A 144,179-nucleotide genomic window follows, 5' to 3' on the forward strand; every position below is an offset into this window, starting at 1 on the left:
GTTACGCTGGCGATACTGTGTAAATACCAGCGGCAATGAATGGAAGAAAGGCATGACGCATAAAAGAAAGGGCAGCGTACGCTGGGGAGAGGCAGACGTACAGGGCGAAAAACTTCGGTAACATTCGTAAAACGCCAATTTGATCCCCGGTCGTCACTATGTAAGGAAGACGATGACTGATTTCGGATCCCCACGAAGAGTGCTTGTGACAGTAGAACGTCTGACCAGGGAGTGACAGCAAACAATGTTGTATGTGGAAAGAAACTGGTAAATCCTGCTTATTGTTCTCCCGCACGATAACTATCGATTATTTAGACACAACATGTGTTATACCTGTGTCGACCGACTTGCCCCCGTATGGCAGCCGGGGTAAACGATCCTAGCGGAACCATTGTTGCGCCACCGTTAGAACAATGTAGTTGGGAAAAGCAGAAAAGGGGGCAGTTTCACGAAGAAAGGGGCGGCCGGCCATTTAGAGAGATGACGCGTCATCTGCCCGGGCATTCTGCATAGACATACGTATAATCAAGTACAGCAGCAGCAGTGAGAAGGATACTTGGCGCAGTCTGCGAGCTGCTATATATAAACGAGTTCGTGCTTTTCAAGATTTAGGCACATCTTCGCCATGTGCGTGTGCTAAAAAAAACAGTAAAATATCCTTCGATGACAAACGTTAAGGACGAAAAACGAAGTAAGAGGGGATTTTTAACATAATCTTTAACATGTAGGGTGGTATTTCTCAGCTTTCTGTGGCACTCCGGTTTTGTCTGGGCCTTGCTCGAAGCGTGTCGATGGCGGCAACTTTTGCAATCGCTATAGAAACCACCTCGCCAAGGCACACATTGCGGTTGAAGTGGCATGGGCACCTTGCCCGGACTCCTGACCACCATATATCTTCATTACCTGAAAGACCACATACTTCGTTCTGCCTAATGGTATCCACGCATCGTGAGACAGCCCCATCATGTTTCACACTTGCCGAGGGTCCTTCGATTCCTCCTCTGTGCCTCATTCAGCCCATGATCAACTTGACAATATCGGGCGTCGGAAAAAATGCAGGTCTGTGCTTCCCGACTCCCAAACTGCTTACCATATTCCCACCTTGAAAAAGACAAGTCCATTTGTCTAAACGTTGGCTCCTGCTTTGCCCGTGATCTCGTTTTTCTCATCGTCTTAATTTTCCATCTCCCGCCTTCCCGTGATTACCATATTCGTATTACATGAGAAGTACCCAGGCTGTACAGGCGCTACACACACCACTCCGTCCTGCCGAACACCTCCACCGCAGCTTTCATCATCCCAGCAAAAGACACCTGTTTAAAGTACCAAACTTCGTATTTGACAATATCGACGGCAGCACAACTCGCAGCGCTTCGCGTCCCACTGTTCGTTATTATTGGCCAGCCTGCACACAAATGGTGTGCATATAGGTTCGACTAAAACGTGGTGCGACAGTGTTTAGCGGCAGCCTTGTGCCGCAATCTGCGTCAACCCGCAGCTGATGCTTTAAATAGCTGAGGCCATAACCCACCTGACTGAGCAGGGACACGAGTAATTTTTCTTTGGCAATCAAGGCACTGTGGTATTATCGGCAATGAACATACCGATCAATCTGCTCATTTAGCCCATTCAGAAGACCCTCAACTATCAATCCCCATTTCCGAGACGCTGCTAGGAAAGTCCGCATGTTTCCAAGCCGATGCACCACATTTGGATATAATCACACTTCATTCATGCCCGAATATATCCCCTTGATTCTACATTAAGCCTTCGATATCAAGACTTCGTCAAAGAGCTCGATCCTTTTGTGTAGGCTATAGATGGGGGTCGCGTTTACCAGTGCCTACGCGTTCAACATAGAGATGGCCGATACCGCAGCCTTTGGCCACCGCGGCCACGAGTCAACAAGTACGCTATGTTCTGTGCCAATGCCCGCAGTATACAGTGCACAGTGGAAATCGCTATCCGTCGTGCTCAACCGGTTGAACGACCGGCCTCTCTCGGAAGAAAGGGTTATCCAGCATCGGATGTGACTTAAGGTCGCATCAGAACGTCTTGCGCTTCTTGTAACCGACTGGGCTGTTGGAACGCTTCTAAGTAGACGGAATTTTTGTGCTTTTTTCATCTTTCGCTCGCTTTGACCTCTTCCACAGCCCCATTGCCACAGCCCCCCCCCCCCCCCCCCCTCCAAGTGCAGGTTAGCAAACCGGAAACTTGCATCCGGTTAACCTCCCTGCCTTTTCTCTCTCTCTTTCTGTCTTAATTGATGTTCCTTCAGCTAAATTTTGGTGCAAGAACAATGCACCAAGCATGTATTGAGAATGACTTGATGCTAGGCAAGTTGGTGCTGCTTAGTGTACTTTCTTTACAATGGCGCGTGGTGTAAAAAAAATGTAGAGCATCGCAAGTATTGCATGCTACTTCGGCTATAAGTTGTGAAACGAGTGGCATGGCAGCTCAATGCTAAAAACACTACAGAGTCCCCAGTCATGTCGCCTATGCTGATTTTCCACGCGAAACATTTTAACGCGAAGCTTTCTTTGCAAACCCTCCCATCATTTTCCTTACCATGGCAGTTGGGTGCTGTTGCTGTCTTAGGGAATAGCCCATACTTCAAAAAAATTTCAATTGCGCGTCCGGTGATTGGATCGAAATTCGGTTCCCCAGCACGGCAGCCGGATGCTCTATCCATTAGGCCCCAACCACACGAATACTTCTATCGTCCTCTACAGACTAAACTCAGCCTGTTAGATAATAGAGTGCTCTCGGAGGAATAGATCCTGGGACCATGGCCTATGCATTCTTGCATACGAAAGGCCGCAAAAGCCTTTCTACACTTCTTGATAGCTACTGGACTGCACGAACGCTTGTGACAGCGAACATTCCCCTGCAACTGACAATTATTTTTCTTCTCTCTCCTTATATATCCTGCCCCTTTCCTCCTTCCCAAGTGTAGGGTAGCCAACTGCGCACGTCCTTGATTAACCTCCCTACCTTTGCCGAGTGCGCCAGAGCATATTCTCGTGCGCCAGTTTACCTTAAGCTAAAGACGCAGGAATGAAATGGGCCAACTTATAGAATTTGAACAACATGCTTCATGAAAGCTACAATTCACATAGATTCGAAGATGTGAGACTGATATCCATAATATACATCTTCATCAGCGTGTGTTAAACTTTTTGACAAGATAATCCAAATGAACCTCACGTTACATGTAAAGCATTTAGTTGCCGCCAGGAACATTGTACACAAAATTTTGCTTTTATTAGGCATGAGACGCAGTACCATGTAGTAAGCATCGTGCAATTTCAGCGCTAAACGACAAAATATCAGTCTTCTGGTTTTGCACGACTTGAACTGAACTTTACCTCTTGAAGACAAAAGCATATATGGATGATAGAGAGGAAACAATTAGCGAGAGCATCAAGAAGGAGAGGAAACAAAGGAAAGGGAGGGACACAGAAAATATAAAACAGCGTTGGAACCGTGCAAGTGGCCAGGCAAGCGGCCGGGAAAGAATAGTCGAATGATGTGAAGGATAAGGTTGCCCAGGCAATCGGCTCTGAGGTTATTAATTATGCTTGCATTGCCGTGGCTGTCTCGCTCCACTCATTTCGCACGGGTTCCAAAAAAAAGAAGAAAACAAAACTGGAAATTTGGAACTCTTCTTGCTCTCTTCTCTGTCTCTTTCATGCGCGATCACATGTGCGCGCGTAAACCCCAAAATGAGAAGACGCACACGTACGTCGTCCAAGCAATCGTCGCGGTTTGCGTAAAATTCTCCGGTTTTGAATTACGCCGAGGACCACTCCCATTTGCAAGACGCCGTTCTCGTAAAAGAGATGAGGGTTGTTGACCTTTACACCGTCTCGCGCCCAAACCTTCATTTCCCTTTCTTCAACCACATACTGAAGGAAGTTAATTATCACCTAGATAAGTGTTGTCGGCACGGGAGAAGCCCACACAGAAGGGGCTCCTCATGAGGGTCGCAACGCAAGACGAGACGAATAAAAGAGCGACTGCGAAGGGCTGACAGGGGCAGGGCCATTTAGAGGTCTCTAAATTCATATGGAGAGAGCGCAATACCAGTCTTGAGAATTTGCATTTAGATGCGAGCACCATCGGTTGTGGCTAATGAGGCGTCCGCTTTATCTGACGCTTGTCTTTTATTTAGGTTCCTATAGCTGGAACCATCTTATTAGCTGCTGCTCAATTTGGGAAAATCCGCAAATTTCAGACCAATATTGCTCCGTGGTATAGGCACACCTTCGTCGCTTTGTGTTAGAGGGGTGGTTTTTCCGAAGTAAATACAAACCAGAGGCACAGAATGGCCTGCTTTAATCTCAACCTATATGCTAAACCACCATTTTAGCTTGTTTTTTCATTACTTATTTGTCATTCTGAATTTATTATATGACCAGGAGAAATAAACCTACATTTCAAGTGTTTCGCGAGGGTGCCTAGCTGGGCTTGTTACTTTACGTACAATATGGCGAAACAGCGCAGACGACGAAACGTTCTTCAGACGTCCCGTCGACAGCTCTGTTTCGCCATAGTTTCGCCATAAGCAGACCACAAACAGTGGAGACGTACAAAAACAGAGTTCCCAGTAATGGTTCGAAAAGTTTGGTTCTGGGAATTCTTTGTATCTGTGTGTTTTCCCAAATATATAGGTAGGACATTAGGCAATATAATAACAAGCGCTTGGTGGCGCAACCCACCACCCCGTTTCAAAGGGGACGCTCATAGCATCTATCCATTCATCCATCCATCCATCGTAGATTTAATCATTGTGTGCGTTCTGCTTCACCTTCCAGGATTAAAAAATAATTTCTACAAAAAAGGAGTGTTACCTAGTCTTATTTTGCAACCTTATAATGTTGTATTTTTTTTCATAGAGAACTCGCGTCTCTATGAACTCTCGTCGCATGTCATGTTATAGATAGATGCTTGTTTTTATACAGTTATTTTCTCATCTGCGAAAACTTTAGGAACCAGCCCAACCGTCGTGCAAAACCACATTTGTTGAGGTATTTGAAGCACCGGTGAGTAAATAGATAAAGAAATGCCGCTGTTTCGCCCGAAAGCCCAAGCATCGATTGCGATAGCAGATTAGTCGACAACTGTACGAAGTAAGGATATTAGATTTATTGGCCGTGTAAACTTGTAAAGATTCGCTTACAAACTGAATTAAAAAAGCACGGTGTCACGCACGCACGGGTAAACATGAACACATTTCGCTAGATGACCGCGTAAACTCGCTGACAGAACGCCGCAGTTAGGAAGCGCGGTAGAAGCAGCAAACGAATTGACCTTCGTGCTGCCTCTCGTTTCAACGCGAACTAAACGTAGAAAGCACAGCTCATAGGAACCTACGGGCACTCGGCGTGGCGTGCTTTGTCCACATCGTAGATCGCTTTGAAGATGCGAACAGCGCGGGCGAGCACTTCGTTCACGTCGCAGATCACTTTCAAGATACGGCACCGGCGCAGCCGCGCCGTAAGCAGCCGATGCCTTATTAGAACACGCCCCCCCCCCTCCCCCTACCTCACCTCCCCCACGTGCCTGGCACTGCAAAGACGACGGTGCGCTTCCGCCTCGCCTTCCTCCCTCGCGCGCACGAGATTGAGCCGCGATCGTCGGCTGACCCGCGCAAGCTCTGACTCGCACATACAGCGTACGGCGCGCTGTTATCGTGCTTGGACTTTATACGGAACATACGGCGAAGGCGACGGCAGAAATGCCCTTGGAGTGCCCATATAATTTCTACCGGAATAAAATAAATGGGATTGCCGATAACTATGTCTTTCACGTGTATTATAAGTATTGTGTGTTATGAGCTCGCCATTAGCTGCAAACGTCCTACCAACATTGGGGGGATAGCGTTGATAATACACGGACAATTGGCAAATATTCGGTAATTACATTGCTAAAAGGTCCAACGTTGATTTTGTCTAGGCTTGTTGCAAATCTCGCCCTGCAAAATGTATTATTTCTCTAAAATTCTTAATTGTTAATAATTAGATGGTATGGTCGCTGAAAGAAGCGCTACACTAACTATATCCGGTGTGTAATCAATTGGTAACAGCGCTCGGTTGTCCATATTTCCCTAGGGCTAAGCTTAGGCTCTTGGTAACTTCTCCGGCGTCTCGCGCGCCGCAAAGCGTCTGAATGGTAGTGTATGTGCACGTATTTCGGAGGCTGCAGAAGGCAGTGCTGTAGCAGATGAGGATGACGTCAGCATCGAAACTAAGTTCTGCTCGAGAATGACAGCAAGCTTTCCACTGTGAGAGTCCGCTGATCTTGCAGTAAATGAGCTTAGAATCAGAGGAAACAATGACTTATGTTGGTTTTCTTCTGTTTTGCTTAAGAGTTCAATGCATTCTTCCGTAATTACGCACCTTAACATTTTGCTCAGTTGTCATAACCACGTGCCCCATTTAATGCAAAAACAGTGAACAATTTACAATATTTTGTATATGTTTATTACCACAGAAATGAATTACAAAATAACTGGTCGATATGGCCTGTGGTGTCAGAGTATATAGCGAAGGTGCACCTCACTTAGAATTTTTCCTTTGGGGAGAAAAAAAATTCCCAGGCTGAAGAATTTGTCAGGTAAAGGGATTTTGAAATGTCGCGCCGCATTTCGGAAGCGTAGCCTTACGTTTGCTGGGTTGGCTGTTCTCAAACGCTGGGAAAATGCATGCAGCGCGTTTAGAACGCAGCAGCGGGGTTGCACACAGTGACAGGCTGGACAGGAGACTCGCGGAACCTTTCGATTAATTAAGCCGTAGGATAGGTTAAGAGGCGAGTGCGTGGCTTGGCTAGCAGCTGTTTTGCATATTCCAAGGGGTGACGCTAGCCGTACGAGACAGCCAACGTGGTCCCCCCCTCCAGAGAGCTGCGGATGCGACGGCGGGTAGGAGTAGCTAATTGAATCTGGCCGCGAGGCGAATGGGCCACCTTGGGAAATCACCGTGGACAACACAGGAGAACCATTACAGCTTAATCTCTGCCCTGCTCCACACCTTCCGCTACTGCAGTCGGTCACCTGTCCCTCACTGATGGCATGGGGGACCCGGGTGATACAATTCCCTATGCTTTTTTTCACTTCGCTCAGGAAAGCTTTATTCCTTGCTTTTGTGAGTACATGTGTCCGTGTGCGCACGGGCCTATAAAAATAAAGAAATAATAAAAAAGTGCAGGAAAATGAAGGAAAAAACGAAATTCAGTAACCCCAGTATAAGCGAGTCTACCCCCTTTTCTAGGTGAGTATTTGTTCACCGCCTTTGGAATTTCAGTGTCTATAGGACTGGTTTTATTAAACCGCCGGATATCTTAGTGTGTCGTAAGCGAACGTAAAGAATGAAAAAAAAAAACTATAAACATTCTCATGAAGTTGTGCCGGCTCAAAGCCGCTAAGACAAGCGTAGCACATTAAACGCTAGGGTGGGCAGCATGTGCCACCTTTATCTGCTCTCTCAAATTATCTGTACGGGATTAAGAAGATCAAGATGAGCTGGCAAAGACCCCTCAACGGAATCCTGGTCACCTTTCAGATTAGTGAGAAACTAGAAAACGGAAACTGACTGAGAGCTTCCGCAAATCCTTGGCGTCGACGCCACGACCGAAGAGGCCTCCCACCAGGTACAATGACCGACGTGACGTGACCACAGCACCGTCTACCTCTGGGTTAATCTAAGCACACTACCAGATCACCTCAGACCACGCAGGCTTGTAGCCGATCACGCCGGTGGTGCCAACGAAAAAGAGTTTCGAGGGCTCTTTTTCAGGCGTTCTACATGAAGTCACATTTTAGAGTAAGGTAAATGTCATTTCGTATTCGCAAGTGTGCCAAAACGACTACAAATCTAAACTACATTCTTTTCTTTTTATTCCGTACTTTTAACAAATACATAGGAGCACTGAGGACAGCAAGTTTGAGGCTGGACTGGGAATACAGGGAAAGTGACAAACATAGTACTACATTCGCTTAAGGTAGTCCACGAGACAGCAGACAGTGTTCAGGCTTATATTTCTATTGGCTGTATAAATTGCAGTATACGTATACTTAACTAAATGAAGGTGGTGTAACCTGCCCGAAGACCCACACAAAAATATTCCACTCGATGACCGCAAACAATCGAGATTACAACGCTGGCGTGACAGGCGCGCGGGCTGTGTGGAGCGCGTTAGCTTGTCCCATAACGATTGTTCGGTTCTGCGGCTACTTTCCTCGTTTCAAAGCGCATGAAAATCAACATACGGCGCGCAGACCGCGTATGTCAGGGCAGCACGGAGGCGGCGACCGCGGACCGAAGCCATAAACGCGTCTCGTACGTCAGTATAATGGCGGTCCTGTCAAAATAAAAGCAGCACGTGCTAGGCCTAGTGAACATGTAGTGTGTTCTGTGAGCAGAAGTTAGGGTTCGCGTGAGCTAACTGCGAATTCAGTGGTCTCAAATGCCGGTACCTTATCTGAACAACGTATTCGTCGTACCTGAACGCTTTCATGCCCTAGGCACGCCCTGAATTATTAGAAGCCATATTTCTTGGACTCTAAAAAATGCATTCCACGTTGACACAGTATAACACCCAGAACAAAAGCAGCCATGTGTGTGGAAGCCTAGTAATAATCGAATCGGTGTTATGGTGAAGTACAGAGAAAAAAAAATACATGAAAGCGTCGCGGCGTTTTATATGGTAAAAAGCGATTAAGTTAAATATACGTACATCGGTTAGCCTGCCTAGATGCTTGTTATGTGGCTCCTGGTGTAATTATAATGATGAATAACAAAATGTATTATGTAAAGGGAATAAGCAGTGCACACACGCAGGGGGGTTTGAGAAAACAGAAAGGGTATGCCTATATGTCAGCCCCTAAAATATTTCAGGATTGAGAGAGAGTTTGACTACAGCATTTGGTCATCGCAGATATCCTCCGCACGTGTTCTTTATGCTCTCTTCTTAACATTAAAATGTTTATTTGTTGTTGAGCGGTTTTGGAATGCACGTGCTGCTAATTGGGTGGTCTGCTGAACATGATTCTTTACCAACTAGTGAAGACGTTCACTTGCATTGAGGTTAGTCCTTGAACGACCGCGTTATGCAGTTGAAACAAGGCCAAATATTACAAAGACTGCATGTGAACAAAGAAAATTGTAAGCACAGCTTCATATAAGTTAGTCGCAGTTCACAAGCTGTTTCAAGTTATAATGCCAGTGCGCTCACATCTCAAATTCTACTATTTCCCTGTTAAAACTATATGTTTATGTTCCAGCTACCCATGGGTGCACGCAGTCTCTCTTTTATCGTCTGAGGTATTAGCATTCACACAGTGCGCATTAGGTGCCTAAATGCAGTAGCTCTATTTCATGATTTCTTACAGGTTAGCCAACCTGTATACATAACTATAACGAACGCTTGAATTCGAAAAGCAGGACAACGTATCCCGAACAACGTTGCAGAGACACGATCATACAAAATGTCAGTTTACCAATAAAATGACCGTTACATTGGTAAATCTTGTTTTGAGATTGACCCGACAATCTTCATTCTTCCAGAAAGACACCAAAAATAGAAACCGCTAACTCCGCGAAAGCACGTATTAGCTCGTGAGAAGCACGGCGTTCACTCCAAGATGTCCGATTCATGGGAAATGGTGGCACGTGCGCGCTTCGCCCTCACACAACTTCCCAAACACGTTCCAAATCCGTAATTATACGAGTTGTACACTCTTTGAAGGCTCGCCCTGAAACCTCTAGCGTGCACCGCTATCGATCGACCCCTCACTTCCGTTCCGGCCTCTGTCGTCCATTCGGATTACCCCGCGCTCGCACTGCCAGGGTCGTCATTCAGGTGGCCCCTTCATCGCGAACCCCGGGGCCATCCATCACCGGGCCGAATCTGCGCCAATCAGGACACCGCGTCCCGCCACGGCTAGGAGCACTTCAGAGCGCTTCGTCCCGCTGAACGACTCTTTTCTGTGCTCTTGCTTCGACTGCTTCTGCTATAGTTCGAGGAGCGGAATGCTGAGGGACTTGACTCGTTCTTATTGTACAGACAAACTGCCGCGTTTTGAATGTGCTCGAGCTACAGCAGCACGTCGGTTCATCTTTAAAAAAGTGAGAAGAGAGTTAATAAAATAAGCTGATAGACATTAAAAACAGCAAGAAATAAACGATATACAGAGAGGCAGGTAGGTTAACCAAAGGTGGTTCTGGTTGCCTAATCAGAGAATAGTAAGAACAATAATCAGAGAATAGATGGCAGATAATGTTAAGAGAAAGGAGAAAAGTAGAAAGAATGTAAATAACGCAAACAAAGTAGGGTATCACTTAACATGCTAAAAGTCTTTCATGGAGGACCGTAGACACTCGGAACTGAAACAGCTTAAGCATATTTCTGCGCATACTCCCTTTGGGAGCACTGCACTAGCATCTCTGCTGATAGCAGAATATCAACGAGACAGTCGAGAGATATCGTGACGGGGTGTTAAATAGATAGAAGCGGGACAAGATTTATAAACAGGGACTGTTGGCAGAGATTGCCAAGATGGCTGAACACGCGCAGCGTCCCCCGGCGATCGTCGTCTTCTTCCTTGATGCTAGGAGGCGGCCCGTAACATCTAACCGCCCCGGCGGGCTGAGCGCTGTCTCGGCGCAGACTAATCACACGAGGAGGCGACGGAAAAGTACGGCTTCAGTCGGGATACGTGCACGACGTCACGAGATGGCAGGGTAGATGTTGAAGAACTGTTCAGTGGGGTGATCTCATAGTTCACGTCACTAAGTTGGCGTAAAACCTTGTAAGGTCCGGTGTAACGCGATAAAAGTTCTTCGGAGAGACCGACGCGACGAGAAGGAGTCCAGAGAAGCACAAGAGATCCCGGAGAAAAGCAGAGGTGTCGGTGGCTGCGGTCATAACGGTCCTTTGGCATAATTCTAAGTCGGGGAGTCATTCATGAGCGATCTGACGTGCCAGATGGGCTCGCGCGGCAGCATCGCGGGCATACTCCGTTCTACGTTGTACAACAGAAGGTAGTAGCGTGTCAAAAGGCAATCCAGGGTGGTGTCCATACAGCAGGTAAAATGCCGAAAAACCGGACGTGTCGTGACAGGAAGAGTTGTACGCGAACGTGACGTATGGCAAAGTGCTGTCCCAGTCCCGATGATCGTCAGACACGTACACCGAGAGCATATCGGTTAAGGCGCGGTTCAGCATTTCGGTGAGCCCGTTGGTCTGCAGGTGGTACGCAGTAGTGAGCTTGTGCTCCACAGAACAGGAACGAAGGAGGTCATCGACAACTTTCGACAAGTAGCGGCCTCGGTCTGTGAGCAGTTGCCGAGGAGCACCATGGCGAAGGATGACGTCATGAAGGAGAAAATTGGCGTCGTCAGTGGCACAACTAGTCGTCAAGCTCGCGTGATTGCGAAACGCTTAGCGTAGTCGGTCACAAGTGCGATCCACTTGTTCCCTGAAGCAGACGTAGGAAATGGACCGAGGACGTCAAGACCGATGCTGTAGAATAGCTGCTGCGGTATGTCAACAGGGTGCAGAAGGCCTGCAGGCAACCCCGAGGGCCGTTTACGTCGCTGACAAAGGTCACACGCAGCAACGTAGCGTCGAACAAATCGGTACAGACCAGGCCAGGAAAACCGGCGCCGCACGCGATCGTATGTGCGGGATACGCCAAGATGGCCAGCGGTCGGAGCATCGTGGAGTTCTTTGAGAACCATAGCATGAAGATGCTTGGGGAGAACAAGCAGACGCTCTGGGCCGTCGGGAGTGGTACTACGACGGTAAAGAATATCATCGTGAAGCTCAAACAGACGAAGCGATGGGTCGGACTTACGAGAATGGAGGCGGCGAATTTGGATTGTAACGTGTCGTCACTTTGCTGTTCAGCGCGTATGTTGGCCAGATCTGCAATAGCCATGACGAAATCACCGGTATCACGTTCGGCGGTGTCGGGAGGGTCGATAGGGTAGCGTGATAAACAGTCAGCATCTTGGTGCATCCGGCCAGATTTGTAGAGAACGTCAAAGGTGTATTCCTGTAGTCGTAACGCCCAGCGACCAAGCCTGCCTGTAGTATCCTCCAGCGACGAGAGCCAGCAAAGGGCATGCTGGTCCGTGACGACGGAAAACGTTCGGCCGTACAAATATGGGCGGAATTTCGCCACAGCCCAGACCAAAGCGAGGCATTCGCGCTCAGTTATCGAATAATTCCGCTCCGACGACGAGAGAAGGCGGCTGGCGTAGGCAATGACACGGTCGTGGTCGTTCTGGCGTTGGGCGAGTACTGCACCTATGCCGTGGCCACTAGCGTCGGTGCGAACTTCTGTAGGGGCCGACGGGTTATAATGCGCCAAAATGGGCGGTGAAGTCAGTAAACCGACCAGGGTAGTGAATGCGGCAGCTTGTGCACGATCCCAGGAAAAAGAGATGTCTTCTTGAGTAGGTCAGTAAGCGGCCGGGCAATGTCGGCAAAATTCCTAACAAAGCGGCGGAAGTAGGAACACAAGCCGACAAAGCTCCGTACATCGCTAACTGAGCGAGGAACAGGAAAGTCTCGGACGGCACGCACCTTGTCGGTGTCAGGTTGGACACCGCTAGCACTAACAAGGTGACCGAGAACGGCGATGTGACGCCGAGCGAAACGACACTTGGAGGAGTTAAGTAGGCCAGCGCGGCGAAACACATCAAGAATGGCCGACAGGTGGGCTAGGTGGTCCTCAAACGTAGGCGAAAAGACAATCACGTCATGTAGATAGCACAAACACGTAGACCACTTATAGCCCCGAAGGAGATAATACATCATTCACTCGAAGGTCGCAGTGGCATTACACAATCCAAAAGGCATAACCTTGAATTGGTAAAGTCCATCTGCTGTGACGAACGCAGTCTTTTCGCGGTCCATGGCATCCACGGTAATCTGCCAGTATCCGGAGCGTAGGTCGATGGAGGAAAAGTACGTGGCGCCGTGGAGGCAGTCTAAGGCGTCATCAATTCGGGGCAGGGGGTATACGTCCTTGCGTGTGATGTTGTTCAAGTGTCGGTAGTCAACACAAAAGCGCCAGCTGCCGTCTTTCTTTTTTACTAGTACCACAGGGGACGCCCACGGACTGGAAGAAGGTTCGATAACGCCTTTTGTGAGCATTTTCTCAACTTCGCCTTGGATCACACGACGTTCGGCGAGGGAGACACGATAGGGACGGCGGCGGATAGGGCTCGCCTTCCCCGTGTCGATGCGATGTTGGACAACAGACGTTTGGCTCAGAGAACGATCGTCGAAGTCGAAAATGTCGTGGTAAGTCTCGAGGAGGCGGCGAAGGTCAGTAGCTTGATCAGAAGGAAGGTCAGCATGGATCAATCTGACAAAGACATCGTGCGGCGAACTGCTTGTGGTACAAATGAAGGGCGAACTGGAGGGACTGGTGGGATCCAACGCGCAAATGTCGCAGTCTTCGGCAGCAGTGATGGCGGCGAGTGACATGCCTGCCGGAATCAGTTGAGGAGAGGCGCTGAAATTTAAAATAGGAATGGTGATGCGGTTGTCGATGACAGTCACGAGGGTGTTAGGCATGGCGACGTTCTTTGTGAGCAGAACGTCTGTTACCGGGCATAGCACGTAATTGCCATCAGCGACGGGAGGGTTCGAGACCATGGTGATATACATGGCGGCTTGCGGGGGCATGCGCACATAGTCGAGAGAGCAGAGACGGGCCGAAGGCGTGGTTTGGGCATCGGCTAGGAGCGGTAGTTCGAGCTACAGGAGGCCAGTTGCACAGTCAATTGGGGCAGAATGAGTTGCGAGAAAGTCCAGACCAAGTATAACGTCGTACGGACATTGCTCAAGAACGGCAAATAAAACAGAAGTTGGGTGACTGGCGATGGTGATGCGGGCAGTGCACATGCCAAGGATGGTGGGAGTTCCTCCATCGGCCACGCTTACAACGTGGGAAACAGCAAGTGTGACCACCTTCTTTAGGCGACGGCGAAGACCAGAGCTCATGACAGAAATAGAAGCCCCGGTGTCGACAAGTGCAGAAATCGTCACGCCATCAACGTCAACGTCCAACACACAGCATCGAGTCGGCAGAGTAATTAGAGGGTTTTGGGGCAGAGTCGTCGATGCAGCGTTACCTCTGGGCGCTGCATCGTTTAGTTTTCTGGAGTGAAGGAGGCACGGTTGCTCGGCGACGGGGCGCGGCGAGGTGGCGGGGAGCGGGAGGACGGACGGCGGTACGGTTGCGAACGCGACTGGTGACCTCTAGGTGAAGGCGAGCGGCTGGACCATGTCGTGGCAACGTCAGGATTGTAAGGGTGTGCCGCAGATAGTGGCTCAAAAGGACTGCGATCAAGGCGGTGAGCATGGCCAAAGGATGGAGTACGTTGCGGGAACGACCAGCGGTTGTTACAGTAGCGAGCAACGTGCCCGACACGGCGGCAGTTAAAGCACATAGGCCGATCGTCTTCAGTTCGCCAACCAGCAGGGTTCCGAGATTGTGGAGCGAACCGTGGATACCGAGTGAACGATGTCGGGGCCCCGGAAGCGGGTGTAGGGCTGACAACGGCGCAAGCAGCGTGAACCCCGAGATTCGCGAGTTCGTTTCGCACGATGGCTTGAACGAGTGAAACCGCTGGTGCGCTCGAGTCGCCGGCGTTAGAGCTGGTAAAGAGGCTAGCGGGAGCCATTGCTTCGATTTCGCGGCAGACAATCCTCGTCAATTCGGCCGAAGGCGGCGAAAGGTTTGATTGCGGTCGCTCTTCACACGAAGATGTTGCAGCGGTGTTGGGAAGCCGGGCGAATGGTCGTTCAATACGGCGGCTCTTAGCATGCTCGAAGCGCTGACACTCTTCGATCATGGCATGGATGGTAGCACAATTTCTGCACATCAGCAAATTGAATGCGTCGTCCGCTATCCCTTTCAGGACGTGGCCAACCTTGTCAGACTCTGGCATGTTACTGTCAGCTTTACGGCACAGCGCCAGTACATCATGTATGTACGACAAGTATGATTTCGGGGACGTTTGGGCGCGCGTTGACAGCTGCTGCTTCGCAGCGATTTTTCGACTGGAGGCCCTACCGAACAGGTCACGGAGCTTTTGTTTGAATGTATCCCAGCTCCCAAAGTCGGCCTCGTCATTGTCATACCACAACTTCGCCATTCCACTAAGATAAAACACCACATTGGCCAGCATGACTGTCAGGTCCCAGTGGTTGGAATCGCTCACACGTTCATATAGCGTAAGCCATTCCTCAACGTCGATACCATCGGTCCCGTTGAACGTTCCAGGGTCTCGGGGTTGGACTACTACAATCGGTGTCCGCGGCGCAGAAGCAGATTCTGGTTGCTGTGCCATGGTGGTCGCACCGTAGCGTCGACCGCTTCGGAGCTCCGTCGTCTGGCGAGAATACACAGCACCTTCCACCAATGTGTGACGGGGTGTCAAATAGATAGAAGCGGGACAAGATTTATAAACAGGGACTGTTCGCAGAGATTGCCAAGATGGCTGAACACGCGCAGCGTCCCCCGGCGATCGTCGTCTTCTTCCTTGATGCAAGGAGGCGGCCCGTAACAATATTAATGAAAGGCAGAGAGGTTAACCATGGTCGCACCAACTCAACAACTATAAATGTGGCAAAGAGGGAAAGAAAGACTAGAAGTAAGAAGGAGCATCAGTGTGAGCATACCCGCAGTGTAAATTTTCAGTCAGTTATGCTTGTTACACAGCACTTGCTTGTCTGCAGTATATTTTGGCCACACACAGACAGACACAGAGATGGTGTGTGAAGGTTTCGTCACAGTGACCATGAGTCACAAGAACACACGGTCTACGCAACACACCACAGTAAGGATCTCCGTATTAACAGAGACCGCTTGATATTCTTTAATACTCACACAAGAAAGCGCTTCAGCACTCAGCCCCCGTCGAATGCGACCACCGTTACCTCGAATCGACTTCGTGCTCAAAAACAGAAGCTATAGGCCAATACTTCTACCGCTGCGAATCAAAATTAAGCCAGCAGTGATAACGAAAGTAATTCTACCCTTAATAGACGCAAGATGAATTCTGCACCATATGTGAATGATTTATTAACTTTTGATTTTCGAAGGAAAAGGGACTTCTTTTGCGACACCGGCGTACAGTCCGCGATGGAGAAAAACGCCCACGGAGTACGTCGAATTCTACTTGCACTATAAACTGTAAAAACGTATGTCCAAACTCCGTCAAGGGGCATAATCGTGGTGCGAAGCATTTATATACTGGCTCCTTATTGCCGCGTTCGCGAACTAAACGTTCGTGCATCTCTTCTTCCGTTAGGTCATGGTAGCAATGCATTTTCCTGTTTGTTCTGGCGCATGACGTTGAAGCAGCGCTCACCTTTGGTCGAGGCATGCTTGCATTCCTTACACTCTTACTGAAAGTGCGCCGCGTCTGAGGCGGCCACAGGAAGCGCCCCTTTATCTCATCCTGTGTCGCGTCGGCATTGTCTTGTTAACTGATGCACGCCGCGAACGCCACATGTAGAATCGAAAAATGCAGAGGAGGCCTGCTTCGCTGTGCTGCTGTCTCTATAGTGATCATCCTTCATCGTTCGCTTTCACCTCGTCGCCATTGCACAAGCTCATTTGAAAGAGGCGTACACTAAATGACATAAAATTCGTTCGATGCACGCCACCTCCGCGTACAACGACGGCCACAGCAGAAAGAATGGATAAGTGGGCCTATTTATCAACATTCCCATCAAGAATGTGGGATGACCCATTTTGTGGGCCTTCCGTATACGTGTCAGCGCTACCACTTAGCCTTGTACATGCGCGAAGAGCAAAAAATGCACTTATTCAAATGTGTCTTTGCCTAGTGAACAAAAAAAGTTCACCAAGGAAAAATCGGTTTAGCTATACCTTCAATGGTGGTAATTTACGAGAAAAAAAAGAGTATACGCCAGTTACTCGTCTCTCGTTCTAATCGCTGTTAAGTAAATATCGTACATGATAGTTGTACACAGGTAAATCTGTTTCCCACCTGATCTCTGTATGCAGTTTTTTCAAGCTTTTTTATAGTCAATGTATAAGGCTCTTCATATTTAATGTTTTGCTTAGTTTGTCGGTTGTTTACAGCTTTGCTTTAGCTGTGATTTCGGGATAGCCCGGTAATCAGCAGCCAAGCTTACCGTTCTATCCCAGCTAATAAACAACGAACAAGGACCACAACAAGCCTCATTACCAGTACAGTAATGCCCAGAATTGAAACCAGAGTTTTTCTTTCTGACACTGAACCTCTCTCGTTCCCCCATGTTTCCGGCTGTCTCACCCCCCCCCCTTTTAACGCTGTTGCTTTGAGCATATTTAAAGAGCGCAATTACCAATAGGGCATCAATTAGCGCAGATCTAAATGGCGCCTCCATCACCGATTTTGCCGCAATCAACTGTGCTTCATGTGGGCGCACACTGCAGGAGAAAGCTGCATGAAGATCACCCACCCTCGTTAGACGTGATTCGCTTTGATCGGCGCTGACCTAGTCTTGTTGCCACTCAGGGAACACTTCCCCGCCGGCACACTTAGTGGTATGCGCTTACGAGAAGGGGCTAATGATGAGGGCACGAAAAACAGTGAATGGGGGGAGGGGGGCTTTCTATGTCACCGTTGAAAGCAATGGTTCATAATTTTCACACTTCGGAGACACCGGAATCAGGAGTACTAGAGAATGAGTAGTTCAATTCTAAAAGTCATGTCCTCTACTTTAGGCGATAATTATGTGTGTTTGTGCAAAACTTGATGCACAAATACAATCACTCTCCAAGGAATCATCATAATCACACAAGTGCTTTACAGTATCTGCGGCAGCATCCTCCTTACAGCACAATACGGTGGTAGCACAGATCTAGCTGTTCAATGGCGCACAAGGCCCGCATGACATGAAATTGCACTCAGTTGCTCAGGGAACATTTGCTTTCCATTGTATTTTCTCGTCCCTGTTCCCTTTTTTAGGGTAACAAAACGGATGCATTACCGATTAACATTCAAATTTGGGTGTTTTCAAAAACTCTCTCTCGATGCAGCAACCCATCGTGTACCTTTACTTCGGCCAGATAACCTTACCCGTATTAATCCACAAGAGGTGAGGCGTTAGAGAATTGAAAATCTATAGGCCCATTAGCTTGCTTTCAGTACTGTATAAAATATTCAACGAAATATTTTCTAATAAAATCAGGGAACACTTCGACTTCAATTAACCAAGAAACAGGCTGGATGAAGGAAAGGATATTCTAGAATGGATCACATTCATGTCATCAACCAGGTAATCGATAAATCTGCGGAGTATAATAAACCTCTCTATATGGCTTTCATACATTATGAAGAGGCATTTGATTCACTAGAGATACCAGCAGTCACAGAGGCATTGCGTAATTAAGGAGCACAGGAGACATGTGTGAATATCTTGGGAAATGTCTACAAAGGTTCCACAGCAACATTGGTTCTCCACAAGAAAAGTACAAAGTAACCTATCAAGAAAGCGCTCAGGCAAGGAGACACAATCTCTCCAATCCTATTCACTGCATGCTTAGAAGTATTCAAGCTCTTAGCCTGGGTAGGCTTAGGAGTGAAGATCAGCGGCGAATATCCCAACAACCTTCGGTTTCCAGATGACATTGTCCTATTCAGCATCAATGGGGACAAAATACAGGAAATGATTGAGGACCTTAACCGAGAAAGTGAAAGAGTGGGGTTGAAGATTAATATCTAGAATACAAAGATAATGCTCAATAGCCTGGCAAGAGAACAAGAATTCAGGATCGCCAGTCAGCATCGAGAGTCTGTAGAGGAGTATGTTTATCTAGGTCAATTACTCATCGTGAGAAGGAAATTTACAGAAGAATAAAATTTGGATGGAGTGCATACGACAGGCATTGCCAAATTCTGACTGGGAGCTTAACACTGTCCGTGAGTAAAAAAGTGCACAATCATTGCATTCTACCGGTGCTATATGGGGAAGAAACTTGCAGGCTAACAAAGAAGCTCGAGAACAAGTTAGCGACCGCACAAAGTGCAATGGTACGAAAATGTTAGGCCTAACTTTAAGAGACAGGAAAAGCGTGGTGTGGATCAGCGAGTAAACGGGATTGCCGATATTCTGGTTTACATTAAGAGAAAAAAATGGAGCTGGGCAGGCCATGTTATGCGTAAGATGGGTAACCGGTGGACAATTAGAGTTACTGAATGGGTACCAAGAGATTGGAAGTGTAGTCGAGGATGGCAGAAAACTAGGTGGTGTGATGAAGACAGAAAATTTGCAGGCGCAAGTTGGAATCAGCTAGCGCAAGACAAGGGTAACTGGAGATCCCAGGCGAGGGTTCCTTCGTTCGGCAGTGGACACAAATATAGGCTGATGATGATGATAATGATTCTCACCCTTACAGTACAGGTGCCGACAAAGCACCATAATGAGTAAGGAACAGTTCGACAAGTAGAGTGCATGCGGCGCGTAACTCACCTATGGCACCGCGGTGACGGTCGATCGTCTCAAAAGTCCGTACGTTTACCTAGTTATTGTCTTCATGGAGAGGAGCTAGAACCGTACATCAGGCCCAGTTCAGCTAGCACAGTCTGTGCCGATGGCAGGGCCGGAAGAAACTGAACGCTTGTTATTTAATGGAGGAATAATATCTGCAATAGCGTGGTAAGCGCATAGCGTACGTCATATTCCCTTCATTTGTGGGAAAGCTGCGTGTGCCATGTGCGAGCACTGCGAGAAGAAAATGTAAGCTTAAAATTGATAAAAAATTTTCAACGCTAAACACATAAGTGCAAAACTGTTATTTATTGGTTTCAAGATAGTGCACACAAATTAGTAGAGTGTTACTCGATTGCGATGTAAGCAATAAGCCATCCGAGCGAAGCGTATTGATGGGTGGACGAAGAATATCGAATGTTCATCCGAACTATGAAATCGTTGCACCATTTCACCTCATTGAGAGATAAGATAGGTTAGATAAGATTGAGAGACACCATTTCACCTCATTGAGAGATAAGATAGGTTAGATAAGATTAAGAGATTAGAATAGATAAATTAGATTAGATAAGTTGGATAACTTAGAATAAGAGATTGGATAGATAGATAGATAGATAGATAGATAGATAGATAGGTAGATAGATAGATAGATAGATAGATAGATAGATAGATAGATATATAGATAGCAACGCTGCGAGAGAAAAAGGTTGAAGAAGGAGAGAAAGGACGGATGTTGAGCGGACGAACCGAACGCTGACGAACATGCTGGCCATGTATAACACAGCAAAGCATGAAACAACTCACTACAGCTATTTCTAACTCCTTTATGCCCGATCGCCGCGGACCTTTCTTGACACCATCCTACCGTTTTCTCTACATACCAAACATTCAATTGCCAAGACACACTGCCTTGCCGAAGAATCCCGAGGGATAGCATGTCTTCGCATGGTGGCATCCCAAAACCACTCAAACGAGGGGTACGACAGCACTCATCATTGTTTCTTTTAAAAAAGTGTGTGTTTAGACCCCCCGATGCAGACGTGACTTGTGCCGCAAGTTTGTCAGACTATGTGGGCCTGTTCGCCATTTTAGACCGCTTTTGTGACCTAATTCACCTAGTCGCCCGCATCTTTTCTAAACGTCGCTGGTCTAGCAAATCCAAACTTTCACATGTTGCGCGTCTTCAACGTTATTATCAATTCACTGAACAATGGCTCTCCGAGTGGACTTCGCCTGCAAAACGGGGATAGAAACGGCCAGAAAAGGAGTTTAAAGAGGAAGACGACGAGGGTTCCTGGGACGAACGACATGATTTCAACGGCTATCTTCCCGATTAATCATGTCTGTCTTCATCTACAAATAACCATACAATCATCCTTACCTGTTTTCATCTGTATATAAAACATATAAAAGATTATGGTCAAACCATAACATACATTGCCAATAGCATTAAAATCACCAATCATCTCTAAAGGATGGATGCTTCACCAATATTTCCATATTGCTATTTATTCATATCCGTAACACCGATTGTACCCACGATAGTGACCACGCTGCCATTTGTAGGTAAATCTGGTGGCAAACACTTTATACCCGAAATATTCATGAGGCAAGAACTTGCTGGGGATTATATATCATTTCGGCTCCTTTTGACGCTGCTGTGAATGCAAGCAATTCCTTCTTGCTTCGTACATTAACCTTACCGTGAAAACGAGGAAGGACCCAACAATTGACTTTAATGTGAATACATATATACACATCCCAACCTCTCAAACATCGTTAAGACCGTAGGCGAATGTTTAGGGGGCTGGAATAGAGTGATTCTAACTGCACGACCCACAACCTTGTCTATGATCCAAGTTGGCTTGTCTGTTGTCTCGCATACAGATTGACCTTGTGGCGGCAGTTGCGATAGCTGCCGATGGTCACATATAATGAGTGCAACAGCCCGCAGGGGCACGTCTGGCGTATACGTGTCGGTGATTAGCGTCACCGCGGACTCCGAGCTAATGTGCGTTTCCAAGCGCGTTCTCGAAAGAAGCACTCCGCAGGAACACCCTGGACAATGTCTCTGGTGTCGGTGAGTGGCGACACTGCGCGTTCCGAAGCCAGATAAGCGCGTGTCGAGACTGGGTTGAAGACGACCGGGGCCACAGGAGCAGCAGGGAGGCACCCTGGCTGCCGGTGACTAGCGCCACCGTGGATACCGAGCTAAACCATGGCTGTTTCGAAAGAAACGGTTACCCGCAAGAGCAGCAGGGAGGTACCCTGGCTGTCGGTGATTATTGGCGCCACCGCGGACTCTATGCCAAACTCGCTTGTCTCTAATCCAGGCTTTACACGGCGCACCCACAGGAGCACCTTAGGCGAAAGCCTCAAGGGTGTAGGTGATTGGCGCCACCGTGGTAACTCTTCAGCCAGACCAAGTGCCTTTCGATGGCCGATTGGAAATGGCGCTCCGCAGGAGCACTCCGGTTAACCGCCGTTGGGTGTCGGTGATCTTTGGCGCCACCGCGGACTCCAGCCATCATCCGATTGCGATCTTAGGATCTTTTTAACGAACGCCCTCGACATGGGCTAACCTTCTTTCTTGGTCATTACCATCTCCTACTCTGATCCTTTTTTCTGCCCCCCCCCCTGACTTTTTTGCCAGTGCTTTCTTACTTTAAAGGGCCTACTATATAGGTATTTTGAATGTATATCTATCTATCTATCCTCGTCATCCTACCCGTGGTCCAAGTTGTCTACTGGCTTGAGTCGCTACGTATATATTTGTGGTCGTGAAGCTGGCGAGTTACTTGCGTCTTCGTCGTTTCAGCTTCGTCATTCGACAATCGTCATGCCATCGCCCACGCCTGCCCAAGATATTTGATAGCTTGGGCTTGAGCCACTACGTATGTCAGCGTGCACATCCGAATCTCCTTACGCCACCGTCTTCACATCGTGGCCTTCTACACCGGCCTATTCGCCTTAGTGAAAGGTCATGAAGCTGTAGCCGTCTTAGCGTAATCATCCCAGCTTCGTCATCCCACTATCGTCATGCCGTCGCTGTGAAGCTATAGACTTGTACGCCGACCCGCTCCCCAAGATATCTACTAGCTTGGGCCACTAAGTATGTCCTGAAGGTCGTGATGCTACCGTGGTCATTGTGCCGTCATCAGTTCCAGCTTCGCCATTCGACAGTCGTCATGCCGTCGTTGTCACGCCATAGACTTTTACACAAACCCAGTGACCAAATTTGTCTGCCAGCATGGGTCAATTGGTAGGTCCTCGTGGATATTTCGTGGTGACAAGAATTCTACGGATGAAATGAGGTTTTGTACGCGAACACAATCTTGTAGGAAGCTGACGATTCGCGAACGTAAGGTAGTGTCATTTAAATAAAATCGCAATATTAAATATACAGGCGCACACAATGCACAAAATATATCTGCGCGCGCAGCGCGTACAAGGCACGAGAGCAATGAAATATTGGGTGAAATGCTGAATACGACGAGGCGCCATTTTTCTCCATGATTGGTAGCATTCGCTTTCTCTCCCGCCAGCGCCGACCAGATGGCACGTTCCATCCATCCTTTTGCAGATTTCTCCCCGCGTATTGTTGAAGCCTCTCGTTTTGCTTTTCCAGCTATCCGCCGCAACTGCAGTCGACGTCCGGAAGAAGGAAGCAGGAGCGCACATTCAACCCGCCCCGCCATCTATCATGCCGTTCCGCGGCGCTACCGATCGAATTGTTGCTCCGCATGAATTTTTGTTGCCAAACTCGTGTTCGCGAAGCTATTGATGCCTTTCGAGGAGAGCATGGCGTGCGTTCTGAAGCATTCTTGCGAAGAGATATCTAGGGCTATGTCCAGGAATCCTTCGGACTCTTCCCACTCTCTTCTTGCACAGCTGCTGTAATGAGCTGGATTGTTGGGTCTTAAATATTACCGCCATCAAAAAATGCGGAAGGAAGAAAGCAAACAGCCTCACGAACGAACAGCGCGTAGCGCGTAGCATTTACGTGCGGGCATGGGTCCGCGCGCGAACGTGTGTGGGTTCTCACACGCACAAACACACGCAGGCTTAGAAGGGCAAAGCAAACACATCAGCGATTGGAGAGTCTACAAATTAAAACAAAAAAGGCACAAATTAGCCCGCAAGGTGAAGCATCGATTGCGATAACCAATATGTGGACAGCTATACAACGTATGGATAGTAGTTTTATTAGGCATGTCAACTTGTAAGTATAGGCATACTAACTAAATAACAAGCATTGTGTCACGCGCGCACCAACAACATGAACGCATCTCACTCGATGGCCAGTGGAAACTCACTGAGAAAACTCTGGAGGGAGTAAGCGCGGCCGAAGCAGCGAGTAAATCCACCTTCGTGCTGCCGCTCCCAACAGCGCGATCTAAGCCGCGAAAGCACAGCGCAGAATAGGCTCTGTCCCCACTGCAGATTACTTTCAAGATACAGCGGCCAGGGCGGGCGCGCCTGAAGTAGAACGCCCTCTCCCCGAAGCATTGCGGCCCCGGCGGGCGTGCGCGGCCACTCGGGCCGCCCGGAGCTGATCGCGTTGTGTGCTGCTCGTGTTGTAATTAACGGCCTCGTCTACATCGTGGAATGTTTGGTGCTGTATTCTTGTTCCCACGAACTTATTTTGGGATGGGTCTTTCTTTCCGCGAATAAGGCCGTCATCGACTGTTCTCGTGCTCAAGTGGAATTTCACACGCTATGCGACGCCCCGCCCCTTGACGCTAGTGAAGCTGAAGAGAAAGTATTTGCTGCCGAAGACGTTACAATTCCACCGCACTCCTCTGGCCTTCCCACGGTCTCATGCAACATTGTTGCTGATGCAAGTGCGTTGTTTACGTCATCTGTCATTTCCGCTCGTCATGTTCCGCGCTGCCTTTCGCTGTTTTAGAAGTTCATGCCGGCGACAGTAGACTGCTCGTCTCGAACAAATTGTCGTGTCACCTCACTTTGCTGCGCGGGGAGTGCGTCGGCCACGCCCAGTGTGTCAACTCGGCTGTCATCATTGACATGCCACTTGGTTCTGTCCCCACTCATGAGGTCGCCGGAGTGACCTGTAAATCCGCGCAAGAGCCGACTTCGCCCGATGTTCTACATAGCTCCATCGCCGACACGTTGACTGTTTTCCAACGCGCCCAGCTTCTACGCCTTCTCGACAAGTTGCGTTCGGCTTTCCACTGCCAGCATGTTCCCTTGGGCCGCACGTCAACTGTTTGTCATCGCATCGACACGGGTACGGTGCGCCACTGCGACAAAGACCATATTGTGTACCCGCGACAGAGCGCCATGTTATCGACGACCAAGTAGCTGACAAGCGCAAGCGTGGCGTCATTCAGCCTTCGGATAGCCCCTGGGCATCTCCCATTGTTCTTGTTAAGAAGAAAGATGTATGGATTTGATCCTGTGTCGAGTACCATCGTCCTAACAAAATAACTCGTAAAGATGTTTATCCGCGCCTTGGAGGCCCTTGATTGCCTCCAAGGTGCGGAGTTCTTCTCGTCTATCGACTTACGCAGCGGCTATTGGCAAATACCCATGGCAGCAGAAGACCAACCTAAACCGGCCATTGTAACACCCGATGGTCTGTATAAATTTCATGCCATGCCTTTCGGGCTTTGCAATGCCTCCGCAACATTTGAGCGTATGATGGACAACCATTTTCGTGGTCTCAAGGGGAAAACGTGCCTATGCTACTTAGATGGTTTGGTTATTTTTTCGCCCGATTTTCCCTCTCATCTGTATAGGCTGGAGGAAGTGCTACCGTGCCTAACTGATGCCGGCCTTCAGCTCAACCTGAACAAATGCCACTTTGGTGCAAGTCAGCTCACCATCCTTGACCCTGTAGTATCTAAACGCGGTATTCTTCCTGACGCCGCCAAGCTCCGTGCAGTTGTAGATTTTCCCAAACCTTTCTCCGTAACAGAACTTCGCAACTTCCTTGGCCTCTGTTCTTACTTTTGCTGCTTCATACGGAATTTCGAGTCCATCCCCGCTCCCTTGAATCAGCTTCTACAGATCAGGCTTCAAAAGACGACCGTTGTTTTCCTCTTTAATGTTAATGCTGTCTTCTGCAGTTTTACTGTTTTGTGGGATTTTTCACAATATTGCCTGTTTATTCCTTTTGTGAAATTTATTCTCAACATGTGGCAGCTGTATTGGCATGTCTTGCATTGTGCAGTGCACCCATCTTTTTGTGCTTGTGTTGATCGAACGTTGCGAAAAAAAAGTGTGCATGTGCTTACTGAGATTATGACTTGAAAATAAAGTTTCGTCTCTTCCAACACTTGTCCGTTTATTTAAAATGTCTTCATAAACACAAAGTGGCATCGTGTGCTTGCTGCTCTGGCGGTACAGATTACACGAAGCTACTCGATGCATGGAAGCAACGCGTTAAAAAAAATCAAAATATATCCTCCGGGACGAACACTCGCACGAAAGCGATCTTGGAGGCTGTGTAATATTTCTAATCGCCAGAAGATAGCCTTCGGGATTAGGTTTCCTTCGGCCCCAATCACTGAGTCTGTGTAGATTCCACACACCCTCTAGGTGTGCTGCGAACCCAAATCAGCCACTGGGGCCTATGGAAGTGTCCTGTCTTATCCTTATATATGTTACTCTATGCGCACAGCGCACATGTGTCCCGGTGTTTCTACGCTCACTAATGGCACCGTTTTCCCGTGATATACGGAAGCCGCGCTGGTTATTCGTCACGTGTCACGCCTCGTCGAATGGGAGAGCGGAAAACGGCGAGGAAGTCAGGAGAGGGGTAGAGAGCAGGGAGGAAATTCTCTTTTCCTATTCGAACAATGGTTTGCGCTACCTTTGGAACGTACAGGAACCTTAGTCGGTTTGATGTACCTAGTTATTCAGCCACCTTGATCTCCGAAAGAGCAGAGAAAGATGAAGTCAAATAGGAAGAAGACAATACAAGTGTTGTAGTCTTTGTATCTGTCTACGCCTTGCTGCGCTGTCTCACACTTCACAAACACTGGAATATCAACTTGCCGAATGTCCCGCACTGCCGCATGGCATGCTAAACGGACACAAAAGATCCCATGAAATCTTTGCACTCATCTGACATCGACAAGCTATAAACATCTTTTGCTTTTCCATATCCCTTGCTTCCTTTACGTCACCTACCTGTATGTTTTGTGGCAAAGGGTGAAATGCAACACAACAAATGGTGCCACAAACTTATAAAATTATAATAAGATATTTTCCAACAGTAATAAAAAATAAGATACGTAGAATGATAATAACCAACCACGGTACTTACGCCTATGCATAGAGAGCAGTAACAGGTCAATAAGTTCCAGTAAACAATCAAAGACGCCTAAGGAAACACCAAAATGCAATTGGACGTGATACATAGCATGCATGAAATAAAATTATTAGAACACGAGCAAACAAAAAAAGAAACAAGTTATCGAGCGGGTGGCTTAAATACGCAACATTAATAAAAACAGAATGGACAAGTTTCACTGTTGACAAACATACACTTGTTCGAGTTTCAGCAGGTAAACAATAGTGACTTTTATTTCTGTGACTTTTTTTCTGCATTCTTGTTTGTACATGCATCTTACGTAAAACTAAATAATGTCTTCAACAATAAATTAAAAGAAAACGTTCGGGTACACTGCCCATACGAAAGCATGCAGTTGTCTGCACACGAATCGGTGACCACTGAAGACAACAGCAAAAGCTACGCTATGTAGGAAGAGTGTCCCGCAGCGCCCGCTCCACAATCACAATATTCAGAGCTCAGTCCAGTGATATGCTCTGAAATGGCAGCCCAGCAAGAGTGAGCTAGGCGCTAACGATGTCCACCGCTGTGCAGGTTTCCAGTCAACCCATACGAAAATTCGCACTTGCGTTCACGCTTGCATATCTACAAAACAACATTCACGTACATCTGCTTACACTTGCTAAGTTCGCACGTACACACAAGCATGCGCGCACACAGAAACACACAGCGTCTTGTGGTACAAGATGGGCAGTCGCTTCTGTTGATTTTTTCTAATTATTGCATATGGCATTCCATATTTGGCACACGTTACATCCTCTTGCATAATTTGACGGATTTGTCACACAATGTCAGCTGCCACTGTGACAGCAACGGAAGGAACTTGGCAAGTCATATCGACTTTCACGCAGCAGTCAAATCCGCTGACTTCTTGTATTTGCATCCGTACGTGGCAGGATCTTGATCAGCGGTCCTGATGCAGGGCCGCCATTGTGTGTTGACGTGACAGGAGAATCTTTTTTTTTTTCTCTGAAGAAAGGTGAAAATCACTCTTCACGTAGACCCGTGGTACCAATGTCCACTGGAAGAAGAAGCAGTGCGAGGATTTATGGATGGTTACAACAGAAATGTAAAGATGAATATGTACGTACAATAATTGCTCACGCTCTTAGTACAAACAAAGCAATTAGACGATTTATGGAAGGCTGCGACAAAACATTCACCGACGATTACGGCAACCCGTAATGCGAAATTTGAGCGCAGCTCTATACTTGTTTTCATTTCACGATGCAATGGCTGTCGCGAACAATCTGTCTCGTGCGGCTAGTTGCAAACAGAGCGAAGTGTTCCGCGACTGTCTCGCTAATCGGGAGATCGCGAGAGGCAGCGCGTGGGTAACGCGTTGGCGCGATTCACAGCAGCCGCCGCAGACAGACCTCCGTTCATGCAGCGCTTTGTTTCCATTATGGTATCGGTGGACGCGCTCGCCGCATGCCTTATCGATGGCGTGATCGGTGAACAGACGACGCGCTCAACTCTAGCGGCATCTCGTAGCAATCGTCGCCGCAAAAGACGTTTTGTGCGGCACTACGCTTTTTTTCTAACGCTTTCGCCATACCCTCCTCCTCCGCTTTCTGCCTCATGGTTCCGCTGCACCCTCCTCCTCCACTTTTCTCCACGCGCTCTCTTCGCTATCGCCGTCTTTCATCCCCCGCTGTGCTCCGCGTTCGCTCTTTCATCCTTCGCTGTGCTCGTTCGCTCGGTTACGCCGAGAGACGCCGACGCTCAACGCGAGAACGGGCTCCTAAAAGCGGCGCTCTAATAAAGTAAAGATAAACATGTACGTACTATATTGTTAGGGCTGTTATCACAAAAAAACAATAGTTACCTTGCTCGCGACGCCCGGGGGCAGCTTTTGACCATGCTAGTTATCCGCAATGAAGTCAGGGCACCATATCATCACGTGTACATCGTGTTGCGTTTAAATTGTGACCATTTTTTTCCAGATTATTACTGTTATCAGATTCTCGCTCGGTGCAAGACGCGCCTGTAATGGTGTCACGTTTATTGTTTATGCAGCTCATCGACGTGTTACTAGCCCACGTTCATGGCCACGAAGACGTCAATGCAAACCCACCCGCTCTCCAGCCAGCATGTTGCACAAGGTTCAAGTTTTAGACCAGCCCTCAGGTTTTCCAGGGAATCCCTGAACGACAAATTGCGACACAATGCCTATGTACTAGTTCTCCGTGATTCGCAGAGCATATATATATATATATATATATATATATATATAGTGCTACTGATGGTGGTCTGCTCCGTAGCACCGTCAGTTGCACTTCTCTCCTGGCAGGGGCAGGAGTGTGTCGAGTGAGTTCCTCAACAAACCTTTGCCAACCTTGTGAACGTGGTTTAAATCATGCATCCGGGATCTCAAAAACGTGTAACGTAATGCTTAGCCATCTCTCTCGCATATACCACTAAATCGCCGCTGAATTTTTTTACAATGCAGATTACAAGGTAACCCTCACTTCATATATCTTCCTAAAATGCATCTAGGTTTAGTAGACAAATATTTCAGTCATAATAATGGTCATTTTCAATGTCTATTGTGATAGTTTACAAAGCGCACCTACAGTGTGTTCTTATCTCTTACATACGCGCACATATACAGTATGCGGTCATTAAGCAAAGCAGGGGCGCTATAACGAAAAATGATTCCAAACTGTTTTGATTCCAATTTCTGCAATCAGCCTCCACGATCGGTCAAAACATTTTCGGGCCACTCCCAACTTCACCTGTCTGTCACGCAACGTCACGAAAGCCGCGATAGCTCCCCATCTGATGTAACGTGTGCACACTGATTACGCATGAATAAACCACACAAACGAAAAATAATCATTGCTGATTCGACACCTTTTCACCATTAGCCCTCTCTTATTGGTCCAATGTTTTCTGGCTACGCCCACTTCGCCTATCTGTCACACGACGTCACAAAACCACGAAAACTCACCGCGTCAAAGTGGCGTGAGGCAAAAAAAATGCATTAATATGCCGAACAAAACTAAAACTTTTTCGGAATGCCACAGACTACCCCGTTCCGAAAGGAACGGAAGATGACTGCCCTTTGATTGCTCAGGCCCTCGCTACTCGCACCTGCTGGTGAGCATGTATTTATTTTCCCATGATAAACCTTTTTGCGTGGCAGTAAAACGTTATCGAGCCCTTTCCGCATGCATACGACATCACTCTGCCAACTCTTCCTTGATGAGGATCCGTTTTAGCAGCATTCTTATCCTTCCGTTGCACACCGCCACGATTTTCGACCACCCACCGCAAGCTAAGTAAGGCGAAGCAGACCAATCGGAGAAGCCGGGAGCACCCTCCTCATGCGGTTATCTGTTTTCACTGTCCTGGCTCGGCCCCATCGAAACCCTCTCCACTAGAGCGTGCTCCTCGCCTCTTGTCAGCCAATCATATAAGAAAAACTGCTGAGTGGAGACAATGTTATTGGTTTTGAAAGCGAACAAAGGTGACCTCCTATAAACGAGGAGAGTGTTTGATTGGGTTGTTCAGACAACGCTGCGGGTCACCGCCCGATGCTTTCGTCGCTGGTTATGTAAATTTGACGTCAGGAGTTAGGAATCAAAACAGTTTGGAATCATTTTACGTTATAGCGCCCCAGATGTGAATGGGCCAACTCTTTGTACAACCCTTCCAGATTCACATGAATGCAAACTCGTTCATCTGGTGCGTTCACTGTTTATGTACTGCGTTTACACCTGTTTCAGTTCTACGATGAATTCCGTCCCCAAGTTTTTACTATTCCGGCCCAACTTGAGCATTCTTGCACAACCATAAATTATAACATGCCTCAACTTTTATAAATGCTTCAGAGGCGAGCCTTTTGTTACACAAGCTCAAGATCATTTTTCTACATTCCACCAGCCGTATTATTTTCGAAGCAGCGTCACCACGCGATGATATGGACGCCCTTCAATATGTATTCCGAAGAAAGCCGTGCATTCCCCTGCTTACCTTATGACCTGGGCACTAACTTCTCCATCCCTGCTCACTGCTCTCCACTGCTTTCTTCCACTGCCTGGAGGTGTCACCAAGTGCGGAGGATCATGGTAAATGTGGAAGCTAGGCGGCTTGTACGGCGCCCCTGAAAAAAAAAATCAATTGCGAGCTCAATGGACATTAGTGGCCGATAATGTAATAATCAACATCTTTATTTGGAGTTCAGTGATATCACCAGGAGAAAGATGGTGAGTAAAAATAAACAGTTTCGTTATAATGGTTACCGACCGCAACAATACACGTTCTCGTAAGTGTTCGCGAATGTGGAAGGTTATAGCTCCGAAGCTTGTTTCACATCCGGAAAATTGACATTATTTAAATGTCTTGAATTTTGAGTGTATGCAAAAGTGGAGTCTGCGGTTCCAGGTTGGTCCGCAATCCAACGCTTTTCAAATACTCGTGATCACCCACCGATGATTTCTAAGCAATCTGCCGGTTACACGTTTTCTTTTATAATTTTAGCGATCATAATTATATATCATTCACCCACATCTTTCTACTTATTTGAAGGTCTGCTGCCTTGAGCGCTCAAGATATCTGCCACTATTTACTTCCATTTACGGCCACCATTTACGCATTGCGTTCTGCTATCGATTATCGCGAATATGTATATATTTCTTAAAGACCCATGGACAAAATTTTTATTTTTAACTTTACGGCAATGGATCTTATAAGCTACGTTCCTTTTTCAATAACAGGCAAAGTCATGTTCCAGTTAAATTGTTTGTTTGTTGTGTAGCTGTTCTTCTAAATATTGGCGCCTATCGGCGCCTGTCATCTCTATCTGGAAGATATCCTGATGCTTTGCCATCATGGAGAAATCACTTCCTATCTCTCCCTGCACAACAGTCGCTTCTAGTTATACAGCCATGCGGAACATTATTGGGCTACTTAATGTTTTCTTACCATCATTGCTTAGCATAGGCTGATTATTTTCATCATGCTGAGGACGCTGGTCCCCTAACGTCCTCTGACTAGGCAGGCTTAAAGGGAAAAGCTGATTCTGAGGATGGGTTTCTGGAAAGTAAAGAAAACAGAATGCGAAACCACAGGTATTGCAGTTCATTGAATTTTTATGCCGCCATTGTTCCCACATTCTATAGTTCCTTTAATTTTTTTTCATACTTACCATTATTCTTCATTTGGTGTGTCAGCGTCTTACTCGTATTTATAGGTAAGTTCGAGGCTTTTTGTGTTTGCTGGTTATGCTCTCTTTCATGAAAACTGCGCTTGGCCCCTAGAGAGGAACGAGACCGCACATCATTTACATCAAATACAGCAACTGTAGCAAGCGTTGTAATCTGCCACTGAATTCCAAACGAAGATTTCATATCGGCTGAACTAATGTCAGCGTAAGGTTTCCCGCCCACATTATTATACCAAGCGTTCTTTCTCTAGAAAACACAGAATTTAAAAAAATTGCCTGTGGCCGATGGCGTAAGTTCCATTCGTTCACCTCAATTACTCAAAGAGGCGGAGTTAACTTGCGCGATCAATATAAATGCATATTCGTTTAATCAAGAAAGAAATTCCTAAATAAGCTTTTTATTTTATACTTTATGATACACATTGTAATTTACGGGTTGCAGCCGATGAGCTTGCAAGGCGTATCCACTTAAAGCAAATTTTCAGAATGAGAGGATTTTCGAGATAGTCTTTCCCAAAATGTGCGACGAAATACATGGCCGTCGCAGTTACTTTACTGCTTCAATGCATAAAACGGAGATCTTTTGAAAAGATAGCGAGAACAATAGTGAATTTTTACGCCAACTTTTATGGCGCACATCTCGAAACCAATGCGATTCTTAAGATTAGTTCCAAATAATTATGCCTTGCAAACTCAGCGACTACACTTTGTAAATTACAATATGTGCCGTAAAGCAAATAATTCAAAACATTACCTACTCAAAACGATAGCTTTTTTTATAAGTTGACAAAGTGGGGTAGTGTCCGCCGCATCGAGTTATCCAGATCAAGGACAAGAATTACGCTGTCACAGGCTATTTTTAAAAATTCTGTATGGTGTAATAAACACCCCGCGTTAAACATTTTGATTCTGAGGTTTTACGTGCCAAATCAACGATATGATTATGAGGCATGCCGTAGTGGAGCAGTCCGGATTCTCTTTCGCCAACTGGAGTTCATTTGTGTGCACCCAATGCAGGGTGCACGGGTGTTCTTGCCTTCCGCCTCCGTCTAAATACGGCCGTCATCGCCGTGATTTGATCCCACGCCCTTCGGCAAACACACCATATCCACAGCCTATTTGTTAAAACAGTACAATGCGGTAATAACTCGATTCTCAATAACCAGAGGTTCCTCATTTGCTTTTCGTAATCACGGCAACCTTCTACTACCAAAGCATGTCGTCGCTTCTGCGTAGTTAAAAAGAAAACTCGACGTCAAATTATACAGCGTTTTCTTTAAATTGGTAGAGAACTGACCTTGGTCTGGTGTCGGCGTTGTTGTGGAGATGACCGAGCCAATGACTTGAAACCCAGCATTTTGTGCGGCTCGTGCTACTGCGCTCACAAAATCCACCTCATTGTAGACAGGGTCATCGTAGGAACTGGCGCGGCTGGAGCGGCCGCTCGTGCAAGAGCTGTTGCTCTGCTCCGTAGTGCTGGCCCACGATGGCGCTGTGTAACAATGCAGTCAGAAAATTTTAGAGCCCGTCTGAGAGAAAGCCTTGAACGAGAAGTTATGTTAAGGTCAGTAATGAAACACCATGTTGTATGCTCCACTTACACTGGTGGGTTATACTTACCTAAAATAATTGTCGCGTCAACAAGGCGATATATAAATTTAACCCATACGAGTATTCCAACTATGAATCCGCAAAAGTATGTCATGACTTATCGGTCTGAAACCTTTCCTTCGTGGTCTGAATATTTGTAGCGCAGATCTTAGCTTGGCGCACGGCAAGCCCTTAGTGCAAGGTTTCAGCAATTGTGCTCTTACGATGTACAGAGAATAAGGCGTATCCATCAAGGTTGCCACGGACACCACTGTCGGCCCAGTATGTGGCGAGCACATTTAATACAAATACTGACGACACCACAGCTAGGTAACTTGTGTTCACCAGTGTTTGGAAAAGAAGAACACCCCATCTATTTTTCTGAAGCAGCAGCGGGAAATGAAACAACTGAGCACAACAAAATGAAATAGATGTCGCGGGCCCTTTTTCAACAGATATCTGTCATTCCTGCGTGCGTGTTTTTTCCTGAAGCACAGATGTTTAAATCTATGCACCATTGATGCTTTCAACAGGCGCAGACTTCTGACCAGCAATAAAGCTGCAGGAGGAATCGTTCGTGATTCAAAAAAAAATTAAGTAGATCAATATTATGCCACAGTAGCATTACAAATCTGAACATTAAATGAATGAACACCACATGCCCGAATGAATCTCTTAAGCGAGCTAAAGCGAAGGCACAACAAATCCAACCCGTGAAAATCAATTTTCACACTATTCTCCATAAGTCAATAGCTGACATGACAAGAAAGTTTAGAAGATTGTTCCTAATGGAGAGAACCTCCCGAAATTATTCTTAGGTTGCATTGTTTATGCCGTAAATAAATACGACAAAGTGAGTTTCGCTATTTGACTAACCATGGCTTGGAGCGTAGTCTGTGTCTCCGGCAACACTGGACTCTATCGATCGTGGCCGGGTGAGTAGCTCGACATCCGACTCAGCACTTGTGGGTTCGTAGATATAGCCTAGGAAAAACAATGATCTCTGAGGTGAGTAAACCTCATCGTTCTTTGTCTTAACACTTAACGAGCCCTTGCGCCACAAAACTGTATACATAATCATCTTCATCATTCTACACATCGAACATAATACACAACCAGTTATAGCCCTCTGTGATACACCACATGCCACATTCTTGACAACACCTAATACCATAAGGGTGATGCAAAAGCTTCTTGAGATTTTTCTTTACTTTATTTAACAGACGTAAACAATGTTGACTTACGCATAACTGGTATCTTTAACATACAACCGCGTTTAATAACTGAGAAACTAGAAATGCTACAAGAGCATGTCACAGATAGGTTTATCAACATGCTATGTTTGTGCTGACCTTGCGCGGCTCCGAACCGAGCTCGTGTTGGTTCCGTGGTAGGGATCGATGAGCGTGGCTCATTGATGAGTGATGGCAGTGATGACTGCACTCCTCGGTCTATGAAAGGGTTGCTGAATAGTTGCTGCTGCTGCTCTTGCTGTTGTTGCTGATGTGACTGCTTGAGGCTGCAACGGCATGAGAAGGGACCTTTGCCCCTTGGGGAAAAATGGCTGGGACGCCTTGGTAGGAGTCTGCATAGGAGCTCCCAGGCTGTTACTGGAGTGGTTTAGGGTACTTCTTGGGGAATGTGTTTGTACTCGAGGTGGACCATGGGATCCCCCCAGGTTGGACATTGGCTGTGCTCCGCTTATCTGAAGCAGAAAAAGCGTTATTTGATGCGCTCAAAGATGGATATATGCACAGATATAACAGAAGCTTTTGGGACAGAAGCCCAGGCTTCTGCACCAGAACAGAGCGGTGTACCGGAAAGTTTCGAACACGCATGCGCACCCTTTATTACTAGTGCCTAGTAGACTGCAACAAAATTTAGTTTCTGCGTCGCTTCCATGCATAAATATGAAAATGCCTAGAATATGCACAAATTTCCCACAAGTAAAAGCCTTTCTACGGGCTCCTTGCGGTATTCTAAATATACAATTCAATTTAATTCACATTTTATTCAGAACACAACACAAGACGTGTTGTGCAGGCCTCCTGTGGCAAGAAAGCTGTAAGCATCAAATAAATCCGAGGACACCTAAACATTTCTTATGACTTGTGAATAAGAAATCAATAATGCCCAATTGAAAACTGCTGACCGGTTTTCGAATACTGGTACGTGCCGTTCGAGCCGACAAGCATCAGCAGCCTGCGGTCCCAATGCCACATGCCACAGACGTCCTATGCGACAAGAGACTGAGGAAGTAGAAGCGGCCACCAAGGCGGGCAGGTGCACGCAGCAGCTAAGCTCAGTGGGGGTGAGAGAGCTGTAAGGACTCACCTTCTGCTTGAGTTGTACATTGCGAGGCGGTGTCCCTCGGATGCACGCTGGAGTATTTGTTGGAGACCCAGCCTCACTGCGTGGTTGCTCAGGGGGTGGAGGAATGATTTCAGACCAATTCATCATTGGTCCCCGCGAGAATTTCTGGCGGCACTTTTTAGTGGACATTCCATACTCATCTGGAACGATAGCGATACCCACAATGTCATGGCGTTCTTCAAAGTACTTGTATCGTATAACTGTTTCCGACCACAGTGTCTGTGCGCCCTGGTAAACTCCACCGCTTCTCTGAGTTTTGTAACACTGCCCTACGCTTCAGAATGAGCTGAGCTTTTCAATGATTTAAAGAATCGCAAGTTATATTAATGCCACCACAGACACCATTCAGACAAGCTTATTATAAAACTTCTTTTCATGTTGAATTTCACATTATGTTTTCTTTCGGTAAAAATTATGGCAACGCAATCCAACTGCAGGATGGGCAGGGTAGGAATAAAGAAATCAGCACACGGAAAATTATTAAACGCAATTTACGTGAAATATGTACAAAAGGGGGTAACATTACCTTACATTACGTTACACAGTGCTTTATTTACGTTTGCGATCTCCCTACCTAATTAAACTACATGGTACCTCTCGCAGTTGAGATTCTTACCATTTATATCTTCTCTAGGGTACTCGGTTTTAGTTTCTAATTACCCTAATGTATATAGATAACAACAAATCTAATATACCATATATGAAACAATTACCTCTTGTGTAGCTTCCTGAGTCACTAGCGGGACTGGCAAGTTTCTCGGATTCTAACAGCCGATCTGTGATGCCAGCTGCAACGAATCACCGAAGCAATTAAGTGCTAGCCTCTATCAGGAATGGTCTGTTCACGTTAAAGCTGTCTCAGGAGTCCTGTGGCAGGATAATAATAATCATCCTCATCATAATCCTGCCATGGCTTCTGTGGCAGGATACTTTAGCTCAAATCAACAGGCAACAAATTCTCACCTTCACTTGCGCGTGCAAGCTCAAAGTCGAAGGTCTTCTCAGATTTGCGGTTTCCTTCATCCGCTGAGCTTCCACTGCGAGCATCCTTAACCTGAGAAAAAAAAACTCTTCATTGGTTGATATTGTGACAGTGAACCATCTCAGTCTTGCAACTATAATTAGCAGCGGAGAATAAATCTGTAGCAAAAACAATTAGCATGTGGATTTATGACTGAAGCTTAAGTTTCCCAATTACCAGTCGTGGCACACCACTGTTTGTCACGAGACTTAGTTTGCAACAAACAATGATACATCAGTTGTCAATCAATGGTAATGCAAAAGATCGAAATCGATCTATAATAATCGCTACATAGAAGAAAGTCTACAGGCATGAAAGCCATGCCAAGAAGCAGTGTTTCCTGAAGATTGGGTTTTTCGCGTAGATTCATGTAAGATTCATGTAAAAAAAGAGCTTGCTTTCTAAACTAAATAATTCCGTTTTGAAAATAGAAAATGTGTATTTGTAGTCACATTTGCTTTCACGCCATTTCATAAAGCTTCCCTCTAACCAATAAAACTTCGTGAGAGTATGATTCAGCAAACGCCAGAGTTGATGATAGTTTTTGAAAGTGTATCTCATATGTCCGATCAGAATGCCAATATGTTGATTTAGGCGTTCATCTTAAGCCTGCTCTTTCACTATTACAGATTTTAAATGCTGTGATGTGAGCCAGAGCTTCGCAGAAAGCGGACATGACGTGTCCTTTAACACATATACACAATAGATTTTTAGAAAAATCAAACGTATACAACACAACCTTAGAACATTATGTAGCCGTCCAATGTGCCTTTCACAAGCGTTACTCATCGCACCCGAATTGCCTTAAGATAGCTAATATATTTTTGTCACAACTATATTTGCAAGTCATGCTCTTCTTTGACATTAAAATGACGAATAAACCAAGTTCAGGACAGAAAAATGTAATAGAACTATCTTGCACTTACAGAACCATTGAGGCTTTTCTGGAGTGATGGGCTAATTAACGTGGTTGTTGCATAGGGCTCTGGAATCGAGGGGAGGTCCTTTTTGTAGAAAGCTTGTCATGCTCTGAGCATCTACTTCTGCATAGTCAGGCGCGTTGATCCCACAGTTTAGAGATGCATAGACACTGCAAATATAGAAAAAGAGACGCTATTAGCATATTGTACCAAAATTTGTATTGGTGACATTCATGAAATAAGACAGACTGAGCTTTCAAAGCTTGATTTTGACTAGTTATTTCGGCATCAATACAGTTACAAGTATTAAGCATTACGTTTACCTTTAATGATGTCTATTTGTTGAAAGCGTGTAGGAGAATGTAATACCTTTTGGCCGAAACTAAATTCACGAAGTCAGCATTAGCAGGCTCAATAATTTATCTACGTTTCGACCATGCATACTATAAATATCAGTTTAGCTCTCTGGCGGCTTTACTGCAGGCTAATGTCTCAGCTGAAAGGCATTTCTGCACCTCATTTAATTTGAACAGTAACCACAATTACAGCGAACAAAATCGCCAGCTTTGTGTTAGGCAGCTTAAGACATAGCATTGACTTCCACTAATAGTAACAGGTCGTTGTTACATGTAAGGATTAAGCGTATTAGTGACAGGCTTGGAAGCAACTCACCTAGAATAGTTAAGATCATTTGACGCACGGCTCATTTTCTTAAGAAGCTTCGTTTCACAAAAAGGGTCCTTGGATTGGTCAGAGGATCTCCAGGCACTATGGTTAATCCACAGAGCTTCATGAGCGCTGAGACCAGGACGGTGATTGAGGGAATTGAAACAGTGGCTGGGGGTTGAGGTGGAGAGCAAGGGAATCAATACTTTATTATTTCTAGTCTGCTTTGGCATCACAATTCTCTCGAAGCATGCAGTAGCCATGCCACGTATAAATCAGCGTGCACACAAAGCAGTAATGTGAATTACGCAATTTATTAATAAGCAGAACTGCTCACCTGGTGTATTCTTGCTTATGTACAGGAACTAGAAGTAAGATGAAGGTCAAATTTTAATCTAAAGTTTAATGCAAGATAACATGTGAATGGAAAACAAGCTTATGAAGCAAACTTATTCATGATATGAAGCTGGGGACGTGTTAATTGGCAGTAATATATTTACTGCGTCGTTCCAAATATGCTTTAACTTAGATTTGGCTGGGGCAGCATGTGCTTTTCACTACTCTAACACGCTAAGCGCGATGAAAATTATTAGAAAAATACTCATTAATATGGGGATAATGTAAAAGAAACCAACGGTGGATGACCTTATGTTACACTTCGTCGCCATGTTGATAAAAAACTAAATTAGAATAGGTTGTGCTGAGGTCCTGTTGGTTACCTGTTGCGAGTGATTTTGCATGTTGCAACCGTCGTTTTCGTACCAGAAGAAGGACGAAAACAGTGACAGCCACGAGCAGCAAGAATCCGAACAGTGCAATGATCCACGATTGGGTCACGGTGTTTGGAAAAGGTGTTGAAAGTGAGGTTGATGCAGCTGGGCTTTCTGAAAAGTAGAGAGACAACAAGCAATGGTGACGAGTTATCGTCATTAACAATACTAAATGCTTCATTTATGTATTAATACGGCTTTTCTAAATGCGATTTCCAATCTTTGGGAGCTTCACATACTTTTCGGCATATGCATCTCTTTCGTGCCCACTCGGGCCACTGCATATGTGCCAATACGTAGGCGCCACTTAGCATGCTACGCTACATATGTGAATCTTCTTGGCCGATCCTCAAGAATGGGCATCTGCAACAGGCCAGGTGCCCGGATAGACAAGCAGACGAAGAGACAAGACGTGAACAAGTCGGCAACAGAAAATTGGAGTCAAGTACAGATAAGTGAAAAAATCGGCAACTAAAGGAGCTGCGTGTGGAGAAAGAAGTGAAGTGAACAGGATAAGACCAGAGCGTGCAGTGAGCGAAGAGCAGTGAGCAACATAAAAGTAAAAAAAAAGAAGAGGGTAACAGAAAACAGGCTGTTGACATCGTGTGCGCCATGTTCTCGCCGCTTGGTTCGCGATGAAGCGAGAGGCAGCACGTAGCTCAATTCGTTCGCTGTTCTTCCTCACGCGAGCGTTTTGACAACAAGTGTCCGCGGTCATCGATGCAGATGCGTTGATGTCAGCCTGTGTGCGCGTGACACCATGCTTCTTCATTTAGTTAGTAAGCGAATGGTTACAATGTTATACGGCCAATAAAACTACTAACCTTACTTCGTATAGCTGTGTATTAATTTCCTATCGCATTCGATGCTTCGCCTTTGGGGCGAAACTGCGACTTTTCTGGCTAACCATGCCTCCTCCCTCTCTTGCCTTCATCTGCGAGACTTGTCACCAAGAAACTCGCCCGTTTATTGTTATTTCATAAAATTTACTTCACGAATCCTCAATTAAAACATGATCTCCTTTTACCGCCTCTTTACGACTTATCACGAATTGACCACAACCTCAAGTTACAGGTGCCAGTTTGACGAACAAGCCTTTTCTAGCATTTATTCCCGCTCAACAAAGCATCAGGATGGAACTACTTGCTCACCTCGGTTGCCAGCAATCCTGATCATTCATCGTTTCAAGCTGCCCTATCAAACATTCTAATAACACATGCGCAAAACACTTCTGTCTGTAACGCCGTTAGGCATTGAGAGTATTTCATACAAACAAATAAATATAATGTCCTTCTTTGGTATTTCATTAGCGTAATTGACTAATACAGCTAAACCTAATTATCCAATTAGGGTTTCTCTAACATTCGAAGCCACAATTGTGTTTCGAAGTGTTCGCATAGAATTTGATGCACTTCATTATTCCTTGCGATCTCGAAAAACTAGCAAAATAGAATGACTCACCCATTTTGAAGAGGAAGGGGCTGCTGGCTGGTCCACCACCTACAGAAGTCATCGCTACGACACGTGCCTCATAAGAAGCCCCTTTTTAAGGTTGTTTAATGTAAGGCTGTTAGTCGTGGCGTTGGTGCTGTGATTCTGGTGAATATTAGAAGAGTTTTCGTCCACGTGCACCTGCATAAAAAGTATCGTGACTTCGCTCTTCCCAATTTCAACACTGTTATCTTGTTTGTCCACTTCATTATATCAATTACATGCGCTTACAATAGCCATTTCAAGGTGAATGCGAACTTATTCAGTCCATAGTTCTTCGGAAAAATCATCTCAATAATTACCCTAGACTATTACGACACTCTTATATATATATATATATATATATATATATATACACTCTAATAAGAAGCACCTATCAGGTCACCTGAACTCAATTCCGTTACTTGTCACAGAACTGTTTGATCCGTACAACGTATGATGGTGAGTAGTGGTCGAACCCTAAATGCCCCTGAAACCACCGTTTCGCAAAGGGGTCAAGTTTCCTCAATGACTACAGCTACATTTATTGTTCCACGACTGCTAAACACTTGAAGCCCTAATTTTCATGAAAACGCATCTCTTGTTTCAACATCTGATCATGTGTAATATTATTCAAACAGTACACTAAAAAATGTGTGTTTTCGTTGTAAATATTGGCAGAGAAAATATGAATCAAGGTCAAGGTCGGAGTAGAACACGTCATTGCTTGCATTATATCCTCTCAGCCTTCCATTGCGGTGTTGAGGAGGCAGAGGAGACCAGAAAATGGTTGCAGTTGTGCCATTCAGAACTTGCACTTCCACAATTTCAGGTGGCGCTGTTGGCACTGCGGAAAGAGTTTGTATAACGTCAGCACTCCTACTTCTATCTTTTCCTCTTTACTTGCGCAGATATATTAAAACGTTTCTTGATACATGCCTGTCGTTTCTCACAGATTTCATAATGAACGAAGCGAGTAGGTAAACACAGGACATTAACGCCCTCGCTGACACCGCAATAAGAAAATGTCAGAGTTTCGCCCTAAGGGCGAAGCAATGAATGCGATAGCAACACAGCAATGTCATACGAAGTAAGGTGAGCGGCGTTGGTAGCAATATGAATTGTAGTAAACATGAGCTGATTAAGTAAGCAGGTGTGCTGCGGTGTAAGTAGACCGACATGAAGAGAGACTCGATGACCACGACAAGGCGCGTGTGAAACGGTGGTGTTGATGAGAAGCGCTGCCCGTGGGCAGCGCGTGCGAAGGGACACACCTGTAGCGCTGCACTGACGATCCGGGCAGCATTGCATGTGTAGCGTGCGTTGGAAAATGTGGCCCGACTATTACTAACTGTGGTGTGAGCGCGCACAAACAAACATGAATAGATCACACTGAATGACTGCAGACAACGACTGTCAAAACGCTGGCAGCAAGCGCATATACGCCGCAGCGGGCGAAGGTACGTGCGGTCTATCGCTTCAACGGAAACTGAGCGGCGAATGCACGGCGCATAAAGGTCAGAGCCGTGTGGAGATAAAAGACGGTGCGAGCGAGCGACGAGCGCGGTTGTTGGCAGAATAAAAATGCGCCCCCCCCCCCCCCCCCCGCTCCCTCCGGCGCTCGCTTTCCGCTTCCTTGCCTGCGCGTGGAAGATTGAGTGCGTTCGCTCTCCGTGACAGCGTGCGTCCCCGCACGCTTCCGCTCGGGCATACGCGCGCGGCGAAGATTTTATCTATACGGAACCTCACGGCGACGGCGACGCCGACGGCAGAAATCCGGTGGAAGTGTCCATATAATTGCTATCGCAATAAAACAAATGTACGAAGGTGAATGTTTGGCAACGTTTCTGTCACATTACGCGATGGCTAATGCATTCAATGACGAAGGTATACCTTCAATGACGAAGGATAATAACGTCAATGACGAAGGTCTTACAGCGGACTCAAGTGGCAAGCACCCACCGGCCAACTCTAATATTTAACTTCTCTTCCCGATACGACCGCCATTCAAGAGAATCAGTGCTATTTTGTTGCCAGTTCTTTCAGACTTTTTATTGGTCTCAGGTAAACGTTTCACAGTAAAAACTTCCTTATTACGGCACCCGATCATAGACACTGCTCTCTACCCGACCAATCCAAGCCGTTTCCCGCGTTCCCTCTGTACCTTCTCTTTTCGCCAGGGGCCGTGACGTAAGCGCATCTCTCAATTACACAAACCATACACCAGTTCCCTCTTTGGCCGGCTGCCACCAATTGCTTGGCCGCAGTGTTTCGCCTAAGGTGGCTGTTCGCCTTAAGATGTTAGCAAAGCGTTCAAACTAAACAACGAGTTCGTACCACACAAGAAGAAATCAGTGTGATGAGCATCACAAACTTAAACCTTACGATGAGTACTGCATTCTTAAATGCGCGGTTAAACGAATTTTGCAGGCAAAGGCATAAAGGGTAAAAAATCTCAATTGATGAATGACAGTTTGTAATTACCATATTCAAGGGTTTGAACATTCCTTGAGTTGCTTGGCGGGCCTTCAACGCTTCTCTAGAACGGCACAAGAAAGAACTCGTACTTCGTGAACTTCTTCAGGTCCTTGAGTACGTATGAGAGCGCGCCACCGTTCAGCACAGTCACCATGTTGTACTTTTGCGAGCCACCACTCATGTCTCGGAACCGAATATAAAAGCCCTCCACGTAATCCCTCATGCCCTGAATCTGCGTGACACAAACAAGACAGTGTTTCGTTAAGGCGAACAGAAATCGGTACTTGATACAAGTGATAAACATTTGGCTTCCTAATAAATGCTATGAATTTCAATTAGAACCGTCCAACGTCAAAAAAAAGCGGTCTGCTAACAATGAATTCTGGATATAAGCGATGATATAAAGATGCATCGTACACGCTTTAAGCAACACGTTAAAAAATTATAGACCTTTACGTGTCAAAACCACGATCTGATTATGAGGCACGCCGTAGGGCAGGGGGGACTCCGGAAATTTGGACCACCTGGGGTTCTTTAACGTGCACGTAAACCTAAGTACACGGGTGTTTATGCATTTCGCCCCATCGAAATGCGGCCGCCATGGCCGGGATAAGCAACAGGTTACCTAGTGCCTTTGAAACGGACAAGAATGTACTTTAGATAAGATCTTTTTAAAAATTAACAACCTGGTCCTGCGTGCACCACCGGCTATCAGTCGGCGTAGGGTGCCATAATTTACGACATATACAGGCTAGAACACATTCACAGTCCCCACTTCTTGAAGTAGTCTACCTACTGTGAAATGTCAACTCACAAACGACGTAGAGGCTTCACTGAAGAATGGAAATACCTTCCAATTCAGCTTTACGGCTGTTGAACTGACGGCCCGGATGTCTTGCAGTGACAGAACGCACGAGCTGAGCTTTGCACGCGCTTCGTCAAGGTTGAACTCGGGGAGGAAATGTGGCGTCATTCCTGCGGAAATTGTAGAAATAATTATTGTTGCTAGTACTTTTATTTTAACCCATTAATAAGTACATATGAGAAAGTGAGAGAGAGAGAAAATATATATCTTTTCTAAAAATCTAGAGATAAGATATGCTGCCTTCCTTTTGCTTCTAGGATCTGGGTGCAGAGAGAGAAAGAGAGAGTAGATTTTAATGAAGAGAAGGGAGGAGAGGTCGGCCTGGAGAGTGTGTCTCTAGCCTGCTACTCCTCACTGGGGTAAGGGGAAGTGGGAGATACAGAGAGAGGTAGGTGACAGGTGATTATGATATCGTACAATGAGCTACTATTTATACACGTTTTCCAATACGCGGTTGTGCACTTTTCACACACTACACGCAGGAGTAGTGTTGTCCACACAGAACGTCATCGCACAAACACATTTCGCGCACTGCACACTGCACAGGTCCTAGAGACGACCGTCTAAGCCCGTCTCACACATAAAGTTCAAAAGTGATCTTATGGTGCGCTGGGCATGATCAACGCTTCTCCATGCGCCTAAAACCGTGGCTTCCGAAAAGGGGCGGGAGTCCAAACAGTCAACACTACTGGGTGCAGAGAGGATGGGATAAGGGGACGGGGTGTGAAGGGGAGACTGTAGTCTTAGAAGTACTGCTCCAAAACGTCGCTGAATACGAGCTCGACAAGGTTCCGAAGGATTATCTTGCAATCTTCAAGCGATTTTACCGGGTTGCTCTATTGCACATAGGCGTTCGGGAGTGGTGGTGGTGAAGGTGTCGACAAGACGTGTTCCTTGCGCGACTTCTGTTTTCCGCAGTCCCATACCAGTTGCTCTGCACACACTGGTGTGTGGCGATGGCTTCGCGGACACTTAAAGTCTCGTCTTTGATTACGTTGCAGGTCACACGTAGACCCTCGGATTCATTGCAACATGGCTGGGGTGACGTTCCACTCATGAATTACCAAATTTAGTGCATGTCACAAATCTTGCATTGATCCTTTTCTTAATCTGGCTGCTGCAAAAATTTTTGCAAGCTGCCTCAGACAGGTACTTGCAGTATTTGCCATAAATGAATTCATTCTAAATTGACTCAATGATATTTTTCTACTTAATTGCACATTTGTAGTGCAACTAATATCAGCCTAAAGTAATAATGCCGAAGAGGTGGATTATCTCTGGCTGTTCAATTCGTGGCCGCTGCAGCCGCAATTCCGATGGGGTTAAAATACAGGAACGCTCGTGTGCGGTGCACTCGGTGCACGTTAAAAAACCCCAGGTAGTCAAAATTAACCTGAATTCTTCCACTACGTTGTATTTCATAACCCGCTGTAAACTTCAGAGACGTTAAAATACGGAATTATCATTTCGCGTTGCATTTGTTGACCTGCCTGTTTGTTTTCTCAAAAGAGAACATGAAGTAGATTTGAAATTCACATCATGCAAGCTTTGTTTTAGGAAGTCTTTCTACTTCTGATGAAGTGTTATCTTTTAGGAACTTATGAAGATTTAATATGGCTGCTTATCTTGCATGCAAATTAACTGGCATACGGAGTAATTACTGGGTTACTAGCAAAAGACTTCTTGCTCAAACGAAGAAAACTAGCGATCAGAACTAACACATCAATATCTCCCACAAGACTGCTCCTTAGTCAGTGTCGGCCAAAACGCTTCGTTTAGAATTTTGCAATCTGTATTCTTGTAGCAGCGTATTGGCAGTAAATGTTAAACTCGCGTATTTGTAAAACTTTCAAGTGCTGCAAAGGAAATAAAACTAATACAAAACAGTTCTGGCATGTCGGGTCACTATACTGCCAGCACTGCCGCTATGTGAGGGTTAGCAGCGTATGGGTCTGCGACGGACGAATGATCATTTCGTGATTTCGATGACGTAGACACGTTTGTTCGCATGGAAAATCACACTCACCTAGAGTTCGTATAGGTTCAGAGAGAGGACTAGGAACTCCCAGTCCATGGGAATTTTCAGCTCGGACGATGAACACGTAGCGTGAGTCGGGACGCAAAGCTTGGATGGTGTATTTTTCAGCAAGTACTCGGTGGGCTGCCAGCACCCATGCACTCTGCAGGTCACTGCGGTAATACTCAACTGGAAATAAATAACAGACGAGATTAATTTAGGCTTGGTTATATTGAATATACTCATAGTTCTTTTAAATTTTATTTTAGCTTGCAAGATCATCACAATGAATGATTTTCTGTTCTGAATGGTTGTGATGACCTACTACGAGCTTGGCCGCTGGAGAACTAAGCTATGCCATTTTCTTGCTGCTAAGCGACTGCTGATTAATTGCATATTGACCACTGTCTGTATTGCTCCCACAATGCGCGACTCCGACTCACTTGTGTATCCTTTGAGTGATGACGCACCCACTTTCGCGCTGCTTCTCCAAGCAAGCGTAATCGAAGTTTCGGTCGTGTTTACCGGCATTGGCTGAGACGGGGGTCCAGGGAATGTGGAAGGATCAGGAGAGCGATGAAAGTTCACGTTCGGGTTATGCGGGGACTCAATAGTGAGTGATGCAGTCCAAGACGTCTCCCCGCTTTCGCTTGAAGCCTTGCAGCTGTATGCTCCACTGTCCAGCATTTGGAGATCTTTAGTGAAAAAGAATGGCAGAAATAAGAACTACCGCGTTCTACTAGTTCACCAGCTAGAAAATGCTACAACATGATAAGAGCTGTTAATAAAATTGTATATTTTGTTTTACTTTCAAGATACAGTTACTGATCACTTCTATGTGTGTTTTTTTTCTTATGTTTACAAGAAAATACTAGAACTAGTTTGAACGAATGTCTCTCATGACCTGATAGCATATAGAAACCGTTGTGTCCGCGACTGCGCACTTGATAACCGAGCACAAGTAATGCGCTTGTGTGAACATGTGGTTATAAAGCCGTGCCCACTGCGATGTCCTGTTCATTGCCGGTGTAACCATGCGCCCGTAAATGCCGGACAATAAAACACCGTTTTTCGTTGGAACTTTGCCTGCTCCATTCGTGGCCAACACGCGACAGAAACCACAGCCTAAGTTGTAACACCTGAACCTGATCGAGTTCCTTTGTGAATGCTATATAGGTTTTCTCGATGGGAGCAGCGAATTCACCTTGTATCTGAAGGGTGCCAGACTCCGAAAGTGTATATCGGGCGCGATCCTCAATCCTTAGTGGCACTGAGTTGTACAGCCACTGTACTGTGGGTTTGGGCATGCCAGCCGCCTCGCAGGACAGTTGGGCGGCCGTGTGCTGTGGCAGAGTCTGATTGGCCGGTCCAAGCCGTATGATGGGAGGTGGCAAGTCGGCCAGCGCGGTGACCTCCAGGTGACCCTTGGCCATACTGGATCCCACCACGGAGAGCGCCGAGCAGACGTAGTAGCCACGGTCTTCTTTTCGCACACCAGAGATGGTCAACGTGCCTTCGTTACTCACCGAGAAGCGGCCGTGTGACTTGCCCGGAAACATAAGCACCTGTGTGACACAAAAGGCGGGGGGTATCGTGATGGCCACGTTTGCCTTGCTCTGAATCATACTAATGCGAAGGTGAAAGCTATTGTTGCATTACAACGCTATTTAGACGAAAGGGCACTATTGAGCAGACAGCAAGTACGACAACACGCTTGTTTCATTGCTCAAGTATTTGGAAACCGGCGTGTCTTAGCCAACCCGCAGACAATGGTGATCTTTCACCATCACGTGGCACATTTCTCATGCAGCCATGGAAGCTCATGCAGTGATGGAGGAACATTCGCTCGTGTACTTATGGAACAGTCGGAACATATTCTCTTAGCCACCGTGGTGAAGTAGTCATTTTTGGCGTTGCGCAGCTATGCCCGAGGGCACGGGATCAAATTCCGACAGTGGCGGTCGCATTGCGATGGAGGCGAAATGCAAGAACGTTCGTTTACGGGGCATTGGGTGCACGTTTAAGAACCACAGGTAGCAAAAAATAATCCCGCGCTCCCCACTAAAGCGTGCCTCATAATCATATCGTGGTTTTGGCATGTGAAACCACAGATTTTAACGTACTCTCTCAAACCTTCAATAAATTGTTTCTTCATTTGTTGGTACTTTCTATACATCTTCGTCGGGGTGCTTTTATTGCGCAACGTACAAAGAAACGTTCACTTGGGAAGCTCTTATAGGGAATGACTTTTCAGTGCCAACTCCATGCTCTTCCAGATATATTTAGCATGATATAGAACTAGCATATATTAGTTGTAATAACGAGTGAAATAAATACAATGCGGCAATAGTTCTTGAACCAACGTGGTTGCCTTCTCGGGTCCAGAACACGGAGGGTGGGGGGTTGCCTGTCGCAAGACAGTCAAACTTGGCGACACCGTTGAGCCCCACTTTCTGTTTCTGGGGCGTGAGGCGGAATGTTGGACGCGCTGGGGTGAGTAAGGCAAGAATAATATGTCAGTTCCTTTCCCAAGCCTTGCCTTTCATTTAAATGCATCCGTAAGCAAGTATTTAGGAAGACTTAAGCTAAGTTCTGCCTCAACTTGGGAGTCATTACTAGCTGCAGCCTTTTTTTTCTTTCTTTTTTTCTCTTTTTTCTTTACTGACAATGTCAACCCCAGCTCTATGCATGGTCGTAATAGAAGCCGCACCAGAGTATCAGAAAGCTACTTGAATCGCAACAGCAAGTGGTCTATTCACAATCGGGTAACAATAGATGCTGCTGAAGTCATACATAGTAGTCACTACTTACAGTGCACAGTTAATGTCGCCGAAGCAGAGACTGAGCCAACAATGTTTTCTGATTCACAAATGTATGTTCCCTCGTCTGCGAGAGCAAGATTCTTAATGTGCAGACTCTTGTCCTCTTGAACGTAGGCCCTGAAATAAAAACAACAGGTATTAAAGCGAAGCTTTCTATGTCGCACTGATTCGCCCGTGAGCGCCGAAAACGCACTGCAATAAAGGAAACTAACACAATGGAACTATCTGCGCATCTGCGCTTACAATAGAACAACGGCGCACGACAAACGTATCGTGGAACACTACAGTTTACACTCGCAGTTGTACTGATAAGAACAATGGGAACTTCAACGCCACGCTACCCAGACGAACTGTATATATCTGCATTGCATTACGCGCATCACGCAATGCATTCCCGGCCGTCACCATGGGTAGGCCGCGGCTGCAGCGCACGGCAGAAGAGGAGGCTGCCGTACGGGAACGTAATCGCGAGCGCCATCGTACCCTTAAGGCCGTCCCGTGTATCGGCAACGGCATGCAGTCCGTGAAAGTGTGACTGTGTGGGTGCAATCAACGGCTACATGATCTAAAATAAAGGCTATGCAACTTAACGAAATGTGTATTCATTCAACTTCAACGTTCAAAAAATACAATCCTAAACAAGCAATCAAATCACATATGCATCGCAGCGAGTCGCTCAGCATTTCTTTCGTTCGATGCGTGGTCGTTGGCTTTGGAGTTTGACTTTGACTCAGTTTGCATGGACGAAAGTTTCGCGTTCAACCATCTTTCTTTAAGAAAGGGGCCTTGATTTTTAAATGCCTTATTTCTTTTAAACAAGCACTTCGCGACATGTTTGTTTCGTTCTTATTTTTTTAGAGACACAATGAAATGACCCACACCTGCAACGCATATTCGACAGGTAAAAACAATTTAACACCTCTAGCGCGTAAAAAAACACGTGGGGGAAAGCTAGCCATAAATACATTCAACTTATCAGTAGGCAAGCAATAATGCTATATCTAATCAAGAAACTTAAGCATACGTCACAGGTACTTAACAGAAGCAAAATACCTAAAACGCCAGTTAAGCAGACACGTTCAGGGGTGTTTTCAATTTACTACATTAAAAAGCGATTTTCAGCTGTTACTGCGTCATGCTCGTCTTCTTTTCTTTTATTATCTCCAAATGCTGGCGCTCTTTGGCCGGCCCTGTCCCATATGCGCGAAAAGAAAAACCTGTTTATCATCATTATCTTCCAATACCACCTCGTAACACGCGAACAGTGTGGTAGCTTTCTTGCGTAATCACTAACATTGCAGCGACACAAACGCAAATATTTCAAAGTGCAACTGTTCCGCACGTAATCGCTTACATCAAATGCCTGCGCGTGCGTCACCACAACATTCTGCTATAGACTCAATCACAGTTGCGCCGCTTTCAACAATTGAACCTAATGACTCGCGTTTCTTTTGCTGTCCATTCCGATTCTTAAAGCATATTATTTATTCTAAGCTTTGTGGAAACTAACACAAAAATTCCGGGATATTTTCCCATCACCACGCGTTGAGTGGGATGGGCCTTCGTGAACTGAGGTTATGGATAGCACGGCGCCTAGGTTAATTAACAACTAGGTTAATTGCGAGATTTCGTATTTATGTAGACCTAGAACACTTTGCCGTATGAGATATGAGCACTTACTAGTAGCTGGTCTCTGCAAACCATGGGTGCATATGGCACCGGGACAGAGCAAGTTATGATCTCGTCAAAATAGGTCTTAAAAGATACAAAGGTGTTCGACCAACACGCATTACTTGCGCTCTTGCTTGTCACGTGACCCACCTGCCAACAGGCATCTTGCCATCCTGCCTCCTCCACGTGACCGTCGGTTTGGGGTCGCCATTCACCTTACACTGGAATTCGACGGATTCTTCCACAAGTGACGTCACATCTTCCGGGACCCGGACGAAATAGGGCTTCGCTGTGGTGGAAAGAAAAGGCGCACCCGTGACACACCGCATAGTACTACGCGAACAAGACTTAAATGGGATGCTTCCTCGCTGTTGGAGAGGCTTATGATTTTCACGTTTATTCGATGCGATCTACAAAGCCCTGAAAAGTACTGACGCTGGAAAGCTCGCCACGCTTTGTGGTATATAAGGACGGAGCGAGCCCCTGTGCCACTGCACTAGGCATATGCACTATAAGCTTCGGTGTGGAACACCTCTTTCGCATGCTCTCCTGTCTCTTATTGCTGAGCTTGGGTGTCCGGTGGCAAATAAGTCAAGATTCGCACCTCTAATCTGCATGAAATGTCATGGTTGTTTTTATGTCGTACATAGGTTAGCAGTCTCTGTCTCTATGATACATTTGTGACGTGGCACGAAGTTTCTTCTATTGTACAATGTAAGTAGTGAATGTTGAAATATTTACCACCAAATATTGCTACAACCTAATAACCGCCCCCCCCCCCCCCCCCTCTTTCCAAGATCCTCGCGCTGAAAGATAGATATGTATGCGACGGCGCCGCAAAATTGTTGGCCGACGGTCATCAAGCCCATTTTTGTGGCAGTAACGACGTCAATAGTAGTGGTAAAAGTAAGCTCAATCGCTTTAACTGGCGTTTACTCAGTTTCTACAGACCAGAGCTCGTGCGCACAGCGGGACATTTCCTCTAGTAAAGATAACTTCAAGGAGAGTACTAAATAAATTCAAGAGGCCAGATAACTCCAAGAAACTTCGCGCCATGATCGTCCCATCCAAGATGCGCAGTGTGCACATGCGTGTGCTTGTCGGTGTAGATTAAGTCGTCATATCAGCTTACTGTGCACCGAGAGCAGCGCTGTCGGCGAGTCCCTGGTGCCGAGCATGTTGGCCGCCCGGCACACGTAGCGTCCCTGGTCGGAGGGTCGTACGTCGGCGATCAGAAGCGCGCCCTGGGCCAGGAGGCGGACGCGCCCCGTGCCCGGCTGCACCTGGACGCCGTCCTTGAACCAGGTGACTGTGGGCTCGGGGTGGCCCCTGGGAGGCACGCACTCTAGCGTTGCCGAATCCACCCGCCGCCACGTGGACGCTCTTGGGCAGCTGCCGGAACTCGTCGCGAAGAACTGCGCGTACAGAAATGCAGAGGAAAGAGAGAACATGAATACGGTACCTGAAGCGAATTTGGTGCCCATTTTATTTTGGCGCATGCGCCACCGGCGATGTACAGTTAAAGGCGATTACATCAAACCAGCACAGGGGACCTCCATATCGCCACTTTTCGACATTGTGAAGCTGCGCAGCAAGAATATACATATATTGCCAAACATACCGCTATTGAAAACCAAAATTGCAAGCACAGCCGGCTGTTGAAACTGCAAGCTATGACAAATGATTGTGTCAGGTAGGCTGCCTGTGCGGACCTGCCGCTGTCAAAACTCGCCAAGGATAAAGAAAACACAGACTACAATGACAATATAAACTTTTCCGTCAAACCATGGTGTGCGCCGTGCATGGATTTCCCGCTCCCTGGCAACGCAGCAAGACATGCCTACTTAAATATACCTTCGTATCACTCACTGCATCTTGCTTTTCTATCTTTTCCTTTCGCGCTTTTTGCTTTTAAAGCCGCAAGTTTCACTGAAATCTGACTGCCTAGTGAAAACTTTCGCTCGTTTTTATGGTTACGCTGATGAAACCAGTTAACATATATCATCTATCTTTCAGTCAAACAGAATTAAGGCTTCCATTAAAGTGTCATGCTGTCGACAGCACACTTACTGCGTGCAACACGCACCCATATCTGTAAACAGTAGACGACACCATGCTCATTTGCTGTTTGTGTAGCGGCGGAGTTTCATACATTGTGGTCATACTGTGGTCGGAATTTGGCTACAAAGAGTGGATGAAAATCCATATGGAAAATCCATGCGAATACGCATGAACATCGCACACAACGATATGGAATATGGGAGTTTCCTTGTCATGTGACGAGCAGATGATGTCGGCAAATGTTGCACATCATCGAAGAGCAGGCTGCAGAAAGAAAGGCATCACTCAGGGCCTTGTAAACAGTGCCCGACAGGTCGTCTATCTCTGCTGCCATTTATTCCCGCCAAATGCAACAGCACGAAGGAATGCATATGGCTTCGCGCATGCACCATTGAGGTGCCCGGTGGGTCAGGTGTGACGGGGCAGCCTGACAGCGAGGTACCTAGCCCGCACGCACCGTCATTGTCGAAGCGGCCCGTCGCGTGTCGATCGACCGATGCAAGTTGTTAAATGACGAGGATGGGGGCGGGGGCAAGTCACGCGCTGTCTTTACGAAAAGCGTGCAGCACTCCCAAAACTTGAGCTCCCATTGGCCAAACAGTCAGTTCCTGCAAGACGGATTTCGTTTCATCGCATATTTTACAGTCACAAATGGCTGGTAAGCGTCGGGGGAAGACACACGCACCGAGAAAATAATGTGATTTGCTGATTGAATGTGCGTCCAGGAGACTGCATATGCGCTGTGTACAGTATGTCTTGTCATTTTTATTTGTAGATATTTTGAAATAGCCGGGTCTTTTCTGTGGCCTACGTTACCATATTTCACAATTACATAAAGGATAAGTATAATTGTTGGAAATTACGCGCACTTGTGTCGTGCATTTAGGTCAAGCTCGTGCATTTAGGTCAAACTCCAAGCTCGCCGAGTCGCTTGCTCCTGAGCGCTGCACGTATTCGAGGTGTGGCACAGATTTTCACATCTATTTGAGCTGCGGCTAATGCGCTTGCTTTCACCACTCAAAAGGCGCGGAGTCCCAGCTACAACGAAATACTTCACCGATTTCTCCATTAAACTTGTAAACACACTATGACACGAAGTGATGGTTTTCGCATCACTGCAAATATTTAGCGAGAGAGGGCTTGGATATGTATACCATGGTCACTACTCACCGGCGAGCCTCAAAGGACAAAACCCTTCTAGTTTCCTTGCGGCTTTGGCTTCGGCCGCGTGGTTTACGGCCCAACCAGACACCACGTGCATAGGTAACGAACCCCCGTTATAGGTTGAGAATACGGGCTGCGAGTAGATCTCGCTAGTGTGGGGAAATGTTAAACAGGCGACAAGCATCGTTTCGCGAGTTGGCGCCATTTTATTACTGGCTTCGTTAGGATGTGCTACTGTATGATCGAAAATAGGAATTTTACACCAAGCTTTAGATCAGGCATTCTCCACAAATGATGAGTAGGACGTTCAAGTGGGTCGACATTATGTCGGCTGTTAAGAAGCAAAACAAGCGCGTTGTCCAGCTTATTTTACACTCTGATCTGATTGTTTAATGTGCGTTTAGTCCAACAAGCACACAACACTAAAATTGTTCCACAAAAATTATATTGTTGTAACAACACTGACTTCCTGACGAGGATTGCTCGCCAGCCTGTATGTTTTCTGCCGTAGGGTCACATTACATAACAATCAGTCTGTTGAACTCGCGTCAGTACACTGCTCATATTGTCACGTAGTAGTGACGCTGAAGAAAACAGTCGTAAAACTGTGTACTACGAAACTGGTTGTTTATTGGGCGAACCTGTGCCCACAAAAGCAAGGTACACTCAAAGCACAACGATAGCGGCGAACACAGTCGGCGATCGTCGAAAATCTGATCAGCGGCAAAACGCGTCGGCTTTTATACCTGAGTCATCGAAGGTTCCAGAATAATCCCTGGTACGCGCGTGTCTTCCAGAAAGTTCTAGAGAATTCGCGTCGCTCATACATTCAGATAACACAAGCGTCGGTGAAAACAGGCAACGGAAAGAAGCATCGATAACGTTCTAGAAACTTCTGATACAGGCGCGTCCTGCGCCGAGCGATAACGTTTAACATTTGTTAGCCGGTGGAAAGCGGCCATCGGCGAAAGATAAACATGTATACGTGTCAATACCCTCCCCTTAAAAAGCATCGTCCCGATGCTACAAACAAACGCCAAAGCGAAAACAAAACGACGCGTAATAAAGAAAGAAAATAACAAAGTAACAAAGTACCTATAAGCTCGTCAGCGGGCGTAGAAAGGCTTAAGACGCACCACGTGGATGACTTCAGGTCGTGCCCGGCGCCGCTGTGATTGCGAAATGCCGTCTGGAACGACCTCATAGTCCAGTGCGCCAATACGTCGGATTATCTTATATGGTCCGAAATAGCGGCGCAACAGTTTCTCGCTAAGTCCTCGTCGGCGTATCGGAGTCCAGACCCAAACACGGTCGCCGGGCTGGTACTCGACGTAGCGTCGTCGTAGATTGTAGTGTCGGCTGTCGGTCCTCTGCTGGTTCTTGATGCGCAGGCGGGCGAGCTGTCGACCTTCTTCGGCACGCTGCAAATAGGTGGCAACGTCGAGATTTTCTTCGTCAGCGACGTCTGGCAGCATGGCGTCAAGCGTCGTTGCCGGGTTCCTTCCGTAGACCAGGTTGAACGGCGCCATGTGCGTCGTTTCTTGCACGGCCGTGTTGTATGCGAAGGTCACGTACGGAAGGATGGCATCCCACGTCTTGTGTTCGACGTCGACGTACATTGCCAGCATGTCGGCGATGGTCTTATTTAGGCGCTCGGTGAGGCCATTCGTCTGCGGGTGGTAGGCGGTGGTGCGGCGATGGCTTGTCTGGCTGTACCGCAGGATGGCTTGAGTTAGTTCTGCCGTCAAGGCCGTGCCTCTGTCGGTGATGAGGACTTCTGGGGCACCGTGACGCAGGAGGATGTTCTCAACGAAGAATCGGGCTACCTCGGCGGCACTGCCTTTGGACAAGGCTTTTGTTTCGGCGTAGCGGGTGAGGTAGTCCGTAGCGACGACGATCCATTTATTCCCGGACGTCGACGTCGGAAAAGGCCCCAGTAAATCCATCCCGATCTGCTGGAATGGTCGGCGAGGTGGCTCGATTGGCTGTAGAAGTCCGGCTGGTCTTGTCGGCGGTGTTTTGCGTCGCTGGCAGTCTCGGCATGTCCTTACGTAATGGGCGACGTCGGCAGAGAGGCGAGGCCAGTAGTATTTTTCTTGTATCCTCGCGAGAGTGCGGGAAAAACCGAGATGTCCAGCCGTTGGGTCGTCATGGAGTGCTTGCAGAACCTCTGGACGCAATGCTGAGGGTACCACGAGGAGGTAGTTGGCTCGGAGAGGCGAGAAGTTCTTCTTTAGGAGAATGTCGTTTTGCAAGAAGAACGACGCCAATCCTCGCCTGAACACCTTCGGCACAATGACGGTCTTGCCTTCCAGGTAGTCTACAAGGCTCCTTAGTTCAGGGTCGGCTCGCTGTTGTTCGGCGAATTCGTCGGCACTGATGGGTCCCAAGAAAGTGTCGTCATCCTGGTCGTCTTGTGGCGGCGGTTCGACGGGGGCGCGAGACAAACAATCGGCGTCAGCGTGCTTTCGCCCGGATTTGTAAACGACGGTGATGTCGAATGCTTGAAGTCTCAGGCTCCATCGTGCGAGGCGACCTGAAGGATCCTTCAAGTTAGCTAGCCAACACAAGGCGTGGTGGTCGCTTACAACTTTAAAGGGCCTGCCATAGAGGTAGGGGCGAAACTTTGATATAGCCCAAATGATGGCGAGGCACTCCTTTTCTGTTGTGGAATAATTTGCTTCCGCCTTCGATAGCGACCGGCTAGCGTAACTTACAACCCTTTCTAGTCCGTCAGTCCTCTGCACAAGCACGGCGCCGAGACCTACGCTGCTTGCGTCGGTGTGGACTTCGGTATCGGAATTTTCGTCGAAATGCGCAAGTATTGGCGGCGATTGCAGGCGTCGCTTCAGTTCTTCAAATGCTTCGACTTGCGGCGTCTCCCACTTGAACTCGACGTCGGCCTTCGTGAGGTACGTCAGTGGCTCAGCGATCCGTGAAAAATTCTTGACGAAGCGCCTGTAATAGGCGCACAGTCCAAGAAATCTACGCACTGCCTTCTTGTCAGCGGGCGGAGGAAAGTTGGAGATGGCCGCAGTTTTCTGAGGGTCGGGGCGCACTCCAGACTTGTTGATGACATGGCCCAAAAACAAGAGCTCCTCATATGCGAAGCGGCACTTTTCTGGCTTCAACGTGAGTCCGGAGGTCTTGATTTCTTGCAGAACTGTTTCAAGGCGCCGGAGGTGTTCCTCGACGCTTGAGGCAAACACAACGACGTCGTCCAAATAGACGAGGCAAGTCTGCCACTTCAAGCCTGCCAGTACTGTATCCATGACACGTTGGAAAGTGGCAGGCGCCGAGCAAAGACCAAACGGCATGACCTTGAACTCGAAGAGTCCGTCTGGTGTTATAAAGGCCGTCTTCTCCCGGTCCCTCTCGTCGACTTCTATTTGCCAGTAGCCGGTTTTGAGGTCCATCGATGAAAAATACTTTGCGTTGTAGAGTCGATCCAAGGCGTCGTCAATCCGTGGGAGGGGGTATACGTCCTTCTTCGTGATTTTGTTGAGGCGACGATAATCGACGCAGAAACATAGGGTTCCATCCTTCTTCACTAACACAACGGGGGACGCCCACGGACTCTTGGACGGCTGGATGATGTCGTCGCGTAGCATTTCGTCGACTTGTTGCCTTATGGCCTCGCGTTCGCGCGCCGAAACTCGGTACGGGCTCTGACGGAGTGGCCGGACATTTTCGTCGGTTATGATGCGGTGCTTGGCGACAGGGGTTTGTCGAACTTTTGATGACGACGAGAAGCAGTCCTCGTATTGCAGGAGCAGAGCCTTTAGTTGTTCTTTCTTATGCCTGGGAAGGTTCTGATTGACGTCGAAAGTTGGTTCAGGTACTATAGTCGGCGTTGTAGGTGCACTGGAATCCGTGAAGGCGAAAGCACTGCTGGCTTGTACTATTTCGTCGATGTAGGCGACCGTGGTGCCTTTGTTAATGTGCTTGTATTCGGGGCTGAAGTTCGTGAGCATCACCCTTGCTTTCCCTGCACGTAGCTCTGCTATGCCTCTAGCGAGGCAAATTTCTCGGTCGAGCAGTAAATGATGATCGCCCTCAATGACGCCCTCCATGTCTGCAGGCACTTCGGTGCCGACGGAAATCATTACGCTGGAGCGAGGGGGAACGGTGACTTGTTCTTCAAGCACATTCAAGGCATGGTAACTTATGCTTGTATGCGGTGGTATCGCGTTGTGCGTTGAAAGCGTTATCGACTTGGACCTTAAGTCGATGACTGCACCGTGTTGATTTAGAAAGTCCATGCCTAGGATGACATCCCTGGAGCAGTGCTGCAGGATTACGAAGCTCGCCGGGTAAGTGCGGTTGTTTACCGTGACTCGCGCTGTGCAGATTCCAGTCGGCGTTATTAGGTGGCCTCCCGCTGTCCGGATATCGGGTCCTTGCCAGGCTGTTTTCACCTTCTTCAACTTGGCGGCGAACGCGCCACTGAAGACGGAATAGTCGGCGCCAGTGTCGACGAGAGCGGTGACGTTATGACCATCGATGAGCACGTCTAGATCGGTAGACCGGCGTCTGGCGTTGCGGTTAATTCGTGGCGTCGGATCACGGCTGCGTCGGCTTGCTCTGCTGCTGCTACGTTGCGTCGGAAGGTCTTCTTTCGGCGGCGAAGTGCTGTCACGGCTGTTGCTAGGCGGCGTGCTGATATCTCGTCGTGATGAATCGCGAATCGTCGTCGTCGGCGGCGTCGGAGGATCTTCGGCATTGCGTCGTACAGCAACCGCACCTCCATCGGTTGCTGCCTTTAGTTTCCCGGGTAAGGGCTGGGAGATCGGCCCCGGGTGGGACCGTTGTACTGACGGCGATGCGGCGAGATGTAGCGGCCTGGTGACGGCGAGCGTGAGGATGGTCGTGGTTGCCACTGGGCTCCGGCAAGGTAGTCGGCGATGTCACGTGGTCGCTCGCCAAGCTGTGGACGTGGCGCGTTGACGGCGAACCCTCGTAGGCCCATCTCGTGGTATGGGCATCGGCGGTAGACATGGCCAGCTTCCCCGCAGTGATAGCAGAGCGGGCGGTGGTCGGGGGCGCGCCAAATGTCCGTCTTCCGCTGGTAGCTGCGCTGGGCGACGGGCGGGCGTGCTGGCGGCGGCGGCGGTGGACGACGGAACTGCGGCGTTGCGGGGCCCTGGCGCGAGCGCGGAGGGGGGCCTTGACGACGGGCGACAGCGGCGTAGGTCATCGATTGCGGCTGTGGTTGAGGCGATGCCGGAACTTCTGGCACTTCCAGTGATCGCTGAACCTCTTCTTTAACTATGTCAGCGATTGTAGCCACCTGAGGCTGCGATCTTGGGAATAATTTCTGTAGTTCTTCCCGTACAACCGCTCTGATCGCCTCGTGCAGGTCGTCGGCGCCTAGAGCTTGAACTTCGGCGTAGTTTGTCAGCGCACGGCGGTTGTATTGCCTGGCTCGCATTTCAAGCGTCTTCTCGATCGTTGTCGCCTCCGAAACAAATTCTGCCACAGTCTTGGGCGGTTTGCGCATCAATCCGGTGAATAGATGCTCCTTGACGCCCCGCATCAAGAACCTAACTTTCTTTTCTTCAGACATGTCGGGGTCGCCGTGGCGGAAGAGGCGAGTCATCTCCTCCGTGAAGATCGCGATGCTCTCGTTCGGCAATTGAACTCTGGTTTCCAGGAGAACTTCAGCCCTTTCTTTCCGTACGACACTCGTGAAGGTCCTCACGAAGTTCTCGCGAAATAGGTCCCAAGTCACCAGGGTGGTCTCTCTGTTCTCAAACCATGTCCGAGCAGCGTCATCCAACGAAAAATAGACATGGCGCAGCTTGTCATCGTCGCTCCATTTGTTGAATGTCGCGGTCCTCTCGTACGTCTCCAGCCATGTTTCAGGGTCTTCAGCTGATGATCCACGGAAGGTCGGTGGCTCCCGAGGTTGCTGCAGCAGGATGGGGGACGCTGGGGCTGCCATTGTGGTCGTTGACTTGGCCTTGATCGCTGTGGTCTTCTCGGGAAGAAGTCCGTATTCTGGCAAAAGTCCTTGCTGCCTGCGGCTAGCTCGCTGGTCCTTGGCGACGTTGGTCTCGTCCTCCGGTTTCGGGCTTGGGTCGCGGCTTTGCGGGGGTGTCCGCTGCATGGACACAAAAGCACCTCCACCAGATGTCACGTAGTAGTGACGCTGAAGAAAACAGTCGTAAAACTGTGTACTACGAAACTGGTTGTTTATTGGGCGAACCTGTGCCCACAAAAGCAAGGTACACTCAAAGCACAACGATAGCGGCGAACACAGTCGGCGATCGTCGAAAATCTGATCAGCGGCAAAACGCGTCGGCTTTTATACCTGAGTCATCGAAGGTTCCAGAATAATCCCTGGTACGCGCGTGTCTTCCAGAAAGTTCTAGAGAATTCGCGTCGCTCATACATTCAGATAACACAAGCGTCGGTGAAAACAGGCAACGGAAAGAAGCATCGATAACGTTCTAGAAACTTCTGATACAGGCGCGTCCTGCGCCGAGCGATAACGTTTAACATTTGTTAGCCGGTGGAAAGCGGCCATCGGCGAAAGATAAACATGTATACGTGTCAATATAACAGCCTAACGTCGATGTGTTGCTCAGTGAGCGATGCTCTCGACGACTGTGCATTCGTAGGGCAGCAGAACGAACAACGAGTAATTTATAAATAACAGATAATATTCTGAGTGAATGGCACGTTTGATAGCCGCCACAAAAAATAGTTTCATGATTCAATGAATAATGTTCAAGAAATATATTGGCGACAACGCAACATCTTCGTCTAAGAGCCACGCAGTTGGCTTGCCTAGTGGGCAATAGCTGCTATGCAGCAACGCATCGAGCGACACATTTCGAGTGGCATGGGCCAGTCGCGTTTGCGCCATGACTTTGTGACTATTTCACACTTGTATGTATTTGTTTAATATACATATTTCAGGTTTGTGTCCACCGACATAGCCACCTAAGTTTAGCGGCCAAAGGTGACAAGGGCGAGATGCAGCAGTGCGTTAAAACAGAAGCCTGTCAATTTTCATGTCTTCCCCTGTACATAACAACAGTGTTACAAGTTAATTGCGCCCTAAATCCTACGAAAAGTTATTACTTTTAGTCTTCATTCATTAGGTGCCTTTTTATGCAAAAACGTCAAAAAGTAAATTTCCATACATCGAAACAACTTAGAAACACACTTTTGGTTCTAGCGTAGTAGACTCATGAGGTGCGTAAGATGCTCGGAACGTAGGTTCCTGTAGAAGATGAGAGGAGTAAGCGCGAAAAAAAAGAATTAGGCATAGAAAAAGGCACCTTCACAAGCAGATATAAAAGAGAAGATATAAGAAACGCTTGCGGGTTCTCGCCACAGCAACCGTGAACCACGCCCGCACTACGTCTGCCGGGCGACCGTGCAGTCGGAAAGGAAACATTTGGAAAGTGTGAAAGAAAGAAAAGGATGTGTTCTCTTTCCAGGGCGGCGACCGACTCGTACGAAGAAAGAGCTTGCGAAGAGTATTGCTGATACTGCCGCTTGTATTCGCAGGACCGCGACGTACATCCGGTGAGAAGAACGCCAGAAAATGGGTCCGAGCGTTGAAACGAGAGTGAGTTTCGTCCGTACTCAATCCCACTGTGTGTTTTGTAGCGATAGCTACATTACGCCAGGTTTTCGTCTCTTCGCCGTCGCCGCACTTTGAGCCGTGGCCGCACTGTGACGTCCCACCACGGCCCTCGATTCTCCAGCAACACGGCTCGTCGCGGTCGCCGCGCGGCCACGGATCCTGCCGTTGGTAGCCGTTGGTAAAGTCCCGTTGGTAAAGTCCCTATATAAGAAAAGTACCGCCATCCTTTGACAAATGCCGGTTCGCTCTCTCCTGTGTTATCCTGTATCTCCTATTGGACGATGATAGCGCGCCTCACTTCTTTATATTTTCTTTTTTTCCGCCTCAGAGCCATGTTGAAAGTCCTCTGCGCAGCCGCAGTCGCCGGCCTGAAAGCTTCAACGTGGACTTTCTAGGTGTGCCACCGTCGACTTGGCTTTCGCAAGCAAAAAGTAAAGAAAAAGCAAGCGCTTTAGAAGAGGAGGCGGCGGAGGAAAGAGTAGATGGCGGTACTTTTCTTATACAGGGATTTTACCCGTTGGGCGCTCACTGCGCCCTCTGTATGACGTCACACCCCGCGCTCCGCAGCTGTGATAACCGGGATAGAAGGGGAGAGCTCGCGTCGCCGCAGACATAGTTGAGGCCGTACAAGTGAAGCCTAAGCGCAGCCGGGGGTCTGTAGCTATCGCTACTCGACTAGGTTTAAGCAGAGCTAAACCACAGCCAATTTTTTCCCAGCTGATGGGAAAGAAACGTCATGTGATTCGACGGACACACACCGCGTATAGCACCGTAGAGTTTCGGTAGACTGCTTGGCGCGCCTTCTTTCGGACACCCGTGTTGCTTCGCCACCTGAAGGGGAATCGACAGGCCAGGCTGTTAATCCGGCAGAGCGCTCAGTTGGTCCTGTTATAAGTCGTAGTTGCAATTCTTGTTCTCGTTATCATCATCGCTATTGTTGTTTTTGTTTAGTCATCCCGTACAAGGCCTGTCCATTGAGGGAAACCTTATTAACATTGCAATCAAACCACACATAAAACGCGCGACAAATGGCCAATTTTATCACCTTTCTTCTCTGCACAGCCCTTGAAAACGATTTAAGGTATCCCGGACGGCCACAGTCGTATTATTTGTTGACTGTTGTAGTAGTAGCTATAGCTTCGGAACATATCTCAGCATCTGTATAACATGCTGCTGGAGTCGATGACTGTGTTCATCGCTAACAGAGGGGTTTTAAGGTATTACAAGCTACTCGGTGCTAAATGCTTCTGTAAGTGAAACACTGTAAACTGAAACTGAGCAAGACGGCGAGTTTCAATCGCGTCGTCTCCGTGGCAAGCTGCACAGCAACAGAAAAACGACTCACTGCCACTCCCTTGCGGGGCAGACACGTGAATCTTGTATACATTTCGAGCAGCGAGCAACACCTACATCAGTGCATAGACAGACTCGCAGCTTGCCTGCTGCGCTCGGTATAAACCGGAGAAATTGGTCGGTTGGTCACGTGTTTCTAGCTTTCTTTTCTTTTGTTTAGTCTTCAATACTGATCTGAAAGGCGTGGTAAAGTCTAAAACAGCACCTTTCAAGCAACGAGCATTCGCTGCGCGGTCTCTCTTTTATAGCTTATTGTTCGACAACTAGAAAAAAAAGAAAAAGAAAACACTACAAATTTCTCTTCGGGAACTTCTCCAAGCCACATACATGATCGATACGCAACAAAAACAATAACAAGTTCTCTCCGAACGGTGCACGGCTGGCCAGTGTTTATAGCATGCGGAGTTTCAGGTCAATGGTGCCCGTAGGCTATCCGGGCTTGAGTCCGCTCTCGAGGACGAACTCGGCCGTGACCCTACTCGCCCATTACTTTCAACTCCCTCCCACCCCCTCCCCTCCAAGCACCATCTCCGTGTTCTCTTGTTGTTTCTTTTCCTCGATGCAAAACGAAACAATCTGGAAAACAAGCAGTCGATCACACAGACAGCCCTTTTTGAGGCGTGTTATGTTTCTTTCTTGGCTTTTTTCCATCAAGCAAAGAATATAGCGAAAAAGCAAACTTGTACGGCGATGAGGAAATGCCGGTGAATTGCTCCTAAAGACATCTTTGGTTGGCGGGCAGAAGTTTAGCTATTTTTTTCGCTGCTTCGTTCTTTCAATGAGCACCGATGATTCTGCGTTTGCGCTCCTGCTTCAACTATCCTATTTTATCAGGACCCGTGCGCAGAGCTTTCCAGGCGAGGTAACGGTACTCCCTAGAATGTCTAATGATGCCAGAGAGTAGATTTAGTTCTTTTGCGTTCGGCCAGCTCAGAAGCTTCTTCTATTATGTTTTTTTTTTCTTTGGTCGTACGTGCTGCTCAGCAACACACATGAATCGCCGGCCTCCCACATTTTGCGTGAGTGCGCGTATTTCTTTCTTAGCTTGCGCGCGTCGTTATAAAAATCAAATGACTTTTCAACTGTGCTGAACGTGGCTCACGGTTTCTCAGTTCCTTACTGATTCCCTTACATCGGTTCAGTCTGTTGAGTAAAGTTCGCCTATTCTTTTACATTGCTTCCTTTTTTATAATATTTTGAATGTCACCTACGCCTCTCGTTTTTTCTCTCTTTTATTCTTTCATCTTGGCTTAATGCATTCAAGAATTTATTACTACAAGCTGTAACACTGATACAATCTTCACAATGCAAACGATAAAATAGAACAAACAGACTGATGATGGTAAACCAGCATAATACGGCACATTGGTAGTTTTACGCATAAGTTCAGCGTTTGGTCTCGATTTCTCTTAAATCATCTGTAATAGGTGATGAACAACCACGCAAGAAAACTGACCAGTGTGCGCAAATTTAATGTATCGTTAAAACTGGTGCATATGCATACGTTACGTATGTATAATCCTTTCTTTATGGTTACTTGAACCACCCATTGACCTTGTTTATTGCTAAGGACAAATTATTTAGCGAACTAAAAGATGGCGGTCGCGTACCACAGCTTCCATGAGCTAGCTTTTCATTTCATTTCATTTTATTACCTTTAGAGTACGATAAGGGCAATGCCACTGTATAAAAAAAAATAATAAACTTCTAGTGCATGTACAGCCGACCTCAGAAGGTTCCGGAGTAGGGAAAATGAGAATAAGTTAAATTTTAACACAACCTCGCCACAGAGTCTGAAATGTACGTCAGCAATGTGATGATTTTACGGAGAAGTATAAACTGTACCATTTCGTTCAAGTACGTGTGCGCAGGATGCGATGAAATTGAGATTTTACTCGGATCCCGTGTTAGGAAAACTTTTCTGGTGCTGGGTATGATTAAATGCTGAAGCTTCAGCTCACTTTTTGTGTCAGATGAGGAGTTCTGACAGGTTTTGATGCTTAAAGACACTTTTGTTGCCTCTTTGTGGTTATGCCACACTTTCATTCTACCCAGTTCACTCCACGTCCGAGGCTCCTGCACAAACGTAAACGTTTTAACAATGAGGATCTCACGCTCATAGGCAGCAAGGATGAACGGAATGAGAACAATTACAACTCTCGGGTGTTCATAATTACTGTCGTCAAGTTGAAGGATTGTCAGTGTACCTCCCAATTCGAGCACACTTGAAATTTCGGAATATTTTTCGCTACGCAGCCGCTCAACAAATTTCTCTCTGATTACAAATATTGCTCCTTTATTTGACATGTTACAACATATATAGACAGTTACACCATATATAATATATATATATATATATATATATATATATATATATATGCTAACGTAGGTTTATGTTGCAGGCAGTTTGACATCTTCTTTGGCATTTTGACTACAGTACGTTTTCAACAATTCCGTAATTTAAGAAGGGGCAGGTTTTGTTTGTTAATTGATAATCCATGTGAAAAGTGGTCACAACGAATAATCAAATCTAGCACCTCTACCACTTAGGAGACGTCGGCCGATGTATCGCTTTGCCGAAGGTCCCGACTAGCCAAAAGATGATGATGAGTAGTGTATACAGATGACGACGATAAAGTGCACAAATAGAACTCACACGATAGATGATTCATCAACCATCTCAAGCCTGGCGAAAAAGTTATTTCAAATTCTTTCAGACTGTCTACAAAAGAAGAACGAAAGAAAGAAAGAAAGAAAGAAAGAAAGAAAGAAAGAAAGAAAGAAAGAAAGAAAGAAAGAAAGAAGGAAAAGTGCCCCATTGACATTACGTATCCGATCAGGTTGCTGACTTCAGCCCTCTAAATTTTCAGTGTTCTTATCTATTTTTTTTTTCATCGAAAAAGGCTTCAATTCAGCATTGATCCAATACTTCTGACTCAGCATCTTATATTAACATTGAAATCCAAGAAACTTCACTAGGAAGAGCGTATACATCAAACAAAACAACGTGTTTATTTAAATATACAGGAAATATAACTCGCTGCAGATCAATTTTGCAAGTATTTACGGTATATTATGTAAAATTTGCTTAGAAAACATAAATAATTGCTGCATTAAATGCCATGTTTGCTGACATTTATGTTTTGTACGCGGTAAATTAGGTTATTCAGACATCAAGGCCCAGTGTTCTACTCGTATAAATAGTGAGACGGGCGGCTTTGTCGGAGCGAACTTGTGGAATACAAGACATTTCGTTAGGCACAATAGAGCTTCGGGTAAAAGGAGCCTTCCATTTTGAACCATTTCGCGGAACTCATACCGCTTATTCTGCCTTCAACACGCACACGTAGGTGGGAATGTAACCGTAAGCACTTCGAATGTGCCTCCGCTACCAGCTCTGCATTGGCAGTACACAATGAACTCGTTTTCAGCGATAACACGGGCTTAATGTATTGGCATTCGGTCTAAGTTATAAGGAAAACCAGTCATGGTCACATACACAACAGCAGTCATGCAGTGTGAGTGTAATGCGGACGTTGTTTTTTTCTCTTCGACTGCAGAACGTTCTCCTCTTCTTGGATTGTCTTCGTCTCTTCTTGTGCTTTCTGAGTGTGAAATGTAGAGATTCGAGAACTATAGCTGGCGCCACTGCTGGGTTGACGAAACGACAAGGCGTAGAACGGGTACAGGTGTCGCCCCATTCAGCGAGTGCACGAGTTCTGTTCCTGGTTCTCTGTAGCCTTCGGTTGTAACTGTGGACTACAAGCTCTCGGTTACTAAATGAAGAACAGGCGCACATACGGAGACATAGCGAGGTAAAGGCTAAGGACCCTTTAAAATAACACCTTTCAAAAACCAGCGTCGGTAGCCACCAAACCGCGCCTTACGACACGCGTCCCTAGTGGCCACGGCGTTGCGCCTAGAAAAACACCGCAAAGCGCACCGCTCCAAGAAGCACCGTAAATACGGTTGGAAAACACGCGTGGTTCGGCACCGCGTCCACACAGGCCATCCTAGCTTGACACGTTGCGTGCGAAGAGGGGCCTCTGCGACGCCGAAGAACCCGCGGCTTCTGCTCCCATTTGAAGAATGTTGAGCGATGGTTCAACCTGCATCCGGTGTGCACACCGGGCTATTCCTGTGTGAATGTGGACATTGAGGATGCTTACGCCTCATTCGTTACGGGGCCTCATGGCTCTGGAATGCTTTAGGTGGCTCAGCGCCAGCCATTACCCGAGAATAGCTTTGCTAGGACGCCCGATATTAAAATAACATTTAACCAGTGCACCTATCGGTAAAGACGTTCGGTTAATTGGACTTCTGAGTGAGTAGAAGACTGTTAAATGGACACGTTGTGAAGGTAAAAAGGCGTTCCCTGCGAAGCGCAGGCTCAGGAACTAAAGAGGCTGTTATCGTGCAATTTACTTTGTAAAATGTAATTTAAAGATTTGAAACGTTTAAAAAAATCGGACACTTTTGCGGCCAGAGACAAAACAAAGCACACACACATATCATTCAAAATACGGCTATACGCGGTGATTGCCAGATGGAAAGCAACGCCACTGAGCAAGTTTGTGGATAGCATGACAAATATTGATTGCCTGCTGGTATGCGTTATTTTTCTGATATGTATCGCGTTCTTAATTTATCATATAGGGTTACGTATTTTGCAGAAACAGAGTAAGATGACCACTTGGACAATCAGTGTACTTATTCTGTTTCCTTGACTCGAAGCCTGCGGTACTTACCATGTTTCAAAAATATAGCGCAATGACAAAGATACAGGCTCAGACAAAAGTAATATGAACGCGTGGGAGTTGTGGCATAATTGCATCCCAGTGATCTCTAACAGCTTTCAGAGGAAGCAAAAAATTTGATGAGGCATAAGGCAAAGCCCGTCGTTTATGGCCAGCTTGCACCCCTCCATATTTCTTCACACGCATATCGGAGCGTCGTTCGGAGCTTGTTCCAAATAGGAGAGTGTTCCAATTAATAATTAATTCTCTATCGGATTACATTGCAGGGTCTTATAAGGGTCCATTAAAACGTTTTTGTCTAGAAAACGTTAAGAGAAGGCAGTACGTCGGGTCGTCGGTTTGGTTTGAACGCAATGTAAGCATTGTAAGCTTTGCATTCTGTTCTTCAAATTGATCGAACGCAAAAAACCACCCTGCTGATTCGCCTAGTTTATCGACAGCCAGATGTCATGCCTTCCTAGTGGTGTAACGACCTCTCCCGGCTAAACATAACGCGAGTCCAAAACGCGCCGTGAATATGATAGAACGACGCATATAGGGCAGAGGGAAACGCCGAGTGGGAAGAATGGGGCAGGTCACTCCGCGGCTTACACGGGAGGGCATATACTAGAGGGGGGCCACCGGCGGCTTCGTTGCCGGAAGAGCGCCGGCGGTGTAGGATAACCGCGGCTCGTACGCAACACGAGCGCATGTCCGGCTGCATGGCAACGCACGCAGCTAAGCCAACGGTGCACCGCGTGAAACGCGCGAACGTTTAATTCGTGGCGGCGCGCGAGTATAAGTCGCGCCCTGGCGCCTCACGTGGCGTGAGCGGTGCAACCATGCTGGGCTTTTAGTCGCCCCCGCAGGAAACGGCGCCTGCCCGCTGTTTGCCGGACACCCATGGACCCAAAGAACGGCGCCTCCCGTAGCGACGCCGAAGAGTAATGGAACACGCGTTCCAGCCGTCGCCTGAACCACGGGGGCCCCACTGCGGTTATATAGAACGCTATGCAGGAAACACTGTCTCCTCCCGGAGATGTCAGATTTCATACCGCGCAAAAAGCTGCGCTGCCCTCGCGTGAATGAGAACATCGTATACACGCGTGAAGAGTGCCCGATTTCGCCCACGTATCGCCGAAACGGGCCGTAATAACCGTGGCTCCGTTAGGCGCGTATACCGATAACAACAACGACAACCGACTCCGCCGTACGCGCATCGCGTGCGTCGGCCGTGTGGGAAGCCGGAGCGCACGGTCTTAAAGCTTACGCTCTTCTGTGTTGTGTTCGCGCCGGTGGCAATATACTACGGGTTGCCGCTTTGCGGTGCACGCAACTGCTCGAAGATTGCACAGTCAGATATCAACAAGTCGTACTGCATTGTATTCAGTGCAGCGTATACGCTTTCTTTCGGAATGGGAAGAAGACAAGCAGCAGGAAAACGAGCGGGGCGGGGATATAGAGACGAGGCGCAACGAGGCTCTTAGCTCTCCGGGAGATGCGCACAGTACAGTACCCTAAGGGCGTGACTGGTCGCAGTGAGCTATCTATAGGCAACAGAGCCGGCAGCGAAGCGCATTGTCTACGGCTATATGGATTCGAGACACGTCTAGCTAGGTTCAAAGTTCTTGGTTTTAAACACGAGAAGGTTCTTCAGCAGTATTGTGTGTGCCTTGTTAGCGGGAATGCCCAATTCAGGGAAGCCCGAGACGATTGCTGCGAAAGTTTGAAGGAAACTGAATAAGAACTAATGCAAGGTAAGCGTCCGTCATGCGGCGAAAAGAAGATGTTCCCTCGCTCGCTGGCGTTAGCAGATGATTGAAGCTAGGCCAATGCGGACGCGTGTACCAGATGGCCATGGCACTGTCACCCATATTTTTTTTTAATTTTATGCACGAAACCCAAACGCCACAGTAAACAAAGTACAGGCTAATAGGTTATTGTCCCGAGAGAAAGAAAGTCACATGCCTGCGCTGCACACGCAGCATAGTATCAGCGTAAGCTAGAGTAGCGGCACCATAGTAGACCGTCGTAAACTGCTCGAAGACTTGAAGCGTCGCTTTCACTGAGAACGAACTGAACTGTTCACCCGGTGTCGACGGCGCGCTTCGGCTTGTGCTGCTACCTTCACAGCGGTCTGCTGAGCCCGACATCGCCTGGTTGCAGCCGCGCGCATTGCTCTACGATTTGGTTTTATTGCGATAGCAATTATATGGACACTTCAAGCGGATTTCTTCCGTCGGCGTCGCCGTCGCCTTGAGGTTCCGTATAAAGTCCAATGGCGATAAAATCGTCGCCGCGCGCCGTATGTGCGAGTGAAAGCGCGCGGGGGACGCGCGCTATCACGGAGAGCGAACGCACGGCGGAGAGCAAACGCCACTTCCGTCGCGCGAAAGGCCGTGGCGGCAAGGGAGGGAGGGAGGGCGACGCTGTGCTGCGGCACCAAATGCGTATCTTGCAACCGGGCCGCACGGGAAACTGGCCACTCAATCTCCCACGCGACAGGAGGAAATGCGGGAAGGCAGCGCGGAGGGAGAGGGGGGCAGCTTCTACTCTGCCAACAACTGCGCTTGTACTTTGTGCGCCGGTGCGGGCTGTCGCGCGCCCCGTTACTTGAAAGCGATCTACCACACGGCTCTGACCTTTGTATGCGTCTGTGCATTGCTGTTCAGTTTCCGTTGAAGCGATAGACCGCGAGAACCTTCGCTCGCTGCGGGCGGCTGGGCTTGCTGCCAGCGTTTTGACAGTGGTTGTCTGCGGTCATTGAGTGTGATCTATCCATGTTTGCTTGTGCACGCTGACATCACGCTTGTTAATTCAGTTAGTAAGCGAATGTGTCCAAGTTTATGCAGCCGATAAAACTACTATCCCTACTCCGAATAGCTCTCTACTAATTTGCTATCGCAATCGATGCTTCGCCTTTCGGGCGAAACTGCGACATTATTTTCCAACAATGGCTCGTACGTACCTTGCAAGGAGTCGCCATAACGTGTACAGAAGAGTAAATCGAGACTTCGCGACGCACATGTCACATCTCTTGACACGTGGCATGATACGATGCAGCTGCTACATGTCATGACACCTGGTGGCATACAACGCAATTGCAATACCAAGTTTGCACCTATCGACGCTACGCGGCGTGCATCTCACATCGCGGAACCATAAAGTTAGTATACCCAACTCTAGAGGGAAAGCTCCCCATAGCGTCCATGCATTGAAATCGGGAACCGCAAGGGCGCCACCATGTTGCTACCGTATGCAGGCGCGCAGGCGCAGACGTCGAGATGCGATTCAGACGAGACGCGCAATCAGCGCGATCTCGATCCTCCGTCATTACGGTGGCGCCATCTAGTTAAGGCACCTGCAAACGAATCCTTTTAAACACTGTAAATATTACATCAAAATTTTCTAAACAGCCATCCGATCTTTCATACACGGAATGAACTTCAAACGTTGTCTGTGTCTACGTGCTACGTATAAGCGCTTGCTAATATTTTGAATATTTTCAGTGCTACAAAAATGAGTCGTAGCAACATGGCGGCGCCTTTGGGGTTCCCGCTTTTTCCGCCCAGCTTTTCCTCTAGAGTCAGTATACCAACTCCATGCGCGGGACAAGTGGCACGATACGATGCAACTGCTGTATTGTGTGCCGCCTGGTGCAATATTATCCAACTGCAATGCATGTATCGACGCTACGCGGCGCACACATCTCATAGCGTGAGTCCTCGCGCGCTAGGACACCTGCATAGAGCATGTTTCCGCAGCCCCTAGCAAGCGCTGGCGTGGCGCAGTGATAGAGTAGATGACTCCCGCACAGAGGGTCTGGCTTCGATCCCGGCGGGATCTAGGTGTTTCTCATTCCTGGCGATAGCTGCGAAGGACACCGACAGCGGCGGCGAACAACATCGCCAACGGAAACGGCTATTGTATTGAGCCCATAATAACTTCGAGCAGTGGCACTGAGTTTGGCAGTAGCTCATGCACCGTAAAGACACTACGCATATAAAATGACGTTTCACAGGAACATGGCTTTGCGGGCCGTGGGCTCTCTTCATGTCCATCGCATACCTTAGAAAGACATCCTCCTTCCGATTTATTTTTTCCGCCAATTGTTGTCTCCATTATACCATAAAAACTGAAGGTGGACCAACTATCCCCGAATGAAATGTTTGTATGATAAGGTCTGGGCCTGGTATATAGGCGTGGGCTAGTTGGTAACTGACTGCAAAACAACCAAAGTCGCGGCAAGACAGGGCACGCGGAAAGCAAGACACACAGGGCGCCGTCTTTCTTCTGTGAAAGACACACAGCGCCATGCGTGCCTTTCTTACTGTATCCTCACCGTCTGCACTGGGCTCGTTTTGCCCGCCATGGTATATCCGTAATTATTACGTACTTCCAACAAGGTGTAAAAAATCAAAGCCTCTTTCTTAAAGGATGATGGTTGAACGCGAAGCTTTCTCCCATGCAAACTGAATCAAAGTTAAGAGTCCAAAGCCAACGACCACGCAACGAAACCAAGAAATGCTGCGCGACCCGATGCGATGCATATGTGATTTGATTGCTTGTTTAGGATTGTACCTTTTGAACGCTGCAGTTGAATGACAAAACATTTCGTTAAGGTGCATAGCCTTTATTTTAGACCATCTAGCCGTTGATTACACGCACACACTCACACTTTCACGGACGACTCTACAGTTGCGCAGTATTGCCTTGTGATCGCTGTGGTAGACGGTCAGAGGCTTTGCCGTTGCCGGTGCAGACGTCAGGTCATGATGGCTGCCTTTGCCGCCGGCGAGAGGGCATACGCACGCCCGCACGCAAAGATTCACTCACTCACTCACCCTAACCCGCACAACACCCAGGGTGTCGAACCGATATTTTTTGTTTCAGTTTTCATTTCGGTTAACCGGAAACGGTTTAGTTCCGGTTCAACTCTAGACCAACAAATTAACGGTTCAAACCGGTTCCAATCGGTTCAAGTTCATTTGCGTATCCAAATAATATTTACCGGAAAACAGCAAACTTATTTTGTGCAACACCACGCTGTACTGAAAGATTACTCGCGTTGTTCTTCAGGCCACACGCCGTTACAAAATAATTACGCAGATTCAACACTAATGCTGAAATGTGTATGAAGCGAAGCTTTATTGAGGGAACGTAGGAGAGGGAGACAGGGGAAAATATACATAGAAAAAGCAGAGGTCCCCTGCTCTACAACTCTGCTAATGCGGAAAGCGAAGAGGAGAAAAATAGGAGACCAAGGAGTAACGATGTGGACAGGAAGTTGGATGCGATTATATACACGTTCGTGTTCCAAGGGGCCGTTCACAGCCTTGCATCTAGGCATTGTTAACTAAATATTCTAAGAGAGCCTTGATGGACCCTTTCATTTATAAAAAGTCGCAGTTTCGCCCGAAAGGTCAACGATCAATTGCGATAGCAAATTAGTAGACAGCTATACGAAATAAGGATAGTCGTTTTATCGGTCGTACACCTTCGCGCGCATTCACTTACTAATTAAATTTAACAAGCATGGTGTCACGCGCGCACAAACATGAACACATCTCACTCCATGACCGCGCACACTCAATGTCAAAACGCTGGAGTGAGGAAGCATGGCAGCAGCAGCGAGCGAATTGACCTTCGCGCTGCCTCTCGCTTCAACGCGAACTAAGTGGCCAGAACACAGCGCACACGCAGCTATCAGCACTCAGCGTACTCTGTCCCCCATCGCAGATAGCGCTGAAGATAAAACCTAGCCGGCCACAGCGTGGCCGCGTCCTACGCAGTATCGCCAGAGTAGAACGCCCGGCCCCCTCCCTCCCGGTGCCTTGCGCACGATGGAAGACGTTGCGCTTCCTACCCGATTGCCTCCCTTGCGTGCGCAATATGGAGCCACCATCGTCGGGTCACCCTCACGCCCTTTCGCTCGCACTTACAGCATACGACACGCGGCGACGACGTTATCGCCCTTCGACTTTATACAGAGCATCACGACGACGCCGACGGCAGAAATCCATATGATTGCTGTCGCAATGATAAGTCCGACCAAGGGCCCAGTAATACGTGTTTAGATGCGAAGCAGCTTATGGTCGCGGCTATGTCACTGCCTCCCTCTCTCCATCCATCCGCCGTGCGTCCACACCCCTACTGCGCATGCGCGTCCTCCACCCCTCCTCTCCTTTGCTTGTCTCATCTCCTCTCCTCTCGGCATTCTTCCTATCCTCTCTGACGCTCCTCTCCTGTCCGGATTGCGCAACGAATGGCAACACCTGCGGCTCCGCGCGCGATAATGCGAAGCAGCTTAGGTTAGAGGCGCGACGGTAGGCGCCGTAGAGGCACCGGCCACAGTCACCAACGCCGCGCGCGTTCGGTGCGAACGCGGGCAAAACGCCGACGGCGTCGACAACAGTTCTGCGCGTTGCTGGTGCTGCTGCATGTCCAAGTTTATACAGCTGATAAAACTACCTTGAGTCGACCCCATGGCTGCTTCGCATACTACTCAGGGTTCCCCTACGGGAAGATGGTGTAATGTTTTTTCACTGAACATCCTGTTTTTATGGACAGTCATACTGCGGACAAGCAGTAAGCAATTAGGGCTCCACTGTGTCAGTTATTTGCACGCATCTCAGCCTTGCGAGTCCGCGCGTCGAGTGCGATCCAAATATTGATGCGTTAATGCAACACCTCGGGCGCTATAACTTAAAATGATTGTAAACTGTTTTGATTCCCATTTCAGAAATCAGCCTCCACCATTCGTCAAAATATTTCCGGGCCACTCCCAACTTCGCCTGTCTGTCACGCGACCTCACGAAAACTGCGATAGCTCCCCATCTGATATAACGTGTACAGACTGATTATGCATGATTAAACCACACAAAAGAAAAATAATTATTCCTGATTCGACGCCTTTTCACCATTAGCCCTGTGCTATTGGTCCAATGTTTTCTGGCTACGGCCACTTCGCCAGTCTGCCACCCGACGTCACAAAACCGCGAAACTCACCGCGTCAAAGTGACGTGTACGCGAAAAAAAATGGATTAATATGCCGAACAAAACTGAAAATTTTTCTGAATAGCCACAGACTGCCCCGTTCCGAAAGGAATAGAAGATGGCCGCCCAACGATTGCTCAAGCCCTCGCTACTCGCACCTGTCGGTGAGCATGTATTTATTTGCGCATGATAAACCTTTTTGCGTGGCAGTAAAACGTTATCGAGCCCTTTCGGCATTCATACGACATCGTTCTGTAAACTCTTCCTTGCTGAGCAACTGTTTTAGCGGCATTTTCATCCTTCCGTTGTACGCCGCCGCGATTTTCGACCAGCCACTCCAAGCTAAGTAAGTCGAAGCCAACCAATCGGAGAAGGCGCACCACCCTCCTCATGCGGTTATCTATTTTCAGTGTGCTGGCTCGGCCCCATCAAAACCCTCTCCATTAAAGCGTGCTCCTCGCCCCTTGTCAGCCAACTAGATATGAAAAACCGCTGAGTGTAGACAATGCTAATGGTTTTGAAAGCGAACAAAGATGACCTCCTATGAACGAGGAGATTGTTTGATTGGGTTGTTCAGACAACGCTGCGGGTCACCGCCCGATGCTTGCGTCGGTGGTTGCGTAAACTTTACGTCAGAAGTCTGGAATCAAAAGAGTTTGGAATCATTTACGTTATAGCGCCCCTAGTCTGCCCCGACGCGATACGCTGAAAACCATGCTAACGGTGTTGCTTAATTAAAGCACGAGAAGATGCTGTGTACTTAAAATTGAAGTAGCATAGTTGAGCCACAACCGCTGGCAATGTACGGTTGAGGAGTTCTGGATAAGGTGGCCAACGTGAACCGAAAGCCGTAAATTTTTTTTTCGGTGTTACTGCCGAATAAAAAAAAAAATAGAAAGTAACGAAAGACTGCGCGTTTCTAACGCGTTTGTGCTAGCGCGTTACGGCCGTGTAAGAAGCTGGTGTAAGATCTCCGCCTTATACTCTCTTCATGTGATGGCGTTGCACGTTCATGTGTAAATGGCTGCGTAAGAACTAGAGAGTAAATAAATAAGCGGGAGATGGTGAATGAACGACGTCACATATGGCGCGTGTCATTGGTTCAAGATTTAGTGACGTGAATTACACATTCACGGTTCACATGACGGAGCTGATCATCATTCACCCCGTGGATGTTGTTTCTTTTTTCTGGTTTGCCGTTCAGTTGCGTTTCGATACCCTGCCCACACCCCTACACCCACACACCCAAAGGTGCCTTGATGCGGGCGTGAGCGCGCGCATCAAGGCACCCTTGGCGAGGGAAAGAGGGAAGCATTGCCTCGCGGCAAGCCCACCGAATTAAATAAAAAAAAAGCACTGCGTGCGCTTCAAACCTGCCGTTCAAGACTGCAATTACGCCACAGAGAGAACGTGTGCATTAAAAAAAAATTATATCTGTGACTACTCTGATAGCCGATTCATAGTTAGAATTAAATAAGCACTCGTGGTCTTTTCAAAACCATGTATCACTGCATTAAAAATGCCATGGATAAAACTGTATGAATAGGATTCGCGTGTGTTCCTTCTTTTTCTTATTAATCGGTCCTGTGTATTTTGCTTTTGTACTATCTATAATTGCTCTTTCTTCTGATTGTGTAGTTTTGTCTACCACTCCTCTCTCTAATGCTCTTGCCTTGGTACTACCCTAAATAAATAAATAAATAAATAAATAAATAAATAAATAAATAAATAATAAAGATCAGCCCCTACAGCCTACCTTTCTTGCCACACTTTTTTCGCTACTTTCATTATGTTTGACGTTTCAGTCAGAGGCTGTTACAGCGCAATTATACAGTCAGTTTCAGTTTAGTAAACGTTATATGACAGTACCCTGCGACGCATCTGGTTTGGCCGAAGGTCAGAATAATGCCATCATTTTTGCCTGTATTGCTGACATACGCAGTCGAATAAGCGCGCCAATAAACCTTACTACAGCCGTCACACGATGGTGTCGGCGATCTCATTTTTACACACACCAGCTCCGACGGCATGCGCTACCACGCCTTCATAGCGCTCATGTTGCACAGCTTTCTGCGAAGGCAGTGCTCGAAGAGCCACCCGGCTGGCGCGTTCGAGAAAGAGTGGTCACGCGATCAGTAAGGACCTTTCAGGAGTTTGCCCCGGATTTCGAAATACTGTGTTGCCCCAACGCGCGTTGCAGCAGCCGTATCCGAACCTCTCTTCAACCGTTCCCTCCCGGAGCGCCGTCCTGGCGCACGCATGGTGATGACATCATCCGGGGCAAAGCAAGAGCTCCACGCCAGCAGAGACGGGGCCGCGGCAGGTGTTCGATTCCACGGTAGCCGCTATTCCCATGACAGAGCGGGCGAAGGGGTCGTTTAAGGTTCAAGGCTGGTTTATGTTTGTGGCTCACTCTGTGCACATCAGACCCGCATGTTTGATGCGTTTCACAGCAGGGCAACGGCGGCAATGGCATTGTGCGTACTGGACAGGGTGTCTGGGTTTACGTCGATGCAGCAGTGACTCATGCCCTGCCATCGAATCGAAAGTGTGCCGTCAAGAAAGTAAATTACATTTTGGCACGCCATGATGAAGTACAAGTGATACTAAAGCACTACGTGGCGTCGCATGGAAGCTCTACAAAGCTTTTGCATCAATCATTGGAGCTTCAGGTTTCCTGGATTAGTCTTCTGTTTCAGTAACAAGTGATCTTGAGGTGCCCTTAATGAAGAAAAAAAAACTACGGAATCGTTGTGCTCCTGTGTACTATATGACCAGCAGTTTTAGTTGGTGACGGTGACAAGAACTTTATTTTGGTCCTGAGAAACTGTGGCCCAGGGGAGCCGAAGGCTCCCTCAGGTCAAGTCGTGTGACACATTTTTTTTTCTCATAATAAAAAGAACACCGGCAGCAAAATGAATTCGCACGTTCGCTGCGGAAGCATGGGAATACATGTACGCTTGTGTAGAAAATTGCTCATCTGAAAAGATCACTAACAACTGTTTTTGAATTGCCTCAACTTGTGGCAAATCACGGAGAGTGTGCTGACTATCTTGCATAATATTGAAGACACTCACCTCCCCAAGCGTGTATATATATACGCGTAAGGCTTCGCAGGAGCAAGAGTACGCGGATAACCGACAAGCATAGACGAAGACTGAAATACCTGTTGTTCACCATATTGAGGAAACGATGAGCTTGGCGGCGTAGAAAAACAGTTTCGTTCTCGGTACAGGTGAGTGTTTTCAAGCATTAATTTTTCCCTCATACCAAGGGTCAGTTAAATAACCTTTTCCGGTATACGTTATAGACAGCTGATATATCATAACTGTGTAGAAAGCCCTTCGTTACAACTGCCAAATCCAGAATACCCAATGTCGACGTACGAATAGATTAGCCCATAAGTCGATGAAATACGCTTCCACAGCTTGCTCCATACCGTCGCCTTCAATACCTTCATCTCTCATCGACATGAAGGTTTTTAAGCTTTCAAAGATCCTTAGTACACTTTCAAGATTTCGCTACTTCGTTCCGCAGTACATAAAAATATTTTATATAAATAACTGTTTTTTTTTCTATCACTAACTAGTGTATTCTGATATGGAGCGCGACTTGGATTCGGTTTGAAATGAAAGTTATTCATCACTATCACTAGCAAAGTAATTTTTATGCGGTGGTTGTTCACTCGCTTCGAACTTTTTCATTTTTCTGGTACATGCTAGTTGCACTACATGTGTATTATCTCTGTCCTGCCTGAAATATAGCCTTATTGCCGTAACATGAAATAAAACTTGAGTCCTTGAGCACAGGACAATGTCGTCAGGAGCAACTCGAGGCTATCGATCCCCAACCGTGCTCTCGATTGCTCGCCTATTTCCCGCGTGCCATTAAAGGAGGAAGAAGAGGAAGGACGCGTGCCTGATAGACAGAAAGATAGATGGTGGACGCCACCGAAATGAGCAGGGACCCTCCCGTCTAGGAAAAAATGGGAGAGTGAGAACTACATTGGGTGCGATCATTTCAGCAACGTTGGGAACAAAAGAAAAAAGAAAGAAAAAGAAGCGAGAAAAAAAAGAGAAAGAAACGTGGATGCTGAAGGGGAAGGAAAATTTGAGGGAGCTAGACAATGCAGATCACGTTTTGTGTGCCCGACTTTCCCTGCACCCCCACCCCGACGGGTGCGGAGGGAGGGGCTGGGGAGTATTCCGGCAAACAGGTATTCGGGCAGGCGACGGCAGGGGCGGTTTCGGGAGGAAAGACGGCCTCAGTCCCGTTATACCCGTGGGCGACGTGCCTGGCTCTGTCACAGATTTTTACGGCTACGGCATGAGGCCGCTGCAGCGCTACTGGTACCGACCACTTGCCGATGAGGTTTGCTTTTCGTGAGACTCAACAGCCGTGGTGCCCAGACTGGTCGCGCAAGCGCCAAGCGATCGTGGACAGATGCACTGAGACAACGCGACCGTTGTTGTTGTCGTCGTCATCGTTGTTTTTAAAGTGTGCTGCTCATTGGCTATGGTAGATAGGCCTCTCAGCCTCCTAGCATATCAGGACCTATTAGTACAGTTCCTTCGGCTGGACGAATCCACCCCTGCAGAAGCCGTGCTTAGGCGTGTTTCTCTGCTGTTCCCTTTTTGCATGCAGGAAAGCCCAGGGGCCATCTTCACAACGCTTTTCGTTCGTCAGTCCTCTTTGTCATTGGCCAGCTGCATTCGCTAATAACATGTCCAGCATCACGATTTGCGGAAATATGATCTAACGAACAATTATGAATAGCGTAAGAGGTTTTTTTTTTATCAGTACGTGCGCTGAATTTTGATGTGTTAGCATTCCTTAGGCCTTTAAATGTGATGAACTGATTTCGCTAAATAGTGGTAAGGTAGCCTCGCTTAGTATGTGCGATACGTCTGTGACCCCATAAGCAGCTCCCGAAGGTCGTACCCTTCTGCCATAGGCAAAAATGAAGGCCGTGCAGCCATTTGTCCTTGACCGTTGCGACCATCCTTTCGCATACCAAAGCAGCTGCTTTAGACACTGACGAGCCACATTTGTTATTTGAGAACAGCAATCGACGAGAGTTGCAGGAATCAACGCTTTCACTTTTGGTGCCTTTGAAACATCACGTTCATTATCCACAATTATTACTCGTTTTGCTAAAATTCAAAAAATACACTATACATATAAGGGGAGTGAAAATACTTTACTGCAAAAAGGTATTCTAATCTTTGAATGGTATTCCTCAAATGTGCTTTTCACAACGGAGCTATTTAAGCCGGCCGTAAGTCCGCGATGCGCAAAAAAAAAAGAAAAAAATGTGGGCGATCCTGGCGGTAGTGCAGAAAGGGTACAAGCGCAATGGCACATACTATTTTGAACTAGCGAAGTTGAGCTAAGTATATCTAGGCCTGATTGCGACTACTTAAGCTTGTCAGTCATCGGTAGCCAATCGATAGCCAATCAATAGCTGATCGATAATCAGATCAATAATCAATAAATTCCGGAAAATGCTGGCGATGACTTGGTAGTGCATAGCCTAGCCCAAATACGTGGCCAATATCTTGCGGTAGCCAATCGATAGCCAATCAATAGCTAATTGATAATCGACAAATAATCAATAATCAATAAATGCTCGGGATGACTTGGTAGTGCTTAGCTTAGCCCAAAAGCCAGGACTAGTTAGGTGCCCATCAGCTCCGCTGTCTCTAACGCAATATTGCGCCTCCAGTGCAAGCTACGCTAAATTTTTTTCTCTTGAAACAGAAAGAAGGGAAAAGAACGTGCTGTAAATATTCATGCTGCCTGCGTACATCCAAATTAGCATCCATTTCTAAAATAGCGCAATGAAACAGGCACTTTTTGGCCGGTAATATGAAATTAGCATCCATTTCTAAAATAGCGCAATGAAACAGGCACTTTTTGGCCGGTAATATTGTTAAAAACAAGAGGTGCGTCCGCCAATGCGATAACTTTCACCCCGCGTACCCAGTGTCTGACCAGGTGCAAAACCTCGGTAACGGGAAGCCGGCTTATAAAGCTCCGTTGCTCCTTTTGCCCGCAGCGGGGGCCTCCTATATAATTACGGCCGACCGACAGGTTCCTTTCTGGAAGGCTGGCTTCTCCACCGAAAGCTGGAACGATCGGGAGAGAGCGTATTTCGAGGGGGCCAACTCTCACTCGCAGTCAACAACACGGCATCCTAGCAATGGGGAGGGCGGAAGCGCCCGTCGGCCGCCTTCGTATTCCTTCCGCCGCCCGGCACTCTCTGCCTCTTTGACTTCGTCGGCGCTGGTTGCCGAAGATTTCGGGGCGGCCGAGATCGATAGTGTCTAGCTGCAGAGCCGACGGCGGCGTCGGGGGCTTCCCGCCCTTCGGTTGCCGCTCGTAGGAGGCACCGCGGCAATGCACGTGCTGGGCTATCAGCTCTATATCCAACACACGCTTCGAATCGACTTTTTTTTTTTGCCAGCGGGAGGCGGTGGCTTTTTGTTGCCCGCCGGCTCGTGTGTACGCGAAGCTTCATTTGTTGTCGATTACGGTCGCAATGTGCGGCGCGCCTCGCTCAGCATCGGCATCAGCACGCGGCGTGCAGAGAACCCCTGGGGTTCCGGCTGTGAAAGTGAGACGACCGCACGAAGTCGTTCTGTCTGTCTCTCTCTCTCACCCTCATTTCCAACTTCTTTCTGTTTTTACAGCTCTCTCTAGCCCGTAAACAACGTTCGACTGCAACGTTATTGCAGGGTCACACGCATTCAGTCACGTGACCCGGCATGGCGGGAAGGAACACCGAAGCGAAACCCAGCCAGCTGGTTCTCCAACTTCAATTGCAATTAAAGCTGCGTGGATAAGCGATGTGCGAGGGACTAGCCTCGACAGCCACGCCGCGCCCAGACAGCGAGCCCTCGTTTCGTCACGCGGGAGCGTCTTCCGAGGGCGGCGCCGAATACGGAGAGACCCAACCAACCGCTTCGATGCAGTGTGCCTACAGCGAGAAAAGCAGGCCTGGCTGTAGCTGGAAAGCTGTTAAATTCGAGATGCGTTACCTCCCAAAGCTATGACCCACCTCGGAACCGCGGAGGGCTGTTAAGTTGGTGGCATGTATGAGTACCTATAGACATCTATAGGCACTCGTCCTATTCAACTGTGCCCACTAATTAGGAGTAGTTGAAAAGCCACGAACGCCTGGGTGGCTCTAGTGACTGGCAAAACTAGAAAATAATGCGTAAAGGTTCAGTATAAACTAAGCACAATGGAGATCGACGCCAATGTAGCTGGAGGTCTCGACAAACGTCGGGTCGCGGAAGACTAAGCAAGCCACCAGGCTGGTGTTCAAGAGCATGGCAGCTGCGTTGGAAGCCAGAATTGAATCGCTTTACACACTTGGCTAGTAGCAAGGAATATTGAGAAATTAAAATAGAAGGTGAGAAAGAAAGGTCCTATCCATGCACACTGAACCTTTCGTACACGTATAAGCAGTGTATCATCCCTGAATTTCACAGTCACTAATCTCCCTCCAGCATATCGATGACGAAATACAATCGCGTTTTGAACTCAACTGCATCAAAAAAAAATGTCGCAGTTTCGCCCGAAAGGCGAAGCATCGATTGCGATAGCAAATTAGTAGAGAGATATTCGGAGTAGGGATAGTGGTTTTATCGGCTGCATAAAGTTGGACACATTGGCTTACTAACTGAATTAACAATCGCGGTGGCAGTGCGCACAAGCAAACATGAATAGATCACACTGAATGACCGCAGACAACGACTGTCAAAACGCCGCAGCGGGCGAAGGTACGCGCGGTCTACCGCTTCAACGGAAACTGAGCGGCGAATGCACAGCGCATACAAAGATCAGAGCCGTGTGGAGATAAGAGACGGTGCGGGCGACCGCCAACGCAGGGCAAAGTGCAGAGGAGAAGTTGTTGGTAGAGGAGAAGCTGCCTTCCCGCTTTCTTGCTTTCGCGTGGGAGATTGACTGGCAACATACGCCTTCGGTGCCGGAGCACATGCCCCCCGCCTCCCTGCCTCCCATACCCCCACGGCCTTTCGTGTGACAGTCGCGTTTGCTTTGCGCCGTGCGTTCGCTCTCCGTGATAGCGCGCGGGGGAGTTCGCCCTCCGTGATAGCGCGCGTCGTCCGCGCGCTTTCGCTCGCGCATACGGCGCGCGGCGACGATTTTATCGCCCTTGGAATCTATACGGAACCTCACGGCGACGGCGACGCCGACGCCAGAAATCCGGTTGAAGTGTCCATATAATTGCTATCGCAATTATATGGTCAAACGAAGGAGCGAAGGCGAGGAACGGGATTGGAAGTCGACGAGCTGTGCCACACAGTGTAACAAGCCTTGGATCCTACAACATAAGGACGGCTACTGCTGTATACTCTGTACATCACCCTATACTCTGAAACCATTCCGAGAGTTTCATTTCATCTGTGTTCCAGCAAATATTGACTTGAGTTCGGAGCGGTCTCACTGGAAGGCGTTGGATCACGAAAAGGACGTACACGAGGCTGTCTTAAAAGCTTTGCATCACCGAAGAAGGAGTGGCATTAAAAAAAAAAAGATAAAAGGAAGAAAAAACGCCGAAAGTATTTGTAGCACATTTTCGCCCTGGTGTCGCACGGTGTCGGCGCATCTACTTAACATTACACTAGAGGGCCGCACTGTCATCCTTCTCGAAATGCGTTTCATGTGGTTACCGACAAAAGCATATACCCTTCATGACGGACATGTTGGTCATGACCGTAGCATTGTAATTACGCTGTTAAAGTTTACAAGCCGACGCCGCCCGATGCCAAGACGAGCCAACACCGCTTCGCGCGTGTTGCAGGCTAGAGCCTGTTATAATGAATCCGAACCACGGGGTGAACGCAAGTAGACGTTGACTGGCGCCACCAATAGAATACGCCTACCCGCTCTCATTACCAATAGGGTGCGCATGCGGGTGTGAGCGCAGTAGTCGTTCCTTACAGACACCAGCATGGATAAACAAAGCAGTGTCTGTGATTAGTTTTGATGCTCATTTTCGCACTCACCACCTCTGCTCCCACCGGCTGCTCACACCCCGTAAGTTTAGCGCTCCTGCGAGTTTCAGGTATGGAGAATAGGACGAAAGTGGACCACATCACTAAATGGTAATTCGTTCTATCACGCTGCATCCCGCCGTTGTTACTCTTCCATCATGCGCTTTTCTTTCTTTCTTTCTTTCTTTCTTTCTTTCTTTCTTTCTTTCTTTCGTTTTATGACACCCGAGTTCCAAACGGGGGAAGAAGGAAACGAAAACACTCAACAGAAAATTGTATACAGCACTTCTCAGAACAGCCCTCGTATATCCGCCTTCGCTCGTTTGACGGCCAGTAGCACTACCCAGCGTCTCGTGCACCATGGCTGCTTTCTTGCGCACAAGTTCTGACATCATGCACAGTAGGCGCACGCTCTGCAAATAAATCAGCAGCCATCCATTCCGATACCGGTTGACCGATCGCGAAAGAAGCTGGTGCCAGTGCCCGTCTCATTCATTTCGCCGTGGCATATATTTCGGCACGCTCGCACGCTGGCCGGTCTTCAGTATATTGGAGATGGCAGAACAGATTATGTGAAAAGCGAGGTAGGCGGCGGCTGGCCGCTGCACTTCACCTATGATACTTTGCTACGATCGAGCGTTTGATAAGGAACAGAGAATGACTACCGCCTTCGCTTTTCAATAGATGCTGCGCCAGGTTATAACGTACAGAGGTTTGTTATTATTACGAGGGCGCAACAACAGATTTTTTTTTCAACTTTCTTCCGTGACATGAGTTTTAATTGCTGGTAAATCAACACAGGAACGTAACCAAAGCTTACGCCGTACTGTAGCTGGCTTACTTCGTAAGAAGCACTCAAGCTGTGTTCTATACGGACGAGTAGCCACGGTGTCTATAATCACATTGCAGGAATATTAACGTCCCGGCAAAAACAAATTTTTCAGAGAAATCACCTTGTATTCAGCTCAAGGAAATTGTGTGAAACTATGCCAGATACTTGCTTTCTTAATTAGTTGAGATAGGGATTTGTTCATTCCACGAGACGTTGCTTCATGCACGATCAATCCTCGCCGGCAATATTCATCTTGTCGGATGAGAGAAATTATGGAAATGTTTGCAACAATCCTATAGTTAAATTGCCAAGCCCCTCGCTAGATCAATCTTTCCCAAAAAGTAAGAGAAAAAGAAGACAGAAAAAAGAGGAGAAGTAGTGACAGTAAGCTAAGCTCGCGTTCTAATGTCGCCCAGGTCGCAATAACGTCAGCCTAAAGTAGCTGTGACAGACTCTCGTATTTCGTTTTAATAATTCCCAACCTCAAAGGAGAACTAACGCTGCTAGCCCTCGAGAACATACGGATTTAAAGGTGTTGAAGAATCATTCTTGCGATGCTGGCATCATTAAATAGTGGATAAATAAGATCTAAAGAAAGACACTGCAATACTAAAGGCGAGTCTCAAAGGCATTCACATTGAAGGCCACGCGCAAGGTCAATGAATTGCGTCAATCTATGCGCAAACGAGGGCTTTTCTGCCTTGGATGTCAGCTGCAGGCCAAAAAGATCATAATAAAAAGGAAATACCAGAACAGCAAGGACATTCCTGTAGATGACTGCAACCTTTAATGAAACTCGCATCACAAACTGCCCTCGGTAGTCATTGTCTGCCACAACTGTTCACAAGTCGCCAGCACATGTCTGTGCATATATACATGGAGGACCACTCGCTAGATAACTATGTTAAGTTCAAAAATTGTTCATGATTATTAGAATTACCTGCACTCATTTCTAAAAATGCCGTCAAGCTTTGGACGCTGCAACTATACGTATATTGTACACGCAGGCCATCTGCTTGTAGAGCAATCGCTGTGGAGGCTGTGTTAACGACGACGCGACAGATATGGTGCAAGACTCTTATTAACTGCAGCTACCGTGAACCGAACTCTTTGGCGGCCTCCAATCGTTGAGCCACAGCCCCGTCGTCGGGCGAACTTTCTGGCCCAGCCCTATACCTGTTCTCGCTGACCATCTGCGTCGATACAGGGCGTATCTCAGGCAACAGCGACACCCGAAAAGCCGAGAATGTTGCTTATAGCCCGGTCGCTCAGCAGACCAACGATTCGGCGCCCATATAAATCCCCAGAAAGGGTGGGGCTGACGCCGCGGCGTCTATGCGGCTCCTCGCGTGCCAGGCAGCAATTGATCCCCCGCGTAAATTGGTGAGGGCGAAGACAGGCCTCGACTACTGGTGCGTACGCAGCAGCGAGGGATTCGGCGCGTACGGCCATGCACTCTCGGGCAAGCAGAATCGGCATGCAGCCATTGGATATCGAACTGAGAGAGTCTGCTTCACAGGCACCGTGAAAACCGCACGTTCACGCGAGTGGTCTCAGCGATCAGTATACGCAGATTACTGCTAAGATCAAGCGACTCCTTGGACGCACTCTTCGGTTCGGCGCGCCTCCTGTGCCCTGTAGCGGTGTAGGAAGCAGGCAGCTCGCTGAGGGATCGCGGTTCCGAGAGGCTTAACACTGAGAAGAAGAGGAACTGATGTTAGGCGTGGCTGGCCGGTTACCCCGCTGCCTATTTTCTCCTGGCTTAACCAATGACTTACCTTGTCCTATTTCATCAAGTAAGCCAGTAGCAGCTGCGGACATAGCACGTTTCGAGTTTTAATGTCATCACAGTGAGAAGGTGTTCGTCTTCGCAAGGAGGCAAACAAGGTTAAATAACTCGTTTCAGTGTGCAGATGTGCAAAAGTGGCGCCTTTCTTTATGTTAAAAACATTCTGAGCTTTTACGGACCATAACCACGATATGATTATGAGGCACGGCGTAGTGGGGGACTCCGGATTAATTTTGACCACCAGTGGTTCTGTAACATGCAGCCAATGCACGGTACACGGATGTTTCTTGCATTTCGCCTCCATCGAAATGCCACCGCAGAGGCCGGAGTTTGATCTCACACCCTCGGGCTTAGCGGCGCAACATTAAAGCCACCACACCACCACGGTGGGTTTCTTTATGTTCAGTTATAAAACCGTCGTTTGGGACTAATATCAAGCGGTTCATTATGCAACTGGAACCCCGAGAACTTGATTACCTGCCGTTAAATTGTAGCCTTGAGATTAATGGGCTGAAGTAAGGACCACTGATTTGTAGAAATAGCTGGCCAGAGGGCTAGCAAATAAACAATTCCGTGTCATATTTGTTATTCGCAGAGTATAATTGCACATTGCTGGCTGCAAATACGGGTATAATGTTACCTTAAGCCATGACTATCATACGCATGAATACCACATCACGAATACGCCTAACTGTGTGACTTTCATGCACTCTCGTCGGGCTGTGAAGTGTCGGGTGTGTGCGATGTTTTAGAACAGGTGCAGACGAGCGTGCGACATATTTAGGTCATTGACCGACTCACTGCGCAATGCTTCCGCAGTTTGAAACAGCCTTGGACACCCACGTTAAGCTATGAGAAATCCTATAGGTCGGCAACACCGCCTATAAGCGTAAAGCTACAAGCGTATCTGCTATATGCAAATAACCGGTACTCTCCAGCTGGCCCGTGCAGAGTATAAGCCTTGGATTTCTCACAGCCTACGATATGTGTCGCGAAAAGAAACAAGCGTCACTCCTATAAACGCTTTTGAGGGAAGACGGCATGTGGCACACGCCCCATCGCACAAACGAGAGCGTTCGGAGACGCTTTAATTCTCAACTGCAAGAAGCCTCTCGCCGGTCTCCAGGCAGCGTGGATGTATACTTAGCCACGCCAGTCGCCCGAGGGCTGCAGTCGTCGGCAAAGACGCAAGCGCTAATTAAACGAGACTGGAAGCGCTTGGCAGCGCCCTCTGCCTGAAGAAATAGAGGATAGTGGCGGTGCTCGAAAGCAAGGGTGGAAAATATCAGTGTGGGGCGGCGGTGTGTGTTGGTATAGACGAGCATGCGTGCCGCACAAGAAACGCGACTGTCATTCCAAGCGATTGCGCAACCTCCGCGTGGCTGACCACGTATATTATGAATAGCCCTCGTACGAACGTAGTATATGTTTGCGTACACGTCAGGATCGAGACGGCCTCTTCGAGTGCGCGAGGCTTTGCACCCATCGGGCTACATGCTGCGGCACGCGGTATAGTGGGAAGAAAAAAAAATGTCACAGTTTCGCCCTAAGGGCGAAGCAATGAATGCGATAGCAACACAGCAATGTCATACGAAGTAAGGTGAGCGGCTTTGGTAGTAATATGAATTGTAGTAAACATGAGCTGATTAAGTAAGCAGGTGTGCTGCGGCGTAAGTAGACCGACATGAAGAGAGACTCGATGACCACGAGAAGGCGCGTGTGAAACGGTGGTGTTGATGAGAAGCGCTTCCCGTGGGCAGCGCGTGCGAAGGGACACACCTGTAGCGCTGCACTGCCGATCCGGGCAGCATTACATGTGTAGCGTGCGTTGGAAAATGTGGCCCGACTATTACTAACTGAATGAACAAGCGTGGTGTGAGCGCGCACAAACAAACATGAATAGATCACACTGAATGACTGCAGACAATGACTGTCAAAACGCTGGCAGCAAGCCCATACGCTGCAGCGGGCGAAGGTACGTGCGGTCTATCGCTTCAACAGAAACTGAGCGGTGAAGGCACAGTGCATAAAGGTCAGAGCCGTGTGGAGATAAGAGACGGTGCAGGCGAGCGACGAGCGCGGTTGTTGGCAGAGTAGAAGTGCGCCCCCCCCCCCCCCCCCCCCCCCGCTCCCTCCGGCGCTGGCTTCCCGCTTCCTTGCTTGCGCGTGGGAGATTGAGTGCGTTCGCTCTCCGTGATAGCGCGCGCCCCCGCACGCTTCCGCTCGGGCATACGGCGCGCGGCGAAGATTTTATCTATACGGAACCTCACTGCGACGGCGACGCTGACGGCAGAAATCCGGTTGAAGTGTCCATATAATGCTATCGCAATAAAAATAGGCAGAGGAAACATCTGTGAGATTCGCGGCGTGTATGCGCACCTAGGACAAAAGCCCGTGATCGGCACGCGCAGGCGGAGACACGCCTTGTCTGATGAGCGTGATAGTCCTTTGATGTACGTTCGTGTGCACGCCCGGAGGCGTTGTCGCCGGGCAGTCGCTGCCCAGAGTGAGTGCCGCCTTCCTGGTACAACAGACAGAGCACGGCCACCGCAACACTGCCTCCCGTTCTGCACTCCTCCCTGTTCCTCCTGTAACGCTGTTCACTCATTGAGGAAAAACAAGAAAGAAAAAAAGAAATCGGAGGAGCAGATGGAGCCTTTTCTGTAGCTTAAGCGCGACCGTGACATTTCTATATACGATCGATTTCCTGTGCGCTCGTGTTTCGGAAGGCCAGATTCGGTGCGTGGGCCACGCGCGGCGGGCCCGAATTGGGGGGGACCACGGGCTGCGTGCTCGAGTGCCGAGGTCCGCAGCTCCAGCCACACTCCGCCAACGAGCCCCGCCACCAACCTAGGGGCGTCAGTTTCGGGCCCGTTCGTGTATTTTTTGCGTGCCTGGACATCGTGCTCTACGTGTGTGGAAAGCATAACGACAGCTGTGGATGCAGTCAGCCCTGGAAGCCAGCAGACTCGAGCAAATACGGTGCTTCGTGTCCTCCGGTGAAAACAGAAAAAAAAGAAAGTATAGAAAGAAAGAGAGATAATCCGCCTTCTGTGCGCCCTGATGGGCTGGTCTGCGCGTGAATCGTGTGGGCCGACGTTTTTGGGGAGCACCAATTAGGCGCAATTAATCGCCGGCCACCGACAGCCATCTCCCGCATCTGCCCGTTCGAGAGGGCGCACACATTCTTCCATTTTCCCAAGGCGTCTGTGCTTGTGTGCGAGCGTTTTATTAGCCACGCTGCGAGCGCTCTGCCGAATGCGGAAGAAAAAAAGAAGAAACGCAGGTTCGTCCTCTTGCTGTCCTTTTAGCACGGGTGTTTTGAGTCTGACGTGGTCCACGTGACAATGGTTGGCCACGGAGCCGGGCAGTGTGTACGTATGGTGAGCAAAGTCAGTGGCAGCGGCGCTTCTTTTTTTGTCCAGTAAGCAACGTCTATCATCCTCTGTGGTCGACGTATTCTGTGGTTAATAGCGCCGCCTTTTTATCCGCCTACTAACAACTTGGCGACGGATATGCCGCAAGAACCACAATACCAGTGCTATAGATCCAGAAACTGCGTTCTATGAAGGCGCTTCTAAATTCTGAAAGGGGTGGGTACCCGTAAGTGAGGTCAGAAGTTAGGTCTGGTGGGTCGTACCAAAGTCGCAGCCCCAAGATGTCTGAAATTGTTTGCCAGTGGTCTATTAACGGTTATTGGGGCGGCCCTGTTACCGGGGCCGTTTAGAAAACGGTAGATATAAAATCAGCGCCTTTGAACAAAGCAACGATAAAGTCGGTCGTCATATGATGTGGCCTTTGGTTTTTCCGCGGGCATGTAACCATACCATCGAGCACTACCCGCTGCGCTTTATAAATTCCGAAGAGCATCAACCAACGCCTCCACAAGCTTCAATCTTTAAAGCGTGTGCACCAAGATATAATCCTTGGCGAGCAAAGGTGAAGTTGCAGATCATTAGAGTTGACTTTTAATGATCACAAGCGAACCTAGATTGAACGTCACTTTGGTACCTAGCTTGCGATGAGACGGCTTTTGATATCTTTTAGAGTGATGCATGTCGGGTTCTTGTGAAAGGCCTTGACGACAAGAAATCCCTCTTCCTAAAACGACGGCCGCGAACTAAGCTTTCAACCTCATTCACCTGCTAGTATCCTCTCAGCGAAGACTGTAATCTTCGCTGATTTCGGAGTTTGGGTTGACACCGCACAACATATCACAAACCGTTCAGTATATAAGTACGAGGTGACTCCTTAATACGTGGTGAAGTCCCTTCTACGGCACCGTCTACGTGTATGCATTACTTCTCAGTGCTGCTCTTGTACGACGATGCGAGCCACGCGGGTCCAGTGGCACGCACATGCAAAAAAATATGGGCATTCAGAAAACTCTAAGAGGTTAAAGGGACATTACAGCAAAGCACTCATTCATTTTAGACTGATAAAGTATTGTTTTGAGAGGTCTATTGCCGCTAATTTCGCAATAATAGGTTGATTATGAAGAAAAAAAAGTGATCGCAGTTTCACCTGAAAGGCGAAGCATCAATTGCGATAGCAAATTTGTAGAGAGCTATACGGAGTAATGATATTAGCTTTATCAGCTGTATAAACTTGGACATGCAGCAGCACCGGCAACACGCAGAACTATTGTCGACGCCGTCGGCGTTTTGCCCGCGTTCGCTCAAAATGCGTGCGGCGTTGGGGACTGTTGCCGGAGCCTCTGATATAAATAGGCACTTGGTGCCGCAGCTAAACGTTGCCTCCCTTCCCTCCCCCTCCCCCACGGCCTCTCGCGCGTCGGAAGAAGGCGCGTTTGCTCTACATATATGGTGATTGCAAAGGAGGAAAGAGACGCCTACTTCTGCAGCCCTTAAGGGAGCACGGCGCGAACGCGCGTTTGTTCTCCGCCGTGCGTTCACTCCCCGTGAAAGCGCGCGCCCCTCGCGCCCTTTCACTCGCACATACAGCGTTCGGTGCGCGACGATTTCATCTCCATTGACGTCATACAGAACCTCACGGCGACGGCGACGCCGACGGCAGAAATCTGCTTTTGAGTGTCCATATAATTGCTATCGCAATAAAAGAGAAGTTGAAGTTCTTGAATTTCGCGCCGAAACCACGAAGCTGGTACGGCAGTGTGAGGTCCCGGATTTCAAAGTGATTTTCGTATTTGCACCTGTTGGGCTCAGTGAAAGTTCACGAAACTTAAGATGTTCAGTCCTTCGCTGCTTTAGGACATAATTTAGCCCCTTTCTTACCCGTAAGTAATTAGCTAGAACCTAACAGACGCCGTCCAAATCTGTGATGTCATGGGGGGTTGGTGCGAGACCTCCAAGGCGGCGTCGCCACCTGCCTTAAGAGGAAGCTTTAGCTTGCGTGCTCCTTTATAAATATATGTAAAAGTAGAATTCTTTTTTTCTCGGCAAACACTGGCATCAAATTTGACGAGGTTTGTTGCATTTAAAAGGAAAACTTAAAGTCTGGTGACTGTTTGATTCGAATTCTTGAGCTAGATGGTAACTGTTGTATTAAAAATGTCAAAAATTGCAAACTTTCAGGAAAAGATACTATCAACTTTACAAGTCTGTAACTCAGCAATGCAAAATGATATCAGAAATCTGTGGATTGCATCTAATAGTACATCTAAAGCGAACAAAATTGATATGTTGCACATGAATCTAAAAAAAAAGTTAGTAATCTGAAAATACAGCTCTTGCAGAACATTTGGACACAACGTAATGAATTCACGTAAGGTATAAATTGACATATCTAATTTGTCCGCTTTGAATGATCTAATGGATGCCGTTTACAAAACTGCGATATCTGTTGATGCAGAGCTATTAATTTGTAAACTTCGTGCTTCTATTTTTTTTTTTTACTTTCGAATCTACGAAAATTCTTTTTAGGAATTCATGTATTAAATCAAAATTCCGTTTCGGAAAGTCACTAAAACATAACTTTGTCTGTCACACGCAACGAATTTGAATAAAATCGGTTCAGTGATTATCTCAGGAAAGTGTTTCTGCGTGTTTCATGTATTTGAATAGGCCCCATCGAAGTTGCGACCGAGCTAAAGCTTCCTCTCAAATAAGTACTTACGTGTTTCCTGATCTACCAAGCGTCTTCTCGTGGTGTTTTTGGTATTCCAAGAGGGTAATTTACAAATAAACGTGAAATCATGTTTCTCTTTAGTTTCCCTTCCAGAGAGGGTGCACCCAACTTCCTACTCCAACCAGACCCACTCCCCTTCCCCAACCCCCGTTATATTTGTCTGACCCACAAGTACGTACTTGCAGTAAAATGCTGAAGAAGCCCTCTCAAGAAAATGCAGAACGCGTTGTTGTGTTCAAGATAAAACCCTCAGAGTAGGGACCTTCTCTTTCGAGAATCCGGCGAGGCTATTCAGCCTTAGTTCGGGGGTCTCGTCGCGTAAGCCTATTTATATCGTTTTGCGTCCCCAGTTCACTAGACAACGATATAAGTGCGTAAGTACGGAGGGAAGAATAACAGGAGGAAGACAAGAACAAAACAGTACGCCGAAAGCTGTTTCCTCCATTTTCTCCAGCACTAAATTGCAGCTCAGTGAGCGCGATTTTCTTTCCCTTGGCTTGTTCCTCCTCCCACCATTTCACTAAAGCCGTAAATCTGAGGCGGTCGTCTTGGCACCCTCGTTGCCGTAGGCGCGCGATTCAGCGCATCGTTGAAGGCTAGAACCGTGGGTCCTTCTGGGGCCCTTCTAAAAGCACGGTCGCTTTTGAAATTAGCGAAATATTTCACTCTGCCAGAGGTTCTCTAATGCGTGCTCTCTCCTGTACAGCTCTTTTTTTTTTCTTTCTCGGCGAGTTGCGACCGTTCCACACGGCATACTTTGCTCCTTGAATTGCTCCCAACGTCAGTGTTTTCTCCGCTGAGCTTTCTTCCATTTAATTAAAGAAGGCCAATATACACTGCTTTCCTTTCTCTCCAGCCATGCATATCACGAAGTGGCCCGCCATTGTTATTCATTCTTCAGCATTCCATGCGAGTCAATGCCGTTTCAAGGAATATCTCGTGCTCGGGAATTATGTGACTGATTCTAGCTCACCTTGTATTCAGTATACTGCTTAGTTGCAGTAGCAGCCACAAAACCCAGTCAAACGTCTTGATAATAAAACGCTAGGGACCTCCAAAGTCCTTTGTTGTACAGGTAACTTATAAAAGTCCCACACCGTGGCACTCCCAATAGAGTAAAGCTAAGCACTACAATAGAAAACTTTTATTTGACATAAATGCAACAGCATCATTGAAAAAACGTAGGCAGCTTGCACTAGTGGTGCAAGGCTGGAATTAACAGCGGAACTGGTGATGGACCTAGCTTTTCTTCCAGGTTTTACTAGGCTTGGCCAAGTTTTACTAGGAAATGCTAAATACTGCTGGGCACGGTATTGCGAATAAGCTCACCGCTGACTCGCAGATTCTCACATGGCCGTGCGACGCGCTTTAAGATGAGCGGTAACTTCTTCAGGTGTACGGATCTTCTTTGGTCGTCCCATGTCGAGGGTACATCTACTCGCCACAGAGTCAACGAGAGTTCTGCCGCCGTCGCGGCGGCTCCAAGCTTTATCTCCCCGGTTACATCACGGCCAAGCTGCGCCTCCACACTTGCCGGGGCGAGGCTGGTCGAAACTAAATTATCAAGGGGCTTTAGCAGAAACCTGCCGTGCCGACGCCAGAGCAGTGTTGCCAGGTTTGGCTATATATGGCCAAATTGGGCTACAGGAAAAATATTTTGGCGTCGACTTGGACGAGTTGGCTATGTGGCTATATTTGGGCCACTGAAAATCAGCGACTTGGCTTTGTTTGGGCTATAAGTGGTGCCCTAATCCACGCTCCAGAGGTGGCTCTGATCGGGTAGAAGCAAATCTCGAAGGCTATGTTTTAGCTGGTTGAGGCGGCCGCGTGGCTGTGCGTGTGGGCATACATGAAATGACCCCCCCCTCCCCTTCCCTTCCCTCTCTGCGCCGTTGTCTAAGCCGGTGGCTTTATCTTTGATGCGCTTAAGCTTACACCCTGCTTGACTGTTATGCACCCGATCCCCGGGCATCGGGATGAACCTGGGAGTAGTGGGTTTTTCGCAGTACACTGTACTAATATGGCTATCGTGGCGCTTACATGAAAGAAGGGAAGCACGGATGGATGACAAGCCCCGTGTGTTCATGGCCATGTCTTAATTCTGGGTGAAGTATCGCGCCGGGCACAGCTTTCGACATACTCCACGTATCTTGCGCGAAGCTTTACTGCCATTTTCCTTCTCCTGCTAGATGAATTTTTGTTCGTGCTTACATTCGTGAGTCATTTCTATAGGTTGGATGTAAGATCGGATCCTCCTCAGAGAGGAGAATCCAAACATGGCGAAGTGGGCCAAGTATGCGAGAACGTATAAAAAAGAATGGGAGCAAGACCCCGCGCCAAAGGTGGGTTCTGGTGCTTTTACTTCTAGATGGTTTGCCCGTAACATCAAGGATGCAGATACCCATTCTGCTAATATCGAAACATGTTTGCCACCATGACATCAGTGCACCACGTCACGTGAACTTCACCCACCGTGTTAGCTTAGCTTGTGATGTGTCGCGCTGCTGGCTCAAAGACGCGGCAGCCACATTTCGATCAAGGCGAAATGCAGGAACACCCGTGTACTTAAGTGCACGTTAAAGAACCCGAGGTGGCCAAAATTAATCCGGAGTCCCCCACTGCGTCATGCCTCCCCATCATATCGTGGTTTTGGCACGTAAAACCCCAGCAATTATTAGAGTTTTAGAATACGGGCCTCAAACGTATTGGAGCCCCAAAGAAAATAGCGTCGAAGCTGCTGCGCATGCGCACGACGGAAACTGTGTTTGGGTTTTGCGTCGGGCACGCTATTTCATCGATTTAGCGGGAGCCCTAAAAGCTACCCCAAAAGCTTTCGTCAACAAACATGGCGGCGCCCATCGAAGCGACGGCTCTAACCTAGCACAAAACTGGGCTCGATTCGTGGTAATGCGTGAAGTTAGTAAGCTAGCAGAAGTGATTGCGGTTATCACTTTCTCTGAAATAACATGTGTAATAAAGATTGATTCACTAGACGCCGCTGATTCGGAATTTATGGCTCGTAGACGTAACACGGATTGACTTGGCTGGATGAAGGTATACGTGAAGTTGGTTACTCAAAACTAAACGCAAAAATTGCTTGCTGCTGATATAATAAGTTCTAAATTGTAATTAAACACGAAAATCTAAATTACTCTCCTTATCATAAAATGGTATATTTTATTTTATTATTTATGCCCCAACGCTAACACCTGCAATGCTCTTTAGGGCACCTATTCTAAAACTTTTGTAGCACATCAACATGGTTTGCTTTTTGACAGTAACCGGTTTTCACAGCATAACCACTGTTATCAATTTGTTGTTTACCGTTGCCCTATGTGCGCCGTCGCGGCTTTTACCATTTGGAGCCAGTTACGTTCGGGACGTGCTCGTCGCCGAAAACGACTGCGCGCTTCTTACACTAGTGTGCCGTTTTGCGCAGTAATCTTTTAAAGCTTCGCTTACACCGATTCATACAGTGAGTGGCATCTGTTGTCTGACACTTTATTTTAACGCATTCTTGCCGTGCTAGAGACCTAAGATGGCGGCCAGGTTTATGTTAATGGACAGTATATAGAGCATGTACTAGCTAACCCGGGCCAAGCTAACCTGAAAAAAACAACAACAACGAGAAAACAAGATAGGACGAGGAGACAAATAACACGAAATATCATAGCGCGAAAGACTTGTTTTAGCTCATCGAAAAGGAAGCCGTGAGCACGTCGCAGATCGCTGGACAGCTGAACTTTTACGCCGTAGGCAGAGATGACGTCGGCAGAGACGACAGCCTGACAGAGATGACGAGATGACGTAGGCAGAGACGACAGAGATGACGTAGGCGGAGACGACAGCTAAAAAGCAGAGTTTGTAGTTAATATTACTGTAAATAACTAAAATAATACTTACTACTATCTGTCCTACAAAAAAGCACAGATTTTGTCCTCTGCAGCGATTCGCTGGAACTTAAGAGCTTCCGGGCCCAACCAAAAGTGTTCTGTGCAAGCAATATGTCGCTGTTGTTGATGTCAAGGACCGACCGTCACGGCGGCACGGACATTTTGTTACGACGGGTTGTGCAAAAAAAGAAGTGCCGTAGTCGAATGTGAAAATGTATACACAAATAAAACTTGAAATAAGAATGGCTATATTTGGCTACAAAATTTTTTTGCACTTTTTTGTGTTTGGCTACATTTGGGCTACAACTTTTTTAGCTTTTGGCTACGCCGCCTCGTCGGACCTGGCAACACTGCGCCAGAGGCGCCTGCTGCAGTCACGGACACCGCGCGCGTTCGGCACGCTGGGACACGGGGAAACGCGGATGGCGTTGGCAGCAGCTCTGCGCGTTGCGTCATTGGTGCTGCTACAATTTCTTTCTCTCTCTCACTCACATTTTATTGCTATAGCAATTATATGGACACTTCAACCGGATTTCTGCCGTCGCCGTCGCCGTGAGGTTCCGTATAGATAAAATCTTCGCCGCGCGCCGTATGCCCGAGCGGAAGCGTGCGGGGACGCGCGCTATCACGGAGAGCGAACGCACTCAATCTCCCACGCGCAAGCAAGGAAGCGGGAAGCCAGCGCCGGATGGAGCGGGAGTGGGGGGGGGCGCACTTCTACTCTGCCAACAACCGCGCTCGTGGCTCGCCCGCACCGTCTCTTGTCTCCACATGGCTCTGACCTTTATGCGCTGCGCATTCGCTGCTCAGTTTCCGTTGAAGCGATAGACCGCACGTACCTTCGCACCTTCGCCCGCTGCGGCGTATGCGCTTGCTGCCAGCGTTTTGACAGTCGTTGTCTGCAGTCATTCGGTGTGATCTATTCGTGTTTGTTTGTGCGCGCTCACACCACGCTTGTTCATTCAGTTAGTAATAGTCGGGCCACATTTTCCAACGCACGCTACACATGCAATGCTGCCCGGATCGGCAGTGCAGCGCTACAGGTGTGTCCCTTCACACGCGCTGCCCACGGGAAGCGCTTCTCATCAACACCACCGTTTCACACGTGCCTTCTCGTGGTCATCGAGTCTCTCTTCATGTCGGTCTACTTACGCCGCAGCACACCTGCTTACTTAATCAGCTCATGTTTACTACAATTCATATTGCTACCAAAGCCGCTCACCTTACTTCGTATGACATTGCTGTGTTGCTATCGCATTCATTGCTTCGCCCTTAGGGCGAAACTGTGACATTTTTCTCTTTCTCTCTCTCGAGCTTAGCGCGTGCCGCGCGCATGCTCTCCTTCCCTCTCCTTAACGTCCCATGTCAAGGCAACAGGTTCACGGCACGGAGAGGAGGCGAAGCACACACCGCCCCGCGAGGTGGTTGCTAGGCAACCCAGGTGACTCATCGCTACGCGATGTTTTCGGTTCGCGGCGCAACTTACGGCCGGCTTAAACCGCTCCGTTGTTAATAAGTCGCAATTTCTTTTATTCTTTTCGTGTAAGCGCTTTGTCTGAATGTGCGCCTGCAGCCATCCTTAGTGAACTGAGGTTCACAGAAAACGTGGGAGCTACGCAAAGTAAGGGTGCCGATGGTCGAATGATGCTACCGCTCCCCTTTCCGACAAAATGGCTCGTTTATGAGATTTTCATATCGATAACCATCGTTGATACTTGGATTCTTTCTGCCCTAGATGGCTTCAAAGACGTCGTTGATCATCAGTTGCGATTAGATCAAGGCGTCGTGATGAACGGTGACGTATTTGTCAGGATTCGCACCCGCTGAAGCGTTTCAACAAGCAGCTTACGACTTGAATGATTCCTGGAGCAGTTCAACAAAAGTGCGTCTGACATGGGCGCGCTCGTCAAGTGCGTCGCTAGTATTGACGTTAGCGTTAGCGCTGCACCCTGGTGACGTCTGCGGAGGGCAGTGGCGGCACCGCTACGTGGCATTCGTGGTAAAGCAACAAATTTTTTTCCCTCTCTTTTCTTTTTTTTGTACCCGCAAATTCATTGCAGTTATCTTCATTGTAGAGCCATCCACAATACCTATGGAAGATATAAAATCTGCTGGGAAATAATAAATACTTCGTTATACAAGTAATTTCGTTGTATAGGCGTTTGACGGTAATTAATTACGATTGAGGCTGCTGGCTAATCACAAGTTGTCTTTTTTATTCGGAAGACTTACCTCAAGCCCTACGTACGAAACTTTTAAATGAAATGGCATCAAATAAACGCCCGGAATGCTGTGTACGCCAGGCACTACAGCAATGGCATTGCGAATTAGTTGTCCGTTAGTCATCCGGTTTACGCCTCTGGACATTAGGCTCCAGGTTAGCCTCCATGAACATTTTGCACTTGACATCATTACACTCCAAAGGCACAACCGCAGCAGTTGATGAGTTTCCTCCTTAGGTGCAGCCGCAGCATATTTAACAGACGTTCCAGTCTTCTCGGTTGCCGACTCCATGCACGTCCAGATGATTACTGGCGTGTTGGCCACACCAGCCCAAAGCTCCGAACGCGTATTTCCCTTTGTCGAGCAAATAGTGGCTGGTTTTAAGGGTACTTTAGCTGATAAGACACGATTGCGGTATCTGTACCGCGAGTAATCATGAGAAACAAACATCCTCGAAACAAAATAAATCTGGATGTGCAAGCAAAAAAGCGAAGTCTTCAACGCATAAATAAACCCACGCACGGAGTGACTATCGTAACATATGAGACGCGTGAAGCAATCAGCTAAATTCGGGCAGATAAACGTGAGCCACAAGATGCGCGCTCGTTTCCATTTGCTGGGTCCTTGCGCCATCCTGAATGTGCGCAGATGGCGGACACGCTAATGTTCTTCGCTGCTGCTCACTGATTGGCCTCATATTTCACGCGGAGGTGCAGAGGCGAAAAAAAAGATAAGAAAGAAAAAGGAAATACGAAAGAGTCAGCGAAATGAAAACGAAGGAACGCAAAAACATCTAAGGTCGCAGCAACACTATGAGCTCGGCCGCCGCATAAATTACGCAGCAGTGCGCACGCTGGCTCGCTCCTGATGGCTGGCACTCGCTGCGCAATAGACGGCGGCTCAGCGCACGGGCGTCGATCATGCGGTAGCGTGTGATTGCGACGTTTTTGATTTATTTGTTTGTTTGTTCGTTTCTGTCTCTCTTTCTTTATTTATTTATTTACTTATTTATTCATTTCTTCCTTCCTTTCTTTCTTTCCTTTAGCAAGAGACGTAAGCTACTAGTGTGGTAAAGCCATGTGTGTTCTTGTTTTTATGACCCAAGTTGAATGTCGATAACCTCAAAACAAGGAAATAGCTTAGCAGTACACAACAGTTCGTTAGTATGTTGCGACTGGACATCATATGCTGTAGCACGAAAGAGAAGATGCAACATGAAAGTAAAACAAAAACGAAACATTACCTTGCGTCTTGTCTGTCACCCTACAACACATCATGTTTAAACACGTGCTTGCCTGGAGTGGTTCTTTATGTATGGTTGTTTTTAATTTTTACTGCGCCTGTTATTTGCTTAATTTCAGAGCCAGACTCACCTGGGTGTTTTCTGCACTACATAACCCAGCACAAATACGTGTGTACCTTAAGCATGATTTACACTCCCCGTTATTATCGCCCTTATGCTAGAGGAACAGTTAAGTATGCAGACAATAGTGCAAGATTTACACCCACTATGCTCTTAATATGATACACTATGGAACACTTAACGCGGCGTAGGCCCATGCCTTGCGACTTGAACTTTTATCCAGTCGAGGATGATGTCCAAGATATACTAACTGGATTACGATTTCTGCGCTTTCACCCAGGAGTGAAATGTCTTGACATAAAAACACGGCCAATGAAAAGGTGCCCGTTGCACTTCTGTACTTTGACGTAGTCATCTGACTTTACCAGGCTTCCTGTCCTTCGGCTGTTCTCACATAGCTTTGCGAAATTGTTTCACGCGAAATCGGACAAGAGTTTGAAACGCATGCCCATACTGCAACCAGCTGTTGCACGGTAAAGTGCGACGTCTAGTGGCGACTTTAAAATGCTACTAGCATGAACTACTACATATTGAGATATCTCGCTGAAATAGCCGACCTGTATAGCCTGCCCATATGCCGTGGTTTGAGGGCTTAGATTCGTTAGCGTGGCAAACCAACCTGTCAGATTATCGCTAACATTTACCGCGTCTTCCTCTTTCGCTGTAAAGTTTTAATCCCCACTCTGATATTCAAATGAGGGAGTTGCACGTTTCTCTCTTGCTGTCCCGGCTGCTTATAGTCTTCAGCGAATACAGCTGATATTGGACCCGGTATTTCTGTCACGATACGGCATTCCACCTCACTTCCAGCAACCGCGTTAAGTCTAGTGAAAGTCAGTGCTTTTCTTCTGTGCTGGTTTGGAGTCGTTTGTTTTGCACTCTTGCGAACGTCCGAACGAAGGGCGGATAAGGATCGACAATCACGAGGTTTCTTGCGACGCTTCCCTGAAACTGTCGAGCTGCCTATTTTCGCGACACCTCATCCCACGCGGCGACTTTCTGCCGCGACGATGCCTCGCGGTGTCGGCGTATAAAATATACGCGAGGCGCCTGGCGGTATTCGCGACGTTCGCAGTGCGCGAATCGCCTCTTTTCCAGAAGGAGCTGTTCCGGTACGCTCGCATTTTCATGTCCCCAGCCGTGCGCAGGGCCAGCTGTCGCGGCAAGGATGCCGAACCAGATTAGGGCAGGGGTCTGTCCAGGAGTGGGCGTTTGAGGGTACCAATGACCGCGTGAAAAAGCAGCAGCAGCCGGCAGGCCGTCAGGAAGATCGTCACCGGCGGCGTCGTAAAAAGCGATCGCAACGAGCGCGTACAACACCAGAAGGGCGTCGAGTTCGAAGCCACTTTTACGCCCGCTCGCGTATCGAAGCAGTCGGTGCGCATTAATAGCACGAAGACCGGCCATCCACTTCGAGGCTACTGTGTTCCCTTTCTTTTTATATCGTCGCTGCTGGATCCGGCCAAGGCGCTACGTGGCAATCCTCGTTCGTAGGGAAAAAATGGGGATTTTGAGTGCTGATTTGTCGCGCGGTCGCGACATGTCGGGCAACATCGTAAAACGCCAACCTACGCACGCTTTAGCTTCGATTCTTGTGCGACTATATGTGTTAGTGCATGCACGTGTGCTTCGGAGGCGTGTGCGCGCATTTCAATTTACATGTTGATCACTCAGATATAATGTGCCTAGCTCTCTCCACACTGTCTACCGATGTAGTTATTGATGAGGTGTTAGCCGTTTGTACGATAACTTTAGTTTCATGCTTTGCTACTGCTGCACTATCAACATAGCTTATATACGTGTTTGGCTTGGTCAACCAACCAGGATGGGTCATTGCTTTTCGCTCTCACATATACACATGCTCAATTTACTGTATTCCTGATGCTGAAATAAAGTGACTTGAACTGGCTCGTCTTTCCCGTGTCAATCTTGCGTAGGCTTCGCACTTCTGTGAGTGGAAAGCATCTTCTGCTTGGAAACGACTAGTTTGGAATATTACGTCACAGGGATTCTACGGCACATTTGACGGGCGCAGACCGTTGCGCTTGTTCTAAGCCCTTAACCAGAATAATAGTCACGCCTACACTAACTTACTGTTTGTGGGCTCTAGCCGATGAAAACATTACTGCCCACACAGTTGCCACAGAATGTACGCAAAGTCATCGAAGCGACGCTTTATTCGGTGGTGCGCAGCATAACATTACGTCCTGCTGGTGGTATATCATATTGCACCGAAGCAGAACATGCGCCTTGTGTGTTACACTCAGTAAAGATAGGCAGAACGCTACATTGTTCCAACTGAGCTTCGATTTTTAATGCGTAAGCATTCTTTGGCGATTGTGTGTTACACTCATTAAAGATAGGGAGAACGCTACATTGTTCCAACTGAGCTTCGATTTTTAATGCGTAAGCATTCTTTGGCGATTAACCCAGCAACATATGGGACGCCAAAAGTGTATGCTTGTATCGGCACGAAAATGCGTAATTTATAAAGTTATGATATTAATCATTACAATAGTGTAAATGCAGATCATTGGTAGCTTTATAAGCGATAAGAAACAATTATAACAAGAAAAAATTTACCAGGGAGAATACTCATATAATCAGAGAGAGGGAGAGAGAGAGAAAACAAGAGGTGAAAGACAGAAGTCAACCAGATTGACTCTGCACTGATGCAAACTTAAATTTTGGTGTGGGCCAACTTGAAATTTGGGGGTGGACTAACTTGAAATTGGGGGGGGGGACAACTGAAGTTTGGGGTTGGGCCAGCATGGAATTTGGGGGTGGGCCGACTTAAATTTTGGGGTGGGTCAACTTGAAATTGGGGGTTGGTACAACTTAAATTTGGGGTTGGGAAACATGAAATTTGGGAGTGGCCAACTTCTGTTCAGGGTGGGCCAACTTGGAAATTGGAGGTGCTCTAATATAAAATTTGAACATGGGCCAACTGAAATTTGGGGGTATGCTTACGCATACTTAGACAATTACAATGTAGTTACTGCATAATAATTTTTATTGTGATAACTATCTGGACACACAATGCCCGTTTCCGCCGTCATCACGGTGTTTTCGCTGTCATCTTTCCAGAGACGCGAAGTACCTTTACGCTGCAAAAAAAGAAAAAAAGAAAACGACGAACCAAAGTGGACGTATCGTCCACGCTTCGCTCAATCAGCTCGGTGCTGAAGCTAGCACAGCATTCTGCTTCCGCGGCTGCCATGACTATACACTGAAGGAACCGTAGTGTTCCTGCTTAAGTTTTGTGTGTGTATGCACCAAATGGTTTAAGCGGAACGGGTTGTATCTGTAAAACTAATGTCACCTAATATTTGACTGGCAGCTGACTAAGACCGACGGTATCTCGTCGGTCTTATCTCGTGCACGATAGAGGTTCAACGCCCCTGGCGGAGCTCAGGCCTGTGTTGTGTTTTAGCTTAAGTCCCTGGAGCAACAATCGCCTTGCGTGTTGCGTCACACCAACATGTCGCACCGGCGTATAGTTACGCTAAATGAAATAGTAACGCTAAACCTTACTATTACTCCCAATGGTTCGCTCTTCGGGCTAAACTGCCAGTTTTAATGATGCGAACAATATTGTAACGAAGACTAGACGCAAGTACGAAGATGCATAAGTGATGTATTTGCAAGGTTTCTAGCGATGCAAACTCAAAGTAGCTGACCAACTGCTAGAATGGTAGAACAGCACAACATTTTTCCTCTTTCATTCAGGTGAGCGCTTTCGCCCCGCATCACATCATATGTGAACAATATCAGGCGTTGTAAGAATTAAAGCACAAAACAAACAAAATAAATCAACTAACAATGAATACAGGACACATATTCGAAGCTTGCGTATCCTAATCTGCCGACACCCCGAGGGGTGTCTTATGAAGAATACCAGAAACAATAAATACTCTGAAATTAAAAGAAGACAAGACAATATTTTGGTGCAGCAAACACTACAGTAAAATCACGATGATGTGCACATGGCTTCGTGTGGTCGAGGACCGAGAGGTTTACTGATGAAAACCGAAAACTATAGTATGCTACTCCAAGCGAATGCGACAACTAACTAAATTTATTTAGGGGTGGGCGAATACTCGAAGTTTCTATACAAATCGAATATTACACTAGCAGCTTCTTGGTATTTTTTTCATTTCTGGTAACGATTTATTTAACGACAGCCATTTATTCAGCAACCATATATTCTTGGAAAGCTTGCTTGCATCAGACTCTAACGATGTTCAGAGGCTATTCGTGCAGTTGTTTTAAAGACAATCAGTATTTTTTCGTTTAAAACTGATTAATATTGTCCTTGATTGTAAGCCGTCTTTTTTTTTCAATAGTCAGTACAACCACGGGACCTAATTCAGCTTTAAATGTATGCATCTTCATTTGATTATTCGATTCGATATTCGATACATAATCTTCGTATTCCATTTGTAGTCGAGAAAGTTGATATTCGCCCACCTCTAGAGATTGTGCAAACACCACGTACGACAGACACATAACACACACGCAACCCACGACATATACACTTAAATTATCTCGTTCGAGAGAAGTTGCTCGTGTAATAGTTAAAAGTGCCATCGTTCGCAGCGCGGGACACACAGGCTGCCCTAGTTCATGGTCCAAGTGCATGTCATAGCTCAAAATGCCGATGGCGAATGTACCTGAGGTAGATTAAGCACGGACAATAAAAGGCTTCTATAGAGTGTGAAGAGGCTGCATTAGCAGATCAAGTGGGCTATGTGCTCTTCCACATTGCATGCCGGAAATAATGGTAATACTATCTACTTAATATTCTACAAGAGGCATCTTGTATTGGCCACATTCTGTCCAAAAGCTCCTGATGTGTAAATATTTCTTACTTCCTGCATGAACCGTTACTAAACTATGCACAAACCAATGACTAACGTCGCAAATAGAGAAGGCGTCTCCAATTCGCCCGCGCCGATTTCTCGATGTCATAGTTACATGATAACTTTTTCGAGCAAACTAAAGAGCAAGCTAGACTACCCATGGCCCTCAGTATCAGCTCAAACATTATAGCACGTGTAAGTTGATATGACGACTTGCCTGCACCTATATATCAGGAGATCATGGAACATTCGCCACATAAGAGCACCTCTACTCTACTCACTTCCCCGAAAATTCGTCATAAAAAAAGGTATGCCTACCATAACGGTGGAAGTTGAGGATACGGAAAATGCCCTTGAACAATACCGAACGCATCACGTTCTGCGAATGCTCGTAGGTCGAGAAACATTTAGAATATTTATTACTGTGGAACTAAGATACAGTCTTTTTAGAATATTTATTACTTTGGGACTAAGATACTATATTCCTTCGCAGTGTTTTCGACACACGTAACGGCTAGGGGCACAAATACAGCACACGCCAGCGTGTTTGATTTAAAAGTCAGCCGTGTCTATCCACATGACTTTAACCGCAACAAACTTGGCTATAACACGAGCGGTATCGCGTGTTCTATTCTGGTCAAAGAAGAGATTGAAACCATTGGCAATGCTAAATGTTCAGCAACGATTCGAAAGCAGTAAGCCGTCCCTGTTCGCAATCGCAACGAAACACAGTCTCAACCACTGCAAACTTCAGGCTACAAGTACTAGGTAGGACACGTCAAATGAAGTCTTAGCTTACACACACCCACAAACCGCTATCCTTTCTTTGGCCGCGAGAAAGAACAGTAGGGCTACTCACCGGCGAGATCGACGCTAGCGTTTCGGGAGCGGACCGTGCCCAACGCGTTGGTGGCCGTGCACCAGTAGAGTGCCGTGTCCTGTTCCCGGCGGCTGTGTTGCACTTGCAGGAAGAACAGCTGTCCCCCGGGCAGAACCATGCGCGTGGCTGAGTTGCGCACGGGCCTCCCGTCGTGGAACCACGCGATTAGCGGAGAAGGGTCGCCATCGGCGCCGCACCGGAGCGTCACCGGCTCGTGCTTTCGGACCACCACGTCCACCGGCTGCTCCGTGATGCGCGGCGCACGGCCACCACCACCTCCGTGACTGGACGCTGCGGAAACACAACAGGGAGAAGAGAGCTGTGAGCAGGCGAACTCGAGAAGTACAACATGTACAGTACGGTGTACGCTTAACAGGCACTGATTGTAAATGGCGCGAAACCCAGAAAGGCGAACGACATGACTGGATACACAACGACGCATTTGTGTGTCCATCTTGTTCTTCGTCTTGTGCATCTTGCGACTTTACAGTTCTGCAGCCAGACCAACTCGCCCAGCTTTCAACCTTATAAAAGGCATGCAAATGAAGACAATTGTGTAACAAACAAGAAAATATAGTCTGCATAGCTTCACGCGTATCACAACATCCTGTAATCGAAGGCGCCATACTGACTACGCGGTACATTCAAAAGTAGACTATGTTGCACTTGTAATATAAATGGAAATGTCAACGGGAAGAGAAAAAAGAGTGAGGAGGGGTGGGGAGGTCGCAGGGAGAATTTGTGTGCAACCCCCGTGGCTACTCAATGAAACGATGTATGGTTGAATTGGCAATCACTGCGACTCGTGCCATGGCAGGGCTAATTTCTTTAATTCACGCCAACAGTGAAAAAGAACTTAGTCGACGTTGATGTCGCGCTTGGCACGAATTGGGGTAGCCTCGTTTAAATGAAACTGCCAATTTCGCACGGAGGTAACGGTTTGCGGACCTAGTCAAGTCAGTGTCGTACGGCCTATCGAAAACCATTCCACTTCTACCATGGCAGTCAAAGCTTAAGCCTTAGTCTGACACAGCGATGTGGTACGGCCTATCGAAAACCATTCCACTTCTACCATGGCAGTCAATGCTTAAGCCTTAATCTGACACAGCGATGTGGTACGTTGAAAGCATGGCGTCTACGAATGAGCATCCAGTGTTACCATTGAAAATAAGTGAACTTTTAGTGGAATTTTATTTTTCATTTAAATTTTGTTGGTACAATATAAAATATAGGTGTCAAGTTAAAAGATTCCCTGCAGCCTGATTAAGAGTTATCAGGTATTCGCATTAACATCGGCCGCTCATCCCCGTCCCAGATAAGCATAAAATCTGCGTGATACAGAAGCATTCCGCCGATAAATGAGATATTATTTTTTCGGATTTTGTTTTTCATGCTTTCATGACCACAGTGACGCAATTCAAGACCGCTATTCACACAAATTTACGATTGGAACACTTCTGACAGTTGGTGCACTTTATTCGACGCCTGTTGCCTGGCACAAATACAGAATAAAACACACCGCTGACGTCGACATGGAGCAGCGCAAATTACTGTAAGGAGCTTATAAGCGGAGAAAGCAATAACTCAGAGCGTCTTTCCAGCTCTGCAGCACAGTCGCACTGCCATATATGCAGAATATTCAAGCACCCTTCAACGCTTATGCCAAAAATCGTGCGCTTTCTATTCCATTTACTTCACGAAGCTCTTTCTCCAGCAGCCTGCAATCGGTGCCACCACTGGAAATTTTGCGGGCGGGCGGGGAAGGGTCTGTTGTTATTGAAGGGGGAGAGGGGGGGGTGCTGTCCTGGAAGACAGGAACTTTCTTTTTGGCGCTTCAGGTCTTGCACGAAGCAGGCCCTCGAACGACCGATGGAAGATGGTGAGGACGTATAGTGCAGCCCCGGTCCGCAATATCCGGATGGCTGGGGGGCGCACTCGACTTTTCGAGAGGTTCCGCATGTGCGTTCGCCAGCAATATCGAAAGCAGCTCTGGATTTTCATCAAGCTGTTTGTTTCCAAAACACGACGTCAAAAGGTTTATTTATTTCGCCTCTTTCGATATCGCGGTATTTTCATTCGCGCGTGCGAACCATATAAGCACCGTCGTGTTTTTATGTCTCTTCATTAGTCCCTCTCTCTTTTTATTTAGTTCGTAGTGATTCGCAGAAGTTCCAAAGCAAAGACGATGGTGAAGCTAGAGGGACGAACACACTGTATCTATACTTGACCACTGGGAAAACACGTGCTCCCGCCGCCTGGGAAGTCGAGGCGTCCGCAGCAGCGTTATGAGATTTCTAGAGAACTTCGCGTTTTAATATAGCGGCGCAGTGAAAGGAAGCGAGAGATAGCTTAAGTGTTACATTAAAAGGTACGTTGTATAAAAAGAGGCGAGGATAACTAGGGGTTCTGGGTGACTACGTTCTCTCGGAGGGGTAAGGTGAAAAATGGTGAGAGAAAAAGGAGAGAAGCACAAAGAACGTAATAGAAAGTGACAATGCCACAGCGGAGCGAGAAAGTTCGTGACATCACGCGTTATTCCTCACGTCCATACAACTGGCAGGCTCTATCGTCTCGCCAGTGTTCCGTCTTGTATTTGCACAGCAGGGTTGCAGCCTTTCAATCAACTCTAAAGGTTTCGTTTAGCTGTACTATAGATGGTAACCGCACATCCTTACAGGTTTCTGAAAGCTTCCGCAGGTTAACTTCTCTAAGCCCTTCAAATATCAGGTAAGACAGAAAGGCTGACGACCTCAGTGCAACTTTATCACGGCTGTTCATCTACAAAGAGCCTGCGACTATTATATAGGAACAATGTGACCTTATTAATTTCATGGACGACAGATCTTGGTGACCTTTTCGATAACACCTGTGGTAGCGGTATAGAGTTACGAACGAGTAGGGCAGCAAATGGCGCTCTGGACGACTCAAGTTAGAACAGGCATGAATCATGGTTGAACGTTCACGTTTAGTGGCACAGTATATGTTTGAAAACTGGAAACACTGAAGCGGCAGCATTGGGCTCTCAAGAAAATATGAACAAAGGGGCCTTCACTTTATTGTGCATGGAGCACAGCATATATTCATTAGCATAGCTTTGAGACATTATCCATATCTGTAGCTGCAAATGACAATAAAAATAAATGTGCATGTATGAGAGGCTAGTTACTGTTCATATTACACGGCAAGGTACAAAGCTACTTATTCGTTTACAGACAATTGTTCCATTCTTTTCACGATGTCACGTCGGCTCCTATGGGATGCCGATGCTCACACATATAACGCAGAGAGGATGAAAGAGGGTGGCTGCATGAACCACGGAGAAAGTACTCTTGCTCCGTGGCATGAACTAACCTTCTCCCCTGCGCTGCAGCCCTTTCTCACTAGGAAACGGACAACTATGGCGCAACCGTATGAGACGTAGGGACAGCTGAGATGCGAGCTGGAACTGCGGTAACGAGGTAACGTCTGATCCCATTCTAATCAGGCACAGCACTAGCGTACTTCGCTCAGCGAGGTTAGCCATAGCCATATGTTAGCCATAGCGAGCAATCACCACACACAAAATCCCACTTCTTTCACGGCTTCCATATGAATCAGGGCTTTCACGGCTTCCATTCGGGCCCGTTCGTGAGGGCTCTCCTCTTGTTGAAGCGGCGTGCACGAAACAGCAGACCGAAAGAAGAGACAGGATCCCGATGCCATCAAGCCATGCACTGTCGTCGAGTGAGTTGTACCACTCTACCTCCGTGACGGCAACACAGACCGACCAACCGCGGCCCGAAAAGAATGACGCGTTCGCACGCTAAATGGTGGCACATACGGTACACGGACACACCCAATTAGGGACACCTGCCCCTGCCTTTGGGGTGGAGCCCTCCACGTACAGTTGTCAATGCGAACGCTGCACTGAAGTGAACTGAGGAGGCCCCTGTGCACTACCATGGCACGTTTGCACTCAATGGATGCCTCCGAAAGCCAGAAGCGCATTTTCTGAACGAGCGTGAGATCCAACAAAGCGATACCGCAGTTGGGGGGTCCCTTCTGGTTCTCTGGTACTTGCGCTAGCGACGAGTTGAAGATGATGCTATCGAATCGAACGAACCCTATGCCCTGGAGACATAGTGGGAGACGACGCGCTTTTGAGAAGCGTCGTCCTCGGTCTTTGCATGACACGTGCAGCATCTCCTCTCTCTCTCTCTGTGTATTCTCCTACCTCTTTTTCTTTTTTTTTACTTTTGCTTCTTTTCTTTCCTTTTTCCTATTTTGCATTATTGGAATTCTGTGCCTTGCGACGCGCCTGAGTTACAGCGAACGGCGGCAAAATACCGGAAGCGTATGAGTGGCATGATCCATAAAACACAAATTTCTTGTTATAATATGTTCTTAGTCATTTGCTTGATGGCATATGTGAATCGATACCACACAAAGCGCAACAGCCTCTTTTCAGAACAAAACGCGATTTTGATTAAAGTGCCGAAAAAAAAAAAGCTAGACTCCTTAACAGCAAAGCGCCGCTGAGCCTCTTCTCTTGCTTACTGCCAAATAGTTATTGGCACAACGGGGACAAATTGACACATAATATCACTATAACCCCTTTAAGCAACTGGTATTCTTGTCCTACCGCAAAAAAGAAAAACTCCAAAAAATGGTATTTAGTCACTGATGACGCGACTATACCTGTATATGATCCATAAGAAAGTGAAGCCAACCTGACAAATAACAAAGCACTCGTTACGACAAACGAACCATGGTTGCAGTCACGTTCTGTAATGACAGATGCTGCGTGTAGTTGTCGTTGGAGAAAGCCATTTGGACCTGATTACTTCGGCCTGCAGCACTTTTACGGTCGCTTGGGGGAGGAAACACGCTAACGGGGCCGGGATTGTAACAACCTCAGACACGTGTCTAATGGACAGAGCTTTACGCGGGCTCTATCAAGAGCGGTATAGCGTAGGACGACCCGACTGTGCAATATATATATATATATATAATAATAATATATATATATATATATATATATATATATATATATGTGTGTGTGTGTGTGTGTGTGTGTGTGTGTGTGTGTGTGTGTGTGTGTGTGTGTGTGTGTGTGCGCACAGCCTCGGTCAATATTCCACACATGCTGCACCTCGGCAAATTCGCTGCGCGCGCAAGGCGATATTAGGGAGATGTCGCACGCTTTTCATGACCTAGTTGGCGCCTTCATGCCTGAAAACGAGGTCATTAGGTTGACATTGCTCAAATAGGCGGCATTCTCCTTCTTAGTAATTTTTATTTGCTTCCGGAGGGCCAGCGCTTAGACTAAGCGCGCACACACACTGCGCTGTGTTCTTCGTTTCGGCGCTCGTCCTGCGGTATATGAACTATGCGATATACCAACCGGCCCAATTTTCAACCTTATTTAAATCTTATTCGTTGGTTTGAATGTTGTTAAGGATCTATTTACTTATTTTCAGTTGTGCGAAGGTATCAATATATCCACATTGGCGCCGCAGAAGCCGGCTTATCCGCTACTTGAATGTCCCCTAATAAGGTGTCCCAAAGGGGTGTGCTGGTCTGGGCTGGTTGGTACATCATTAGGACGGCGCTGTTTGTACCCGTCCTAAGGTGTCCCAGCTAACGTTAGCCAAGCTGCTAAAAAAGTGATTCAAATAATTCAAAACACACGGTGCAAGATACGATTTTAAGGCCTACGGTGTTCGGTCCTCAGCCCTCTTAAAACCGTACACCGTTGGTCTTAAACTAACTTGCAGTTGGTGGACGCTAGAATGCGACTTAGTTCTCTTTTTCGCACACGTTGCACCCAATAATGAAAGTCAGGTACACTGAGTATTACGAATCCCATGAAAAGTGCAGAGCCGCGTGATAGGTAGGCCAGGAAGCGCTTGGACCGGAGCAGACGATTCTCCCGAGTTTATCGAACCTGAATTGCGCCCTCCTCATGACATTGGAATGGTACCTCAAGTCCTCGTGCACAGCGAGCCTGACAGTCGACTCTGTGACTTGGAGCTCCTTCGCAATGGCCTGCATTGACTTCCCTGGGTCGTCACTCACGATGACTTACAGCCGCCGGAGAAAACCAGGGGTTCTGACTACGTCTGACCGCCTACTGTGCTTTTTACTTTTCGCCACAGATGGCACGTCACCGCCAGAACACATCAATTCTGCCCGCACCTTGTAAACGAAACACTTCACTACGTTCAGAAACGCGGCAATTTCGAAGTCACTGTGGTGTGCGCGCAGGGCGACGAGGACTGCATGGCGTTTCATTTCCTGCGTCAACTTGTACGCTTCCATCGTCGAACAAATTGCGCAGTATGAATGATAAGGGGTCAACCAACAAGAAGCTGCACGCCTAGATAGATATGATGAGCTTGCTGGTGTATATAGCAATAAGGAAGAGTGTTCTCAAAAGGAAACTAATTGGCGTTGCATCAGGCTCCTGCGTGGCACTCTGACACTATCAAACGGACGCCATTTCATTGGCCCATGTACACGGGGCTATAAGTATAGAACCCAGGTGTCAAGGCCACTTCCTGACGATTGACGCATCGGGAATAATAGGTAGGACGCCCCGTCGAGGGCGCAACAACACAAAGAAAACGGCCAACCGACAAATGGCCTCCGAAGTAGCCGCGGGGCTCAAACGTGCATAACTGTCAATCCGCAGGCGCAGTTTATGCAAGTGTCGAATCATTGTAGCGCTCGTAAAAAGCGCAGGGTGTTCTCTGCACAACGCGGCCGAGTTGTGTTTGCGCACGCGGTTTCGCCGGCTCCTATACGGTAGCGGAGGCAAGGAAACAGCTGAAGCTGTGGTGCCTGAGCCCCTTTATTTTCTGAGAAGCGAACCCGTGGTGGCGTCCCTCCCCCCCTCCCCCCCCCCCCTTCCCTTTGCCTCCTTGCGATAGCGGCCAGCAGGCGACGGTAATTACGCGACCGATACAGGGCTTTCGCGAAGGGGCTGGGCTAGTGCCGAGCATGGACAACAACGAGAGCGCTTTGTTTTTCGGGCAGCAGGCATAGGACGCCCTCCCCATCTGCCGCCGCCGCCCACTCTTGCTCGGGCGGCGATGAAGCCGGCTGCGAGAAGCTGCTAGGCGGCTCCCCCGCTGTACAAAGGCCAGGCCGCTTACTGCGAACCGTCATCAGCTGTGCGTGTCTGATGATCGCGTTCCGCTCTGACGAAAGCACCGTATGGCACCGTCGGGCAGCGAGCATCATCTGCGCAGTTTGAGTGAAAACGGCACAGCGTCGCGGAGGCTGTAAGCCGCGGCGTCGGCTAACCGCGCGCCGAGCTCGACAAATAACTGGGTGTAGCAAGCGGCAAAAACGTTCGAAGAAAGCTAATAGCTTTGTCCAACCCACGGGACTAAACTAATAGTCGTTTGTCGAAAGCATAAGGCGGAAATGAAATTATATGTGGGATGGTGCTTCGACTTCTTCCTTTTCTTTATTAGCTGTGAAATATGAATATGTTAGTCACAGAAAGAGCCGGTAATTTCAACATCTGCGCGACCATGGTCTTTCATAGTGTGCTACCCTGTATACATGTTCCGCATTAGCGTATTCCAGCCAAACAAGGCGCAGACGAAGCGAAGGAATCAAATTCTGCCTGGTACGAATCGCGCACCGTTTCGTATGCGTCTTATTTTGGAGAATTCTTTTAATAGCTCCAGTTTCGCAGAAAATTTCACATTAGCGATTGCATGAAGCATGTGGTCACTGTATACGCATACTTTCGCAGCCAGGCTGCCCACCCAACTGGGAGAAATGCAAAAACGAAAACTTAGGCCATATTATGCAAATATCCTTTGCACTTTCCATTCTCTTTGTCCTTCTTTATTGTACAGAATAGAGTAACACCTTCGTTATAGCCAGTATCGGCCATTTGCTACGACGGGTGATAAGAAAAATAAATTGAATCGAAGGAAGAGAATTCTTACATAATACTGCCTCTGCTCTTCTAAGTTTAGTTCCCGCTTATATCACATTTTTTTTAATTTGGAAGTCTTCCCAAGCTATATGGTTTCTTAAAGCACACAGGTAGCCTGATAGAACTTATGTGAGAATAAAAAAATGCTTACAAGATATTAAGAAGACCTGCGTACCCTGACTGTGACCCAGCATCGCCGTAACATGATCGCGCCAAACGTACACTTCCTGCATTCACCACTGACAATTTACAGACCCTCGACCTTGCGAGATACGTCACTATAAGGAGAACTCGGATGTTTGGGTGGTTGCTGGTTGACATGATCGATATTGAAAAGGGCTGCACAGATTTTGGTCATCGACTGCCACTGGACGTTTTGCAATCGATGCCGCACATAAGACAGTTTTGTTTCAGACAGTCAGCCCACTGATCAATCGCGTCATCTTTATATTTTTCGCCTCTCATTTTCAGGTCCAGCGAAGCTTAAACACGTATACTTAGCAGCCATAGCGCCCGAGCGCAAGAAAGCGCCCCGAGTATTATGCGACGCCTCCCGTTGCAGCCATCGCGCGCAGGGCAAGAGAGCGCCCCGAGGATTGTGCGACGCGTCTCGCGAAAGCACGCGCTTCGTACCGCCGGAGAAGTGGGCCCGCAACTAGCAATCTATCCCAAAGCGCGCGGGTTATGGAGCAACATTACGGTACTACCGGGAGCTGGGAGAGTGCGCGTGTGTTATGCTCCTGGTCTGGTAACACTGTGCGCCTCGGAAACGGCGTGAATGCGGTCGCTATATTTGACGGTGTTTTTCCCCGTCAAATTTGGCAGCCAGTGTGGCAACATTGACCCCCGAGTCTGGCAACAGACTTCTACCACACCAGTCAGAACTTTGCCGGAATGCCTCCATGCTACAGCTACACCAAGTAACCAAAATTTTGAAAAAGTGTTCAGCGGATGAACTCTTCCTAATCCATCACTAATCTCCACCATAGCAATCTCACCTGCGTAAAGTTTAAATCAACGAGCCAAATGTACTGTTGCATTTCGAATCCCGTGTAACGAGCGTGTTCCAGTGTCTGGAGTGACACACTTCTTTTGCCCCATTCAGAATCGTTGGAAGACCCCTGATGTGGCAGCTATTTTCGGCTCGGCAGCGGTGCGGTGAGATATGGACGCAGTTTGCCTGAGTGATTTCAATACATGAGTGGTTGCTTCTAATTTTTCCAGGAAACTGCAAATCTAAAAGGGTTCGTTGCCTTTCTAGAACTATGGTCCCGGAGGGGAACCTACTATGATGACTTCGTCAATTCAGTACAAAGCCTGTCTTGTGTTTCATCTCATCCTTGCAGACCTTGGCACATGCTTCTTGCTTGGTTTTACTTTAGAGAAGCCGCAGCGTGTGCTACGTTAAACGGGAACATGAAAGATTCTCTGAGAGCTCTGTTCTGGGCAACTATTTCGCCTGGCTTTTAGGCCCTCTCTTTCGCGCCATATTTAGCCCAATCTTTCTAAGAACATCTTTCATACGTACACACATATCCACACATAGGTTCGACGAGCGTTCACGCCCTTCGGCGTCCTTGGGCGACCACCGCATTTAGCTGCCTTGCTGCGTTTTTGCACATCCCGCCAATCTTTTTCGATTCATTATCTCAATTATACTGGAGGATCAGTTCCGTTTTATCAACTAACACTCACTCACTCACTCACTCACTCACTCACTCACTCACTCACTCACTCACTCACTCACTCACTGTTTTCATACTGACGTCCTCATGCTCTACGCAGTGATTCACAGCAGACTGTCCTTTTGTTTTGTCGCTTCCTGACTATTTCAATGGACTCCGCACAGTCGCCGCTGCCAAATGTTACTTGGTGAAAGACGTGCAAAGCTAGACCACTTCCGCAGTTAAAGCGGGAAACCTTGTAGCTGGAGGAGAAACAACGGCAGTAGCAAGAGCACATGATTCTTCGGACGGGACAACGTTTGCACAGTACTAGTAACAGTCCCTCGCCGAGATGATGAGTGAACAAAAAAACAAGATTTCATCTGTGTTTGTGTCAAGTTATCCTCTCAGTCTGTATGGACAAAGGTAAAGCTAGGAGGAGAAAAAGAGAAGAGCAAAATAGGTGACGACGGCGGAGTGCTCTTTAGAGCCTTTTGGAACCTCGAGAACAGCAGCGACCAAATGAAGCCGGAAAACGGGGGACGGTAATGGCCAACTTCCGGTCTCGGCGTTGCCTCGCAATGTGCGCAGGGCAGCGCGTGCCGGGCGTCAGCCGCCCCGTCGTACTCAGCAACCCACATGTTGTCTCGTTAGAAACGTGCAGTGTTGTAGAAGAGTCAGCTACTGCGCCCGCCAATCAGAGGAGTGAGTCTGAGAGTAAAGACCAGGCTGGAAAACGTCTACAGGAGTGCGTAAATAACATTGTATACATGCTTACTCAGGCCGACCTTTTCTTTTTCTGTCCTTCTCTTAATTCTGTATCTCACTGCTGTTGCTAATGCTGTGAAAAGTAGTGAAATCGGTAGATGTAAGAGATTTTGGGCAAAAAAAAATCAAAAAGGAAAGTTCGCATAGCTTTTTTAACAATATGCATCTAGCTGTCATGGAGTATTGTAATGGATATGGAATAATCTGTGGAATTGTAACACGTTATGCGTTGAAATCAATAATTGGACGACATCTAGTCTGGACGGCAAATAGATTGATATTAGAAACGCAATAAAGAGAACGCCTACCAATATGGAATACAAACTTCAATTCAGTGAGCAAAGCTTACGCGTGGAAGCCGAAACGACTTACCCCTTCGACAACACCATTTTGGTCGGCGTTTTATTTTATTGCATTTCTAATATAAATGCAGCAAGAATACACCAAACTTTCAATATTGAAAACCTAAAACGATCAACCATTTCGGAATTATAGTGAATATTCCTATAACTTTCTTTTGTTTCGCTTTGATAACATAAAATGCGAAACCCTGCACACTGCTATGAAATAATGTAGCGAAATATAACAGAGCAATTTAGATGGTGACTAAACACAATAAGAAGACCAGTCTCGCCCTCAATGATTCGCGCCGCCATCCTTACTGTTGCATGAACCATGTCTATGCATTGTAGCAGCTCACCAAACAGCAATCAAGCCATTATGAAGCCATGACGCACACAGTGTGCAAAATTTCAAAGCTCTGTTTTTTTTTTTTGTTTTTTTTTTTCAAAAGCTCGCAACCGCCCTTTCTGGAAAACCGAAAGAGCACCTTCGCACGGAACTTTGGCTTCCGTTCCCAGTGACAATGTTTACCTTGCTTTGTTTTTCACTTCTTTTCAGTGGGTGAAAGACCTCGATGTCTTTCAGCGGTTCCAGCTGCTTCGATTCTGTGTGGGGCAATTACTCGCGAACACGATAGGTATAGTCCGTATGCCCGTACGTGGAGCACTCAAATCTTAGCTTCTGCAGCTCACATCAGTTGCACGTTGTTCTTTTTTTTGCGCCACGGCTTCAAAAAGAAGGCTCAATTAACAGCGTGTCAAAGGGCACGGGGAGAAATCGTATAGCGGGTAATCAAATGTAAAAACAGAAAAGGGCTGCTTAGAAGAGATGCTCGGTGAAAAGAGACCTTAAGTGGGCTGTGCATGTGAGAAAGGGTAAACGACTCCGGGGAATGAGCTGCTCAGCGGGGGGAACATGCAAGGGCGGCAAGTGTAATTAGCGAAATGAAAATGAGACCGGGGAGGACTCCGGGACTGATTACAATCATTGCGAGGTCCCCGTCGGAGTGGCTGACAGATGGGCGCGCTGAATCAACAGCGAAGCGGGAACCTCGACTGCGGCGCCTTCGGTTGCGTCGCTGTTTAGCGTCGAGTTGCGAGACCATGGAGGTTGTCGCTTCCAGGAGAAACGTCGCGAGGTCGGCTTTGCCGCCTGGCCGCGGACCTTGAGCGCTCTATGTTACTTTCCTTGCAACCATTTGATTTCTTTCTTTATTTTATTCTTATATTGTAAATTTTGGCAACAAACATGTCGCCGGCCACAGCAATACTGTTAAATGGTTGCATGAATGGAACGATGACGTGCGGTGTAATCATGAAAGCACGAAACCACGAAGAGAAGCCTCTCCGCTCAGTCCAACTACATGTACGCAACCATAGAGTTTTCTACAAACATTAGAGAACTATGGCGCTTTGATCATTCAGCTAACATGGAAATGATACGTATTGCATAGATTTACTTATTCTTCGTGCATGCGGCTTCGTACGTTGTTGCGGCGTTATTTATTACACTTTATCTTTCAAATTTCCAAGTATTGACACTTTTGTAAACGCGTAAAGGCAATACGTTTCTCAAAGTTTGCATAGTCATCGCATATTGTTGCTTATATATAACGCAATACTTCGTTGAAAGTGATCAATTTGGAAAGTCACGAAGCTGTTCGAAGCGATTAGGACGAATTTTAGCCAAATCCGTGTACGCCATCATAGAAGGAAATCCAATCCAATCGAATCTATGCGCACTATGTACCCATCATACCCGTGCTGACTGAACCGCTATACTTGCAGGATCCCGGACACGCCAGTGCCAGAGTTTCCTCTGGTAGGTTTTGCTGGAAACGCTATGCGCGCAAAATGGCCTCTGAGAGCAGGTGGCGTGTGCTCGCACCACCAGATCTCAAAGGCCATACGCACAATCACATATTGTCGCGTTATATCATTTTACAAACAATTTAGTAATACCGAACTGATAGGCCGTAGCAGCAAAGTGGGACGAAGGCAATACTGTAGTTTTCAAGGACAACAGCTCACACACGTGGATTTAGCATGGATAGGTGCTCATTGTGCGGCACATGATATTGAGCTGCGATAATGTGCTGTGATTGTGACCGACCTTGATCGTGTGTCTCCACTCTCTGTCACTCTACATTCATGTTCTTTATCTATCTGGTGGATACCGGTGCGATGCCCCATTTCCATGGGGGAGAAATGCAAGAAAATGCAGACGATTTAGGTGCAGGTTAAAGTACCTCAGGTGGTCAATTAATCTGGATTCCCCCTCTACGACATGCCTCTAAATCATATCGTGGTTCTGGCAACTGAAATGTTAGAACTTAAACTTGATTTATTTATTCTACCTGTCAAAGTCCCTTTACGAGTGTAGGGTAGCAAACCAAACTTTCTGTTATGGTTGACTTCCTCGCCTTCCTGCTTTCTTTCGTCTCCCCCCCCCCCTCCTCTTCTTTTGCTTTTCAGTTCACGAGTGAGGCGAGTTAACTGCGCTATGCTAAGAAGGAGAAGCCTTTCGAATATGCATAACTGGCTTCTCACAGCAGGTTTGTGTTCATTGAAACAAGGGATGAAAGAAATATGAGACATAACAAACAAAGCAAGAAAATGTCAGGCTGCCCTACAGCACAACGCCTCGCTATCTGCCTGGCGTAGAATAAAACTGCTTGGCTCGCCGCACGTCCACTTACGTCTGATAGGCAATTACGGCTTATTATTAATGAGGATAGTGCCGATACCAGTCGTCGTGGAGTGGGGCTAAGAGGGGCTTTGCACTGAAGCCAACTTTCGAAAAACACCACGAAAACACGCACGCTCACCCTGGAATGTGACTGGCGCTAATAGTCAGCCGCATAGCTGCGAAAGTATACTTACCGTCTTTGAGGGCGGCTAGAGGTAGTATGCCTTGTCACGTAAAAACCGTGCAGCTCTCCAATATATACGGTTGTCACTTCAACTGCTCACGAGTCACGCTCGTAGAGCGGCCAGAAATGCCGCAACCATTTCTGCTTTACGCAATTTTTACTTAAAATGAAGCCCCATTCCTTCTCATGCAGGACCACCTTTGCGAACTCGACCACCCTGCTGGAAAACTGGCTGCTCTAGCTTCGACGACAGTGCACGGTATTTGCGAGAAGCAGTATGCATATTTGCGCTGACCACACGCAAACAAAATACATAACAAGTCGTGCACGGTTAACCCGCTAATTTTCTCGGCTACACGAAATTAAGTCTCTGGGCGCGAAGTCCTGTCGAAGACTGAAAACTATTTGTCTTCCTGTCACGCCCTGCTCTCCGAAAACGTTAAAGGGGGCCGTCCTAGGTCAGGCCTATGTCACTGGCTGGATCACGTGCTGTCCACCGCTTGTGCCGGCCCAGATCTGAACGCGATACAATGTAAAGTGCAAGCTTGGCTGATCATCAGCGTGCGGCCTCCAATTTGCACAAGGTGGCGATTAATACTGGTATTTGGTGTAGACTACATCGGCGCGCCATATTCAGTGGCGTTGGCTTCGCGATTTGGGCCACGCAACCTTGTTCACAGTCGTGTAACGTTCGCCGGCCAGCCCTTGCGTATATGCATTCCGTTTTCTAGGGGTGTACGAATAGTTATTTTCGAGACCAAATCGAATACGAATCGAATAGTGCCAGACGCGGATGGAATTAAATATCGAATATTTCTCGAATAGTTTTCGAATAATGAACAGCCGTTATCCCGCTTAATGTAAAACGATGTTCACATCCGACTATTCTTGAAGCTAGCAAGTTTCTGTGATCACAGAGTACGCTGTGGTGCGTCGTTTATTAAAAGCACAACAGAGCATTAGAAGCAAAGATGTAGTTTCTCTGCATGCACAGGAGCCTTCAGAGAGTGAGAATGGTCGCTGTACAGCCTTTAAAGTATGGCTACCTAAGTAACGTAGCCTGCTCCATTGCGCAAGTTCTCAACTTTTATGTCTATACTATGCTCGCCGGAGTGAAAATTTACCGTACTTTTGCTCCTACTTTGTGTTTATTTTTGCGCAGTTGATGTTCTGAAATATTCAAAAAATATTCGAAAAATATTCGCATTTACGAATCCTGACTATTAGATTAGGTGTTGGTATCGAATAGGACACTATTCGAATCGTTATTCGAAAGTTGCGGATATTCGTTTTCCAAATATTCCGTTTTCGCCTGAGCTAAGCTCTTCGGACAACGCTTGTACACGTTACACACAAAAAAAGAGAGAAAAACAAAAAGGAAGACAAAAAAAGAAAGAAACTGAATAATGCACCTGTCTGACGGGCTTCGCTGAAAGTTGTGTATATACGAGTTATCACTGACATCCGCCATAAGCACTAAGACAGCACTGGACAATTAGTGATTGTTGAATTAAAAGGCAACAGCAACCTATCACTGTGCACTAAAAAAGAACAGTAAGACTGTATGCGTGTGGGGGGAGGGCATTTACGTAGAGGTGGGACACAGGGATACAATGTCTACAGAACCTAGCGAATACCGTACGTGCTCTGCGCTGGAAACGCGATCGGTGTTCTATTTTATACGGCAAGTTTCTGTGTATGCGGCCTAATTAACGGGTATGTCGGCAAGAAGCAACAAGACAGAGATAGTAAATGCGTCAAGGTTAACCAGATGTAAATTTCGGGTTCGCTACTTCGAGCATGGGTGAGGCAAGATGGTTAGCAATACGGGAGCGAGAGAGAGAGAGAGAAAAGAAAAAAAGCCACAAAATTAAAAGAGACGGGAAGTGCTAGAATCGTTCAGACAGGCCACTGGACCGCAGAAAGTGAGCGCTGTATTGCTTGTACAGCGTTCTTACGTGATGACGGTTCACGTCTTCTGGCAAAAAACAATCTAAGACACCAATATTAGAGTCGAATTAAGCATGTACGTGTGTGCCAAGGTAAAGTGGAATACGCGTGCTCTCCGGCGTGCGCAACTGCTGCGCGGGAGTTTTCGTGCAAATAACCACCCTCAGAGGGGGACCACACATCCCGAACTTAGGCGGGCACGTATTCCGTCTCCGCCACGCGTTCTCTGCTGCCACTCCGATCATTCGAGGGCGCCGAAAAACAGCAAGACGAAGAAAACGAAGGAGACTCAGATGGACCTAGCATCCGTGCATCCACAGAAGCAGAGGAAGAGAAGCGAGCGCTCGTCGGGTGGAGCAGCGTATATACGCCAAATATGATGAGGCTGCGGGGGCGGCCACGTACGCCCTGAGCGTTCTGCTTACTACTATACCACACGGCAACGTGATGGTGCGTTGCGGTGTGCCCGGCGGAGGCCGAAGGGAAGTGTTTTAACAAGAAAGCGAAAATAAAGAAACGTCTAGGCAAAAGGGCACGCACAGTTAACTGTGGCGCAAAAATCAGCGTGTCAAGAAAAGTGCCCCGAGGTCGTAAAAGCTCTACGAGTGTGGGCGAGCACATGGCCGGAATAGGTATGTGAGAAAAGTGACGCCTCGGCTGAGAGCTGGCGGAGGGGCTCATCGCGGCGGTGCCTTCGCACACGTAGGAGTTTCATACGAAAACTACTTGAGGGAAGTCGCGGCTATAGCGTCTGCGTGCGCCGTTTCCTCGGTTCTTCAGTCACCGCGCGCGGGAATCATGGGCAGCACACGGCTTGGCTTCGTCATTCTGGTTTTACGCAGCCTTGTGGATTCTGATTTGAACGCTATAATGAAGCTCATTTTTCTGCCTCAAATTTTCCTTACGAAAACTATTGGTACCGCTTAGCATTTAACAACCTGCATGCCGCTGGCGCTTCGTGCACATCTCAAAATCAATGACCAGCAGGGTCAAGGAGACAGTTCATGGTATGGGGGGGAGCGCAGGGTCTCTCTACGAGGCATAAGTTATTTGTATGCTGACAGCTTATTAAGCAAGAAGCATCAGCGTTAGATAACGGTTCGTGCGAAGGGGCGCCGTCTTGAAGAACATTGCTAAATAACAGAAATCGTGCAATAGTTCGGGAACTCACTGCGTGCTCACAACAGTCCAGAGGGCATGAAGAGATGTCGATTAGGGGACGCAAGTGGCTTGCATACCCAAGGACCCAAAGCCGGCTTGGGTATTGGTGGGACGGAAGCGGCTCACCTATATGCAAGCAGAACTAAAGCCCCTCGTGTCCCTTAATCTAAAACCCTCTCTAACCGTGACGCCCATGGAGCTCTGGCTGGAAGTATACGCGGCACGTTTCGAGCTTTCTTCTAAATAAGGTGCCCATTATAGGCAGTAGCTGCACGCTTTTCCTGTGAACGTCGCAACGGCAATTACACCAAGACAGTGGAGATCCAAGGGAAGACCAGTCACGAACGACTTCTGGCAACGAGGGAGGAAGCATAAATACGGCAACAGTGCGCCTTGCAGAGACAGCCTAAGCCTAAACCCTTTGCTGCAGGAAAGTGCACCCCAACGCTCCCTCCTCTCTCGAATCAGTAGCATGTGGCCGGGCCCTGGAAACCACAAACGGTAGAAGAGAACGGAAGGGTTGGCGGCATTCCGCCGTAAACGCGGCAGCCGTGCCACGAGCGAGGATTGTCTTGATGGCTCCATCCCGCAGCGAGAGAACCCTGAGTTATGGAGCCCGGCGTTATTGGAGCTAAAGGGCTGCTGCCGCGGCAGCTCGGCAGGCCCGCACCCCGCGTCGTTCCAGCAACTCGCGTGGCGGAATGGCGCGCACGTAGCTTTGGCTGTAAACGGGCAGGCGTGGTACGTAGTATACACCCGCAGCGGCTTGCCTCAAGGCGGCACGACCATCCCTCGTGGCGTGCGTCACTCGATCTTCAGGGCCACCGCCACCGCGTTGTCGACGTTTCTCCCCCCGATCAGTCAGGCGCGGCAGCTACGGAAATGCGAGGAGGTGTCGCAGCGGGCCCGGCCCCCTTATCGCCACATGAGGCACGTGGAGGAAACGCGACTGGAATGTTTTGTTGTACTGCGCGCAAGCCTGGGCATTTAAGTCTAGGCTGTGTCTCGCGAAATTCGTGCAGTCGAGCCAAGCTAGAGATGACGGCAACCAATAAGGAACGAGACCGAAGGGCTCGACCAGTTTTGGCTGTTGGTCCCGTAGTGCATGAGGCCATCATGGGTGCAAGATCGACGAATGGATTAGTGGAGCACATTTTACACAACGAGGCCGTAAAGAGCCTCTTTTAATGATTCTCATTCTTGAGAGCAGTAATCCGACTGCATGGCTCAGGGAAGTTACTGCTCTGACTGCCCTGCACGGATTTGGTGAGACGGACAATAAACGCAATGCCCGAGCACTCTGTAGGGAACAGGAATGCAGAGGAAATTATTTTGTGGCAAGTAGAGACAATCGTCAAGCGCAAAACATGTAGCTGTAATTACGGATGGCCTAAATTGCTGCCTAAAAAGATATGTATGCGATGGCGGCTTTACGTGATGTAGATTTATGTTAGATCACTCACATGGGCGACCAGAACGGTGTGCGCGCCGACAACGGGACTCTCTCGCTCAGTGTGCGACTTCTGTGCCAGGAATGCACAGTTGCAGACGGAACTCTCCAATGTCCCTGGGAAGCGAACGAGTCAAGCACATGCTATTCTGCTCATAGCTACTCCGATTTTACACACTTGCACTACGTCTGTCCATGCCTCAATAGCATCAATTGAAGCTGATGACAAAGCGGGTCATTCACGAGTGGCTGTACCACGCAGGCGACGCACGAGGTGCTCTAACGGTGATGTGGAACTTTGTTCTTGAACTAGTCTGCGGGGTCAACATAATTAGCCTTGGTGTGTCCTTCCCATTCTTCCCTTGTCCCCACCAAGGCCTCCGGTCATCCTGTCTGATTAAACAAGTCGGAAGGTGATTCAAACTCTAGTTCAAGTGAATGAAATACGATGTCGTCATCGGCGAGTTGTAGCTGAGAATGGCATGAGCCGCATAAGTTAATGTGAGACCTGCGCAGCAGCGACAACGTTTGGTTGACGTCAACTCGAGGTTGAATCACCTTTCGACTTTTTGTCATCAGTTATCGTCTTTATCGCCATCAAGATAATAATAATAATAATAATAATAATAATAATAATAATAATAATAATAATAATAATAATAATAATAATAATAATCGGCATCATCATCGCCAGCGTTATCACATATTCAGACTGCACTATTCGTCTGTTTTATCTTCGCGATCGGTCCACGAAAGAGGAGAAGCATAAGTTAGAAACAAATACCCGACACGGAAAAGTAGCCGTAACTCTCGAAAAAAAGACTTTGCCTTCAAAATATGTTCACCTATATGAGCGCAATAGAAGCTGCAACAAAAAGCTGCAACAAAAGCGGCATCAGCAGTTTTTGCCGCCGCTCGAGTGGCTAGATCTTGGGCGTGGCTTGGCTGTCTTCATGGCAGCTTGCGACACAGTTTCGCAGCCGGTGGAGCTCGTGAAGTCGCCCCTCGCTGTAAGAACATAAGCTGCACGATGCGCCTTTGCCTATACGTGCGAGCTAAACGAAGGGGCCTGCGCAACATGATGTGACACGAGCGCGTGGCACTCGGAACACTACCGATTTGCCCGTATACGTGAACCCAGGCGTTGGCTTCCTTCGCTTCGCAGCTCCCAGGGAAGTTTCCGTAAAACCTCCTCGGAGGCGGCTCTTTATATGGCTCTCGCGGTGCAAAACACCTCTCAGGGCACGCGTGTTCTCGCCTCAATTTACTGCAGCGACACGAGCAGCGCCACCGCTCGGCAGGCCTTCCTCAGTGCAGGTTGAGCATTTTAATTATAAGACGGAGTCTCCGGGATTACAGTGATGGATAGAAGACTGGGTGCGAGCTCCTAATTTAAGACCACCCACCACTCCTACCCCCCCGCCCCCATCTCACGTGCTTTCACGCGCCCTCGTGAAGGCATTAATACCTTCTCCCAAGCGACGCCGTGGTTTCCCTCAGAGGCTTAGAAGGTATAAGGTAGACACGCATGGTGCGGTCTGCGAAGACATATGCGCCAGACAAGCTAGCGGTGTTTTACAGCGTCATGATGCATCGAGCACAAGCACGGCCGAAGCGCCGTGCGCCCGCCGGGGTATACACAGCGTGCACAGTTAATCTTTTTGGAGGAGGCAGCCCTTCAATCCTGAAACTGGCTTCCGTCTCGGAAAACGTCTCCGTGCTTCTTGTTCGTGCAGCACGCAGCAGAACAGTGACGATGTGCTCGTCCGGCTTAACATGAAGCTCGTTTAGAAGCTTGCGCACTCGAAGCTGATAGGTCAGACTATAAGGTTCTTATAGGTTCTGTCCTACGCTGTGGTTCTTACTCCAGACTGCGCGAGCATGACTTCGATGTTCTGGATTTTTATTTTGTTTGCTCCTGAAATACGGCCTGGCTGCCCAGTGTGTAGCGGTTGAGAATGATTTGACAAGTTTTTGAACGGTGAAAGAAACGATCACCACGAGGTGTTCGTTTCATTTTTATATGCATGCAACTACACAAAGAAAACAAATATTGGCTTTCCTACGACGAATTAATCAGATTATCCATCTACTTCGGTGAGATTTAAGAGCAAGAGCCTTTCGGGACTAAAGGCCACGTCCCAGAAATAAAATATGCCGTGCTTGACCTATATGCACGCGCTTCAGCGTCAGTGTATACATGCACCGGCGCCTGCATACGTCCTTGTAACTTTGATAGTTGCTTCGAAAAAGTAAAAAAAATGGTACGGGAAAGGATACGCAGGAAAACCTGGTCAAACCGTGAATGCTCTTTCCAGAAATGGAAGTCGTTCTCGAATCACAAGTCATTGCTCCAAGAGTCATGATTCCCACCAAGGTCGCCTTTAGCATTTTCATATATATGTTAGTGTGTGTAACTTGCAATAAGGAGGACCTGCCTGCGCTGACACGAGCAACATATCGCCGCTGCCAAGTGTAAACGGGCAAAAGTGATCCGCATGAGATGATGGCATGGCTTCGAAAACCATGACAAAGCGGTGTGCTCAACCTAGCAGACAGCACACGCCGTCTCATTTGCATATCGATAAACAAATTTTATGTATCGCGTCCGAACGTGCCCCGCCGTAGCCCGATGCATGTATCCAATCAGATGGTAGCAGATATCTGGGTGGAGTATACAGAGCTCGCGATTTCAAGGCGCCGAAGCCGGAGGCGAACGCATTTCTATTTTTTTATCGTGTTTTTCACGCGCCAAAGCGAAGAGCCGCAAGACGTGCGTGGGGCGCGACGACAAATTGCGGTTTCCTGTAGGACCTGCTAAGCGGCTTTGATAAGCGCTGGTCCGCGCACGCTCCACTTTTGACGGGTGTCTTGGCGCCTTCAAGCGCCCTGCAAAAGGTGCGATGATGGATCTCGGCGCCAGTCGCGAGCCTATCTTACCGTCCCGTACTGCCGCGCCTTTCACATACCGCTCTCATATGTGCCCTGCTATACGAGGCGTTCGCGAGGGTTTCCCGGGCGTCTACTGTGGCCCATACGTACCCCTCTGCGGCCCTAAAAACCGGGCCCGTCGCCCTTAGCGTTTCTTTCCACTTTTCCTTCACGTCGCCTCGTTACGTCTAGTCGCCCACGGCGTTGATTCCGCCTCCGACCAAACATGTAGATAGGTGTCTGCAAGTGCCCCCTACACTCGAGAAGGGACGGGAAATGTGTGCGAAGCAGTAGCGGCGCGTGTGCGTTTGCCTTCTACTTGGTGTCCTGACAGAGTCGTTTCTGAAGAAGCTGAGGAATTCAGCACCGCCGGAGTGCACAGGACGCAAGCTCGTCGCTGCACACTCTTGGCACACTAATATAGCCTACACCATATGAGCAGGGATGCGTGATGTGGGAAAGCAGAATGTTTTAGCGTACTGTTACCGCTCTGCTCTTACAGATTGCAACCTTGGCCACCTGTCAGCTTATCATGAGAAGATATGCCAAGCCAAGCCGAACATGCATCTGGCCGCGCCCATTATAGCTGACGTACGCTCTGCCAACAACCCCGTTCGTACTTTGCCCAGCTGTGTCGCTCGCCCGCACCGTCTCTTATCTCCCCACGGCTCTGACCTTTGTATGCGCTGTGCATTCGCCGCTCGGCAAATGCACAGCGCATACAAAGGTCAGAGCCGGATTCAAGAAACTGAATCTTGTCAATGAGAATCTTTAATTATTGTATATGGGGATCCCGTTTTTTCTAGTCATCGACTTTATTTATACTTTGCGTCCCCTTTCATCGTCCCGCTGTGCAGATGAGAAGCAGCCCAGAACATACTAACTCATATATTTGACAAACTGAGACTTCTCGCCTCTCACACTGCAATATATGTTCTTACACAGAATTATTCCTATCCTTGTTGAGTGTTGAGAAAAATGCTGAAGCATCTATAGTCAATGTCCGTGATTCTCGGCGGTCTGCAAGCTTCGGCCACTAAATGTGTCGTGCAGGAGCTCCCCGCACTGGTGCCGCTTATCGCTGCTCTTTACATATACCTTTGCTAAGCCTTTTCTGGACACATGCGCTGCTCACTCAGGTTAAGTCAATATACCAGCTACTTTATCACTGCTTTTCTTTCGAAGACCCCCAACCGTGATCTGAAACCCAGTGGCTGCTTGGATATTGCCGAGTGAACTTTTTGAACCGTCTTGATAATCAACAGAATGTCCAACGTGCCTTCACCGTTGTGCATCCCTCTTTTACATCGCGATCATCCCACGTGACATCTTTACGTCCCAATCTCCCCCCCCCCCCCCCCCCCTGTGCCGAGTGAAGGCTATAGTACGCTAGCTCAAGCCGGCCTCTCTGCTATTTTTCAAACAAATTGTTTCTCTTCTATTGTTGAGCCCGCAGTATGAAGGAGTCCACTGATATCGTGGAGAACCTGCTGATCTCGTTTTATTAAATTACAGATATTGTTTCTGGAACGTCGACCACCTCTGCACGCGAAACGCAACACAAGACATGCACATCTTATAGAATTTTAAGGATCACATTTTATGGATGCACATTTAATTACGTGTGAAAGTGTACTGCGTTATTGATGACGGGAAATATACGCCTGTATTGCCCACCTTAATTACAATCTTTAGTAATTGCCTCAAACTTCACCACGTGCAACGTCCCCTTCCCCTGATGTTTTTGATCTCCCAACGGATACCATTGTCCGTTAATTTTATAGTTAAATATTAGGCGCCAACCCCATAACACGCATTTCCGGCGTCTTGGCGTCTTCGTTGCGTCGAGCAATAGCTACGCTGTTGTTGTGGCCGGCACACCTACCATGGGACTCCTGATAAAACGAATTTCGCTGGAGTTTATACCTCTGTCGTCGAGCTGCGTAAATTGCAGGGTGACTGAAGTCTTGCAGAAAATACGTCAAATATATGTTTCGTGTAATTGTGAAACTAGGGACAAAATACTGGGAAAACTGGCTGCGAAAGAGCTGGTTAAGCAAATGTCATCATCACTAGTGAAAACCCACAGTGATTACAGTAGTAGTAGTAATACTAATAATATTAATAGAGAGAAAAAGATAAGAAAGTAGGAAAGTTGCTACTTTAGCTTGAACCTGCACCTGCGCTTACGTTTCCAGAATTCATGTCGCAGAATAATAACGCATAAATTTCGTTCGTTATTGTTAGGTGTTTGACAGGTTCTACAGAAGCAAGTCATGAACGCGAAAATATCAAACGCCACGAAACGAGATGCAGAGGTCTTCCAGATTCTAAAAATTAGCTATATATATATATATATATATATATATATATATATACCTGGGCACACATCTTCAGGAGGCCCCATTGATATAAAATTGCCGTCTCGCCGGAACACCTTCATTCTATTAACCCTTGGAAACGCGCGCGCGCGCGCACGCAGGTACGTAGATATGTACGACACGCACACAAACACACACACAAACACATGCACCCGCACACGCACGTATACACACGCAGAGATACACACGCGCACACACGCACGCACACAGGCACATCACGCGCACGGTATGCGCACAAGCTAATTATGGCCGAGATTAACGTGGACCCGTCCCGGCGCATTAATCCCGCGGGATTTCGGCGGCAGCAAACTTTTTTTAATTGAACGTCCCGATTCATCAGCCACCGCGCATAAGCCGGCGGCCACCAAAGGGTACAAGCCCTTGCTTACAGGCAGGTGCGCAACCGGCATGCAGCGGCTTCCGTCAGCCTCGCGGTGTCGGAAGCTATCGACAATGAACGGGCGCCCGAGAGCAAAAGGTGGGCAAGAGAAGGTTGAGAGGAAGGTTCGGTCACGTACTTCCTTTCAGTATACGGTGGATGGCGATTCCTTGCACCTGCGGCGCTCCCTGGACGGCTGCACCGATTAGCAAATCCAGTTCAACACTGGTGCCACCCCCGATAAGCGATCGCAGGTCTACCCACGCTCGAAAGGGCGAGGGGAAGTCCTTTAGTGGTCGAAAATATCGTCGCATATATGTACGCAACACCCCTGCGTTCACTATCCAGCGCCGCAGAGCGAGTTTATCGGGCGGCCTGCTGATGCAGAGTAGGGTTTGCGCGTGTTGCCGATGGCGTCGCTGAATATACGCTATATTGGCGCGGATACAAAGAAAAAAGATGTAGACAAAAGACCTACGTGATAGGCGGAGATTCAACAGCTGCGTGAATTATAGCCCGTTGACAGGATCGATTAAGAAGGCGCCTCGTCGTAGACCAAAAGGTTTACGTTCGGGCAACTGTCCAGTTTGGCTCTCGTCAGGATGGGTTAGTGCGTGAGGTGCTCACTTCGTAAAGACGCGATGCTGAGAGGTGCCTGCACTATCAACCATCTCAAGAGGGCACTGCGATTCTGTACGATAATTATCAGGGTAAGTAAAGCAGTGCATTAATGACCCCGTGGTGCGTTAAGGAGCCCGTCGAACAGCCCTGATTGCGAACTCTGTCAGACGCCAGAAACGCTGGAACACATATAGTATATGGTTGCTCAGCATATATGCTCGAGCAATGGTCGTTGGATAATAGCCAGCGTTGGCCGGGAACCACTGTCGGAGGATGCTATTCTCGGCACATGGCCTGACACTGCAACTTCAATGCGCACAACTAAAGCACTTTAGAAGTTCCTGCATGACACAAAACTAGACAAGTGGCTCCAGTAGGGCCACCATGCATCTAATGTATGTACATAAGCCCTGACCATTTACATTCTCATTCATCATCCATCCCCATAAATCTCTCGTTCCTGTCAACATTATATATATATATATATATATATATATATATATATAGTTAAAAAATAGAAACACGTAGGAAAAACATAACAAGACTTTACTGACGTTTCGGCCGGGGTCCGGCCTTCATCAAGAGGCCGGACTCTTGATGAAGGCCGGACCCCGGCCGAAGCGTCAGTAAAGTCTTGTTATGTTTTTCCTACGTGCTTCTATTTTTGAACTACTTCTGTGCCGGCTCCGGTTACTCTTTACTTCACTGATGTATATATATATATATATATATATATATATATATATATCTTCCTACCTATCTCTCTATTCCGCATTAAGAGTGGATACATAGCGATATTACATTGGGGGTATTCTTTTATTGTGCAAGTGTCAACTTTTCTCCGTGGCTATGCACTGGGAAAGTTGCCGTAAAAAAATGAGAATGTGCCTTAATGAGTTTAGCGGAAAGCTGCCTGGTGATAAGAGGCACCGAAGGCATAAATCACATGGGCCCGTGTAAACACGAAAAAGCGGCAAAAGCAAACTATATACGCTGTAGTGTTTGTATATATGCAAAAAAAAAAAGAATAGTTTGAGCGTCCTGCACTTCTGAATCTCTTGGTGCCCACCTCTTCTGAAGCGCAGAGGCAAATTTGTTCGCCTCAGGATCACGATGCAATTGTAAAAGCCTTCCCACAAGTCTTTTTGCGATCATGATTCGAAATATGTATGCATCACTATGACAGGATGATTGCTAACATTATAATTAGAATGTCCCGTGCTTTTTGTATGGCTTACCTTGGAAAGCCAGACCATAATAGCAGAAAAAAAAGGAGAGGGAATGTACAATTTCTTGATTTACACCGTGGTGTCTCCATCCATGTAGAGACGGAACTGACAAATAGGAGGCTGTAACGAGGAAATGCTCGAAAGACTGAATGATACTGCTGGCTCTCTGGAAAGCCTTCCAGGAAAACATTCTTTTTTTATCAAATTATACGCGCGAATGCAATACTTCCCAAACAGCGGCAATGCAACATAAATGGATATTTTGCTGTGGTAGTCGCTGGCATCAAGTCGCATCATCGGACACAGGTGGGCGCCGTGTGAGAAGACGCTGCCTGCAGAGCTCGTCGAAACTCTGGCAAAGCTCAATGACCTGAGAAACTGTGTCAGGGCTTTTGGACAGCAGCATATGGAAGGCATCGTCGGAAATGCCCTTCATGATGTGACGTACCTTGTCCCCCTCCGCCATCGTCGGGTTGACACGCCGGCAGAGGTCGACGATGTCCTCTATGTAGCTGGTGAACGTTTCACCAGTTTGCTGGGATCGGCTGCGCAGGCGTTGTTCAGCGCGAAGCTTGCGCATGCCAGGGCGGCCGAAAACATCTGCAATGCTGGTTTTGAAGCGAGCCCATGTGCGGAGATCGGCTTCGTGGTTTCGAAACCACAGCTTGGCGACGCCCGACAGATAGAACATCGCGTTGTTGAGCTTCTGGGTGTCGTCCCATTTGTTAGTGTTGCTGGCGCGTTCATACGATTCCAGCCAATCTTCAACGTCTTTCTCATCGGTGCCGCAGAAGATGTCAGGATCCCGCTGACGCTGGGCACCGGCACATACGATGGCTGAAGTAACCGGTGGGGATGTCGGGCTGGGGTCGTCAGGCATGACGGACGGCAGAGTTCGGGTGCGTAATTCCAGGTTGGGGGAAACCGCAGCACCTCCACCAGAATCTAATGTGAACACAGTACAAGAGAGCAGCGGGCAGCGTTGGCAGCGTTGGCAGCGTGTCTCAACCAGAGCGGCTCAGGCAATCTCGAGCTCGCGCTGCCCGGATGACTGGCGATGTGGCTGCTGCGCCGGGCATTCGTCTTCACTACAATCTATATATATATATATATATATATATATATATATATATATATATATAGCAGGAGCCCTTCAGGAGACAAAGATCGAAAGTGATGAAGACACTGCAAGGGCATTAGAGCCCTTTTTGTCCGAGTACAATGTTTGTGTGTCTCATGCAGTTGGGTTAACGGCAGGTTGCTTTTTGTTTTTGAGGAAGACCCTTCCGTACACCGCATTCACTTATAATGTAGACTCTGAAGGGCGGTGGATATGTTGTGATATTTTGTTGCGTAGCGTACCATGGCGCATCGTTAACGTTTATGCATTCAATGATTCCGCAAGACGAATTGCCTTATTTGAAAATCTAGCTCCTTTATTGGATTGTGACCGCACTGTTGTTCTCTTAGGAGACTTCAACTGCGTGTGCGACGTGAGTGACCGTTCATTACGTAACACCCATAAGGACAAAAGTAGTGAAGTGCTATTTGGCATCACTGAAAATGCGGGCCTCATAGATATAGGGGCATCGGGGAAAATATCTTGTTCATATACGTACACTCAAGGAAGTTCACATTCTAGACTCGATCGTATACATGTTTCGACATCTTTGATTTCTAGAAGTCTCCAATGCAAAATACACCCTATTTCGTTCTCCGACCACTGTATGGTAATTACGCGACTAGGCGGAGACACTCGTGCTAGTTTCCGGCCTCAGTGGGCACTCTGGAAGTTAAATTCATCTATAATTGGTGATAAAATGTTTACTGATCAGGTATGCTTAGCACTGAAAAATTGCTTCTCTCTTGATTTGCCAATATTCGCTGCATGGGAGCTTTTTAAGCAAGAAATCAGATCAATCGCCATTGAACTTGGTTCTATTAAGTCATTTAACAAAAAGTATGAAGAGAAGAAATTGTTGAAAAGTCTTTATAGCCTTTATGAGCTTGAATGTGAATCTCCTGGAACGTGCGTTGATGACATTGCAAATGTGAAATGTGACTTGAAAAAGTTTGACGCAGTGCGCTATAGAGGCGCCCGTGTTCGGTCACGTAATAACCGCGCCTTGCTTTCTGAGAAGTCGACCCGTCAGGCTTGGATTGATGAACGCCGCCACGCTTCTACGAAAGTTATTAACGACATGTATTCGAAAGACGCATTAGTAACTGACACGAGTGATATTGTGTCCCAATTCCAAGACTTCTATTCGGTACTCTTCAGTGGTGCTTCTGGAGACCAGAACACCGAGCTTCTACAATACTTTGCGTCTTTAATAACTCCTCTAACTGATGAAGACTGTTCAGTCATTAGCGGTCCCTATACTAAACAAGAGGTAGAGGTTGCCATTGATCAGTTACCCATGTCAAAAACTCCCGGTCCCGATGGCATTTCGGGTGAATTTTATAAAACCTTTAAGTCAATTCTTACGCCTGTTCTACTGAATATATTTTTAACAAGTTTTGAACTAGAGGAATTACCACAGTCTTTCACAAAAAGCCACACAGTGTTAATACCTAAAAGTGCTGACAGAGAAAAATTACGTTCTGTTGATGGTTATAGACCGATACATTGTCAAACGTGGACTACAAAATTTTTGCTAAAATTTTGTCCAATCGGTTGCAGGTAGCGATTTCAATTCTTATTGGCCCTCATCAAACATGTGGTATCAAAGGCCGTTCTATACAAACTAACATACACGTCGCTCGCACAGTTCTTGAGTGCTGTTCGACTTCTTATGATCAACTTGCAATGCTCCAGATTGACCTCGCAAAGGCATTTGATCGGGTCCGGCATTCGTTTTTATTTTCTCTTCTAGAACACGCCAATGTAGGATCCACAGTGCTTAATAGCGTTCGACATTGTTATAGTCATTGTACAACCCGCTTTGTTGTCAATGGTAGCCTCTCTAATCCCGTCCACATCCGTTCTTCAGTGAAACAAGGATGCCCTATGTCCCCACTCCTCTTTGCCCTTTACTTAGAACCACTCTGTTTGAGCATTTTGAACTGCAGCAGTGTTCGTGGTTTTAATGTTTTTGGTAATGAGGTAAAAGTTTTAGCATACGCTGATGATATTGCATTTTTCTGCAAAGACAAGCCCAGCATCGATAAAACTATTTCTATCATAGAAGAGTTTGGTTCTGTTTCCGGTGCGCGGATGAATAACACTAAGAGCTCAGGGCTATGGTTTGGATATTGGGCCATTACACCATCACATTATGCTGGTATTGAGTGGTCCTGTGTGCCACCTAAATATCTAGGAGTTCCACTGCATGCCTACAAGTTCAGTGCACACTACTGGAGAGAGCGCGTTCCAGCCCTCCAGCGCTACACAAATACCTTTGTCCCGCACCGTCTATCAATATTTGGAAGAGCAGAAGCCTGCAACATGTTTTCGGCAACTAAAGTTTTCTATGTCTTTCAGGTTCTTCACTGCGCAAGGCTTTACATTCAACGTTTTCATAGGATTTTTTCAACGTTTATATGGTCTTCCAGTTTTGAACCTATGAGACGCGACAACATTTTTCAACCAGTGAGTTCTGGAAGGTTAGGCTTGGTGCATTTATATGTGCGACAGTTAGTCTCGCGCTTTTTCTTTTTTTCGGGATAGCTCTCATCCGGTATTACGAGCTTTCATGCAGGTTAACCTGGTTCATGTCCTGCCAGAATTGGTGGTGTCCTCAGATTTAATTTCTAGACCTTGTTTATGGGGGTTTATGCGTGAGGTTTATTTTTCTATTTCTTTTCTGACTGTTCGATTTTCTAAAGATTATTTGTTTACTGTGTCACGAAAAAATCTTTACAAAGATTTAATATCGATGTTGTTCCCTCCACCGTTTTATCGATCCGTATACATCACATTACCTGGACATGATGTGCTTCCGAGAGTGCGCAAAATGCCAATTCCACCTTCTACAAAAACTTTTTTTTTATAAATTACACACTGAAACATTACCCGTTAAAACATCCCTGCATAAAAAGAATATTTTTGTTTCGTCTGTTAACTGTCGCCTATGTGACGTTCCTGAAACCATTGAACACTGTTTTATTGTTTGTAAAGATGCCATTTTATTTTGCGATGTTATCCATAGAAATTTGCAAAAATATTTTGATCTAAATTCTCACAGTATACGATATCTTGTTGCACCGTATGAAGATGTTCCATTCGATATGTTTTTACTGATAGGCCTTCATAGCCTATGGAAATCTCGTATGCAAGACCGAAATGCAGAAAAAACAATTTCCTCGAGATCACATTTCGTTCAGATGATCATAGACTTAAAGGACATTTACGACCAAGAAGAATGTCAGCCGGTTTGGGATCTACTTTTGATTAGGTGTTTAACTTCCCCTTACAAGTTTTTGCTGTGAAGGACGGTGTTGCTGTGTGTGACGTTATCTTCATATGGACTGCTTGTTGACGTTTGATTAGTTATGTCCACCTAGTGCTCATATTATTGTAAATAGTTCCTGTAAATACAACATTTCATTCATTGTCATAAATACCATGTTCATAAAAAAAATGGCTGTATGGCTGAGTGGTTATGGCGCTCGCTTCGGGATCATGCGTACGCGGGTTCGCAACCCGCCCTGGCTAGGATTTTTTTTTCTTAAAACGCTTTTCCTTTTTTTTTCCTCTCTGTTTGCCAGCGCGGTCGCTTGAACCCCGGTGCCACGATGGCAGCCTTGGTACCGGGCGCCGACGCGAAGCGGCGGTCGTTGGGGTGTTGCGGAGCGCAGCGTAGCAACACCCGAAATAAAGAAATACTGCTCCAGTCAGGTAGACTGCTCCCTCCCTGATAGTGAGATTATATTTGGATCATCAAAACAGTGATGCGTTTATAATACCACCGATCCCAACAGCAGGCTAGTCACCACCAGCCCAGCGTTTTCTCCGTCAATGCCTCCTCCGTTCCAACGGCGGCGGCTCGAAACATGGTACGCGCGAGCGGCGCAGCGTGGCGCCAGCGGTCGAGCGCTGTACCTACTAGCAATTGGAAATACGCGGGACAACCAGGAACAGTTGAGTATTGATAAGCAATGAGAAAGTAGTAGTAAGTGGTTCTTGAGGAAAGCGAAAGGTTGACGGTATCTTCTGCAGCCCTTGAGGGTGCACGGCTGAGCGAGTGAGCGATCCGGCTCTCCAGATCGCGTAAGGATGCCCCTCAGCCAACTCCTTCAGGGGGGCTCAAACTTTTTAAAAATTTTATTGAAAAAAAAGAGAAGGTTATTGAACTAGGGAAATTTGCGCGTGTAGCAACAAGCTCAAAGTTCTGACGCATCTTGTTCTCAGAAGCTGCCCACCTTCATCGTGCTGCGAAAAAAAAAAAAACGATAGAAAAAACTATCACCTGAATTGAGGCATTCCGTTTTTACCGTTTTTCCTTCTAGCGTTAGATTTAACTAGACTCTGGTGTTTTACGTGCCACATTTACAATCTCATTACGAGGCACGTCGTAGTGGAGGACTCCGGATGAATTTTGACCACTTGGGGTTCTTTAACGTGCACCTCACTCTAAGTACACGAGCGTTCTTGCAGTTCGCCATCAGGCAAGGATCGAACCCCTGACCTCAGGCTCAGTACTGTAATGTCATAGCTAATAACCTATCGCGGTGGGTCCTTCTCATTTTGATATTCTATGTCTTGAAAAAGGCAATGCAGACGACCGCGACAAACTTTGACTCTATCAGGGATGCCGTAAGCTGAAAAAAAAAAAAATCTGCTGAACCCACGTGCTATAAGAATCGGGTTAAGCGAAGCTTTCATTGGTTTTGGGGAATAACGCTAATTAAAAAAATTAAATTATGGGGTTTTACGTGCCAAAACCACGATCTGATTATGAGGCACGCCGTAGTGGGGACTCCGGAAATTTGGATCACCTGGGGTTCTTTAACGTGCACGAACGCACGGGTGTTTTCACATTTCACCCCCATCGAAACGCGGCCGCCGTGGCCGCGATTCGATCCCGCGACCTCGTGCTCAGCAGCCCAACACCATAGCCACTGAGCAACCACCGCGGGTTTGTTGCAGCTTAACAAACATTTGCAAGTATAGACCACACGACCCAGTCAGACTTAATTTCACTGGGAACCGTCGTGATTAACATGAACTCGTTGCGCTCGATAATGCACATGCCACGCGTGACGACGAAGGAAAGACGACAATTGTATCACGATGCTGGAATGAAGACGACCGCGTGTCCACGACGGCACGACAACAATAGGATGACGAAGGCGGAATGAAGACAACGCGATGACAACGACCGAATGGCGACGACGATGGCGTGACGAGCAATGCATGACGACAAAGGGACGACAACCGTGGAATCATTACGACAAAATGACGACGATGGAAAGACCACTGCGGTATGACGGCGACGGACTGATCTCGATGGAATGACGACGGCAGCGTGTCGGCGTTGGAGCTCACGTTCGCACCTACGTGCATCACCTGCCGCAGCGGGCTGCCTCGATTCGCGCTGTATCCGGTGTTAGTTTGAACTATATGTACGGTACTGGTCAATCATCCCGAGACAGTAGCCAGGGGCCAGCAGGGATGGCAATGGTACGCTGTCCACGTCATGAACACGACATTACTTTCAGTATGACCCACGCATTCGGCAAGAGCACCCTCGGTTCGCAGTACTTCCACTTGCGCTGTTTGTTTCAATATGTCCGGTACAAAACTTGTCGAAATTACCATGTGGAGCTTCCTCGAGGACGTTACTTCGAGTGCAGCAGTTATTGTCTCTCAACGAAGACAAAAAAAAAAAGAACTTACAAGACACAGCAAGGTGGTCATGTGCACATCTTGCCTGGTGAATACTACAGGCTGAACATCAGAGTATACGCCGCCAGAGTATACGCCTTGCTTTACAGCATATATTACACAATATGATGAGGCTAACTGTCCAATCCGTAGTATTAAAAATGCCTTCGGTTCCTGCTACAGAAATGAGATGAACTGTCTCCATCTCCTAAACCACGTTATTCTCTTGCTTTAGTTCTCATGCCAGTATAAGTTTGAGATGTAGTCGCTCGCTGTATAATCCCTTTTCGAGTGGTAATCAATAATGGAAAATGAGGTCACCCTCAGCCTGGTAGGCAAAGTTCCGACAAGGGCACTTCTCTTTTTCAAGACAACAGGCCTTCCTTGGTGGGCGACTGCATAGCGTGTTCTTTTACGTCATTAGAAAACGTGAGAAACTTGTTCGTCTTAGTAAATTGCACTTCCAGCAATTTAGAGGCCGCGTGAAGGTGCTTCTGGTGGCTCGGGAAGGTCGTGAGGTCAGCCCACCGCGTTACAGACGGCTCGCCCTCCGCATGATGTCATCGCGTTTGCCTCGCACGCTTCGTGACTATTGTGCGGCGGCAGTGTGAAGCGACAACAACGAAAATAGAGAGTACACAACCGAACGCAAATATACAGAAGGCACAGCCACCGCCGAAGGATGGACTAAAGAAGCCGCGATTTCTCGCGTGGGGTTTCGAGACACAGGTTCTCCTCTAAATATAGTCGTCAGCAGGGGTATCGCTTTCATCTGCTCCGGCATTTGAAGTAAGATCAAAAGAAATCATTGATCGCAGCAGTGGCATCAAATCATGATACCTGCGCGCACGGGGTGAGAAAGAAAAGGATCGGCTACGATGAGCCGTTGCTTCGCCCCGTATGCCAGTGCACCACCACCACGTGATAAGAAAAGTAAGCAAGCTATGACAACGAAGAGAAGGAGAGCCGAACTGCTGCGCATCTTTCACTTGCTCAGTTTTTAAGCGAAGCTTTATAAGCTCACAAATGCCGGTGGTGGTGGTGGCGGCGGCGTTGTCACGCTGAAAAGTGGGCCGATCCTGGCGATTGTGCAGAAAAGGTCCAAGCTCAATGGCACATACCAGTAACAAAAAAGAGAGAAGAGAGAGAAAGAGAGAGAGGGAGAAAGAGAGAAAGAGTGACAAAGAGATAGAAAGAAAGAAATAAGGAGAGAGGAAAGAAATATTGATCGAGAGAAAGAGATAGACAGAGAAAGAGAGAAAAAATAGAGGGAGATAGAGAGAAAGAGAGATAGATAGAAAGAAAGTCACCATGATTGTCAGAGAAAGAAAGAGAGAGGGAGGGAGAGAAAGAAAGAAATAGAAAAAGAGAAATAAATATAGACAGAGAGAGAGAGAGAAAGAAAGAGAGAAAGAAAGAAAGTCATCAGGAAGGTCAGAGAAAGAAAGAGAAAGAGAGAGGGAGAGAAAGAAAGAGAGAGAGAAGGAAATAAATAGAGAGATAGAAAGCCAGAGAGAAAGAAGGAGAATCACCACGAAGGTCAGATACACACACGACAAGCTTCGCTTACTCCCATTTTCTCGACAGGGGAAGGGCTGGTGATTTTTTGTAGTATAACACCGAGAAATGGGGTGGCCGAGGTACTCTCTACCTTAATCTCTCCTCACCGACTCGTACATAACAGAACACAACGAATCTTGCGCAGGGTCCTTCCACCCTCCTGCTTGTGACGGTGACCAGGAGGCCAGTGCGTTGCTCTGTCTCTCGCTTCATCGGCGGCCGCCGTGCAATCGCCATTCCTTTGTGATACGCCGTTCTTTCTCACTGTGACCTCAAGGTGGAGCAAAGGATGACAGTGCGGCTCCCCCACTCGGCGGTTTCCTGCCATCTGGAAGCACTGGCTCTCCGCCCCGTGTCCATTATGTTTAGGACCAAAGGCGAAAGCGCCTCAGCATCACTTGTCCAACATTGTTGGCGCAGACTAGAGCTGCTCGTTCCGCTTTTGCCCGTGGTCGCGGCCGCAATAAAGGGAAGCCAATTGAATGGCGGTGTCCACAGAGCTACGATACATTCTCCTGTCTCACGCTAAATCCGTGCAGCAGTGCAGCTTCTAGAGTGTTCGTCAGTCAAACAGCACATTCATGCAGTGCACTCTGGAACCACATTAACGCATATCAATCCGTGACTTCGAAAAAAAAAAACGCTTGATGTATTGTGGTCATCTTATAAGCGCAGTCACTCTGATGCCTAACTCTAGACAATATATATATACTTATACTTGCACACTTACGGGGTCCAGTAAGTGTGAAAAGCCGGAACTTCAAGGCTGATGCCCGAGGCACTGGTTTTTCTCCACAAATGCGTTGCAGTAAACTGCAGCTTGCCTGTAACGGACTCCATGATTGTGCCCCAAGTGGAAGAAAAAACAACCTGCCGGTGGGAGCTGAACCCTCTGACATATATATATATATATATATATATATATATATATATATAGCTCTCATGTATTCTTAGCGGTTAGTGTTGAGAGACGTGTTTAATATTCTATTGTTTGCGCAAAGAGGTGCCTATAGTTAACACTTTTATTAGGAAGTAAAGTAGCCTTCGCAGTTCTCAATAAAGAACGCAAAGGATGTGTTGCTGTGGGAACAATGGCACTGAACTTTACAGAGTCCTTAAGAGTATTGGCAGAATGAATAAGGCCTTAGTGTAAGGATTACGCTTTCTCTGTCAAAATGCAGACTCTCAAATTATTTGTAGCGAGCAAGAAAAATCGGGAAAAGAGAGGATGAGGTCATCTCAGTTCTATAAAGTGATCTCACTTCGAAGAGTATATACAAAAAAGTGAGGAAACAAACATACATTGCGGCGTAAAACAGACATCCCCTGACTCGATAAACGATGTGAATAGAGTAAATGAAAAAATCAGCAAGCCCAGGAGATGGAATCAAAACAGACAACGCATCTTCAAAGAGGAAACAGCGTATCGGAGAGCTCGCGATTTCTCGCTTCTACTGTCTCGTTTTTTTTTCCTTTCGAAGCCACTGTTCGACGTAACGTTTTGAGTGGATTTTCCCCAGCGCTTTAGCCCGCGCTTGTGAGGAACCCGGGGGCAAGCAAACTCGCTTACACGCGAGGCCGCCGCCTTGCGATCCACTTTGTCCGAGTTGACGCCACTCGAATGCTCGCGTGCGCCATGCCCAACCTTTCAGCCCCTCCCCCCTCCCTGCGCCCAACTATCGTCAATACCCTTAGCTCTCCACCGTGTTGCCGCAGGTCCCACAAAAAAAAAGAGGAGATTGAGGGGAAATGGTAGGGAATGAACCCGAGACGGTGCAGCCTGTATAGTTTCCCTCTTGGCGAACATTTGTTTTCTGCCGCTGCATGTTTATCTTTCTTTTTCTTGTCTTTTTTCACTCTCTCTCCGTCTCTCGCTTTTGAAAACTCTGGGCCCTCTGCGGACCTCAGGACATTCGCATCAACCCTAAGGCACCTAGTGGAGGCACGGCACGCTCAGCGCTTTGTGCCGAATGCAGAATCCAAGTAACCGATAGAGAAAATAAATGCAAAATAAGAAAAGGAAACGAAGAAGAATCGACGGGATTGGTAGAAAACTTTTCTTCCCCACTTCCTGAGAGGAGCGCCTTTTGCTCGCCCCGAATGCTTCCTGTTTTTATTCGTCGTATTCGCCTGCGAGAAGTACAAATCGTTTTCAGCTCCTAGACCCAGATCCCTCGGGCGTCTTTCCTCTGCTGGTCAGCTACCGACGAACGCGTTTTCCCTCTCGCAAGCACGCTCTCCTTCCTTTGACCCCTCAGCAAGCGACAGATGTTAGCCCGGACCCAGCAGGACGCTTTTCTCATTTGCGAGCACCCCGTATTTGGGGGCGCAGCGTCTCCATGTCGCTGCGCATTTGAAAACGAGGTGCCCACAGTTCAACTGTCTTCGCCACCTCACTCTTGCATTCGTGACTCGCGTTCGCTCACCCTCGCTAAGATAGGAGGGCAGGGACGACAGGAGCGCGCAGTGCGCGAAGTGTTTGTCTGGCACTCGCTATCTCGCCGAAGGCATCAGCGATTCACGCAGCCACCACCACGTCCGTCACGCGCGACACATCTCTCAGCTTTGTATGTTTGCTGCTTTCTATGTAGAATGACAAGCGGAAGCCGCCCGTATATATGTTTGACTGCGATCTTATCTGCGCGAAAACAAACGACTTGTGGCATACGACTTCTTCACTCATCGTCTCTTCGCGTAGAGGCTCATTGGCGTCGCAGTGAGTTGTACTGCACACATCTCTGTGTTGAATGTACCATAGCCTTCGCTCAGCTGCAATTTATAATTCCTCGATTCAACATCATCCCTCGGTTATTCTCCTTTGCGGTAGCGTAATAAGTGTACAATTTCCCGAACCAGCGACGTGGAGGCGCATTCTGCCAAATGGCCCGTCCCCTTCACCGCGCCGCTTTGCCGACCGGCATCCTCCTCGATCAGAGATGGACATCTTTCAACGGGTTCGACGGCACAGATGTACACACTGCAGCGGTCGTGGAAGGCATCCGTGTTTCCTTGCCTTTTACTACACCGCTCTTCCCCAGACCTCTCGCGACGGCCCCTCTCCGGAAACCAATGCCGCCGGCCGTTGGCAGACCGAGGGAAGAGCTCGGCACGCGTGGTCTGCCCTTTGTCAACAAACAGCGGCATTCCTGCCAGAGCGGGTACTTCTCTTCCGCTCGCCGTCGCCGCTGCAGCCGTTGCCGGGGCCGCCGTCGGAAGGGCAACGTACGACGACGACGACGTCGGCGATACCGCTGGGTGAGGGCCTCGACGAATGTGGACGGAGGCGAGCACGCTCCGCCCACCGGCCGCGCCTCTCGCGACTGGTCCCCGCGCGCTTTCCAAAAGGGGGGGGGGGGGGGGGGGCGCCTTTGTCACCTTCCCTTTCTCCCCCTTCCGCAGCCTGTCGAGGTACGCAGCGAGAAAGAGTCCCAGGAAAAGCTGCTGATTTACGGTCCCATCCGTGGAGGAGAAACCGCACGACCGCGAGTCGCCGCAGCGGGACGCACTAAAAGCGCACCGGTGACATCTGTCGCTGCTGCCGCCCGGCGCGTACGACGACGCCTCTCTTAAGAAATTGCACTCCCTGTCGCGTGTGTCCGCGCTCAGCGCGTGCTTGCTCGCCCTCTTTCACTCCCTTTCTCTCTCCCTCTTCTTCAAGACATTGCTGACCTCTCTCGGATGACTGCCAGCAAGCGAACCGGGGCGACTCGTGCTGCTCCGTGGATCGGCAGATGCTTAAGACCCTGGGGAACGTCGACACGTTCCATCTCAGGAACCGCGTGGCTCTGCCGGCGCCAGACACGACTGTGCTTCGCGAGTATCCTCGATGCGTCGTCGTCCATCTCGCACGCCTTCAGCGCTTCCTCATTGCTTACCCGCTGACGCCGCGGACGCTTGGAATCAAGGCTGCGTTCACGGCGGCTCGCTTTGCTTTGCGAATTGCAGTCCGTTTCCAATGCACGATCACTCCCCTAGTGATCCTAAGCCTGCAGTTCTGTATCTGACTAAAATTTTTTGGGAGGATGTCGAAACTACACCCTGTGCTCGGTTGCAGACAGATGGTTTGTAAATATTCTCCACGCTCCCTATGGTGGCGCCAGTATCATCGATTTAAACAAGGTTCTATGGTCCAAGGCATCCTTACCATCCTTACCTTCTTCTGATTGTTTATCGTGTGTGACGAGTTGCGAATGAAAAGGCAATGCTGCTATCAAGCGTAAGCAAACGGCAGCAGAAAAGAACGGACACTTACGTTCTTATCGTATTTAAATTCACATCAGGCAACATATCACATAACATCAGCATATCAGCATCAACATCACATCAGCACATCAGCATCAACATATCACATCTGGCAACAAGAACTTGTTGTCGAGAGTTTGACAACATGCAGTACATGCAGTACTGTCGTAGTCACATGCAGTACTGTGCATGCATGCATGTGACCATGTAGTACTGTGCATGCAATAGACTGCATGCAGTACTGTGCATGCAAAACCACATGCAGTGCTGTCGTGGTTGGTACACGCAGCGTCCAGGAAG

General features: G+C 47.7%; 1 pseudogene; it reads right to left on the reverse strand.

The window, feature by feature from the left end:
• Nucleotides 1–27,053: 27,053 nt before the first annotated feature.
• On the reverse strand, nt 27,054–105,853 carry LOC119455514 (roundabout homolog 1-like; annotated as a pseudogene).
• Between the last annotated feature and the right edge of the window lie 38,326 nt (nt 105,854–144,179).

The sequence above is a fragment of the Dermacentor silvarum genome, chromosome 6, assembly GCF_013339745.2.
Source record: "Dermacentor silvarum isolate Dsil-2018 chromosome 6, BIME_Dsil_1.4, whole genome shotgun sequence".
In the NCBI taxonomy this organism is placed as follows: domain Eukaryota; kingdom Metazoa; phylum Arthropoda; class Arachnida; order Ixodida; family Ixodidae; genus Dermacentor; species Dermacentor silvarum.